The sequence below is a fragment of the Rana temporaria genome, chromosome 1 (assembly GCF_905171775.1).
Source record: "Rana temporaria chromosome 1, aRanTem1.1, whole genome shotgun sequence".
NCBI lineage: Eukaryota > Metazoa > Chordata > Amphibia > Anura > Ranidae > Rana > Rana temporaria.
This window is the reverse complement of record NC_053489.1, coordinates 361727819-361843735: the sequence shown is the minus strand read 5'-3', so window position 1 is coordinate 361843735 and position 115917 is coordinate 361727819. Positions and strand designations below refer to the sequence as shown.

General features: G+C 44.0%; 1 protein-coding gene across 2 annotated transcripts; it reads left to right on the top strand.

The window, feature by feature from the left end:
- Nucleotides 1-25391: 25391 nt before the first annotated feature.
- C2CD4C (C2 calcium dependent domain containing 4C) lies at nucleotides 25392-111237 on the top strand. Of its 2 annotated transcripts, XM_040321962.1 has the most exons (3): nucleotides 25392-25535; nucleotides 25910-26322; nucleotides 106138-111237. In XM_040321962.1, the coding sequence occupies exon 3, from the start codon at nucleotides 106160-106162 to the stop codon at nucleotides 107453-107455; it is 1296 nt and encodes a 431-aa protein (XP_040177896.1). In that variant the 5' UTR covers nucleotides 25392-25535; nucleotides 25910-26322; nucleotides 106138-106159; the 3' UTR covers nucleotides 107456-111237. The 2 variants fall into 2 exon arrangements, with proteins under 2 accessions (XP_040177896.1, XP_040177905.1); XM_040321971.1 differs by lacking the exon at nucleotides 25910-26322.
- The last annotated feature ends 4680 nt before the right edge of the window (nucleotides 111238-115917 follow it).

Below are 115917 nucleotides of genomic sequence, written 5' to 3'. Positions count from 1 at the left end.
TTTCTGGCCCATAACCAAACAGGAAGTGAGAGGAAATCTCTGCAGATTAAGTCCCCAAGGCCCTCAGAACTAGTGTCCCCACTGGAAAATTTCAGGGCATGTCTTAAACAGGAAGGGGTGTGACCTTGACAGGAAGGGGTGGGTCATATTTAAATTAGGGGTTGCACAAGTTTAGTCAGGCCTAGGGCAGCACAAAGTCGAAAATACACCACTGATTGTAGACCTTGACCTTGAAAGGAGTTCTTTAGTAACAACATACACTTAGGCCCCATGCACACGAGACGCTGTTACGCGCGTGTTCAGAGGCAGTTGGACACTTTTTTTAACTGCCCCTGAACTCATTCAATGTTATCCTATGTACACAGTCTCATTTATTGACGTTTTTAGGCATTTGCATCTAACAGCGTTTCTTTGAAAGAAAAAAAATGGGTTCAGACACAGAAGATTTCCATGTTTCAGACGCCAAACGCGACTAAACGCGGTTACCCGCTTTTAGCAGCGTTTTGTTTATAGGCGTTTTTCTTTTTTTGTCAATTTAAATAAAATAATTTTTTTTTTTATTGAAACGCTTGTAGCGCTACCCCCTCAGGAGCCGCTGATTGATTTGGGATCGGCGTATTAAGTTACCTCTATGTGATGTCTAGGGGTGAAGGTAGTGAGTAGAGCAGTAATTGAATGTTCAATCTGTAGTTGAAGTTTTCTGAATGCTTTATTTTCTTGGCCCAACACGACAGGAAAGGTTGATGAAAATAAAGTAAATTTGCAGTATCAGGCCTTGGATAAGGGAAAAGCAATCCTGCTTTTCTACAGCTGTAACAATACGTCACCACTCTAGCCAGAGTGGGTGAAGTGCCCCACAGGCCTCTGCCACAGGCCTGGCAGCCAGGGAGTCACTTTTAGGTTGCTGGGAGGAACAAGTCTCTGCCACCGACTTGGCTCTGATTAAATTAGGATGCCAGGTGAAACCTCTGCCACAGGCTCAATGCTGACAATGTGAACAGCAGAGCGAATCCTCCCAATAGATCACGTTGGGGTCACCGGTTGACAGTGCAAATGTACCTGTCAATGTCCGGTCACCAGATCCCAGATGGTTTGTTCAAGCCCTTTTGGATAACCTGCCTCCGGGTTTTCCTCAAGCCGACCCCCCACCAAACGGCATACAGCCTGGAATCTCCTCAGTAGAAGTGGGGACCCAGTAAGTCACTGGGGCCCCTTTGTGGCATCAGTTTCTCCAGGCCAGGAGGGCCCAGAGTCTGGAACTCCGCGTGGCATGCGACCCCAGGCCAGGTGGGCCATAGTGGTGGGGCCCGCGATGTGCACACACCCTAAAGGTGGGTGCCACACCCGGAACCAAGACCCCGCGAAGAACCCAGAACAATGGCCTCCGCCATAAAAATACCCCCTCCCAGCATGCACAGCGAGGCCCAACTCCTCTCATTGGCCGCTGGGAAGAAGCGGCTCCTCCTGGATCTCTCTGGCGCCATCTACTGCCCAGGGATGGCACCGCATCCCTGGAACGCAGACTGACCCACAGAACAATCCAGAATTTGGCGACAGCCAAATTTAACAAAATTAAGAATGAGAGCAACTTATCTCTCTCATTCTCCCACTAAATTTAGCGTAGTGCCCTTTCTGAAAGTAAAGGGGGCGCTACACGCTTCTAAACGCAAACGCGGCTAAACGCGGCATGTAAACGCGACAAAGCGGAAGTTTTTAACATGCGTTACTATCTGTCAAGTTTAATCATTTAGGAGCAGTTGTAAAAACGTCCCGTGTACATGGAGCCTAACATTCAATACCATCATCATTGTAATAACAAATAATAGTTGTAAAAGGCCAATCACAGCGGCCCTTTACCATGTGATCAGGTGTGTCCAATCAGTGCCCATCGATACTGCCTATCAGTGCCCATCAATGCCGCCTATCAGTGTCCATCAGTGCCACCTACCAGCAGGGGTGTACCTAGAGCATTTGGCACCCGGGGCGGATCCTATATCTGGCAACTCCCCCCACCTTAAAATGTAAAAACACCCCACTGGGTCCCTTGCATACCTCTGCTTTCTTCAATATCTCTGTCACTACTGTATACCCCCTCTCCACAACTGCATCTCTGGACCCCTTTACATTACACAGCACCCTGCATCTCTGGACCCCTTTACATTACACTGCACCTTGCACACAAGGACCTCTTTACATTACACTGCACCCCACACCTCTGGACCCCTTTACATTACACAACACCCTAAACCACTGGACCCATTTACATTACACAGCACTCTGGACCCCTTTACATTACACAGTACCCTGCACCTCTGGACGCATTTACATTACACAGCACCTTGCACCTCTGGGCCCCTTTACATTACACAGCACCCTGCACCTCTGGACCCTTTACATTACACAGCACCTTGCACCTCTGGACCCCTTTACATTACACAGCACCCTGCACCTCTGGACCCCTTTACATTACACAGAACCTTGCACCCCTGGACCCCTTTACATTACACAGCCCCTTGCACCTCTGGACCCCTTTACATTACACAGCCCCCTGCACCTCTAGACCCCTTTACATTACACAGCACCCTGCACCTCTGGACCCATTTACATTACACAGCACCTTGCACCTCTGGGCCCCTTTACATTACACAGCACCCTGCACCTCTGGACCCTTTACATTACACAGCACCCTGCACCTCTGGACCCCTTTACATTACACAGTACCCTGCACCTCTGGACGCATTTACATTACACAGCACCTTGCACCTCTGGGCCCCTTTACATTACACAGCACCCTGCACCTCTGGACCCTTTACATTACACAGCACCTTGCACCTCTGGACCCCTTTACATTACACAGCACCCTGCACCTCTGGACACCCTAAACCACTGGACCCATTTACATTACACAGCACTCTGGACCCCTTTACATTACACAGTACCCTGCACCTCTGGACGCATTTACATTACACAGCACCTTGCACCTCTGGGCCCCTTTACATTACACAGCACCCTGCACCTCTGGACCCTTTACATTACACAGCACCTTGCACCTCTGGACCCCTTTACATTACACAGCACCCTGCACCTCTGGACCCCTTTACATTACACAGAACCTTGCACCCCTGGACCCCTTTACATTACACAGCCCCTTGCACCTCTGGACCCCTTTACATTACACAGCCCCCTGCACCTCTAGACCCCTTTACATTACACAGCACCCTGCACCTCTGGACCCATTTACATTACACAGCACCTTGCACCTCTGGGCCCCTTTACATTACACAGCACCCTGCACCTCTGGACCCTTTACATTACACAGCACCCTGCACCTCTGGACCCCTTTACATTACACAGCACCCTGCACCTCTGGACCCCTTTACATTACACATAACCTTGCACCCCTGGACCCCTTTACATTACACAGCCCCTTGCACCTCTGGACCCCTTTACATTACACAGCCCCCTGCACCTCTAGACCCCTTTACATTACACAGTACCCTGCACCTCTGGACCCATTTACATTACACAGCACCTTGCACCTCTGGGCCCCTTTACATTACACAGCACCCTGCACCTCTGGACCCTTTACATCACACAGCACCTTGCACCTCTGGACCCCTTTACATTACACAGCACCCTGCACCTCTGGACCCCTTTACATTACACAGAACCTTGCACCCCTGGACCCCTTTACATTACACAGCCCCTTGCACCTCTGGACCCCTTTACATTACACAGCCCCCTGCACCTCTAGACCCCTTTACATTACACAGCACCCTGCACCTTTGGACCGCTTTACATTACACTGCACCCTACACCTCTGGACCCCTTTACATTACACAGCACCCTACACCACTGGATCCCTTTACATTACACAACACTCTGGACCCCTTTACATTACACAGTACCCTGCACCTCTGGACCCCTTTACATTACACTGCACCTTGCACCTCTGGACCCCTTCACATTACACAGCACCTTGCACCTCTGGACCCCTTTACATTACACTTCACCTTACACCTCTGGACCCCTTTACATTACACAGCACCCTGTACCCCTGGGCCCCTTTACATTACACAGCATCCTACACCTCTGGAACCCTTTACATTACACTGCACCCTACACCACTGGATCCCTTTACATTACACAGAACTCTGGACCCCTTTACATTACACTTCACCCTGCACCTCTGGACCCCTTTACATTAAACAGCACCTTGCACCCCTGGGCACCTTTACATTACACTGCATCTTGCACCTCTGGAACCCTTTACATTACATAGCACCTTGCACCTCTGGACCCTTTTACATTATACAGCATCCTACACCTCTGAACCCCTTTACATTACACTGCACTCTACACCACTGGACCCCTTTACATTACACAGCCCTTGGAAAAAAGGGGTGTAGATAAGATTAACATTTTTAAAAAATATATGTATTATTTTATATATATTCTTTATTCCTATTAATATCTTTTAACTAATATTTTTATGCATTTTCAATATGGATAACAATATCTGCAACTCTTTTATATACAATTTTTAGAATATCATTTATATTTTGTATATACACTTATTGTCTAGAGATGTGTTTGTAGATTTTAGAGTGCTATATAATATATATTTTATATATGTATACATGTCATTCATAACTATACACACCATTAATTGGCTGGCTCTTGTGCTTAAATAATGATAGCCAATGTACTCTGTGTTTCTGAATTTATACTGCTATACTCTGTATGCATAGACCTAGAGGTAACTTGTGGTCATAGGGACATCCGAAAAGCTGACAGTCAGCAATATTTGGTTTTCATCCCTCCATTATGGAATACACTGCAGGCAGGTTGAGTGTCATACCCCAGTTTAACCATCGGGGTTAGACATTACATTCGATACTAGGCAGTGGGATGTGGTGCAATACACCAACGTCGCCACTGAGGGCCTCCACCACGTTGGAAGAATGCCAGCTACAGCGTCATGACGATGATGCTGCTCTGATTAGATGAGCGGATCATCTGCATGTTAGCATGGCTGGGAGGAACGTAAGCCCACTCAGCTGTAGCTTGTTAACATCAGAAGGCACGCATCAACACAAGGGGGGAGGGAGGACCCTGGCAACTATATAAAGCGGCACTAGACAGCTGGTAAGTAACCCCATGAAGAAATCATTTCGATGAAACATGTCGGGGAGTGATTACTAAAGTCACAACCGCATACCTTAACTTTCTAAGCTTGAACGTGGAATGGTCTAATCTGCCACCAGCTCAATTACCTAAGCAGCAGCTCCAGTACACCTGCACAAGGGCTGTGAGTAACACTTGGGCTATTCGTTGGTCCGCTGTGACCACTAGTTCACCTGGAGGATATCTTTATTTTTTGTTTTACACCATGTCAGTTTTTGGATTTATACACTGCTTGTAACAAGAGTTACCTTTGTGAGTGCATTCTTTGGGAGATTTTTAGTGTGTTATTAAAAGTTGTGTTACATTATCACACTATTGTGCTCTCTTTTTCTTATTTGCATATGGCTGTTATCTTGGAGTTTTCTTTTTGCTTCGGATCTCCATCTGTTTAACTGAATGCTCCACTCTATATGAAAAGAAGGAGTTCTATCAACTAAACTGAGGGGGTCAGTTAACAAGCCTGTGTGCCTAAACACGAAAGTGTGAGGCCATTTGTTGCGGTGAGTTTGCATTTCTGATGGGTGGTGGAAGCACGCAGTCACTGTGGTGTGGTGAAAGCACTTATTGAAGATCGGGAAGGATTTTTTCTTTTCCTTTGTTCTCCATTTATGAACTATTTATATATATTTTTTTTGTTCACTTAGGCAGTTTATGGACTTTATTTGCCAACCTGGTATTTTTTGATGCAATTTTTGCACGGATTTTTGGACACTTATATATTGACTCACTTAGAGGGTGGATTATTTATTTATTTTTCACTATGTCACTGTACCAATATTATATTTGTTGATTTACATTTTCACTTATTTTTCTGAGCGCTGTTTAATATCACATTTGGCACCTGATTTATAATAGGTATCACTGTATTTGCATATTAACTATTTTGGATTACACAGCCCTTGCACCTCTGGAACCCTTTACATTACACAGCACTCTGGACCCCTTTACATTACACAGTACCCTGCACCTCTGGACCCCTTTACATTAAACAGCACCTTGCACCTCTGGACCCCTTTACATTACACAGCACCTTGCACCTCTGGACCCCTTTACATTACACTGCACCCTACTCCTCTGGACCCCTTTACATTACACTGCACCCTACACCACTGGACCCCTTTACACTACACAGCACTCTGGACCTCTTTACATTACACAGTACCCTGCACCTCTGAATCCCTTTACGTGTAGCGCCTGGTTACTTCCAAGTACCGGTGCTAGTTAAATTTAGAGGGGGATCAGAGTGTTAACTGGCTCTGATCCAATCAATATGTTCAAAATTGGGTCTCTGTTTCAGCTTGTCTGTGCTGTGGGCTCATTCTGTTGTTTCTGGGGTGCTGTTCCCACCCCAGGGCGATAGGTGGCAGCAGTGGAGTCAAGGTTTGGGTGCTCTTTCCCAGCAGCCTATAAGGAGTGTTTTTCCTCGCTGTGCATGCTAGGGGAGGGTATTTATGAGACAGACACCATTGGTCTGGGTTCTTTTTCTAGTGCGGCACCCACCTTCAGGGTGACTGCATCACGGCGCCCCAGGGAAATGGCCTTCCAGGCCGGGGTGCACGTGCCTCATAGTGTTCCTGGTTCCAGGACCATGTTGGTCCGGAACATTTGAGCTGTGGCAGGGAGCCCAGTAGTTGACTGGGTCCTCAATCCTGAGAAGATCCCAATCAAGGAAGCTGTTCGGTGGGGAGTCCATCTGAGGAGAGCCAATGAGAGGCTGGCGATCCAATAGGGTCTCGACAAACCACCGGGGATCAAGGTAACCGGACACTGAGAGGCTGGTCACCTATCAGTTGGTAACCTACAAATTACCTGAAGGAGATCCAGGCAAAATAATCTATTAAGGAGGATCATCTCCGCTATCACAATTCTGGGGAGGGTCTGTGGCAGAGACTGTTTCCCTAAGTTCATTCCAGGAGGGTCTGTGGCAGAGACTTTTCCCTTAAGTTCTGAGTGCTACCATTGAGGGTCTGTGGCAGAGACTTTTCCTCTAAGTTTCGAGCGATACCCTGGCTGCCAGGTCAGTGAGAGGGGCCTGTCCAGGTACGCTATACCCACTCTGGCTGGAGTGGCAAAGGATTTGAAGTGTTGTTGGAAGCAGGACTGTTTCCCTATTGTTACGCCTGAGTCTGCTCTTTCTCCTTTTACTTCATCTCTACTCTTCACCACTAGTTTTACTGTTTTTACATGGCTGGGTAATAAAGAGTAGGGATGAGCTTCGTATTCGAGTCAAACTCATGTTCGACTCGAACATCGTATGTTCGATCGTTCGTCGCATTACGAACGTTTTGAGTGGTTCATGCCAAATTTGAGTTACGTTTCACAGCCCATAATTCACTGCAGCATCGCAGTGCATTGCTGGCTGATGATTGGCCAAGAATGCACTATGACCCGCGTGCTTGGCCAATCACAGCTTGCAAAAAACGGAGAGCCATAATAGGGCAAAGCCAGGGTGGCTTGGGCCAATTATGGCTATGGGGGTTTAGTACACGCCCCACACTATAAAAGGCCGTATGCAGGTCGGCCTTGTGTAGTGTGTTGCGGTGGTTAAGAGAGAACAGAGAGAGACAGAGAGAGTGTCATTTTTATGCAGGTAGATAGAGCAGGCAGGCAGGCAGGCTAGTCAGTTAATGTTACAGTGTGTAGAGGATATATATACATCCCAGGTGTTGTACATATATTTATACACTGTATAGTTTAGCTAGATCAGTTCTTCCTAATTTACTGGCAGGCAGGTGATTGTGCTAGCTGCAGTATTCTTACGTGGTTTATTGCCTGTGTCCTCTGTAATTTGCACCTAAAGCTACTTGGTGTGTACTGGCCGTGTGCTCTGTAGTTTGCACCTAAAGCTACGTGGTGTGTGTACTATCTGTGTCTGTGCTATTTTTCTCAAATGATTTTCCTCCATATTGCAGGGATGGATGGAGAAGTGATTTTAATGATGCTTAAATTAAAGAAATAAATAAATGAAAAATTCCTTTAACTATTGTACCTGCTGGGTGTCTATAGTATGCCTGTGAAAACGTCTTTGAGAACCCGGGTCTTTCCCCAGGGAACATGTATCAATGGCAAAAAAGTTTTAAAAACGGTTGTTTTTTCACAGGCATACTATAGACACCCAGCAGGTACAATATTTATAAAGGAATTTTTCTTTTCTTTTATTTAAGCATCATTAAAATCACTGCTCCTGAAAAAACAACCGTTTTTAAAACTTTTTTTTCCATTGATACATGTTCCCTGGGGCAAGACCCGGGTTCTCAAAGACAATTTACAACAATAACTTGCATATTAGGCTTTAAAATTAGCACTTTTGAATTCGAACGTTCAAATCCCATATACGTCAATGGGGTTCGAAGGTCCGTTCGAAGGTTCTGGTGTGAACTGAACGGGGGGGTGTTCGGCTCATCCCTACTGGAGAGAACATTTAATTGTTTTTTAGAGCTAGCAGGGTCACATGATCAGGGCCGCCATCATGGGGGTACAGGCAAATATTGTGTCCAGAATAGTGTCCTAAATGTTTTACTGAATTCCTCTGACAGCATTTATGTGGACTGAGTAGTGTCAGCTCTAACTAGTTGTCTTTATCCAAACTATTCAAACCCTTGCACTTTTCTTTTTTCTACAGCGTATAGGCGAATTGTTCTGTGTTCTCAGACAAGGGTCTCCAAACTTTTCAGTACGAGGGCTGCAGCATATATTTTACAAATATTCGTGGGATGAAAAAAAAAACAACAAAGCCCCCCCCCCCCCAATCATGGTCCCTATCAAAGTCCCCCTTACAGAGATTCTTCTTACATCAGGGTCCCTTATTATATCAGGGTTCCCATCAGAGTCCCTTCTTATATCAGGGTCAGTAGCTCTGAATCTATCTATGGTCGCCACTGCCACCCCCTAATCATGTTCCTGACTAGTGTTGAGCAGAATATGCCATATTCGATTTCGCGATATATCTCGAATATATATTCGAATATTCGAGATATATTCGCTAAATTCGAATATTCGTGATATTTTATCGAAATTAATTGAATGCGATTTTTCGCTATTGCGAATGCGAAAATAATTGCGATTTTTTTAATAACTGCGGTAGGAGCGCTCTGATTGGCTTAGAATATTCGTGATATTTTATCGAAATATCGCAACATGCGAATGCGATATTTATTGCGGAATTTCGAGATATGCTGGAGGAGCGCTCTGATTGGCTTAGAATATTCGTGATATTTTATCGAAATATCGCAACATGCGAATGCGATATTTATTGCGGAATTTCGAGATATGCTGGAGGAGCGCTCTGATTGGCTCAGAATATTCGTGATATTTTATCGAAATATCGCAACATGCGAATGCGATATTTATTGCGGAATTTCGAGATATGCTGGAGGAGCGCTCTGATTGGCTCAGAATATTCGTGATATTTTATCGAAATATCGCAACATGCGAATGCGATATTTATTGCGCAATTTCGAGATATGCTGGAGGAGCGCTCTGATTGGCTCAGAATATTCCTGATATTTTATCGAAATATCGCAACATGCGAATGCGAAATTGATTGCAGATATTTCGAAAACTGCTGTAGCAGCACTCTGAAATCGAATATGTATGATATTTTAACCAAAATACATATTGCGATTGCGATTTTTCGATCGCGCATGCGCAATTGCGCGAACAACACGCGACCATTTCCTGGAGCCTTGCCAGTTTCCAACTTATGATCGCAGCGCAATCACACAGCAACATGGTTGGAAGCAATTTCACTAAGTCTGAGGAAAAGTTGCTGATTTGTGTAAGTATTTTGACCACTGTTATTTCATCATCTTCAACTGCATTTAAGTCTAGTTTAAAAGTTAGTATATATGATCAGATATTAGTATTTCACAAAAAATGTGTCTCCTGCTTTTACAAAACTACAAGTCCCAGCATGCCTGGACAGCTGCAGACACCCTGGTTGGCAAATGTGTATTTAGGCACTTTTCCTTGTTATTTAGCATAATGAATTTAACATTTTATTGGACATAGGACGTATGCGAACGTCCTGACTTCAGTGTCCTCAAGGCCCAAGGACGTTCGAATACATATTGCCCTTTAGATGTTGCAGAACTACAACTTCCAGCATGCCTGGGAATGCTGGCACTTCTAGTATTGTAAGTTCTGCAGGCCCCCATTTTTCAGGCCTTTATGCACGGGTCTCTAAACTGTGGCACCCTAGATGCAGCAAAAGTAAAATTCTTAGCATGCACTGACAGACCGTGGCTGATGGGAGTAGTAGTTTTGCAACAGCTGGAGTTGGACTGGTCTTGAAACCCAGAGTTAGGTAACAAACCCGTAGTGTTTTGCAACCATTCTGCCTCCAGCTGGTTATTTTCTGTTGAAAAGCCTGTGGCGTGCAAAACACAACCCAAAAACTCCACCCGGTGCAAGGAAAAATTTGCACACACCTAAAGAGTGACATCACAAAAAACTGCGACGGTTGCATACGTCAGTGGTCCTCCGAAAAGGTCCCGTCTCTGACCCCCCGGGGCGTTAGGCTCCTGACAGGGAAAAGAGTTACTGTGGTCCATACAGCCGAAGCCATATGGACCCATCTCGGTCCAAGCAGCGCAATCAACACGCGAACAACACGCGACCATTTCCTGGACCCTTGCCAGTTTCCAACTTTATGATCGCAACGCAATCGCAGAGCAAGATGGTTGGAAGTAATTTCACTGTATCTGAGGAAAAGTTGCTGATTTGTGTAAGTATTTTGACCACTGTTATTTCATTATCTTCAACTGCATTTTAGTCTAGTTTAAAAGTTAGTATATATTCATAATTATGCAAATGATAATGGCTGCTATATTTATGTAAAAAAGGTGGCGACGGAAATGGCAGTATATAAAATCTGTCATGTTACCCCTGTCATTGATTAATAAGGCGAGAATGCTTCCAATTGTTGAATAGCATACATTTATGTCATATATCCATAAGGCTGTCAACAAAAGTATTACAATATACTTTGTTCTTCATCTTGCAGAAGTTCCTGGAAACAGGATACGATGAGCTGCGGAGGCAGCAAGAAAAACAGGGAGTTATAAGCTCCCTGATTGAGGAACTAGGCGAAGAACACACTCGCATGGCGATCCTCAAAAAGTGGTCCGACCTGAAGAGGCGCCAGATGAACCGGGTCAGGCGTATCCGGAATAAATATCATCCTGGTAAGTTATTGGTCACAGTTATGTTTTTTTTTCCCTAAAGTGTATTTTGTGCGTGTACTCGAGAGAGGAGCCGGACTGCAGGAGTTGGGAGTAGGCAGGCCTCCCCCAGAGGTAATCTGCCACCTTTCTCCATGCCCCGGGTGGCAATGGCGGGTGTGAGGGGGTCCTCCCACACAGACCGTCCTACCTGCTCCGCTTCGAAGCCCCACGGGGCAGAGGGACTCCCTATAAGGGAGTGAGAGGATTTGCCCGCTCAACCAGCCCCGTTAGTCCTTCGCCTCTCTTTTTAGAGACCGCATGGTCAGAGTGCGTGCATGTTAACCCAATTGCGAGTGCGTGTGTAAGTGTGGTGGTTTTTGTGGGAGGGAGGTGGGCATACTAAGCGCAGGCTTACCTCGCATAGCACACCCACCGGGGGCCGAGCTGAGACCACCAAACTCAATTCACATGTAGCCGAGAGCGGGATCCGAACCCCTAGCTGCAGAGGTGAATGGCTTGTCAGCGCAGTGCCAATCGCGTTGAGCCAGCCCGGGTCCCTTGGGGACAGTTATGTAAGGTCATATGTAATTAATGTAAGGTCAGATGTTGTTAACCAAGACGCCATGTTGTTGTAACATATATCACCACCAGCCAAGGTATTCATAGTACTGTTGGAAAAAAACATGGGACAGCAGACAGGAACACAGAAGTTATGTGGGAACATACTTTTCCCATTGCTTTGCATGGGACTTTAAACAAAAAGCCCGACCCTCACCAATGGGGTTAGTTAAGGGATAAATTAACGATCCTATACTTTAAGTGGACGTATAGATAACATGTGACCAAGTGTTATCGAAATATCTACAGCTGTTATGAAATAACATGTATTTCCCATAGAGTTGAATGGGACTTTAAAGAAAAACCCTGACCAAGGCAAATGGGGGTGGGTATGGGTTAAACCACCAATCCTATATTTGTGGCTGACATATAAGTAACCTGTGTGCCAAGTTTCATGTAAATATCTTTAGCCGTTTGGACGTGATGGTGGAACATACATACATACATGCACACACACGTTGAGTTTTATATATATAGATTCCCACTAAATTCCTGTGTTAGGCGTGGGGTTGTTATAGTAATCCTGTGTACTCCATCAAGTACTTTTTTTTAACATGAGATCGTCTGAACAAAACAAAGGAGACAAAAACAGCTCATTTTACCATGGTGGCAGCCCAGCTCACGCTCAGTCCCCTGTAGTGCCCACAAGACCCTTTAATATAACATTGTCCCATTGGTTAACTGTCTATATAAATTAATTTGTATTCATATACAATACAGTAGAGTACACAGAATTTGCATACGTCATTAGAAAACATTTTTATAATATATGAACATTGTGTTATTATAGGAGCTCCGCTACCAACTGTGCGCCCCAAGCGCACAAGGCGACAGGCCGCAGAGGAGGAGCAGGAGGAGGATGTGGAAGAGGAGGAGAGGGATGAGGAGGAGCAGCCAGGGCCATCCACATCACCACCCCCAGTTCCTGTGGAGGAGCAAGAGGAGGAGCTGCACCCCCCCCCCGAAACTTCTGGTGGAGTAGTGGGTGACGAGGAAGAGGAGCAGGATGAGACGGTTAATTATACCGTCAATCAGGAGGGTAAATATGTGCACATATATTAATAAAATTTCAACAATAAAATGTAGCTCTAAAAATGGACAGCATTTAAAGCAGGGCTGTGGAGTCGGTAGATAAATTTTTCGACTCCGACTCCTCAGTTTTATGTACTTCAGACTCCGACTCCCCGACTCCCCGACTCCCCGACTCCGACTCCTCTGTATTAATATGCGAATGTATTTTATAGATTCCTTGAGGGAAAGAAACGCAAACTACCACAGGACTACTGGCTGGGAAGCCAACAGTCTACTGTATTGCACAGTTTAAGCAAAAGACAAACACAATGAAAACAATCAAGTGACTGGATAGTAGCAGCAGGCTTAAACATCAGGAACATGATCTTTAACAGTTCAAAAATACAGACCACATTATTTGGCTGTTTTAGAACCAAAACAAAGCTTATCTATAATGAACCCAAAAAAAAAATATGAAAAACCTAGAAATGGTTTATATTAATCTTGAAATGTAGTTCTAGGCTTAGCAAATGCAAATAAATGCAATGTAGAGTTCTAAGGAAGAGAATTGCCTCTGCCAGATCCTCTTTCATAGAGTCTCTTAAGTCAGACTTTATTATTTTTATGGCTGAAAATAATCTTTCGTAACGGTCTTTGAAATCCAAATGTTTTTTTCTTATATCCTAACAGTTCTAAAAAAGCTAGAGGTGAAACAAGCTGCCATGAAAAACCTCACGAAGAGAGTAATGGCAAATGAGCAGCAGATACTGTTTTTGATGCGCCAAAATCAACAACTGGTGCAACAACTGGCGAAAAACATGGATGAGGTGACAGAGCTTCAGAAGTTAATGTCCTAATTTTTTTTTTTTTTTTTTTAATAAAAAATGTTATATTTTGCAAAGGTTTCATTTCTTATTGAAATTGTTAGTTTTTTAAACACATCTAACTTCACATCTAACTTCACATCTAACACATCAACATCAACATCAACACATCTAGCTTAATAATAACCGAAAACATTTTATACTATTACTAGCTGAATACCCGGCGTTGCCCGGTCTTCCTATCTTAACCTTTTGGGGAGGAAAATCATAGTAATATAAATATACCCATCTTTTATATAAGGGTGTTGGTAAGGGTTAATTTAACTGTTATATATTTTTATTTGGCATATAAGTAATATGTATAGCGGGTATTATTGAAATATCTCCAGGCGTACAGAAGTTATGTGGGAACATACATTTTCCATTGATTTGCATGGGACTTTAAAGGAAAACCCCGACCCTCACAAATGGGGGTAGTTAAGGGATAAATTAACTATCAGTGGTATCAGTGAACAGCAGTGGTAATAGGAGTATATATAGAGTGGGAATTAACTTTTTACATAGGTGTCTTGACAGAGCAGCAGCAGCAGCAGTAGTAGTAGTAGTAGTAGATACAGAGTCATATCACTTGGGCAGGAGGTGCCATGATGAACAGCAGTGGTAATAGGAGTATATAGAGTGGGAAATTACTTTTGACATAGTTGTCTTGACTGAGCAGCAGCAGCAGCAGCAGCAGCAGTAGTAGTATTAGCAGTAGTAGTTGATACAGAGTCATATCACTTGGGCAGGAGTTGCCATGATGAACAGCAGTAGGAATAAGAGTATATAGAGTGTGAAACAACTGCTGACATAGGTGTATTGACTGGGCGGCAGCAGCAACAGCAGAAGCAGCAGTAGTAGTATTAACAGTAGTAGTTGATACAGAGTCATATCACATGGGCAGGAGTTGCCATGATGTACAGCAGTCTTAATAAGAGTATATAGAGTGTGAAATAACTGCTGACATAGGTGTATTGACTGGGCGGCAGCAGCAGCAGCAGAAGCAGCAGTAGTAGTATTAACAGTAGTAGTTGATACAGAGTCATATCACATGGGCAGGAGTTGCCATGATGTACAGCAGTCTTAATAAGAGTATATAGAGTGTGAAATAACTGCTGACATAGGTGTATTGACTGGGCGGCAGCAGCAGCAGAAGCATCAGTAGTAGTATTAACAGTAGTAGTTGATACAGAGTCATATCACATGGGCAGGAGTTGCCATGATGTACAGCAGTCTTAATAAGAGTATATAGAGTGTGAAATAACTGCTGACATAGGTGTATTGACTGGGCGGCAGCAGCAGCAGAAGCATCAGTAGTAGTATTAACAGTAGTAGTTGATACAGAGTCATATCACATGGGCAGGAGTTGCCATGATGTACAGCAGTCTTAATAAGAGTATATAGAGTGTGAAATAACTGCTGACATAGGTGTATTGACTGGGCGGCAGCAGCAGCAGAAGCATCAGTAGTAGTATTAACAGTAGTAGTTGATACAGAGTCATATCACATGGGCAGGAGTTGCCATGATGTACAGCAGTCTTAATAAGAGTATATAGAGTGTGAAATAACTGCTGACATAGGTGTATTGACTGGGCGGCAGCAGCAGCAGAAGCAGCAGTAGTAGTATTAACAGTAGTAGTTGATACAGAGTCATATCACATGGGCAGGAGTTGCCATGATGTACAGCAGTCTTAATAAGAGTATATAGAGTGTGAAATAACTGCTGACATAGGTGTATTGACTGGGCGGCAGCAGCAGCAGAAGCATCAGTAGTAGTATTAACAGTAGTAGTTGATACAGAGTCATATCACATGGGCAGGAGTTGCCATGATGTACAGCAGTCTTAATAAGAGTATATAGAGTGTGAAATAACTGCTGACATAGGTGTATTGACTGGGCGGCAGCAGCAGCAGAAGCAGCAGTAGTAGTATTAACAGTAGTAGTTGATACAGAGTCATATCACATGGGCAGGAGTTGCCATGATGTACAGCAGTCTTAATAAGAGTATATAGGGTGTGAAATAACTGCTGACATAATTGTCTTGACTGATCCAAAGGAGTCATGGGAGAAAATCATGTGGTCAGATGAGACTATAATATAATTTTTTGATCATAATTTCACTAACCGTGTTCGGAGGAAGAATAATGATGAGTACCATGCCAAGAACGCCATCCCTAATGTGAAGCATGGGGGTGGTAGCATCATGCTTTGGTGGTGTTTTTCTGCACATGGGACAGGGTGACTGCACTGTATTAAGGAGAGGATGACCGGGGCCATGTATTGCAAGATTTTGGGCAACAACCTCCTTCCCTGAGTTAGAGCTTTGAAGATGGGTCGAGGCTGGGTCTTCCAACATGAGAATGACCCAAAGCACACAGCCAGGATAACCAAGGATTGGCTCTGTAAGGAGCATATCAAGGTTCTGGCGTGGCCTAGCCAGTCTCCAGACCTAAACCCAATAGAGAATCTTTGGAGGGAGCTCAAACTCCGTGTTTCTCAGCGATAGCCCAGAAACATGACTGATGTAGAGAAGATCTGTGTGGAGGAGTGGGCCAAAATCCCTCCTCCAGTGTGTGCAAAGTTGGTGTAAAACTACAAGAAATGTTTGACCGCTGTAATTGCAAAGAAAGCCTACTGTACCAAATATTAACATTGATTTTCTCTGATGTTGAAATAGTTATATTCAGCACTGTAAATACATCAGGTCCGGGGCTTCATCAGGGAATGCATGGCAAGGGACCCTTCAGCGCCCTGAACCGACGACGGGTGCCAGAAAGTCACCGCCGATCCAGGACTCATTCATCTTTATGAATGTGAGTCTGTCCACGGAGTCTGTGGACAGACGGGTCCTCTTGTCCGTGACCACCCCACCTGCCGCGCTGAATGTCCGCTCAGATAGTACGCTGGAGGGGGGGCAAGACAATAACTCCAGCGCATACTGAGCGAGCTCGCGGCAGGTGTCCAATCTGGCAACCCAGTACTCCATGGGGTCGTCGGTGCTCATACTGTCAGAAGCACCGACGGACGCCATGTAGTCTGCCACCATGTGGGCCAGCCGCTGGTGGTGACTGCTGCTGCTGCTGCTGGTGGTGGTACTGGGTCGCTCGGTTTGGAAGAACATCCTCATCTCTTCCATTAGGTCCCCTGCTCGGCTGCAGCTGGGTGCAGCCACCTGCTGGGTGAGATGAGGGGGGACAACTGGAGGCCGGGGAGTTGCCTGCTCCAACCGTCTGACAATGGCTGCCTGCAGTTCCTCCATCCGGTGCTGCCTCCGGCTGGCTGGGATGAACTGCTCCAGTTTCCCCTTGCACCTGGGATCCAAAAGGGTGGCCATCCAGAAATCATCCCTCGTCTTGATGGTCTTAACCCGGGGGTCCCTCCTGAGGCATCTCAGCATGTGGGCAGCCATGGGGAAGAGCACAGCCCGCTGTGACTCCTCAATGCTGGCCAGGTGAATGAGGTGCGACTCTTCTTCCCTGAGGCGCTGCTGGTCAAACTCAGACATGCCCAACCCCCGGACTATCGGTGCCCCCAACACCGGCTCTCCCTCCTGACCAGGCCCTGACTCCGGGACGACACCAGCAACCACCTCCTCCTCCTCTTCATCATCATCCTCCTCCTCCTCCTCCTCCTCCTGGTCCTGGCCCTGGTCTCGGTGGAGCATTGCTGACTCCTCCTGCTCCACCAAGGCACTCTCCCCAGCCTCGAGCAGGCGATCTAGTGTCCTCTCCAGCATGAACAGTATTGGCAGCACGCTATTGAGGCCAATTTGCTCACTGCTGACCATCTTGGTCGCCTGCTCGAAGGAGGACAACACTTGGCAGACCTGGTTTATCTGCCCCCACTCCGCACAGGCGATGAAAGGGAGTTGTGGTGAAGCCCTCTCAGTGCCTAGTTCCATCAGGTACTCCCTCACCGCCCTTTGCTGCTCCCACAACCTCTTCAGCATGTGGAGGGTGGAGTTCCACCGCGTCACACTGTCCACAATCAGCCTGTGAAGGGGCAGATTGTACTTCCGCTGCAATTTGGACAGGGACGCGGTAGCGGTTGGGGAGCGCCTGAAGTGGCTGGCAATCCTACGCGCCTTTGCCACAATGTCACTCAACCCTGGATAAGTGCGCAGGAACTTCTGCACCACCAGGTTGAGGACATGTGCCAGACAGGGCACGTGCGTCAGACTGCCAGCATGGAGGGCGGCGAGTAGGTTGCTGCCGTTATCGCAGACAACCATACCTGGCTGGAGCCTTCGGGGTGTCAGCCACTTCTGGACCTGAGCTTGAAGTGCTTTCAGCACTTCTTCTGCAGTGTGTCTCCGGTCCCCTAAACTAACAAGCTGGAGCACGGCCTGACAGCGCACGTGCCCCACACTTGAGTAGCTACGGGGGCGCTTGCTGGGAGGCTCAGCAGCTGCGGAGACAGTGGCTTGAGGGAGACCAGCAGTTCTCCCCTGGACACCCCGGGGCGGCACCACAAGATCGGTTGCCGACGATCCCTCACCGACGCCTCGGAGGGAAACCCAATGGGCCGTGAAGCTGATGTAGCGTCCCTGCCCATGCCTGCTGGTCCAGCCATCCATTGTCAGATGAACCCTGTCGCTGACAGCGTGATCCAGCGACAGGGTTACATTCTGCACAATGTGCTGGTGTAGGGCAGGGACACCAGTCCTGGCAAAGAAATGGCGGCTGGGGACACGCCATTGGGGTTGGGCCTGCTCCAACATCTGCCTGAAGGGGTTGCTGTCAACTATGTTGAAGGGCAGCAGATGTTGGGCAATAACCCTTGCCAGGAGCCCATTGAGGGAACGCACACGTCGGTCTCCAGGGGGGAAGGGAGTGGTGCGGTCAAAGGCGTCTGAAATCGACGCCTGGCGCCGGACGGCAGTGCGGGACACAGACGTGGAGGGTGCTGTGGAAGTAGAGGTCTGGCTGCCGGTACCAGTACCTCTACTAGAGGGAGCGGGGGGGCATGACCTGCTGGAAACAGATGAAGATGTGGCAGGGGCTGCTGTACCCTGCTCACTTGTGGTGGTGGCGCTGCTACCACCACCACGCTTCATCTCGTCATACAACGCCCAGTGGTTTATCCTCAGGTGCTGGTTCAGGGCTGTGGTACCCACCCGAGCCAAACACTTCCCTCTCTTCACCCTCACTTTACAAATCCGGCAGATGGCCACGGTAGGGTTGTCTGCCACCAGGGTAAAGAAATTCCAGACAGGTGACTTCAGCACCGCCCTCCTGTCAGATGGGGTGACGCTTACTTGCACCTGCTGGGATTCGGTGCGCACAGGTGGAGCTGCCTGCTGCTGCTGCTGCTGCTCCTCCTCCTGACACCTCCTGCTGCCATCACCAGTGGAGACCCTGACGATGGTCTCCCTGGTGGTGACCTGGCGCACCGTTTCACCAGGGTGCCTACCTTCCCCGTCGTCACTGACGTAGTGAGCCGACGCGTCAGATGGCAACCATGATGGGTCACCCTCTTCGCCCCCAGAGATGTCAGACCAAGGGCTGAGATGTGTTGGTCTGAGGGAACCACGTGACATGGAGCCTCTAGCCTGGCTCCGCTGTCCCCTCACCCACGCCTGGGTCTGACTAGGTGCTGCTGTTTCCTGCACCAAAACAGCAGCACCAGTTTGAAGGGATGTCTCTGGGATACTGCCAGCAGGTATCCCATCCTCCTCATCCATCCCTTCAAAAAGGTCCTGACCATCAGGACAGAGCTGGAGGTCTGCCTGATGCATGGCCTCCCCCAAGAGATCCCTATCACTGTCGCTGTCGAACAGTAAGATGCTGGACTCTTGGGGGCTGGGGGGGGGTAGTACAGGCAACGGTGTAATGGTGGTACTACTGTGAGTCGGGACCGACGACTCAGTGGCACTGCTGTGCCCCATGTAGTCCACCACTACTTGAGCCTGAGATGGCAATATCGGGTGGCTGCCCGATGGGAAGAACTCCCGGATCAGGCGTACTCCCCTTGCACCCGATCCTCTACCACTAGTAGGGGCACGAGAGGTACCCCGTGCTGGCAGCGATCCAGCACTGGGAGTAACTCCCCTACCCCTGCTGCCACGGCCACGGATGCCGCTCATTATTGCTGATATGTGTGTGGGGGGGTTAAACTTTATTGGGGGGGAAAATGTGAACAAAATGTGTTTTTGTGTTTTTTTTACAAGACAGGCACGCAGACAAAGACGTACACAGACAGCTACTAAACTATAAGAAAAGTAGTACACCAGACAAGGACTACAAAATTAAAGAAAAAAAAAAAAAGCACTAAACAAACACTAACTTTTTTTTTTTTTTTTTTTTTTAAACACAAAACACAGACACTAAACACACACTAAGCTAAGCTAGATGAAATAAATGTACACTAACAGTGTGTACACTTACTACACAAAATTTAACTAAACTGAACACAAAACTTAGCTTTTATAAAAGCTCTTTAGGGAAAACTAAACAAAATTTGAACTGAGATGCCTATCAAATATCACTGAACAGCGAACCTGCAAGATCTAACAGTAACACAAGATGAACAAAACTTAGCTTTTAGAAAAGCTCTTTTATAAAGCTCAGCAAAATGTGTTTTGAAATCTCTTGCAAATATAACTGAACAGGGAGGATTGCAGGATCAAACAGTAACACAAATGAAAAAAACAGCACAAAACAGCACAAAACGTAGCTTTGAAAAAAGCTCTTGGGTCTATTGCTTTGAAAAAAGCAGTTGATATACTGGAAAAGATCCACTGGAATCACTAAATAGCAATGCTGGTGATGATCTAAATCAATCAAGAACAAAGACACAGGAAACCAGGAACACAGAAACAGCCTCCACACTCTATAGCCAGCTTCTGAATCTGCAATGAAATGGTGCTGGGAGTGAGCTTATATAATGTCCATGCAGGCAGGTTCCTATTGGTTGCTAACCTGTGACGAGTGTGGAAGGAGAACTCTGATTGGCTCTGATGCAAAAGGGCGGAGCAAATAATCGCGCAATATTCCTATTGCCGAATATTCGCATTGCGAATATTCGGCAATATAAAATGATCGCTTCAGCTACTCGGCCCAATGGCTCTAATCATACCAGCAATGCTTTCAGACGTCTATGGAGATCACTAGGATGTGATCTGTTTTAAAAATGAAACTGTAAAAATCGCTCTGATGCGGAAGATAGGGGCGAAGAAAATAATCGCGCGATATTGCGTTTGCCGAATAATCGCATTGCGATCTTTCTGGAAAATTCAATGAACGCTTCAGCTACTCGGCCCAGGGTCTCTAATGATACCAGCAATGCTTTTAGACGTCGATGGAGATATCTAGGATGTGATCTGATTCAAAAAAAAAATTGTAAAAAATCGAATATTCGGAATTGCGAATATTCACCGCGAATTTCGAAATATAGCGCGATTTCTCGAATATGCTATATTCGAGTCGAATATTCGCAATGTGAATATTCGTGAGCAACACTATTCCTGACCCCTTGTCGGGCACCGGGCACCTGAATTACAGTGGCAGGGTTTTTTTTGGAAGCACCTGATTAGAGCAGTAAGCTCTAATAGGCATCCAAAAAGGTGAACAGCGGGCGCTATGCTGGGCGCTCGCTGTTCACTCAGCGTTGTGTTAGAAAAGCAAATTAATCGCTTTCCTAACACTGAACTGCCTCTCAGCCAATTAGGTGCTCGGATCTGTTACCTGTCACCTGATTGGCTGAAATGACAGACGCTGTGATTGGACACCACATATCAGATGGCACGGCGGTGGCAATTGATGGCACGGTGGCGGCAATTGATGGCACAGTGGCTGTGTTTAATGGGCACTGTGGCTGCGTTTGATAGGCACAGTGGCTGCGTTTGATGGCACAGTGGCGGCAATTGATGTTTTTTTTTTCAGGTTGTTTGCGCCCCCCTCAGTTTTTTTTTTTTGCACCAGCCGCCACTGATCAGGGTCCCTATCAGAGTTCCCCCTTACATCAGGGTCCCCATTAGAGTCACTTCTTACATCAAGGTCCCCTCAGAATCCCCCATACATCAGGGTCCCCATCAGTGTTCCCCCTTACATCAGGTTCCTCATCAGAGTCCCTCCTTACATGTAGGGTTGCCACCTTTTCTTCAAGCCAAACCTGAACACTTTATTGGACTGGGACCCCTTTGGATGCCCCAAGGAGAGTAGTAATGTGGTAAGTATACCATACCGCACCGAACAGTGACTGTGGCCAAATTTCTCTTGTTAACATCATCGCCCTGCCCCCCCCCCCCCCAGTGATGCAGAACCTGCCCCCTGCCTCCTGCAGCTCCCAGATGGTAACGGATTTGTGTGTGACTATCTTGGTTACTTGGGGAGCCACAGGCCGGTCTGAATAATGTGTCTGGATTTCAGTCCACATGATGCTAAATCCGGACTGTCCAATTGAATTCATCTACTTACATCAGGCTCCCCATCAGAATACCCCTTACATCAGGGTCCCCAATGCCATCAGAGGCCCCCCTTACATCAGGTTCCCCATCAGAATACCCCTTACATCAGGGTCCCCATCAGAGTTCCCCCTTACCTCAGGGACCCCATTAGAGTCCCTTCTTAAATCAGGTCCCCATCAGAGATCCCCCTTACATCAGGTTCCCTCATCAGAATACTCCTTACATCAGGGTCCCCATCAGAGTTCCCCCTTACATCAGAGACCCCATTAGAGTTCCTGCTTACATCAGGTCCCCATCAGAGTCCCCCTTTACATCAGGTTTCCCCATCAGAGTTGCCCCTTACATCAGGGACCCGATTAGTCCTGCTCACATCAGGTCCCCATCAGCGTTCCCCCTTACATCAGGTTCCCCATCAGAACACCCCTTACATCAGGGTCCCCATCAGAGTTCCCCCTTACATCAGGGACCCCATTAAAGTCCCTTCTTACATTAGGTCCCTATCAGAGTTTCCCCTTACATCAGGTTCCCCATCAGAATACCCCTTACATCAGGGTCCACATCAGATATTCCCCTTACATCAGGTTCCCCATCAGAATATCCCTTACATCAGGGTCCCCATCAGAGTTCCCCCTTACATTAGGGTGATGAGTAAAGGAATATTTCTTCAGTTTCGGGCACATGCCCATTCAGCTTCGCTCGCATGTTCTTCTGCCTTGGCCCCAATCCTGGCCAGCCACCTGCCTATCTCCTTGCCTTCCCTGGCGGAGTGATCTTCCTCCGCTCCCCATCCAGTAGTAGCAAGGGCCGAAGAGTAAGACTTGAGAGGCTGTGAGGCGGGCGTTGACGGGCAGAGAGTCGCTGATTGTTGCCATTGCTAGTAAAGAAAAAATATGTCCCCGAATTTCATTTTAAAAATCTGGTCACCTTACCTTACATCATTGACCCCATTAGAGTTCCTGCTTACATCTGGTCCCGTCCCCTTCAGAGTTCCCCCTTACATCATAAGCACAGACCATAGACAGTGTCTGCTGGCCTTAATCCTCAATCCAGGTCCCCATCAGAGTTCCCCTTTACATTAGGGTGACCAGACATCCCCAGTTTCAGGGGACAGTCCCCTGATTGAGGACACTGTCCCCGGACCAAGTCTGTCCCTGGTTTTGTCCCCAGATTGGATTTACTAGGGGGCAGGGGTAATTTCAAAGACAATCAGTGCAGAATTAAAATAAAAACTAGTGAAGAACTACAGGTCCCAGGATGTACCGGTAAAAACCATGGGGGGGCACAATTTTTTTTTTGTAAAAACTTATCTTTTTTTAGAAAGGGGGGGGGGGTGTCCCTGAATGGCAGTTTGGAAATGTGGTCACCCTAGTCATATGACGCGAACAGGATAACAGAGACGGCGAGGGGCGCGCAGTGTGGCGAACGGAGGTGCGGTGTGTTACTCCAATCGTGGTATGGAGCCTCTGACAGAGGCTTCTTACCACATGATCAGCTGTGACCAATCACAGCTGATCATCGCGTGAACCAGGAAGTGCCATTTACCGGCTTTCCTCCGTTTACGCTGACAGGGAGAGCTGATCTGCGGCTCTCCCTTTTAGGGGGGGGGGGGGGTGTTGTTGATAATCAGGACATTGTTTATCAGCACAGCAGGCCTAGGGTGACCACGTGTCCCGGATTGCCCGGGACAGTCCCGCATTCTGCAGGTCTGTCCCGGGCACCTTCACTCTGGGACAATACAGTGTCCCGGAATGAAACTGACACAGGTCCCAGCATCAACCCCTCAGAGCTTAAGATGTAACACCCCCCCAAACTAGTGAAGAACTACAGGTCCCAGCATAGATCTGTGAAATCTATGGGGTCACACCCTTAGATCTCATGGGTTCATGCTGGGAGATTCAAAATTGGGGGGGGATGGGGGTCACATCTTTAGATATCATCGGTTCATGCTGGGATTTGTAGTCCTTTACTTTAGGGGGGTGTGACCTCCCCAAAGTTAAGGACTACAGGTCCCAGCATGACCCCCCCCCAAGAGCTGAAGATGTGAGACCCCCTGCCCCCCAAAGAGTGAAGAACTACAGGTCCCAGCATACACCTGTGAAATCTATGAGATCACACCCTTCAGATCTCAGGGGTTTCATGCTGGGTGTTGTAGTCCTTCAAATTGGGGGGGGGGGTCACATCTTTGTATTTTAGGAGTTCATGCTGGGACTCGTAGTCCTTCACTTTTGGGGGGAATGTGACCCCCAAAAGTGAAGGACTACAGGTCCCACCATGAACCCCTCAGAGCTGAAGATGCGACCCCCCCCCCAACTAGTGAAGAACTACAGGTCCCAGGATGAACCGGTAAAAACCATGGGGGGGGGGGGGGTCACAATGTTTTTTTATAAAAAGTTATCTTTTTTTAGAAAGGGGGGGGGGGGGGTCCCTGTATGGCAGTTTGGAAATGTGGTCACCCTACTTTACATCAGGTTTCCCATCAGAATACCCCTTACATCAGGGTCCCCATCAGAGTTCCGCATTACATCAGGGACCCCATCAGAGTCACTTCTTACATCAGGGTCCCCATCAGAGTTCCCCCTTAAGTCAGGGACCCCATTAGAGTCCCTTCTTACATCTGGTCCCGTCCCCTTCAGAGTTCCCCCTTACATCATAAGCACAGACCATAGACAGTGTCTGCTGGCCTTAATCCTCAATCCATGCACATTGAGGATACACCAGGGGTCAGATAAAATCTTGTAGCAAACTGGATGTGATCCGCAGATAGTTTGGTGGCCCCTGGTCTAAAACAACAACTAAAAGGGCTAATGAGACTCCTGGAAGTAACACAGAAAGTGAGCACTGGAAACAGGACAGCTTTGAATTTCTGACCCAATCAACAGTTTTTTTTTTTTTTTTTACTTATTGAACAGATATAATGCAACATATTATATTTAAAAAATCAAAGTGGAGCAAACAAGGGAAGTTCATTTGTTAAAGTTTAAATACAATATGTGACGTCATCAGCATGTGCCAGGTGGCACCGAATCATCCTGAAAAAGAATATATTTACCATTGGAAAAAAAAGGATCCTTGTAATTTTGAAATTGACCACTAGATGGCGCGAACCCCATATACTTGCTGGCTCCTGGCTTACTGCACGTGTCAGACAGAATTGCAAAGCTAGAATCCCCCAAGGGAATGGCTTAGTGCAGAAGCAGAAGCATCATGCCCGGGTGTTCAGACGGAGGAAAGAAGCAGAGCTACCAGGAAGGACTGTACTGGGGAAGTGAAAGTTAGCTCCTACAGGTGAGGACAGCACAAGGTAGGAGGGGGAAGGGAAGATTTATGGTGTTGGCAAGTCCTACATATGGCAGAGCAGGTTAACCCATGGGTGAGATGACTACTGCCAAATGTAGGGGGGGCACTGGGCAGGGAGAGGAACCTCTGTAAGAAGCTTCCAGGGCATTAGGAGTCAGACCTGTACTTATTGTAACTCACTTTCAGGTCTGTAATTGGACCTTTTAGAGCTACTGTATTCCATGGTATTTTTAGCAATAGAGGGAGTGCCTTAGTGGCACTAAATACATTAAATGGTTAGCCTGAGGAACAGATAATTATAGATGTATACAGAAGACGTATGTATGCGCAGATTTGTTAATTATGCACGCTTACGTTGGCAGAAGGACGTTTCAACGAGTCAGAAGGCTCAGGGGACTTGTTGCTTGCTAGGACTGATATGAACTAGGTGAGTGTGTATCTAGTGCCTCCCAGAGTTGGGAGGTGTGTATTAGGAGCAGCACATGTGGTTGGCTGGCCTGTGGATATATATTACAGTACAGTCCCGGCTACTTCATAGGCAGTCGGTGGGAGCCAGCAAAGACCACCCACATTGGCCACAGCAGAAGAGGCTTCTAGTTGTCATATGAACCATAGACTCCTGACTATCTACTCTTAGGACCAATAATAGGCTGCTGCAAATACTAACGCTATTCTGGGGAGACAGCCTCAGTTTTATCCCTGAGAAACCAACAGGACCTTCAGCTCTTCCAATTGTAGTCCGCAACCACCCACCTGTCCAGGCTTGAAGCTACAGGTAGGTACAGACCACTCTAATCCCAGTACAAAGGACATCCACTGCACATAGGAGCGGAGGTGTTGCCTCAAAGCTCCTCATTGTCTTTTTTTGCTCAAATTTTTTACCCATCACAATATTCTAGGGCATTTAGGGAAAAATCACAAAAAGTGCTTCCTTTTTGGTACAGCCGATGAACACTCTTACATTTTCTAATGTGTCTTTCAGTGGTGCCTTATTGCTTGAAAATGTTTCTAAAGTCATTAGTAAATGAGATTAGACATTATTTAGAAATTTGTGTGTTTTTTTCGGGATTGCAGATGTTAACATAATCAGTGATATAACCAAGCATTTGCAGCCAGAAAGAAAACGGCAGCAGACTTCCAGTCACCTCCTATAATGCTCATCCATTTGTCTATTGTTAGAGCACACAGTAACTCATCCTCTTCCTGGAAACAACTGGGGAGGTCAGTGACACTATTGTGTGCCTTATGTTACAGTATTATTCCCTGGCATTGAAACTGCCACCTGTATAATCACATCATTGACCCTGTGCTGTAGAAAGCCCAATTCTGCGTTTTCATTGATTAAACTTTTCTCTTGTGCTGTATTGAGCAGAATGGACAAGCCGTCATTAGCCTTTCTCAATTACAGTGTTGCTGTCAGAGGATAGTGCGGTCCATAGACCTGTCAGCGGCAGGAGGGGAGATGGAATGGACAGCTGACAGCAGGGCTGGAGAATAGAGGGAGAAAGTCAGCATCGTGTTCTTTTAGTGTTACAAGTGTATTCAATTTATGTTCTCTAAAAAGAAAATGTTCTTAGATTGGGTTTCCATAACAGTTTTTTTATGGGTACATGACATAAGTAGCTTTTCACACAATTTATGATCTACTAGGACCTTCTCCGTTCTCCTGGGCTTTGATCAAGAATGGAACAGCTTTTTAAAAAAATGTTCTGTGCCTTAAGCTGACCAATGGGCATCAGATATATGAATTCTGCTCACAAAAGGATATTTCTTTTGAAAAATATGCTTAGATCAACTAGGCATTTCTGTAACGTCACTGTGGGTTTAAGAGGTAGACCCCCCAGTGCCAGCTTATTACAGAGTAATACAAAAAGCAATTGGTTAAAAATACACAACATGATTGTTTGTTACTTGCCCTAAGATTGGTCAGCTGGGGATGTCTGCAACAGCCTAAAGGGTACACATAAACATAGATATCACTTGATGTACAAAAAAATCACCTGGATTGTGCTCTTCTCTTTTCTGTGGACACACTTAGCTGTGCAATATAACCTGCTGGTAAGTAATTTGATGTCTACAAATCCAGATCCGCAAGTTGATAACTTACAAGTCAGGGACTGATTGGATTTTGTAAGATTTGATCTCATGTTAAAGATTTTAGATAAACTGCGTAAAATGTTCTTCCTGTTTAAGTAAATAAGCCCACACTTTCATTCATCTTTGCTGTAATACTTGTATACAGAACAGTTAAAATTTCATTCACTTTCTAGATTTGATGGTTGAAAGAAACAGAAGATGATAATATACCTAATATATCTGATATATGGCATGATACTGAATCATATACACATGGTATTAATACTTGAAAAAAAAAATAGAATTATTCAGTAAGGTGTAAAAGCAGATGTGACATTTGGCTTTTGTGGCAAGTTACAGAAGCAGAATTTGTTATTTTAGTAGCGCATACCTAGGTCCACTGTATTCAAGTTCTTGCAGGACATGGCAACAAAAGCTAAAAGTCAAAAACCTAGAGAAAATGAATTGCTATATAATTGGTATTATACAAATGATATGAGAACTTCCGCAATCTTTGGCAGACACAAAGAAATACACTCTATCTATCTATCTATCTATCTATCTATCTATCTATCTATCTATCTATCTATCTATCTATCTATCTATCTATCTATCTTTATCTATCTATATCTATCTATCTATCTATCTATCTATCTATCTATCTATCTATCTATCTATCTATCTATCTATCTATCTGTGTGTGTCTATCTATCTATCTATCTATCATCTATCTATCTATCTATCTATCTATCTATCTATCTATCTATCTATCTATCTATCTGTGTGTGTCTATCTATCTATCTATCTATCATCTATCTATCTATCTATCTATCTATCTATCTATCTATCTATCTATCTATCTATCTATCTATCTGTGTGTGTGTCTATCTATCTATCTATCTATCTATCTATCTATCTATCTATCTTTATCTATCTATATCTATCTATCTATCTATCTATCTATCTATCTATCTGTGTGTGTCTATCTATCTATCTATCTATCTATCTATCTATCTATCTATCTATCTATCTATCTATCTATCTATCTATCTGTGTGTGTCTATCTATCTATCTATCTATCTATCTATCTATCTATCTATCATCTATCTATCTATCTATCTATCTATCTATCTATCTATCTATCTATCTATCTATCTATCTGTGTGTGTCTATCTATCTATCTATCTATCTATCTATCTATCTATCTATCTATCTATCTTTATCTATCTATATCTATCTATCTATCTATCTATCTATCTATCTATCTATCTATCTATCTATCTATCTATCTATCTATCTATCTATCTGTGTGAGTCTATCTATCTATCTATCTATCTATCTATCTATCTATCTATCTATCTATCATCTATCTATCTATCTATCTATCTATCTATCTATCTATCTATCTATCTATCTATCTATCTATCTGTGTGTGTCTATCTATCTATCTATCTATCTATCTATCTATCTATCTATCTATCTATCTATCTATCTATCTATCTATGGATGTAGCTGTATTCTGTATATATACTCCAAAGACATGTTGGTAGGTTAATTGGCTGCTGTCTACATTGGCCCTAGTATATGAATGTGAGTTAGGGACCTTAGATTGTAAGCTCCTCGAGTATAGGGACCCGATGAGAATGTACAATGTATATGTAAAGCGCTGTGAAAATTGATGGCGCTATATAAGTGCCTTAAATAATAATAATAAATATAGTACTACGTTTTTAATTGTGAGCAGTAAATGAAGCTGATTGTGCTACAGCCCCTGTGAAGTACAAAGAAATATGTATTTCTCTGACTCAGATAGGATTTTGTGTGTGTGTAAATAGGAGTGTTTAGTTAAAGGAGTATGCAGTCTTTACAGACAGAGCTGTTGTTTGCGTGTATGTTTTGTAAAAATTCTATTTACATTGCAGACAGTTTACGGAATGCTCACACATCACTGTTGACACAGACAAAACCCCATAGTTCTGTACAGTGAGCATTTTATAGCTGAGATAATATGTTGCAAACAGACCCTTAGAATATAACACAGGTACACATTAAATAAATACATTTGATTCATTGCGCTTGCATAGATCCCATTAAAGCTAAGTAAAAAGGCAAGGTGGGCAAAGGTAGAACACTATATGACAGTGGAAGCTGTTTACATTTACAGAATGATCAGAAAAAAAAATTGCCCCCATTTGATTTGGCTGCACTGCCAGTGCCAGGAACCTACTGGCCTAGATCAAATATCTGATCTCTGACCGTCATCATTAGAACTTGACCTGTTGCTATAAAGCAAGGCTTGAATGAGCATGCATATAAAACATTGCATCTTTCAGAAAATCCACACACTGGGATAGAATCCCCGTTCTTTTTTTTTCTTTTGTAATTACCATTGATTTCCAGTAATTTACAGAGTTCACTTTCCTACATTTAAAGTACTGTCTGATTAAATGAAGAGGACTTCTGCTTTGGTTCCCAAGATATTACATATTTATTTTTGACATTCTAAACAGATAACAATAGTTTAATAACATCCTTACCTGCTACGCTTTTTTAACAGCGATATGGCGAAAAGCCAACATCTGTAGATCTAAATGATTTTCCTTGCATTTAGAACTGGTAAATAGATTTTATAAAGCTTTTCAATACTTTGGGATTACTGTAGCTTTCATATAGCATGATACATATTTACAAATGTGTAAGGGTAGTGAGCAGATCTGCAACAATCTACTGTAGACATTCTGCATTTTGAGAGGAGATTTTAAAAGCAGAAGACTGCAAGCTCTGTACCTTTTTATACAAGTCTATATGCGGCATTTTGCTGACTGCTCGCCAAGAACCCCAGGTCATTACTGAAACCATAGATACACAAGATTATGATAACTGATGTAAAGCGATGCGCAAACTGTTGGCGCTATATAAATCCTGTATAATAATAATAATAACTGTGAAATGAGTAATTCATATACTACAAGATAAGCTCTTGGCAGCCTAGTAAGCATATTGAACCGATTTTTGGTTAGCTGGCTTGCATGGTATTATAGGGGGATGACAGTCTTATATGTAACTATACCAAAAGGATCAAAATGCATATGATTCACACATAACAGGGCAATATGCAAAGCAGGGAAGGATGGGTACATCTGCACATCAAGTAATATGTAGTTTGCAGGCTTTGTAGGTGGACTGCCTTGTTCATAGGCAGCTGTGCTTATAAACCAGGGATTATGTTATCTCCAACAGGGACGCAAGGATGGGACTACATTCATGTATGAAAAAAAGCTATATTCCTTCAGTGGTATAAAGGAACTCTTCTGGTTATTTGACAATGGCAGCTCAGCCAGTCAAATAAGGCCAATGATGCCGTTTTCCGTAAGGCCACATATCTTGTTGTGCATAGATTCGTCTTCTAGTATTGTTACCATTATATTTAATTGGTTTTAAGGGTCATTGCACGGTCTCTGTAACATTCATGGCAACTAAAGGACCATGGATAAAACAAAACCATTATTCACATCTGCCTAGAAAAGCAGTTAAAATGGCCATGGCTATTCTATCATCTGCTGGCTTATAATGATTAGCACAGAAATATACGGCTTTGCTAGCCTTTGATGCTGATGTCTAGTGTCTAACTGCTGGTAAATCATGTCTGTTCTTTTATAAGATGTATGGAAAAATACCAAATTGGAGCTAATCTTTTTCTGTATTTGTTTAAAGGTGTATACTGTATCATGCTCAGATTTATAGATTACATAAAATACAGTAGGGTATTTGTGATGTGCCTACTAGTTGGCTTCATGGCCACACATACCTTACATTTTATATGAATACAGCAATTTGGACTTTTCTAATAAGAATGTATGGAAATGCATTTGCATAAATCTAGACTAAGGCCACATGAGAGGTATTCTTTCCTGCAGACAACTCCCAAGTAATGCTACTTGACTGATAGGATCAGTGTCAGCTGTTCGCTTTTCAAACCAAAATGATACAGCAGTCATTAACCCAGTGAGGATTTGCATGATTTACAGTTAATAAAAGCTTTCACATTACTTGGACCTTAAACATAGCAGCTAATCAACCTTTTATTAGTTCTATTACATTGCAGGGGAACTGCAGCCAAAACTGTTTCTCTTTTCTTATTTCATTTTGGAATGGGGAAATATTTAATACTCCGTTTAATTATTACTGTGTTGTCAGTGTGCTGTCATGCTGGCGTCCAGGGAATTGTTGTGAGCTGTACTTCCTATTTTCTGTCTCTGAAGTTAATTTTATGTATATTCCTTTAGAAAATCCACCAGAGGCCTATGATAGCAAGTTCAGTAGATTTTCATCGGATAAACCGATTGTGTGTACACGGCATTACTCATGTATCCACAACAGATGAAACAAAGTTTTGGCTTGGATTATACTTTTAGTTAAATAATGACTTCTGCAAATGCACCAAAAATAGTTTTCTAAACCACCCGATCTCGAATAATTTTTTTCTTGGCGGTACCATGGAAGACATTATTTACATTAATGATCAGTGTAAATGCCCTTTAACATTGGCAGTCATTTAAAATTACCCCTTTAACCCCCCTGGCGGTATTCCCAAGTCTGACTCGGGGTTACATTTTTGTGCTGCGATCGGTAACCCCGAGTCAGACTCTGGCTCGCCTCGCAGAATCCACAGGCATTGTTTACTTACCTTGTCCCTGGATCCAGCGATGCCACCGCGCTGTGTGAGCGAGCGGGTCCTCGCTCGATGCACACAGTGCCTCCGAGCTCCATTCCCTGCGACGTTACGACGCACGGGGGCGTAGAACGGCGCCAAATTCAAAAAGGTAAACAAACACCTTACATACAGTATACTGTAACCTTATAGATTACAGTACTGTATGTAAAAAATACACCCCCCCCCCCTTGTCCCTAGTGGTCTGCCCAGTGTCCTACATGTTCTTTTATATAATAAAAACTGTTCTTTCTGCCTGGAAACTGGAGATTGTCCATGGCAACCAAAAAGTGTCCCTTTATGTCAAAAATGGTTTTAGAGTTGCTAGAAAACAGCGATAATAAATTATAATCACTTGCAGAATTGAGCGATAGCGATTTGTGGGGAAATTCGTCATAAAAAAATAAAAGTAATGACAGCGACAATTCTGCAACTGAGCAAATTTCAGTGATTTTGAGTTGATTACATTATTGAATAATTTTTATTATAATTATATTATTATTTGTTATAATTATTTATAATTATTTATTATATTATAATTTATAATTTTGTTTTTAAAAAAATGTCATACCCGGGATGCCTACTAGACTCTTGTTTGGTCAGATTTAAGTGAGTTATTCCTAAAAATTACAGGCCTACAGTATAAAACGCCAAATTTCCTTGCAAATAATGGTACTGCTTTCAGCACCTAAAATCTGAAATAATCATACCGCTAGGGAGGTTAAATTGGTTTTCGATGCATATGCTACATGGCCACTCACTGTAGATTCCTCTTGTACATTGGCATTCAGTGTACATTGATGGTATGGGGTATGGCGTTGATCAGGATGCTGGTATGATGTATTGTGTCCTTATTTTAAATTGTTATGAATTTGTTGGCCATTTTGCACTTTTTAGCGCAAGAAAAGCTCAAGAAAAAATGCAGTCTCTTATATCATGTCCACAGTTTCTAACCATCTCTTGTAAGGCTGCAACTAACGATTATTTTCATAATCGATTAGTTGGCCAATTGTTTCGATTAATCGGGTAAAATCTGAATTTTTTTTTTTTATTTAAAATAATAATAATTTAATAATTTAAAATAATAATGAAAAAACGGAGTGTTACACACAAACTGCATCACAACATAACTATTAAAGTAAATTCCTCATTCATTATTGACAATGCAGTGAGGGGACCGTACTGGAGGGTGGGAGGGAGTTAGAGGGAGTAGGTTGGGAGAGAGGGAGTTTGGAAGAGAGGCATGTAAGAGAGGAAGGGAGTTTGGTTGGACAAAGAACCAGACCCAAAAGGGGGGGGGTGGGCTGGGGCAAGGGACCGGACCAAAGCGGGCTGGAGAAACCGGACCAAAGCGGGCTGGAGGAACCAGACCGCGTGGGTGGGAGAGGTCTGTGTATTCCTCAAACTGACACCAATGATGGGAAACTATTCCCCCCATGAACACCAATGATGAGGCACTATTCCCCCCAGGAACACCAATGATGGGGCACTCCCCCCCCCAGAAACACCAATGGTGGGGCACTATTTCCACCCCCCCAGGAACACCAATGATGGGGCACTATTTTCCCTCCAGGAACACCAATGATGGGGCACTATCCCCCCCCCCAAAGAACACCAATGATGGAGCACTATCCCCCCCACAGGAACACCAATGATGGGGCACTATTCCCCCAAGAACACGAATGATGGCGAACTTCCCCCCAGGAACACCAATGATGGGGCACTTGGCAAAGCATTTATCTTGGTATTTATGGGAGGACAAGTTCACTATATTTTAAAAGCAGCTCGGCGCTCACGTGACCAGCTGGTTCTCTCCTCTCTCTCTCTTCTCCCTCGAGGTAGCAAAGAACAAGCGGGCTGAGAATACCACGCTGACGTCAGCAGAGAGGAGAGGAGGCGAGAGGTGGTCGTGCCTGGTCACATGAGCGCCGCTATGAGAGGTATACAGTGGCGCCGGCTTTTTACACAGGGGATTGTAAAACTCGCGGACAGAGGCAGGACTGAAAGGCAGTGAGAAAGGTGTGTGCCGTTAGCAGACAAACTAATCGATAATGAAAAACGTTTCAGCCCTAATCTCTTGCATCATGTCCACAGTCTCTAACATCTCTTGTATCATGTCCCCACAGTTACAACCTTTTGTACCCCCTGCCCCACCCTATTAGATTGTAAGTTTTTCTGAGCAGGACCCTCTTAATCCTCTTGTATTTTATTGTATTGTAACTGTTTTGTCTCCCTTTTATATTGTAAAATTGCTATAAAAATGCACTGATTGCTGTGAAAATGACAATGACAGTGAAGGGGTTAACCACTAGGTGGGGCTGTAGGGGTTAAGTGTGCCCTAGGGAGTACTTCTAACTGTAGGTAGGCTGGGCTGTGTGTGACAGGACAGTGATCATTGCTTCCGATTACAGGAAGCTGTGGTCACTGTCCTATCACTAGGAAGACCGGGGAAATGCTTGTTTACATAAGAATTTCTCCCTTCTCCCTTACTGTGACATGATCGCGGGTATGCCCGCGGACATCGAGTCCGCAGGAGTCACGGAGCTTGCGGCGCGTGCACAATGCCGGCTTCCTAAAGGGGACGTATATATACACGTCCTTTTGCCTGCCCGTGCCATGCTACAGACATATATGTGCGTGCAGCGGGTGGCAAGCGGTTAATCTTGGTGTATGGTCAATCCTCTACATGTTTGCAGTGAAGACCGCTTCTACAGTAGGAGCTAATAACTATCATCTAAGGTCTAGATAACAAGTCATGATAACATGCTTATATGAAATATAACACATATATCACATTTCATATAAGCATATTATCATGACTTGTTATCTCTACCTTATATGATAGTAATTAACTCCTGAAGAAGCGGTGTGATCATGTAGAGCAGGGGTGTCCAAACATTTTTTAAAGAGAGCCAGACTTGATGAAGTAAACATGTGTGAGGGCCGACCATTTTGCCTGACATTCTTTTAACCATTAAAATTCGGTCTAAATGTGTTAGTTCGAGCACTAATACACTGCCCGACAAGAATTCTCTTGCCTTTGTATTTGGATATACCGTATTTATTGGCGTATAACTTTGCTCTTAAACAAAGAACTGTGAGGCAATATAAGGGTCAGTGCCCATCGGCAGCCTCACAAGTGCCCATCGGCAGCCTCACAAGTGCCCATCTGCAGACCCACCATTGCCATGAATGCAGCACCCCCAATTGCCAGGAATGCAGCACCCACCATTGCTAGGAATGCAGCACCCACCATTTACAGGAATGCAGCACCCACCATTTCCAGGATTTCAATCACCATTCCCAGGAATGCATCCACCATTGCCAGGAATGCACTCCCCATTGCCAGGAATGCACTTACCATTGCCAGGAATGCACTCACCATTGCCAGGAATGCACTCACCATTGCCAGGAATGCACCCACCATTACCAGGAATGCAGCACCCACCATTGCCAGAAATGCATTCACCACTTCAAAGAATTAACCCACCCTTGCCAGGAATGCACTCACGAGCACCAAAGATTACCTACAGGAGAATCTCCTGTTTACACGGCTGCCTCTTTAATTCAAGTCACGCCTCCTTTGATGGAGAGAACCATTACAGAGGTGGCCCGTAAACAGGAAAATCTCCTGTGTGTGTACGGCACTCGTCCCACCTTCTCCCTGTCCCCTCCAAGGCATATACATCTTTTGTGGCACTGGTGCTGGGAGATCGTCGGGGCCCACAAAAGATATATATGTCCAAAAACCAATTAAAGGAAAACGTATTGTTGCAACTATTGTTTATATATATATATATATATATATGTGTCCTTCTCTTTTAATACATTTTAAATAAAATGTTAATTCTTTTTTAACAACTGTTGTTACTGCCTGTGTACCAAGATAGTCCATACTTTCTGCCAGGGGCACAATGAGGGCAGCCCCGGGCTTCTTTCAAATATTGCCATACATGCGCAAGTTACTGGAAAGAAAGATATAAATATGCCTAAACTGCAGATAATGTGTTTGCATCATTGGGGAAATCTATAGACGCACTACCTGCTGGAAATGCATTTGAGAAACCCAGAGGCATATTCTTCCATCGTCAATAAATAGCCTTGTGTCATTTTAAGGCCTCATGCACACTGCACAAAGAAGCTGCTTCTTTGAGCATTTTTTTCCCTCTGCCTGTTAATGGTAGGCTATATGTCCATTTACACTATAGACATTTTCAGCAGTTAGGAGGCAGGGGAGTTTACAGGGAAAAAGACTTAATCAATTGTACATTTTGGAGATGAGCTTTTGGGCTTTAAAAAACACTCAAAAGCTGTTTAAAGCGGAGCTCCTCTGTAAAAAAAAATATTAAAAGCCAGCAGCTACAAATACTGCAGCTGCTGACTTTTAATATTAGGACACTTGCCTGTCCTGGAGTCCAGCAACGTCGGCAGCAGAGGACGAGCAATCGCTCGTCAGTCTGCTGCCCCCACCGCCATCCTCGGTGAGAGAATCAGGAAGTGAAGCGCTCCGGCTTCACTGCCTGATTCCCTACGGCGCATGCTGAGTCACGCAAGCGCTGTCCTCACTGGTTCCCGTTGTGTTCTGGGAGCCGAGTGTTTCCCAGAACACAGCGGGCGGGGGCGGGAAGTAACGCACTACCCGCAGAATCCCTGCAGAGAGGACTCCCGGAAGTGGGTGTAAATACCTGTCTTAGACAGGTATCTGCACCCCCCTCCCCCCTAAAAGGTGTCAAATGTGACACCGGAGGGGGGGAGGGTTCCGATGAGCGGAAGTTTCACTTTAGGGTGGAGCTCCGCTTTAACGCACTATAAAGCTGGGCGCATTCTAATGGCCAAAATTCGGGCCAATAGAGTGTATTAATGCCAGACGCAGAAAGACACGTTAACACACATTAACGTGCATGAACACCAATGCACTACCACATTTTTGCTGCTGCTAAACTCCTGTATGAGAAAAACAGCATCAAGAGCAGATAGTGTGCATGAAGCCTAATTGTGAATTATCTGTGCAGTAAGCAATTTGTAATGGATACACAAACATTAGAAACAGAGCTTTTCTGAACATTTCTCTTGCCCAAGGCATATGTGAATGATGAACCATTGATCAGAACTCTCCTGGATCAGCTAGAAATGTTCCTCAAAGCCTTAATCAAAACCCATACATGTCTTTAATGCAGTACCAAAGCCTGTAAACCTCATAATTTACATGTAAGTGTCAAGTGAAATTTAACAGAGACGATTAAACATCTTTGAATTCACAGTGCTGATAATCTATCTGATCTGCCCGTTTGATCCATTCACAGCAGGAAAAATCTACCTAGATTGCGCTTTTTCTCATTTTGGGCTTTTATGGGATTAAGATCGACCTACTATAAATATTTTATTAAAATACTCCATAATACTTCCCCCCCCACACATCTATTTCTACATGGATACACATTCAAAACCAAAATAGTATATACAGTTAGGTCCATATATATTTGGACACAGGCACAATTTTCATACTTTTGGCTCTGTATGGCCTCGTACACACGACCAAAACGCAATCCATCAAGAAACTTGGTGGCAGAGCTTTTTTGCCGAGTAAAACGGTCATGTGTATGTTTTTCATCGAGAAAACTGTTGAGGAACTCGATGAGAAAAAAAAAGTTCTCTTTTTCCTCGTTGAGAGTCTCAATTTCCTCGTCGTGTTCCTCGTCGGGCTGGTTTTCGACGAGAAACACGTTTGTGTGTATGCTTAGAAACCCGCACATGCTCAGAAGGGTGGCGCCAGTGGAATCAAACTTCCCCTTTATAGTGCCGTCGTACGTGTTTTACGTCACCACGTTTGAGAACGACGAGATTTTGTCTCGACAGTGTGTACGCAAAAAAAGCTTGTCAAGTTTCTCGACAAGCCTAACAAGGAACTCGTCGAGGAAAACGATGTTTCATTTACGACGAGTTCCTCGGTTGTGTGTACGAGGCCTAAGCCACAGAATAAAATTTTAACGAAACAATCCAAATGAATTTGAAGTACAGACTTTCAGCTTTAATTCAAGTGGTTAAAAATAAATATGAAGTACAAATTTTAGTAACTGTGACCATTTTTATACACAGCCCCCCCATTTTCAGGGGCTCAAATGTAATTGGACAAATTAGTATAATCATAAATAAAATGTTACATTTTTAATATTTTGTTGAGAATACTTTACTGACATCGACTGCCTGAAGTCTGGAACCTATTGACATTACCAAAGATTGGGTTTCCTCCTTTCTGATGCTTTGCCAGGTTCTGCAGCGGTCTTCAGTTGTTCTTTGTTTTTGGGTCTTTCTGCCATTAGTTTTGCCTTCAGCATGCATGCTCAATTGGGTTGAGATCAGGTGATTGACTCGGCCATTGCAGAATATTCCACTTCCTTTCCTTCAAAAGCTTCTGGGTTGCTTTTGCAGTGTGTTTGAGATCATTGTCTATCTGTACTGTGAAGCACCGTCCAATCAACTTTGCTGCATTTGGCTGAATCTCGGATGACAGTATCTGCACTAAACACTGCAGAATTCATACAGCTTCTTCTGTCTTATCATCAATTAACACCAATGACCAAGTGCCACTGGAAGCCACGCATGCCCATGCCATCACACTACCATGTTTTACAGATGGCATTGTGTGCCATGAGGCATTTCAAGCCTTCTCCACACTTTTTTCTTGCTGTCATTCTGGTACAGATTCATCTTAGTTTCACCCATCCAAAGAATGCTTTTCCAGAACTGGTCTGGCTTTTTTAGATTGCCAAAAACAAAGTTTAATCTGGCTTTTCTATTCTCCAGGCACTTCTTCAGGACTGGTTTGCACCTTGTGGTGAACACTCTGTATTTGCTCTCGTGAAGTCTTCTCTTGATTTTAGACTTTGACAATGTTATGCCCACCTCCTGGATAGTGTCCTTCACTCTGGATGTTGTGAATGGGTTTTTCTTCACCATAGAGAGGATCCTGCGATCATCCACCACTGTTATCTCCCGTGGTCGTCCAGGCATTTTTATGTTGCTGAGCTCACCAGTGCATTCTTCTTTCCTCAGAATGTACCAAACTGTTGATTTGGCCACTCCTAATGTTGCTGCTATCTCGCTGATATATTTGTTTAGTTTTTGAAGCCTTACTCACTTGCATGGAAATCTCCTTTGAATGCATTATGTAAGTTCACAACAATAGATTCCAAATGCAAACTCCAGACCTTTTGCCTGCCTAATTGATGAATAAATAAAGAAGTAGTAGCCCACATTTGGCCATGAAACAGTGTTTCATTGAATTGTCCAATTACTTTTGGTCCCTTGAAAAAGGGGGGGGTTGCTATTCTTAAGAGCTGTAATTCCTAAACCCTTCCTCTGATTTGAATGTACATACCCTCAAATTAATCCTGGGAGCGTGCACTTTCAGGCCATATACATTATATAACTATAGCTTGAATATCTTTTGGTATATACCTGAAAAAAATAAACTAAAATAGTACCTGTGTCCATATATATATATGGACCTAACTGTACGTAGAAAATATCAGAGTGCCTTTACTCTGGATGAAGAAGAAGAAGAGAGGCACCCTTGGACAACAGCATTATCAGTTGGGGGGGGGGGGGATGAAAGTGTTAGACATACTAACCTATTTTGCTACACTAACACATTGAAGTCAAATTCCAGCTCACATTGCAGTTACACAAGCAGTTACAGCAACAATTTTTTTCTTTTGGGATAAGGGTTTTACATGAATAAATAAAAGCTGATTGATGTAAGCCTCCTGTCAGTGTTAATTCTTTTGTCTCAACTCTATAACTGCTACATCTGCAGAAGAGCAGGTTGTTTTGAAAAACAACAGACTTGCTAGCCAGATCACCAAGTGAAAACAAATGCAACCACCATATTTAAGAATTGGTAAGCTGCAATATAATAAATGTTTACTTTTGGGTTTAATATTGCTTTAATACTTTTCTGTTATACTAATTCACAAAAGACAGGTTCCTGTGTAGGGAGGATGTGAAAGTTGTTTTTTCTTTTGATTGCAGCTCCACACTCTAGAGCAGTGGTTCTCAATCTTCCTAGTGCCGTGACCCCTTGATAAAATTTCCCAAGTTGTGGGGACCCCTAAGGCCCCGCGGACCAGTTTCAGCAGACATGTTCGGTCGTGTGTAGGCCCGAGCGGACAGGATTCCAGCAAACATTTGCCCACCGGGCCTTTTTCCAGCGGGCAAATATTTCTGGACTTGTTTTAAAACAGCCCGCTGAAATCCTGCCCGCTCGGACATGTTCGGTCGTCTGTACAGACCTACCGTACATGTCCGAGCGGCCGCCATCCCTCGCATGCGTCGAATGACTTTGACGCATGCGTGGAAGCATTGAACTGGCAGGGCCGCCCACGTCGCCACGTCATCGGCGTGGCGACGGTGCGGACACGCCCCGCGTATTGTTTACGCGCGGATTTCTGTATGATGGTGAGTACAGCCACCATACAGAAATCCCCGGGCATACATGTACGGTGAAAACGGTACGGCGGACCGGTTTCATCGTACATGTATGCTCGTCTGTACGCGGCCTTACAGTAAAATTATTTTCGTATCGTGGGTTGTCAGCACCCGGGGCAAGACAAGTAATTTACACCCCTAAACCACAGACATTTAGCGCTCCCTGAGTCCCTTCCACTCATACAGTATTAAAACCCCTTATGGTACATTTTCGGATGTACTACTCTCTTTGTTCTCCTTTCTTTCCCTTTTATCTCTCTCTATCCAAATTTCTTGTTTTTTTTCCCCCATCCCTCTCTCTAGCCGTCTTTCTTGATCTTTCTCTCCATTTTTCTTTGTTCCACCCCTCTTTTCCTCTCCCTTTCATGTATTCTTTATTTGTATTCCTTCTCTTACTCCTTGGTGGGATGAGTGGATTAGGTGCTCTTGAACAAGGTCACCTGCTGACCTGAGAACTGTTGTGAGGACTTTTAAATGCAACTATAATCACAGGTAGTGTTACTCACTGTGCCTTCAACTTTGTGGCATCTCGTAGCAGTGGCACCTATGCCGGAATCAGGAGATAGGGTCTCCTCCAGCCCCTCCTACTTCACATTCCTCACCAGTCAGCTGACCTCTAGCTTCTTCCCCCCACCCATGCCCTGAACTGAATGGGCGGCTGCGAAGAGGCTGAGTGGGAGGCCACGGGCTCGAGGGACAGCCCAGCTGGGCGGCCACAAAAAGGCAGGCAGTAGGGATGAGCCGAACACCCCTCCGTTCCGTTCGCACCAGAACCTTCGAGCGGACCGACCGTTCGCGCAAACATTTAGAACCCCATTGACGTCTATGGGACTTGAACGTTCGAATTCAAAAGTGCTCATTTTAAAGCCTAATATGCAAGTTATTGTCGTAAAACGTCTTTGAGAACCCGGGTCTTGCCCCAGGGAACATGTATCAATGGAAAAAAAAGTTTTAAAAACGGTAGTTTTTCCTGGAGGAGTGATTTTAATGATACTTAAAGTGAAAAAAGAAAAAGAAAAATTCCTTTAAATATCATACTTGCTGGGTGTCTATAGTATGCCTGTAAAGTGGCACGTGTTTAGAACTGTCCCTGCACAAAATGAGATTACTATAAGAAAAAAGTAATTTAAAACTGCTTGCGGCTTTAATGTAATATCTGGTCCCAGCAATATGGATGAAAATCATTGAGAAAAATAGCACAGACACAGATAGTACACACACCACGTAGCTTTAGGTGCACACTGCAGAGGACAATGGCAGTACACACACCACGTAGCTTTAGGTGCACACTGCAGAGGACACAGGCAGTACACACCACGTAGCTTTGCAGAGGGGTTTAGTTCTCCTTTTGTGTTTCACCACATAGCTTTAGGTGCACACTGCAGAGGACACAGGCAGTACACCACGTAAGAATACTGCAGCTAGCACAATCACCTGCCTGCCAGTAAATTAGGAAGTACCGATCTAGCTAAACTATACAGTGTATAAATTAATATACAACACCTGGGATGCATATATATCCTCTACACACTGTTAGGCAGCTTCATAAAGACTTACGACGGCGTATCAGTAGATACGCCGTCGTAAGTCCGAATCCACGCCGTCGTATCTTTAAGCGTATGCTCAAATTGAGATATGCTTCTCTGTTGCTAAGATATGACCGGCGTAAGTCTCCTACGCCGTCGTATCTTAGCTGCATATTTACGCTGGCCGCTAGGGGCATGTACGGCGATTTACGCCCAGAATATGCAAATGAGCAAGATACGCCTATTCACGAACGTACGCACGCCCGTCGCTGTAAGATACGCCGTTTACGTAAGGCGTTTTCAGGCGTAAGGATAAACCACCAAAAAGATTGCGCAGCCAATGTTAAGTATGGACGTCGGGACAGCCGTCGAATTTCACGTCGTTTGCGTAAGCCGATTCAGAATGGGGCAGGGCGTAGGTTACGTTCACGTCGAAAGCATTGACTATTTGCGACGTGATTTTGAGCATGCGCACTGGGATATGTTCACGGACGGCGCATGCACCGTTCGTTAGGCGCGTCAATTACGTGAGGTCACAATTCATTAGCATACAACACGCCCACTACAGCCTACTTTGAATTCTGCGCGCTTACGCCGGCCCATTTACACTACGCCGCCGTAACTTAGGACGCAAGTTCTTTGTGAATTCTGTACTTGCCTCTCTAACTTACGGCGGCGTAGCGTATATGAGATGCGCTACACCCGCCTAAAGATAGGCACGTGTACCTGAATCTGGCTATGTAACTTTAACTGACTAGCCTGCCTGCCTGCTCTATCTACCCACTAAAAATGACACTCTCTCTCTCTCTCTGTCTGTCTTCTCTCTCTTAACCCTTGCAACACACTACACAAGGCCGACCTGCAGGCAGCCTTATATAGTGTGGGGCGTGTACTAAACCCCCTGATCCATAATTGGCCAAAGCCACCCTGGCTTTGGCCAATTATGTCTCTCCGTTTTTTGCAAGCTGTGATTGGCCAAGCATGCGGGTCATAGTGCATGCTTGGCCAATCATCAGCCAGCAATGCACTGCGATGCCGCAGTGAATTATGGACCGTGACACGCCACTCGAATTTGGCGCAAACGGCCCAAAACGTTCGTAATTCGACGAACGATCGAACATACGATATTCAAGTCGAACGTGAGTTCGACTTGAATACAAAGCTCATCCCTAGTAGGGAGAGTGGTGCGGGCTTCAAGAACAGCCCAGGATTCCGGGACCCCTGGCAAATCATAATTTGACCCCCGAAGGGGTCCCGACCCCCAGGTTGAGAACCACTGCTCTAGAGATTATTCTCATCTCCAGGAGTGAGGTGCACAGTGCTGCCAAAGAACCCAGTGTGTTGGTTGGTAACTATTCATAACAGTTGTCAGCCACATGATCATCATGTTTAACCAATCGTGGTAATCACATTTAAAATTTGTACAATTACTATTTTTTTAATACTACTTTTTATCTCCTTCCCCCTCAATCACTACAGCTTTAGCTGTGGAGAGAGACTCTGTGAAAAGCAGAATCAAAGTCTAAAGAAGATAAAAGAATACGTTGCCCCAACATTTCATATTACTGATTCAGTATGTGTCTACTGTACCATGTACTTGTGTTAAAAAGTATTCTGTTCTCTTTGCATTGGTTCCTTCTTCATATTGGTTCCCTCTTCTGGGAAATACCTGGTGATCCTGCTAGTCCCCTTGCTTTCCTGTTTCAAACTGACCACACTAGGCATGAGAGCACATCCAACCCAGTGTGGTCAGTTTTCTGGCTGTGCTTGGGAACAGTTTGCCTGTCCTTCAAAGGCCAAGACTTGTGCTGGCACCCCAGCTCCTTGTGTACAGCTATTGACTGGGAAGATCAGTGTACTGCTGTTTCTCTGCCCCAACCTCTCCAAGGCCTTGTATGCAACTGAGAACAGAGATTATATGATCACTTACACAAAAAATAAAAGGTATTTATAATGTTTTTATGTATACAGTATACACAAATGTTTTGCCTTTCATGTATGTTTTAAACTGAATGGGTTGTTTTACAGGATATGGGTTTGCATATACTTACAAAGAGATGTTTATAATATATAAACGTATTCATATGATATATTGATTAAAACTTGACATACTTTATTTATGTGCATATAATTATGTGCATAATAATTAGGAAACTATATAATGTAGTTAAAGGATAAGTTCATCTTTACAGAAAAGATAACTGCACATTTTTTTGCAGATGAAAAAATATGCATTTAGAATTTTTTTTGTAATGAACCTGTAAAGCATTTCACCCACGATCAGCAGATTGTGGGTGTAATGCCAGGCTGTTATACTGTGACAAGAAAAAACGTAAAGTGTTTGTTACCCTACACTTCATATTCCTGATGTGTGCCTGCTGTACCATGTACTTGTATGATAAAGTATCCTGTTCTCGTTGTATTGTTTCCTTTATGTGAAATCCTTGATAAGCCCCTTGCTTTCCTATTAAAAACTGACCACACTAAACAGGAGAACACAGAATTGTCAGTTCTCTACTTAATTAAGAACTACAGGCCGTCACAAAGGCTGCCAGGCCTTGTAGGTTTCTGATTCACAGAACACTGTAAATGGATGACGCGGGCAGAGCCCCACACGGCTGCATTTTTTTTCAGATTGTGACAGCTAGCATGAGGGTGAAGATCTCCCGTTAGCTGTCAGACTGGGGATTCAGAGTGAGTGGGGGCCGGTGCGTCTGTAACACCCTGAATATGGGTGTAACATTTAACATGCTACAAAAGGTGAACTTATCTTTTAAAATGTTTGAAATTGTGGTAGTTAGGGAAAATATATTACACAGTTATGCCGCGTACACACGATCAGTTTTCCCGTCAGAAAAACCTTGGACGTTTTTTTCGACAGAATTCCGCTCAAGCTCGTCTTGCATACACACGGTCACACCAAATTCCTCCTGTCAAGAATGCGGTGATGTAGAACACGTACGACAAGCCGAGATCAATGAAGTTCAATAGGCAGTTTGGCTCTTCTGCTTGATTCTGAGAATGCGTGTTTTTTTGCGCATCGGAATTCCATACAGACAAACGTTTTTTCCGCTAGGATTTTTTTCTGCCGGGAAAATAGAAAACCTGCTCTCAAACTTTTGCTGGCAGAAATTCCGACAGAAAAAGCCAGATAGAGCATACACAAGGTCAGAATTCCCGTCCAAAAGCTCACATCTGACTTTTTCCGACGGGAAAACCGATCGTGTGTACGTGGAAAAAGGCTTCATGTACACGGGACGTTGTTTAACCTCCCCTGAACGATTTAACTTAAAGGGGTTGTAAAGGAAATATTTTTTCCCCTAAATAGCTTCCTCTACCGTAGAGCAGGAGTGTCAGGATGCCCACTAACACACAGCTCCTTTCTCTATCTGCAAAGTAGAGAGTGTCCTGACACTCCTGCTCGTCCCCTCCCCCCTCAAGAGGCTTTCTCCACACCAGGGAGAAAGTGTCGCATTACGGTGTGTAGTTACAGACAGAAGAACAGGAAGAGAGAATTTCTCAGAAGAAATAAGGACATTTAACCTCCCTGGCTGTATGATTCTGTCTGGAATTACGTACCAAAAGCGGTACATTTATTTTGCAAGGAAATTGGCGTTTTATACTGTAGGCCTGTAATTTTTAGAAATAACTCACTTAAATCTGACCAAGCAAGAGTCTTGTAGGCATCCCGGGTATGATTTTTTTTTTTAAAACAAAATTATAAATTATAATATAATAAATAATTATAAATAATTATAACAAATAATAATATAATTATAATAAAAATTATTCAATAATGTAATCAACTCAAAATCACTGAAATTTGCAGTTGCAGAATTGTCGCTGTCATTATTTTATTTTTTTTATGACGAATTTCCCCGCAAATCGCTATCGCACATTTCTGCAAGTGATTATAATTTATTATCGCTGTTTTCTAGCTGATCTAAAACCATTTTTGACATAAAGGGACACTTTTGGACAATCTACAGTTTTTAGGCAGAAATGACATTTTTTATTATATACAAGTACATGTAGGACACTGGGCAGACCACTAGGGACAAGGGGTGTGTGTTTTTTTTACATACAGTACTGTAATCTATAAGATTACAGTATACTGTATGTAATGTGTTTGTTTACTTTTTTGAATTTGGCGCCGTTCTCCGTCCCCGTGCGTCGTAACGTCGCAGGGAACGGAGATCGGCGGCACACAGACACTGTGAATCGAGCGAGGAGGTCCCGCTCGCTCACACAGCGGGTGGCATCGCTGGATCCAGGGACAAGGTGAGTAAACCAAGCCTGTGGATCCAGCGAAAGGTAAGCCCGTCCAGCCCGAGCGTGACTCGGGTTTGCCGATCCTAACATGAAAAACCAACCCCGAGTCACGCTCGTGTTTACCGTCAGGGGGTTAAAAGCAAAATTGAAGGATGAGGTAAGCGAAGGAGGACTTCACTAAGGTAAAGGAAGCTATTTAGGGAAAACATTTTTTTCCTTTACAACCCCTTTAACAGCTAGAAATCGGCATCTAAAAACGGCCGTTTAGCCACGTTTACATGCCGCTTTTTTTTAAATTTAATTAAAAATGTTTGTAAAAAGGCTGTTACTGGCATTTGGCGTTTCAAATGCCTCTAAACATCTGTCCTGAACCCATTTTTTGCGTTTCAAAAAATGCTTCTAAACTCGACTGCCTAGAAACGACTATAAACATGTGTACATGTACTGATAAGATAACAGAGAGGGGAGTTGAGAGGCAGCGGAAAAATTGCCCAACTGCTCCTAAACGTCCGTTTACCAGCAGCAGTGTACATGAGGCCTAAATGAAATCTTTTTTTTTACCTGCATTTTTTATAATTTTCTTTGCTTATTTGCAAAGCAGTTAAATGGTATTGTTGAGTAAACTGGCACATACCAGAACTTTATCTGGTCACAAATGTTTTGATTACCTTTAGACATGAAAAACTTGAGGTATTTTTTTTCTGATATGCATTAGCAACATGACAGGTCACAAAAATGTTTTTGAAAGAGGCATTTCTAGTCATGGGATTCAAGTGTGTGAGTATATAATCACAAAGCATTGCCAAAGACAAGAGAATGGCATTGTTTATTTTAAATAGATATTTCAATATTTTTTATTCATTCATTATTACATATTTTCTACTGTAAAGCCTAGAGGGATGGCATAGTTCTTTCTAATGACAAATTTAAACACATCTTTCAATGCTTGTTCTAAAGCTAAGATTTTTTTTAAAAGCAGAGGCCCTAGACAATAATCTGGTGGGTGTTGCAATTTTTCTATGTCACACAGTAATTGCGCAGCAGTTTTTCAAGCGCATTTGTTTTTTTGGAAAAATACAGTTTTTAAAATGTTAATGCAAAAGAATACAATATATAATGCATTTTTTTAGTAAAGTATGAAAGATAATGTTGTGCGGAGTAAATAGATACCAAACATGTCATGCTTTAAAATTGAGCACTCAACAAACGACGTAGGTTTTACTAATTATAGGTGACGCTTTAAAAGCCTTTACAGGTTACCACTTTAGATTTACACAGAGGTCTGCTGCTAGAATTACTGCCCATGATCTAAAGTTTGTGGTGATACCTCATGTGTGGGACAATCGATGTTTGCATGCGGGACTGACGCATTTGTTTGCGCACAAGTATGGGGGGATGGGGTAAATATTTTTACACTGTCACTTTAATTTTTTTCAATAAGACCCCAGATCCCTCCTCTGCCCTCAAAAGCATTTGATCACACCAAGATCAGTATGATCAAATGATTTCCATTTTTAAAAATGGTTCAGAGGAAACCAGAAGTGATGTAGTATGCTCATCACTTCCTGTTTCCTATATCTTGGAGGTGGACAGCGTGGTTCTGCCTTTATGATCAGCCGGCAGAAATTCCGGCTGGTTGGTCGGGTGTCCTGGGGGGACGGGACAGCCCATGGAAGGCGTCGGGAGCAGGGTGATGTCCCCTCCTGCTGATTGTAAAAGTGATCCAGTGCCTAGTTAGCTGCTCGGATTGCTTTTACAAGAGAGCTAACCAGTTCTAAACCCTGCTGTTTGCCCGTAGCAAGGCTAAATGTAAAAAAAAAACGTCTTGCCCGACACCCAAAACATCCCTGCACTATGATAGTGTTTTTTACTGCTTTGTAACCCACCTGTACGTTATTTTACAGATCAGTCAAAGCCCCTGTTGTATCACGATTCACAATCACTTAATAGATTGCGTTTTTGGGGTTGTATTCGATATGTGCAAAGAGATATCACACAAATATTTAGAAGTATTACACTTATTAAAAGTATTGACAGATAAAGATAAAGAAAATATGACAATAATATGTAACTAAAGATGCTGTTTTATCACGGACTTTCATCTGCATATGCTGTGTGGCCGTTGACAAGGTTCAGACACATGCCTCATGGCAGTTCTGAGTGAGACTAAATGTTCCAAGTGATAACTGTAGTATTTAGACTTGTGTGTAAGGAATAGACAACCCCCAAGCCAACTGCCTTTGTAAGCAACAATATGACCCCTCAAGGACTTGGTCAGTTTACAATCTCACATTCCCTTGGAGCTAGTAAGCAGACTTTGTCCTTGTATGGCCCCTTAACCAATATTTGGAGGCTTAGAATTCATTAGTGAGCCACAATATGAGCCAACAATAATATAAAAATATACAATTTCCCCATCTCCACCCCCTGGCTCACAAATATCATATGCCTCCAACTGTACATAAAGCCAACGTCAGCAATGGAGAAAGCATCTATTTTTACTTCTTGACTATTTTTACTTTCTTCCACCCTTGGTTATATTTACTTTAAATGAAAAATGGGGGATCTAAAGTGTATCTAATCTAAAGTGTAGCTACCCACTTTACTTTCCCTGTCTGATTTACTTGTACAGAACTTGATTCTCTCTAATTAGGATTATGATATAGACCAAAACCAACGTCTGCGAGTGGACATAAAATTACTTTTACCTTAATGAATAATATGATTGGTTTAAATTCAAACTAGGGATGCACCGATACCATTTTTTAACACCGAGTACGAGTACTGATACTTTTTTAACTACTTGCCGATGGCAATTACCGATACCCATCGCCCAGGAAGAGTAGGTAGAGGGGTGGTTTGGGGGGGGATTAGTGATGTCAGAGGGGAGGAGTAGGGGAAAAGTCAGGGCAGATTGGGGGGAGGAGGGGGAAATGTGAGGGCAGAGTGGGGGTCAGGGGGGAAAGTGAGGGCAGAGTGGGGGGGGGGTAGGAGGAAAAGTGTGTGGGGGGGTGAGGGGGGAGAAGGGGGGAAAAGTGAAGGCAGAGTGGGGGGGGGCAGGGGGATAAATGAGGGCAGATTTGAGGGACAGTGAGGGCAGGGGGAAATGCACAGAGGGGGATTAGATTGTTGGTACGCACAATTTTGAACAGAGAACCTTAGAGAGAGCAGCAAATTTTTCATGGTGTGCTCTGAGATAAAGCTGTCGGCAGCAGAGAATGAATTATTAGGTAGGCTGTGCTGTGCTGTGTTCTCTGCGGGTCTCCTCCAGTATCAGCCTGAAGCTTCATAGCTAGCTGATTGTGTGCCCTCTTTCCTCCTCTGCCTAGATTTGGCTGGACTTTGTGTGGCGGGGGTAGAGAACTCACCAGTGTCCTGAGAAGGCGGGCTGCATCTCCAGGAATGCAGCCAGCTCCATCTTGCCTGTCCCGCTGGCTGGCCGAGAGATAGTAGTTGGTAAGCCTCTGGGGAGGCTTGGAGGACTTACGGACATGTCACCCAGGTGAAAGAGGATCCTGGGCGGTAGATGCCATAATCCACTCCTCTATAGTTGCTGTGTTTGCCGCTGAACACCTCAGGAAGGCAGGACCGCTGAGCTAAGCGGCCTCTTCCTCGCTGCCCAGGCATGCTCCTTGTTGACAGCATGTAATTTTTTGGGGGAGGTGTCATGAAAATTCCACTTTATGCTACGTGTAATACTTGTCTCCTGCGCTTTATGCGCCCTTCTCAGCCTTTTGGTATAATGCATCTTGACGTTTAAAAGAGGAGGCATAGGAGATGATCTGACCTCTGAGGAAAGCCTTGCCGGCGTCCCAGAAGAGGTTTGGATTGTCGGAGTGGGAGGCATTGGCTGAGGAATATTCTAACCAAGCCTTCTCCATGGATTGCTGGAAGTCGGTTAGGTTGTAGAGGTATGAGGGGAAGCGCCAGATCCGGGGGTGGGGGGGCAGGTCGAGGTTGTCCATAGTCAGAAGGATCGGGGCGTGGTCTGATATGGCTATGTCTAATACATCAGTGTTGGACATCAGAGGGATGAGATTGTCAGAGCCGAAGAAATAGTCAATGCGAGTAAAAACGGAGTGGGGGTTGGAATAGAAAGTGAATTCCCTATCTGCAGGATGTTGTAGGCGCCACAGGTCACGAAGGTGAAGGGAGTCCATGGTGGACGCAAAAAGGGAAGGTGTGAGAGAAACAGTTCGGGTCCCTGTGTGTTTAGGGGTTGATCTGTCATCTATCTGGTGAATGACGTCGTTGAAGTCGCCCCCTACCAGATGGGGGAGGTGGGGGTTTTGAAGCAGCCAAGTGGTCAAAGTATTGTAGAAAGTCTTTCCGGGGCTATTGGGGGCATATACATTGGAGATCATTAGTTCCTTCGTTCCTATTTGCACATGAGCAGTTAGAAGTCGGCCATCTGCGTCAGTTTTTACAGCTAGAACCGTACATGGTAGATTTTTATGGATTAGCAGGAGAACTCCTGCCTTACGGGCAACTGCATCAGAGCCCAGGACTGTGCCTACCCACAGTCTTTGCATGCGGTGAAAGTCGGAAGTGGACAGGTGGGTTTCCTGTAGGAGTGCTATGTCAGTTTTAAGTCTTTTGAGGTGGCGCAAGATTTTCATCCTCTTATTGGGGGATCTAAGGCCCTTTACATTCCAAGATACTATTTTCATGTTATTGGGTCATTGAAAGAGACGGTCTGAGAAGGCATTGTATAGAAGTTGGCACGGAGAGGGGCTGTCCGCGAGAGGGTTACCCGACCTAGGAGGAGGGGAATAATTGAGTCACCTGGGTTTGGCGTCAGAGAACGTACGTGAGCATGAGGTATAATGCATCTTAATATCACTCTGTTTCCTGCATATCCCCAAGTAAACAGACATGACCACCATGCTTACATGCTTACATCCGCCGCTCGACCAACTGCCCTGATCCTGGGAGTAATCTTTATTTATATAACAATAGAGCTTGATGGTTTCACAATGGACCAATCAAGCACAGGCATTCCTTCAAAAAGGAGGGGTTATACAACAACCAATGAACAATGACTAGGGGAGTCTTATGGGCGTGTCTGAGCAGGGGCAGTGTGTACGATTTCCCGCCCCCCGTACCTGAAAGCCATGCTCTCCAGTAAACAGGAAGCCGCATGGCTTGAAATCATAAACCCTGTCCCTGACCATAACAATTCAAAGGCTCACATTTTTACCATTGGCGTGAATCCTTATTCTCTGAACAACGCATACCCGGATTATACTACTTTTCCTGTGGATGGGAGATTATCTGCAGGTGCGCGCTACGGTCCCGCCATGTGTTGATCAGGCACACAGAGACACACGAGCGTACATCCCCTAACCGACAGTGTCTTTGCAGAGTGAACACATCCCCCTCAGACGATCGTTCTGTGCATCGCACAGAGGCCCTTCGCTGGCAGACATATCCCCACTCTGCAAATACTTCTCTGCATCCTCAAGAAGCTTTTCACTACCAGACGGATCTCAAGCAGCATCAGTCTTCCACAGTCAGCTCTTTAGAGCAGGCTGTGGAAGAACTAACCCTCGGAGACACTATGACAATACATATTAAATAAATCCAGCTCCTACTTCCGCCCGTGCCACCTAGATGATGACTCCTCTCCACCTCCCTCCCTGCAATCTTCTAGGACATGTCACAGGTCGCGGAAGATTGCTCGGCCATTCAGAACGCACAGCACGACTCGTGCATTCACAGTGCGCACCCGGCTGTGAAGCCGCAAGCTGTCACAGCCGGGTGCCCACACTAGTGATGCCAGTGCTGGGGCGAGGTGGGGAGAGAACTGAGGCTTCAGGCGATCGCATCGCTGGACCATAGGACAGGTGAGTGTGTGTGTATTAAAAGTCAACAGCTACACTTTTTGTAATAAACAGAGAAAAAAAGTGGAACTCCACTTTAACAACTAATAATTGCTGGCATTCTTTTGTTTACATTTCAGCTGTTAGTGAGGGAAATCCCACTGACAGCTGAAAGAACCGAGCCAAAAAGGTATCAGTGCATTTTCATGAGTACCGATACCCATGCAAATGCCTACTATCGATACCGATACTGGTATCGGTGCAACCCTAATTTAAATATAATATAGTTAGTCTAGCAGGGCTTAAAAGTTTTTAGTCCGTACCAGCAACCTTCCTGATTAAAATGATTCCTGGTCCCTCCAGAAGGCCCTATGCATTTACTAACTCTGAAAACTTGTATTGTCATAGGTCCAGGCTTATCTCCCCATGAAACATGGCAAAGACCTGGCAGTTGGTTTCTCAGACACTGACCACTGCTTCTTAGGATGAGGAACAGTTGTGCCTTGTTCCATGGCAATAAGTGAGCTTGCTGCAGATGTCACCACTCCGTATGCAGTGTACAGCCATGGCCAAAAGTTTTGAGAATGACACAAATACTAATTTTCACAAAGTCTGCTGCCTCAGTTTTTGAGATGGGAAATTGCATATACTCCAGAATGTTATGAAGAGTGATGAGACGAATTGCAATTAATTGCAAAGTTCCTCTTTGCCATGACAATTAACTTAATCCCATAAAAAAAATCCACTGCATTTGTGAAGAAGGCTTCAGGGTGCCCAAGAAAGTCCAGCAAGCGCCAGCACCGTCTCCTAAAGAGGATTCAGCTGCGGGATCGGAGTGCCACCAGTGCAGAGCTTGTTTAGGAATGGCAGCAGGCAGGTGTGAGCGCATCTGCACGCACAGTGAGGCGAAGACTTTTGGAAGATGGCCTGGTGTCAAGAAGGGCAGCAAAGAAGCCACTTCTCTCCAAAAAAAAAAACATCAGGGACAGATTGATCTTCTGCAGAAAATATGGTGAATGGACTGCTGAGGACTGGGGCAAAGTCATATTCTCCGATGAAGCCTCTTTCCGATTGTTTGGGGCATCAGGAAAAAGGCTTGTCCGGAGAAGAAAAGGTGAGCGCTACCATCAGTCCTGTGTCATGCCAACAGTAAAGCATCCTGAGACCATTCATGTGTGGGGTTGCTTTTCATCCAAGGGAGTGGGCTCACTCACAATTTTGCCCAAAAACACAGCCATGAATAAAGAATGGTACCAAAACACCCTCCAACAGCAACTTCTCCCAACAATCCAACAACCCACCTTTCTCTGTGCGTTTTTATGAAAATGCTCAATGTGTACCAACTACCAAAGTTTTGTAAAATGATGTACCGGGCGATGTTCGCCTAGGATGTGTGTTTGTTGTACTGTCTGTTTTGTATGTACAAAAATTTCAAAATAAAAATTTACCTTTAAAAAAAAAAACAATCCAACAACAGTTTGGTAAAGAACAATGCATTTTCCAGCACAATGGAGCACCGTGCCATAAGGGAAAAGTGATAACTAAGTGGCTCGGGGACCAAAACGTTGACATTTTGGGTCCATGGCCTGGAAACTCCCCAGATCTTAATCCCATTGAGAACTTGTGGTCAATCCTCAAGAGGCGGGTGGACAAACAAAAACACACTAATTCTGACAAACTCCAAGAAGTGATTATGAAAGAATGGGTTGCTATCAGTCAGGAATTGTCCCAGAAGTTGATTGAGAGCATGCCCAGTCGAATTGCAGAGGTCCTGAAAAAGAAGGACCAACACTGCAAATACTAATGCCGTGTACACACCATCACTTTATGTGATTAAAAAAAACGACGTTTTTAAAAACGTCAATTTAAATGACCGTGTGTCGGGGAAAACGTTGTTTTTGTGTATTGTGAAAAACGACAAAAAAAAATTGAAGCATGCTTCAATTTTTTGTGTCGTTTTTCAAAACTTAATTTTTTGTTTCACAAAAAATCACTGTGTGTAGCAAAAACAACGTAAAACGACGTTTTTAAACCCGCGCATGCCCAGAAGCTAGTTATGAAGCGAGCTTCAATGGAAAAAAGTGCTGAACGTAACCTCGCTTTGCTAGAGCATTGTGAAAAAACAGTGGCGTGTAGGCAACGTCGTTTTTGGAAATTGAAGTTTCAAAAACGTTGTTTTTTACTTCACAAAAAATGTTTGTTTTTTTTCATCACATAAAGTGATGGTGTGTACGCGGCATGACTCTTTGCATAAATGTCATGTAATTGTCGATAAAAGCCTCTGAAACGTATGAAGTGCGTGTAATTATATTTCACTACATCACAGAAACAACTGAAACAAAGATCTAAAAGCAGTTTAGCAGCAAACTTTGTGAAAACTAATATTTGTGTCATTCTCAAAACTTTTGGCCACAACTGTAGGTCTACTTTGAGATTGGAAAAATCTATTGTTTTGGATGTGCTTGTACTGTATAGCAGGTACATTTAAAGAGAAGCTCCATTGTTCTTTATCGTTGAAAAAAAGTTGTGTCATTGTTTAGCTGAAATGATTACACCTGGAATACAGAACAAGAGAGTTGAGAATAACAGACGCTGAATATTACACTCAGCATGCAGAACAAAGGTGAAATGTCCACATCCATAATAACAATAGATATTGAGGATTACAGCAAGACTTTAGGATTACTGAAGTACAATGGTACATTTCCATATATACAGAATGAGAACAGATACTCTGCGCAGTATCCATAACTGGAGAAAAGACTCTAATGCCTCGTACACACAATCAGTTTTCCCGACGGGAAGGAGAGCTTTTGGCCGGGAATCCCGGCCGTGTGTACGCTCCTTGCAGTTTTTCTGACGGGAAAACTGTCCAAAAACCGGCGGACAAAAAAAAAAACAGTTCTCTTTTTTCCCGCCGGGAAAACCAGCGGACTTTTGCCCAGCGTTTTTTGGCAGTTTTCCTATGGGAAAAACTGCGATGGAGAATACACATGGCCGGGATTCCCGGCCACAGCTCCATCGCAGTTTTCCTGTCGGGAAAACCGGCCATGTGTAAGGGAAAGACTGACCGAGCAGGTTCTTGGCTTTCCCCTCGGGATATCCGACGGAAACTTTTCTAAATGAGTGATAATAAATGGATAGGAAACTGCATAGACTATAAGTAGAAATGGAAATGTTTGTGATAGGAAGTTCAGTGTGAAAAATGTTGGTAATGCAGCTAAAAGTAAAGCTTCGTACACACGATCGGACAAATCCGTGGATTTTTGGCCTTGGCATTGGCCTTGAACTTGTTTAGCATACAGATGGCAGAACTTTTTCAGCCAACATACAGGAAACTACGTTGTTTTTCAGCTCTTTAGCGCCACCCCTTTGGCAACTTCTGCTAATGTTGTCTGATGGTTAGCATTGGTTCGGAGCATGCATGTTTGTACTTTCGATTTTAATCCGACGGATTTGTGTACACACGATCGGATAATCTGACAGAACACATTTGTTGGGCGGACAATTTGAGAGCATGGCTATCCAACATTTGAAGAAGGTTTTGGTTGGTTGACCGGAGCATGCGCTTGGTGACGTAGGGTTTTATCTTCTCGCTTAAGTATTGAGGAGCTTTACCCTGTGTACATTTGTGGGTGAGGCAGAGAGTCTTGAATGTCACCTGGTCCTGTACGGGCAGCCAGTGGAAGGACCTCAAGGCCGGGGAGATTGGTTCCCGCGGCTTTTTATCAGTTACCAGTCTGGCTGCCGTGTACTGGACGACTTGTAGGCGTGAAATCTGGTATTTCGGTAGTCCTAAGTAGAGGGAATTTGCGTTGTCGAGTCGTGAGTTGATGATTGTTCCAACCACTACTGCTGTGTCCTCTTCGGGGATGAATGGGATGAGTCTACGTAGCATGCAGAGCAGATGATGAGAACCGCTGACGACTGATCCTATTTGTGCATCCATCGCCATGTCTGCGTCAAAGATGACTCCGAGACTTTTGACTTTATTGCTTGACGCGATGGTTTGTCCGAGGATGGTGGGTGGTGTCCATGTAGTCCTGGAAATGGATTTCCTATTTGCGTGAAGGGTGAGTAGTTCTGTTTTGGATCCGTTGAGTTTGAGGGAGCTTTCAGTCATCCAATTGTCGATCAGTGTAAGGCACTTTCCTAGTTCATGAAATTGGTCTTTTTTATTGGTGATTCAAAGATAAAGCTGCGTGTCGTCCGCATAGGAGTGGTAGCGCAGGTCCTGTTTGCTGATGATTTTGAGGAGCAGGCGGATATAGATGTTGAAGAGTACAGGTGAGAGGGGTGATCCTTGAGGAACTCCACATGTAATGGTCTGTGTTTCTGATGTAAAACCTCCAAGTTTCACAGTCTGAGTGTGATTTTCTATTAAAGATGCAAACCACGGTAGGGCCGAGTCAGAGACTCCTGCTACTTCTTTGAGTCGCGTGAGCAATATGTTGTGGTCTACCGTGTCGAAGGCTGCACTAAGGTCCAGCAGCACTAGGAGACAGGATTCTCCGTCATCTGCTGCTTTGAGAGCGTCATCCCATATCTTGAGGAGAGTTGTTTCTGTGCCGTGGCCTGGGCGAAAACCTGATTGTAGGGGATCTAGGAGTTTGTGGTCGTCCAGATGGGGCTGAAGCTGTTGTACTACTGCTTACTCCATGATCTTGGAGATGGTGTTCAGGCTTGTTACCGGTCTGCGATGGTTTGGGTCTTTAGGGTCTAGGTTGGGTTTCTTTAGGAGGGGTTTTATTATGCCTTGCTTGAGGGTGCTCGGAACACTCCCTTCCCTGAACGATTGGTTTATGATGTGCGTTATGGTGGGTGCCAAGATGTCAGTGCATTCTTTCAAGAGTTTTGTAGGAATGATTAGGTAGATTCAGTAAGAGTTAGGCCGACTTATCAGTAGATAAGCCGACCTAACTCAGAATCTACGCCGACTTATGTTTAAGCGTATGCTCAAACAGAGATACGCTTAAACATATCTAAGATACGACGGCTTGCGCCGTCCTATCTTAGATTGCAATATTTTGGATGGCCGCTAGGTAGCGCTTCCATTGCGGTCGGCGTAGAATATGAAAATGAGGAGATACGCCGATTCACGAACGTACGCCCGGCTGACGCAGTACTTTTACGCCGTTTACGTAAGAGATAGGCCGCGTAAAGTTAGAGCTAGGCTCTATTGGAATAGTAATGTCAAGTATGGCCGCCGTTCCCGCGTCGAAATTCAAATTTTTTACGTCGTTTGCGTAAGTCGTCCGTGAATGGGGATTTACGTCCACGTCTAAATCAATAGGCCCGTGCGGCGTACTTAGCCGCAATGCACACTGGGAAATGTAGGCGCCCGGCGCATGCGCAATGAGAAAAAACGTAAAAAACGCGAGGTTAAGCCTCATTCACATAAAACACGCCCCCCTCAAACACATTTGAATTAGGCGCCCTTACGCCCGCCCGCTTTAGGCTACGCCGCCGTAAGATAGCAGGCAAGTACATTGTGAATCATGTACTTGCCTAGCTGACTTACGGCGGCGTAGCCTAAACACGCTAAGCTACGCCGCCGCAAGTTTGCACCATTGTACCTGAATCTAGCTAGATGTCATTTGGTGATGTGTTGTCTCGGAGGCTTCCGATGATATTTTTTGTGGTGTCGATGGTAATTGGGACCAGCTCGAAATTTGTCGATCGTGAACTATTTATGTTGATTGCTTCTTCTTGCTGTATCTGAGTGGGGTTGATGTTTTTTTCTGTTGTACTGTTGCCCGAATCTTTTCGATTTTGTCGATAAAAAAAGTCAGATAGTTCATTACAGAATTCTTGTGTCTCGCTTGCAGGGGGCTCCAAGCAGGAGGGGTTCATAGTCTTAGCGACTAGTTTAAAAAGTTCTCATGGACGGTTTAGGGCTTTTGAGATGGTGTTTGCGAAATGTTCTTTTTTGGCTTTAAAGATTGCTTTGTGGTAATTCTTGGTGAGGGTTTTGTACTTTGTGTGGTTTTCTTTTGATGGGTACCTCCTCCAGGCTCCTTCAGCTCTTCTGCGATCCTGTTTCAGTAGAGTGAGAGTGTCGTTAAACCAGCCTGAGTTGTTTTTCCGGCTGAGAGCTCTGCGTTTTGGAGCAACTGTGTCTGCTGTTTGCAGTAATGCTTTGTTTAAGGCGTTGAGTGTTTGATCCGTTGAGAGGTTCAGATTTGGTACTTCTATTTTGGTCTCTAGTGTGGTTTTGAAGAGCTCAGAGTGTAGTTTCTTCTGCGATCTTGTCCAGTGTATTGTTGTTGGGAGTCTGGGTTTTTGAAGGATGGTGTCGATGGTTAATATAAGTTTGATGGCGTGGTGGTCCGTCCAAGGTAAAGGTCTGTTGTCCAGAGTGTTAATATTCATGTTTTGTTTGAAGATGAGGTCCAGAATGTGACCTGACGCATGTGTTGACGTCTTTATCAGTTGCTGCAGACCAAGTTCTTCGAGTTGGTCGATGCAGGCGGTAGCGATGGGATCCTGGGTTGAGTTAGCCCAGAGGTTGAAATCCCCAAGTAACACCAGGTTTTTGGTTTTCAGGGTGTACGTCGTGAGTGTTTCCATAAAGGGCAGTGAGTTCTGTAGAATTGGTTTGGTGAGAGCGAGGTGGGATTTGTAAATCACTGCAAGGCCTCCTCCTCTTTGTCCTGTTCTATGCTCGGTTAGGATGCGATAGTTCTCGGGCACTAATTCCGCTAGGATGGGATTACAGTCGGTTGTTAGCCAACTTTCTGTGATAAAGAGGCAATCTGTGTTGTGTTGGACGATGAAGTCGTGGATTTCCTGTCTGTGCTTGACTGCCGATCTTGTATTGATCAGAGCGCATTCTAAGTGTTGTAGTTGAGGCGGTGGCTTCTCATTTTTAAGGTTTGGTTGGCGGTAGATTCTTAGTAGTTTTTCTTTCCGTAGTGTTCTTTGCGTGGTGGTTGGTAGTGTTGAGGCCAAATTCCTTAGGCTGCGGAGGGTGTCCGCTGCGTACTTGATGAGCATGGTGGGAGATGGCTTAATGGTGATGTGATGGTACAGTGATCCTGTTAATCCAGCGATGATGAAGATGGTGATCAGGGGAGCTGATGTTCCCGGAGGTTCGGTTGGTATTCGCTCAGTGACGGTGATGTGGATCGGTGATGTTGCTGCAAGGATGATGGCCCGGCCTAAACCGCCCCCCTCAGTTGATCCAGAGGAAGGCAAAAAACCCTAGCCGAGACTGGCCAATTACTGCAGCAAGGGAAAAAATTCCTTCCTGACCCCTGAGGCGATCGGAGAACCCTGGATCAACTGCTAGGTGGTAACCCGGGTAGACTTACCTGGCAGGTGTTGGCTGGGATGTGATGGGTGACCTGGGGAAGAGAAGTGTGAAAGATGTTAGGGGAAAAAGAAAGGATGGCCAAGAAGGGGTGTCAAAAAGTCCCTTACTTACCGGGCTGTATCCCTGGGCTACTCATCCAGTAGTGGGTTCTCAGTAGTCCCCGTGAAGGTTGCTTCAGTGCCTGTATGGCCTGAGCCTTCCCAGGCTTGCTGGCTTAGGCTGGGTGTACCAAGATGGCCGCCGGGACCAGGGCTAGGCCCGAGCCGCGGCCTTTCCTACGCTCCGGTAGCCGAGATTTGGCTTGTGGGCATCGATTACCAGCCTCCGGGTGTTCCTGGGACTGGGAGAGCACCTGTCTGGCTGGAGAAACTGTGGAAGGAAACATGGCAGGTGACGTGGCCAGTGGACAATCCACAACTTGTGGCAGGTGGCGTGGCCAGGTGACGTGGCAAGTGGACAATTCACAACTTGTGGCAGATGACGTGGAAAGTGGACAATCTGCAGCTTGTGGCAGGTGATGTGGCAAGTGACACGCTAAATACAGGTACACTGCTGCTCTCTCAGCTGCTACTTACTCTGGTCTCACAAAATGGTTAAATAATACTGTTTTTTGAGCTTAGGGAGGGTCTTTGATGTTTCTTAACTAAACGCTTATAAACGCAAACGCTGTAAAACGCCGTGAAATTCACAGCAAAACAGGCGTTCTTAAACGCCGGTTTTAGCCTTTAAAAACGTGTGTTTATCAGAGTTTGCACCGGCGTCCCGTGTGCATGGGGCCTTAAAAGCATCAGAACTTTATATATAGTATTCAGTGAGAGAAAAGCATGAGCAACAATAGCATGGTTCTCTACCTTAAATCGATAAAATTAAAGCACTTCCATTAAATCATGTTCATTTATCACCATGAGAGCATGCAAAGGATATTGTGCTCATATTGCTTCTGCAGTCTCATTAACATATCGTACTCAAAATTGTATGAGATAGAAATGCCATCTGCTCCCTTTATTTATGAAAATGAGATTACCCAGGATTTTTTTTTTATTTAGCTACAAAAGATTGTTGATATTCTGCTTCATATAAAAATAAATGTAATTTGTAAAATGGCTTTTAAATAATTGCCTCTATACTAGTACAGGTACTGTTTGGTTATAACTAGATTTTATGCAATAACTTAGTTCAAATACTAAAGCGTTTATTTGTGCATTTTTAGATTTATTATTGGGTAATCAAACTGAAAACCAGGCAAATTGTTGAATCATATATATTGTTTTAAAATTTTCCAGCTTGCAACAAATCACAATATAATGATTGATTGCATGATGATTAATGATTGAATGATTGATGTCAACTGAACTGAAGACAGGTGTATGTACTGATGTAAAAGGGTTACTTTTTCTTCCGTTCATGGACGGACACAGCAGCAATCTTGACAGTGGGGTATTAGCCTTCTATTAGGAGAGGACTAGGCAGAAAACATGTTAAAGTGTTAAACACACATCAAAACTGTACAGTACCGCCCAGGGGATGGTCCCTCTAGGTACAACCCCTCTCCCTTTTCTGCCTAGCATAGGAGAAGGACCTGGCTCCCTGTGGGCCCATTGGTCTTAGAGATTTTTCTACTTTTTTGTTCCCGAGATCTACTATCAACTGCCGACTGGGTGACAGACTGGTCATCAGATCCTTGTAGTCCCCCCAATTTCAGCCATCGAGCGTGTGCAGACCTTTAGCTACGTGCTGGGTCGGCCACGACAGGCCTCGTTGCTCCAGGGGTAGCCGGTGAGCTACATGCTTCCGGGGCACACATATGACCGGGCTATATGTCCGTGTCACAGTGTGCCAGGGCCGACAGCCACACCGAAACCGTGCGGGCAATGGGTCTGTCAGGAATGCTTCCAGCAAGTTCACGCAGGACGGGAAAGTAGCAGTTCCTCCTGCTCTGGCAGGATGACAAGGCTGGGCATTCCCAGGGAGGTCGATTAGAGGGTTCCTACCCTTCCTTTCCTCTCTCCCTGTCCTTTCCCCCCTCCCCATGTGCTGTGGTGGTTGGGCCTTGCTGTGAACTGGCCAAGAGGGCTCCGCTTTTGGCTGAGGCTGTGCGGCGCCAGGGTCCGCTCTCGGTGGGGTGTGCTGCCATGTGTGTGGGGGGCTTCCGTTTGGGAGCCCAGGGTGTTTGCGGCATTTCCGTGTACTTTTTGCCTCAGTCCTCGGCTGGTGGCAATTTTAGAGGTGTCCGGCACCATTTCTTTGGGTTTACATCGGCGGCAATGTTTTTGTGGTCTGTGGTTGCCATTTTCTTGTAGACCGCGCCTTACAGCGCCGGACAGTGGCCATTTTGTTGTGGTTTCTACTAGGTTTTTATAAAGAGCTGGAATTCGGCGCTAAGGATTGGGTAGATGAGCTGCTGCCCCCTGTTTGGTCCCCCAGAAGGAGAGTAAGGGTTGAGATAGTAATTGAATTCAGGGTGGTGGCGCTGCTAAGATGTGGTAATTTATATGTCCTTGTCTTCAGTGTACCACTAAGGTTTAAAGTGTCGGGCACCTTGAGGCGGTGGACTCATAAAAAAGAGTCCATAGGATTTAAGGCTGCCAGCAAATGCTCATCCATTTTTTACATTAATATGCACTGCACAATTTTCTGTTAATATACTGGACTGTGGATAGTAGGATTTATTGGAGAGCCTAGGGGGGCCCTCTGTGATCAGCCACCCAGTAATATTCAATTCATCTGTGTATCACTTGTTGCTCAGTATCTGTTGCTCACTACACTTGTATAGATAAGTGAGGGATATCACATTGTCCAATCACTTATGAACTTTGTTCTATTTTATTTCACTTTATTGTAGGGGTGCAATGGATCGTCACCGATCCGTGATCCGAACGGGTCACCCCGTTCGGATCGGCACACCCCGCGATCCGCGGAGCGCTCCGGAGCCTAGGAAAGTCCCCGGCTTCGGCCTAGCTCCGGAGCGGCGGCCATCTTGCTCCACCCAGTGTGTTTGCCAGAGCCCAGAGCACAGCGTGACACGCTTCCCCGCCTCAGCGTGTTGATTTCTGTAGTCAGCGCGCTGAGGCGGGAAGCCATGTCACGCTGTGCTCTGGGCTCTGGCAAGCACACTGGATGGAGAAGATGGGACTCAACTACATTCTAATTCTAAAAAGGCAAGTAAGTTGGCAACACTTAGCACCGTCTCATGATCATTTAGGTAAATGCAAGCACATAATTCAAAGCACATCCCTGGCTTTCTTCCACAGGCTTGCACTAGATCAACAAATGGTATGATTTTGGAAGATAATAGTGCACCTATCCTTCAATCTTTTGTAGGCAAACTTTTTTTTAATATCCTTTTATTTAATTTGCCACCGTTTTTGGCAATAAGTGCAGGGAATGTTAATACCATTTATGGAGATCAAAGCTTATACGGTGTGGTCATTTTAAGGAGATTACTTTTTTATCTGTACATTTGAAAATGTTTCTTTATTGCTGATCCGAAAAATGATCCGATCCGTGCCTCCTGATCCGAGGATCGATCCGATCCGTGAGTTTTTTAATCCGTTGCACCCCTATTTTATTGTGACGCGTTTGTTCAGGGGGAGTGCATCTCATTGAGATATTTCACCTATATTATACCTATTATTATATAATTTTTTTTATTCTCATGTTTACATCACCTTTTTGCAATCTTGTTTGCATCACCTATTGACACTCACCTTTACACCTCAGTGGAGGTGCAGGAGGGACGTCTAGCGAGTTGGAATATCCCAAACACATACCTCCAGGTTACCATTGGTCAAGCACTTTCACATCACTTCTAAACCCACCAGTGGGTTTATACTATCACAAATATTCATTAATAAGGGGACCTTACCAACTCTAACGGAGGCTCTTTTTTATGAGTCCATCGCCTCAAGGTGCCCGACACTTTAAACCTTAGTGGTACACTGAAGACAAGGACACATAAATTACCACATCTTAGCAGCGCCACCACCCTGAATTCAATTACTATCTCTACTAGGTTTTTGCCTCTAGCGGTTAAAACAGCTCTCAGAACGGCGCAAACACAGCACAATTGCCTCAGAGAGAGTGACACAGGAAAAGGTGTAGGAACACCTCAGTCGCAGGAGAGAGTGGACGGCGGCAGCTGTGCCGTGCCTGGTCGGGGTGGTGAGTCCTCGGGGGGGCCCCTTTGGTTCTGTGGCAGCTAGGAGGGTGAACTTGTGTAACTTGCCTTTGTCCCTATGGGTGTCAGGTGTGTGGGGTCAGCATGGCGTCAGAACTGGCGTTTCTTCCAAGACATACCTGTATTCGCTACCAGTGCCCCTGCACCTACTGTACTATGGATGCGTGGAATCACTATCGTGGGCTACCTGGATGACCTCCATTTGAGAGCAGCATCCGTCTCAGTATTAGAGGAGGATGTGGCGATTGCCAGTCAGACTCTTCGGGTGTCCAGTTGGGTATTGAACCTCCAGAAGTCGGTGTTGGTACCGACCCGGTGCTTAGAATACCTGGGCTTGATTTGGACCCCTCAGAAGGGAGTTTTTTTTTTCTCCCCTCAGACAAGTGGCAGACTCTTCTGGCTGTGGTGGAGCTGTTGGCGTCCCGCAGGTGGTCGTCGCTGCGCTTTTGCATGCAAGTTCTGGGTCTCATGGTCGCCACCTTCAAGACAGTACCTTGTGCCCAATTCCACACTCGAGTCTGTAAAAGGAGATCCTGTCAAGGTGGAGCAAATCTCCATTGTTTTATGGATTGTCAAATCTGGGTGAGACGACTAGTCAGGGAATCCCTGATCTGGTGGCTGAGATCTCCGGCTCTTCAGTCCGGGAAGTTGTGTCTTTCTTTTCACTGGACAGTGAACACGATGGACGCCTGCTTGACCGGTTGGGGGGGTGTCTGGGGTGTTCAGTCGACGCCGGGTCGCTGGACGCAGATGGAATCCCGTCTGCCGATCAATGTGCTGGAACTTCGGGTGATCAGGCGGTGCCTCTCCACAGGGTCTCAGAGGCTGCAGGGACGTCCAGTCGGGATCCAGTTAAACAACGCCACAGCTGTGGCGTATGTCAGCCATCAAGGAGGAACAAGAAGCTCGGCCACGGCATTGGAGGTCGCTCAGATCCTGCGGTGGGCTGAGAGGAGTGTGCAAGTTCTATCGACCGTATACATTCTGGGCGGGGGAAAAACTGCCCAGCGGACTACCTAAGTTGTCAGATGCAGGACCGAGGAGAATGGTCGCTACACCCGGATGTGTTCAACCTCTTTTGCCTGGGAGGGGGCACGCCAGACATGGATCTCCTGGCTTCTCGGCTCAATCAAAAGGTATTGAGGTTTGTGGCCAGGTACAAAGATCCCTGGGCGGACGCGAAAGGTGCATTGGTGACTCCGTAGGGGCAGTATTGACTATTTAATGCCTTCCCCCCGCTAAAACGTCTCACTTGTCTGCTTCGCAGGATGGAGATCGTGGGGATTCCGATGTTCCTAATTGTCCCAGATTGGCCTCGGTGTCCCTGGTACGCCGGCTTGGTGCGTCTGGTGGCAGATGTTCCTTGGCGATTGCCGATGCAAGAGAACCTTCTGTTGCAAGGTCCCATACTTCATCATGCTTACAGTCGCTGGCTTAACGGCATGGCTTTTGAAAGCCAGGTGCTAAGGGACTGAGGCCTGTCGGTTTCGGTCACTGCCACCGTGCTGAGGGCACGGAAATTATCTTCGATAGATTTATCTTCGCACGTGGAAGGCCTACATCTCTATGTGTAGTAGATGGGGTGGCATCCATGTGCATATCCGGTTTCCAGGATCCTGCTGTTTTTTACAGTAAAGTGTGGACCAAGACCTAATTGTACTTAAGGGGCGAATTTCAGCCTTGGCTGTTTTCTTTCAACGACCCTTGGCGTACCATTCACTGTTGACTACATTTGTGCAGGGGGTTCGAGATATGGTCCCTCTGGTTCGACCACCGCTGCCTCCGTGGGTCTTGAACTTGGTCCTCTCAGTACTTCAGAAACCATCGTTTGGAGACATTAGTGAGATTCCCTTATTGACACTCTCTCAGTTGGTAGCTTTTTTGGTGGCTATTAGGTCAGTCAGGCGGGTTTCTGAGTTGGCGCCTGCAGCCTTCATTTCTTCTCAAGGTTGTTTCGGCTTTTCATCTATATGAGGACAATGTTCTTCCATCCTTGTGTCATCAGCCGTCGCACCCCAAAGAGGTTGCGTTGCAGTCCTTGGATGTGGTCCATACTCTCCAGGTGTATCTGTCTGCTACGGCTCTGTTCCAGATTTCGGACCCACTGTTTGTTTTCGGTGGTTGGCCCAAAGGAGGGCGTTTTTTGAAACCGATTATAGTTCTTTTTTTCTTCTGTTAAAAAGATGTAAACTGACAAATGGTCATTTTTTCATCCATTTTGCATTGGTAGTGGATGTAAATAAACTGATAAGAAACTGATGAAAAACGGATGAACAGCTGATGAAAAACTGATGAAAACCAGCTGAAAACCTTAAAAAAAAGCTTTGTACACACGGTACGAAAATCAGAAGTGGATTGTCATTTGATGGTTGTTGTCCGAAATTCCTACCGTTAGTATGCTCCTTTAGACAATTGTTTTCCATTTTTTCAGTCAACCAATGTTGGATGATATGCTAGTAAATTTTTGGCGACTGACGGCTTCACAGAAATCCATCACACAAAAGTTGAAAGTACAAACACGCATGCTCGGAATTAAGGAACGACTGGGACAAGTTTTGGTCTTGTAAACTACTGTTCATAATCTAAAATTAACTTTAGTGACGTGGTAATTAATGAAATGTCAAAATTCTCATCTTATTGGGATAATAATGAAGCTGCTTGGCAGCACGTCGTAGTGTTTTACGTCACCGCGTTTTGTCACGGTCGGATTTTTGACTGATGGTAGGCAAGACTGACGAAAGTCAGCTTCATCGGATATCAGCAAAAAAACACATCGGATTAGATTCCATCAGATATCTGATTGTGTGTACGAGGCTTTAAGGTTTGACCTCATATTAGATGGTTTTGGTAAACCGGAGGAGAAAATCCTGCAGGAAAACTGATAGTGTGTATGGGGCTTCATAGTATGTGACTACATTCATGTTTATCAAACGGCAATTTGCGTACTATTAGTATGCAAGACAAAAATCATCTTTTGACAAAAATCATCCAACAATCACACCGTGTGTACGAGGCTTTAGGCCTAGGATAGTTATTGGCCCAGATTCAGGTAGATTTGCCCATTAGTTGCACATGTGAAGAGCAGCTGATTTGCTCTGCGCTGGGGCAAATTGGAAAGATTGCCACCTGATTCAGGATTCCTTTTGTCTGCTAACTTGCTCCTTTGTAAGGCAAAAATCAGGGCGTAAGGCAGCGCAAGTGAAAGTGGGTGTGCCCTATGCAAATGATCTTTTTTCCACTCAGCAGTGGTTTGCGCCTATTTTCAGGGCAAATTCTGCCCAGCTGCTTGCACTGAGCAAATAAATAGGGGCAGACCTGCGCAGGTCCTGTGCAAAATTACATCCTGCTTGTTCCACCCCCCCCCCCTGAGCAAGGTAATTTTGCCCTTTTTTCTGAGATGGCACCTCCTGATAAGAAAAAAAAGAAAAGCAAATTTTGTCTCCGCTGAGATGGATATACTGCTTGCGGCACTGACGCGCCATACTGCCGTTCTTTTTGGTTCAGAGCGGAAGAATACCACCGTAGCCCAAAGGAGGGCAATATATGAGGCTATTACATTGGACATAAATGCCCTGGGCATTGAGGAGAGGTCCTGGGAGGACATCCAAAAAAAATTTACTGACATGCGTCGTCGAGTCAGGGACAAAATTGTCCTAATCAGAAAGCATAGCAGGGGCACGGGAGGAGGACCAGCCTGCTCTTTACGATTAAATCCAGAGGAGGAGGTTATCGCACAGAGTTTAGCGCTAGAGCAGGTGGAGGGACTCCCAGGCTATGACTCCACTGTTGGGGACTTGGGGACTGGTAAGTTTTTTTTCTCATATTTGCTGTGTATCATGGGAGGGGGTAGAAGGGAACATATGAGGGGGTAGAAGGGAAGATGTAAAAAGTTTTTATTTCTCATATTTGCTGTGTATCATGGGAGGGGGTAGAAGGGAACATATGAGGAGGTAGAAGGGAAGATGTAAAAAGTTTTTATTTCTCATATTTGCTGTGTATCATGGGAGGGGGTAGAAGGGAACATATGAGGGGGTAGAAGGGAAGATGTAAAAAGTTTTTATTTCTCATATTCGCTGTGTATCATGGGAGGGGGTAGAAGGGAACCTGTGATAAGTGTGTTGCTCCAGCAACATATTTTTTTTGTGTCATCCACAGATGTTGATGATGAGGCTGGGCCATCGTCAGCTGTAGGGTGACCCACGCCATACCCAGAACATCATGGGGTCCAGTCAGGCCCCCTGCAGATACTGGGCATGTTGGTGGAGGAGGATATCGCCCATAGTCCATCATCCTCAACCTGGATGAATCTGTGTACCTCCAGGAGGATCCCACCATGCCTGACCTCCCCACCACCCCCCCCGACCATAAAGTCATTCCCCTCCAGGGCAAGCCCCTCCAGTGTCCCTCCCTCCAGTGTGGCCCACTCCCCTTCTTCTCCCTCAGTTCGTGCCCCAGCCTCTCCTCCAAGGAAGGCTCTATGTAAAACGAGGGGTGTACCCTCCAGCCTCCGTGAAGGTCTGCAGGAGGAGCAGGCCCGGCAGACCCGCCATATAGGGGACATGGTGGGAGACTTGAGGCGGGTGGCGGACAGCCTGGCATCCTCCTCCTCCTCTCTGCAGCAGGCCCTCACCCTGCATGCTGACCGGGGGATACGAGATACTGAGAGCTTGGAGGAAGTCAGTGCCAACTGTGGAGCCATGGTCACCTGCGTGGTCGAGCAGCAGGGCGCCATCGCTTTGCTAACAGCGGAGGTGAGCAGGTTGGCAGGTGCGGTGGAGGCCAACACTGCTGCTGTGCGGGAGGAGGAGAGATTAACCCGGCGGCAGCAGAGGACCAATACCACCCGGCAGCTGCGGATGTTGGCCCAAACCAACAGCGTGCTCACCCGCCTGGCCAACGCCATGGAGGGCATGCAGGCACCACCTGCCAGGAGTGAGGAAGTAGGGGTTGATGCTCCTCCCCCCTCCATCCCCACCCCATGCTCCATCCCCACCACAGGCTCCATCCTCAGCCCAGGCTCCATCCCCACCACAGGCTCAACCACACAGACTGAGGAGCCAGAGCCGGGGCACCCTTGGCACAAGGATGTCCAAAAAAAAAAAATGTATTTTCCTTTTATTTTTTGTATTTTTTACCTATCCCTTGCTGCTCATATAATGAGCTTTTTCTATTTATTTTGATTATGCTTATATTTTTTTTGGGGGGGGAAATTTTTTTTTTGCTCAGATTAGGAGCTTTTCTATATTTAGTTTATGCTCAAAGTTTTTTTTTTTTTTGTAGTCCCTACACACGGTGAGGAGTGCTGTAGTTGCTCTCCAGCTGACCTGTGGCCATCTGTTGCTAACTTGCCCCTGCTTTTATAAAGTGCAAATTTGCCCCTGCCAAACAGCTTGCGCGCTTTGGGAGCAAAATGCTCCTCACACGCGCAAGTTTATGAATCAGTGGCAGTTCCTCATTTGCATATTTGCTGAGGGAAAACCATGAGAGCGCAAGTTGCTCCCTGAGCAAAATTGCCCCTTAATTGCGCCGGGGCAGAGAAACTGCCTCCGTGCAAAAATGGCACATTTCAGGCTTAGCTTGCTTTCTGGGTCACCCGCAAATTTGCCTGGGAGCAAATCCGTACTTGCGCGGCGCAAATCACACTTGCTCCCGCGCAAGTCGTACCTGAATCTGGGCCATTGTCTTTTTGTACTTCAAAAGATTGGAAAAACATCTCTGTAATTAAAATAAAATTGCTTTGGATTCAAATCCTGTGTCTTTTTGAAGGCTTATGCCTGGTACACACAATGAGATTAATGGATGAATGATTGTCCGTTTTTTTTTTGCGTGCTAATCTCATATAAAAAAATTAAGGCGTTAGGAAAATTTGGAAGTGATGTAATGTATTTTATGGTATTAGTATTGTGTCAGATGAAAACTGATTCAAATACTGATTAAATGAAAATCGTACAATCTGGTATCATACAATATTTTTTTTGTGCTTGTCGTGTACTAACAATCAGAGTATTGTACGATCACTTCAAAAGCGATATTTTTTGTACGATTTTCTGATCGTGTGTAGCCATTAAGCTGCCTATGGATGGTGCCAAGTTAGCAGGTGACCATACTTTCTAGTCAGACTGGGTCTAAGAAACGGCATTTGAAACAGAACACTGTACAAAACTGGATTTGCTTTTGGCTACTCCAAAAGTGTCAGGGCCTATTTACATGTGTGTGGTGCATGAATGCATGCACATGTCATGCAGTAGCATACGTTGCTTTAAACCAACACATTTATACTTAATGGGTTGTCACCTCAGCGTTTGCAACATAAGACACCTGTTTTGTAACACAATGCATGGCAACTCACTACCATGTGTTTCAGTTTGCTCCAATGCAGGTGCTTTGGGCAAGCATTTTGGGATTCTGGTCAAAATTAATGGCACTGCATCGCACTAGCGCACATTACTGCAATGCAAAGATGTGATTCAGATTTGAACTTTTGCTTGAACAATATAGTACTACTTTTCGGTGGTGTTGGCAATCTTGTTTCACTTTACTTTATGAGGTACATAATTTTACTGGCACATACTGCTCAGTACTGGTTTTAGAAAGGGCAACAAAAATGTATAAATACTGCACTACATTTCCTGTGTTTTTCATTTTTACTGGGAAAGCATATAGCTTAATCTTGGTCTGACATGAGTTATAGTTTCTCCCTCCTAAAAACTTATTTTCTCTGTTCTCTATAAGGCTACTTTCACACTGCTTCATTGCAAAAATTAGGTAAAAACACATATGCATTTTTGCCGTATTTTTACCACGTTTCCAGTGGATTTTGCACCTGTGAAAAGAAACACTTGGAACTCAAAAACCACACCAAAAACGCAACCGCCGATGTGTTTTTGATGCGGTTTCCATCCATTTTAATGGGGAGTTGCGTGTTTGGTGTGTTTTTTTACTGCACCAAGCATGCCTCAAAATGTGGCAAGCAGAATTTTTCAAAACGCAGCACAACTGATAAGCATGAAGAGTTCCATAGGATTTCATGGTCATGTGTTTTTCTTCCACTTTAACACAAAAGCGGAAGAAAACGTATCAGTGTAAAAGCAGGCATAGGATTCAGACAGTTGGATTATACTGCAGCCTACTGGAGGTTATTAACACTGGTAAACAGACACTCCTCAGTTTTTTTCTAGTGTAATAGAGGAATGGACATCTTTTCTCTATAGCGAAAATGTTAGTGTTGACTACTAGCCATTTTTGCAGGATAATATTTTTCAGCATACACCCATCCTGCTGCACTGCGCATTTTCATGCACTGCCTGGATTATAGAATAGGGATTTTGTAGGCACTACAGTACATATATTTAGAAAAATATATCTATAATACAAAAAGACATGAAATAAAACTATTTAAAATTCACACTGTTAGGAATGCCTATAATTAGGGTAATCTAACTCTACCATCGACCTTATGCACTACATAGAAAGAGAATAATATCTATAATAGCAGTTGATTCCAGAGTGCTGGTCAAGATGTAGAGATGTGTCTTGACTTGCTTTGGCTCTACATGTTGCACGCCAAGCACTTCTTCAGGAAATTAGCTTATACTAGCTATGCGTGAAAAAAACAAACACATAAGCAAAATATATATAAAACGTGGATATCTTTATCGCATATACAACATGAAAATATTAAACATAAAATGTAAAACATTCCAATTGTCTACCCACAATATGGCCCAATCCAGATGGAATAAGCAAACCAACAACTATGAGGGCGTGCATAACATAGTACTAAAGAAATGGCATTGTAGATATACATATATTGAAAACTAAAAAGAGAAACCAAGACATAAGGAATTGGTTCCAACCAATAGTAGCAAAGAGTCACACCCTCAAAAAGGGTTTGTAAAGACAATGCAATTTAAGTAGTGTATATTAGATGATACTAGGGGCCAGATTCATGAAAGAGATACGACGTTGTATCTCCTGATTTGCCGTCGTATCTCTGAGATACGACTGTCGTTACTATGCGCCCGATTCATAGAATCAGGTAACGCATAGATCTCCCTAAGATCCGACAGGTGTAAGTGACTTACACCGTCGCATCTTAGGCTGCAATTCTAGGCCGGCCGCTAGGTGGCGATTCCATTGCGGTCGGCGTAGAATATGCAAATGACTAGTTACGCTGATTCACGAACGTACGCTTTGCCCGTCGCTGTAAATTTACGTTGTTTCCGTAGAGACTAAACCTGCCCTCTAGGTGGTCCAGCCAATGTTAAGTATGGCCGTCGTTCCCGCATTGAAATTTGAAATTTCACGTCGTTTGCGTAAGTCGTTCGTGAATGGCACTGGACGCCATTTACGTTAACGTCGAAACCAATGACGTCCTTGCGACGTCATTTAGCGCAATGCACGTCGGGAAATTTTAGGGACGGAGCATGCGCAGTACGTTCGGCGCGGGAACGCACCTAATTTAAATGGTCCCCGCCCCATTTGAATTAGACGGGCTTGCGCCGGGCGGATTAACGATACGCCGCCGCAACTTTACAGGCAAGTGCTTTGTGAATCAAAGCACTTGCCCGTAAAACTTGCGGCGGTGTAACGTAAATGTAATACGTTACGCCATCGCAGAGTAAGCCGATTCTACCTGAATCTGGCCCATAATCTACACATACTGATAAAAGAACAAGAACATGGGCAGGACAGCTGCTCAGGAATCAGATAAAGCCCCTCACAATATGAATGCCTTCCCTTAAAGCGGAAGTTCCATTTTTGGTTGGAACTTGGCTTTTAGACCTTTTATACAGGCGTTTCTCATGTGTCTGTCATGTATGTTTGCTTGTCACTCTGAGGCCTTGTACACACAAACGGACATGTCCGCTGAAACTGGTCCGCCGACCAGTTTCAGCGGACAGATCCGATCGTGTGTACAGGCTAGCCGACAGATTTCCAGCGGACAAATGTTTCTTAGCATGCTAAGAAACATGTCCGCTGGAAAGCTGTCCGGCGGACATGTCCGCTGGTTAGTACGTCTAACCAGCAGACCGAAATCCCGCGCATGCGTCGAATTGATTCAACGCATGCGTGGAAGCATTAAACTCGCGCGAGAGAACGTCAGTGTCGTCTACGTCACCGCGTTCTCTGTCCGCGCGGATTTCGGTTTGATGGTGTGTACAGCCATTAGACCAAAATCTCCGAGCGGACATGTCCGCTGGTGTGTACAAGGCCTTAGATTTCAGTTTGGTTCTCTGGGCCCTTCAGAAATCACTTTTTAAACCTATCAGGGTTACTCTCCTTCCCACCCTTACTGACAACGCAGCTTAACTTGTCACCATCAACTTTGTGAGGTTCTGTATGTGTCTGAACTGGGTGGTATTACAGCCTATATCCATCTTCTTTCCAAAAGGTGGTTTCGGCTTTTAAACTCAACCAGGCCTCCGTACATCATAAGGTGATTTACCTTAATTTTCTGGATATACAGTAGTTCATCTACCTGTGTGCATCTGTCTCACAACCACTGCTTCCATTATACAGACTGATTCTGCTTGCCATTCCCGATGGTCCATGCAAAGGGGAATCAGCTTCCAGGTTCACCATTTTCCTGACAGACTCCATGGAAACCTACGTGTGGGTTAACTCCGCCTCTTCTCCAATGCTAAAGGACCCCATACCCATAAAAGTCAACTCACCCACCAGTACTGTGTTCCTTTTTTGTCCTCCTCTGTTGGAACTAGGATTCACATTCGTTAATAATGTCCCAGGATGGATAGCACGGGCGGGTGGAGAGCTTTCAGCAACCTCATCTCTTTCCTGTGTTGTTGCTGTAGTGTGCCAAATATCCGGAGCTCCACGGCTGGCAAGGTCTGACTATATCTACTTACCATGGCAGTCGTTTCTGTGTGTTGTAATATTGTTTTCTTCACAGTACTCCCCTCGTTTTTTCCTCTGCACCCCCCATGTTATCCCTTACGGCGGCTGGAGCGCTTCTGCGTTCCAGCTCGCTGCAGTTTCCAGGTCGCGGGCGACGTTGCCGTGTGCGCATGCACGGTGTCCTCTATCAGAGCGAGGCTTGGTTCGCGCATGCATGGTATGGCACAACTCCCGGCGGCCGCGCAGGCGCCAATAGGCAGCTTCCCCACCACGCAGGTGCGTGTGTGTGCAGGGCGTGTGACGTCCCTGGCGGGGAATTCAAAGCTGCTGCTCGCCTGTGTCATTTGGGATTCCCCTGACAGGTGAGCAGATGCAGATCTGATACTCAGGCGCTGTTAAAGTGCCTGTGTATTTCTTGGTGTAACATTATAAAAAAAAGAAAAAAAGGGGGCACATACAGTATATATATATTATATCAGATTTTGCTCTGCATTGTAGTCTAAGGATAGTGTAGGGAAAAATATGCCTTTTGATATTTTTTGTTATGTATTAGTAAGTACCGCACTTTGGAAGTCTCTGGCTCTTAAAGGGGCAGGCTACTTATTTAAAATTTTCAGGAAAGGCTACCTGTAAGGTGAAAAATTATTTGGCTCAAAACCAGAGAGGTCCAGGCGGAGCCGCTTCTTGCCAGCAGCCAATGAGAGGAGTTGAGCCTCACTGTGCATGCTAGGAGGGAGTACGTCTGTGGCGGAAGACGTGGTTCTTGGTTCTTCGTGGGTTCCAGGTGAGGCACCCACCTTTAGGGTGTGCGCACATCGTGGGCCCCACCACTATGGCCTACCTGGCCTGGGGTCGCGCGCAACGCGGAGTTCCTGACTCTGGGCCCTCATGGCCTGGAGCAACTGATGCTACCAGGGGCCCCAGTGACTTACTGGGTCCCCAGCTCTACTGAAGAGATCCTAAGCTACGTGCTGTGCGGTGGGGGATCGGCTCAAGGAGAACCCGGAGGCAGGTTGTCTGAGAGACTTGAACGAACCATCGGGGATCTGGGTAACCGAACACTGACAGATAACCTTAGCACTGTCAGTCGGTGACCCCAAAGAGAAAGACTGGGAGGATTTGCTCTGCTGTTCACCATTGTCAGCATTGAGCCTGTGGCAGAGGCCTCATCTGGCATCTTATTTAAAATCAGAGCCAAGTCAGTTCTTCTCAGCAACCTTAACCACTTGCCCACCAGGTAAATTCTGGCACTTCTCTCCTTCATGTGAAAATCACAATTTTTTTGCTAGAAAATTTATCAGAACCCCCAAACATTATATATTTTTTTTTAGCAGACATCCTAGGGAATAAAATGGCAGTCATTGCAATACTTTTTGTCACACCGTATTTGCGCAGCGGTCTTACAAGCGCACTTTTTTTGGATAAAAATCACTTTTTTGAATTAAAAAATAAGACAACAATACATTTTGCCCAATTTTTTTATATATTGTGAAAGATAATGTTACGCCGAGTAAAATGATACCCAACATGTCACGCTTAAAAATTGCGCCCGCTCGTGGCATGGCGTCAAACTTTTACCCTTAAAAATCTCGATAGGCGACGTTTAAAAAATTCTACAGGTTGCATTTTTTGAGTTGCAGAGTAGGTCTAGGGCTAGAATTATTGCTCTCGCTCTAACGATCGCGGCGATACCTCACTTGTGTGGTTTGAATACCGTTTTCATATGCGGGCGCTACTCGCGTATGCGTTTACTTCTGCGCGCGAGCTCGTCGGGACGGGGCGCTTTAAAAAATTTTTTTTTGGTTTTCTTATTTATTTTTATTTAGTTTTATAATTTTTTACACTGAAAAAAATAAAATAAAAAAAATTGATCACTTTTATTCCTATTACAAGGAATGTAAACATCCCTTGTAATAGAAAAAAGCATGACAGGTCCTCTTAAATATGAGATCTGGGGTCAAAAAGACCTCAGATCTCATAATTAGACTTAAATGCAAAAAAAAAAATAAAAAAAAAAAAATGTCATTTTTTCAAATGACAAAAAAAAAAATGTTTCTTTAAGAGGCTGGGCGGGACTGACGTTTTGACGTCACTTCCGCCCAGCAGAGCTATGAGGACGGGTGAAGGAGATTTCTCCTTCAGTCCCGTCCCCGCTCAGCTGCCGGACACATCGGATCCCCTCCGCCGCTACCGACGGCTCCGGTAAGCGGCGGAGAGCGCGGGAGAGCGGCGGGAGGGGGGGGGGGCCCCTCTCCCGCCACCGATAACGGCGATCTCGCGGCGAATCCGCCGCGGAGACCGCCGTTATCGTGTACACCACCGCCCCCTGCAAAGATGAATATCTCGGTTGTGGCAGCAGCTGCTGCCGTTATCGAGATATTCAACTTTAAAAAGGAGGACGTCTTTTTGACATGGGGCGGTGGTCAAGAGGTTAAAGTGACACTTCGGCTGCCAGGCTCGTGGCAGGAGTCTGTCCGGGGGCACTTCGCCCGCTCCGGCTGGAGTGGCGACGAACTGTATTACTGTTGCTGAAAGCAGGATTGCTTTCTTCTTTCATCCAGGCCTGATACCGCAAAGTTCTTTACTTCATCAGCCTTTCCTGTCCTACCTCATGTTGATGTTGGTCTTGTTGGGCCGAGAAATAAAGCATTCAGAAAACCTATTTCGCTGATTGGACATTCGTTTACTGCTCTACTCACTACAGTCACCCCTAGACAACGATTAGAGGTAACTTAATACGCCGATCCCAAAACAACCAGCGGCTTACCGAATTCCTGCAATGATTATTGTGAAGGAAATGAAAATGATTTTAAAATAGATTTTTGTATTACCACAAAATTAACACATATTGATAAACATGTCAAAAATATATATAATTTAATAACAGTTAGGATGCCAATTACAGTTATTGAATGTTTATTGTGTGTGCACGCTGCCTTCAGGAGATCATAATGAAGATCTATAGGGTAGGAAGCAGCAGAATGCATTTTTCATCATTTTGATGAACTGTGTACCTGGAAACCATTTAGCCATCTGTGGTGCACTCTAGCATCATCTGTAGCGCTTTCCAGCAATAAAATCCTAATAATATTGCATTGTTTATTATCTGCAGGACATATTTGACACACCCTGGTGACAAACCACACAGGGAGCATGTGTGTGGAGAAGGGGGGAGGGAGAGTGAAATAAATTGTGTGAAGAGCCAGAAAACATGTGACTGATACAACACTAATGTACCTATTAGGCTTGCTTGTGTGCCAGGTAACCTCCGGCAATAAATAATCAAGCATAAAGCAGGACATTCCTTAACCCTTTATATACTCCCATAAGTATTAGAAAACTAAAAAATCACACACACATATATATTTAGTAGCATTGTTATATAAAAATATATAGAGGGGAATTTTTTAATTTACTGAATTTGGAGCAGCCATAATGGATTGGAGTAGCTGTGCATGGCAACCAATTAGCTTCTAACAGAGAAAGTTTCCCGAATGGGATTTTTAGGCAGCTCAATTAGACAAGAAGGATGCAATTTAAGTGAAAAAAGTATTTATAAAAGTATTTATTCACATGTATCAAAAGGGGAAAAAGGGAATAAATAGGATATGAGTTGCGGCAATACAAAAGACATAAAAGATTCATACAATATTATGCAGTACACAACAAATCATTTATACAGCTGAATACAATTATTGCATGTATAAACAATATCCTAAAAACCAATTAGCTTCTAGCTTTCATTTTCAAAGCTTTTGGCGCCTTGCATACGAGTGGTCCAATCGGGTCTGTCTGTCTGCTTTTCAGGTGGACCCCATCAGACCCCTCCATGGAGCAGCAGATGTTAACTGACTAGTGTCCGTTTACACCCGCCTACTTCTAATTAGGGTTGCAACAATACCAAGTATTTGCACAGGAACTTGTACTCAAGCAAATGCTCCCAAGGCTTCACACGAATACATGGGAAGTCAGTGGGCGGAGAGGCAGAGCGGTTTACAAAACCTGACGCAGCGGAAGGTAAGCTGGCTGGAGCAGGGACCCAGGCCGTCAGAATCTTTAACGGAAGTGACAGCCCGCATCTCCGTCAGACTGTACACTACAACACTCATCTTGGTACACCCTGCACTCGGCCTCAGTAAGCCTGCAGTTACAAGGCGACAGCGGATATCTTGTTACCCCAGCCCATATAGTTCACTAATTATGTGGGCTGAGTGTAACAAGATGGCCACTGCTGCATTCTGGCTAGGCTTACTGAGGCCGAGTGCAGGGTGTATCAAGATGGGCTCTTGTATAGTTACTCTCTTTATATTGACGATTACATTTTTTTAATGCCAGGCTTCCAGCAATTATCGGAGCCACTGCCTACCAATCAATTCCACCTATCATTGCCCATAAGTGCCACCTATTTGTGCCAGCCATCAGTGCTGCAAATCAGTGCCCATCAGTCAGTGCCACCTATCAGTGCTCATAAATGTCACCTATCAGTGCCCATAATCATCCGCCCGCTCCGCTCAGCGCAGTAGGGGATCAGCGGACAGATCCCCTGATAAGAAAAACTGATCTGGCCTGTGTAAACAGGGCCTAACGGAACAAATTGAAGGTAGAAGCTGATTCGTTGCCATATACAGCTCTCCAGATTCTGCTTCCATTTTGATATTTATTCAGTCATGACATATATAGTTCCCTGCAGTAGAAAAGCCATCATACTTACCTTTTCAGTGGTACATGTCTCTTACTTTCTCTCACTTGCAGTGCTGCAGCCTCCATCCATGTCTTCGGTATTTTAAACTTATAAGAGCGTTGGATTCCTGTGTCCTCTGCCACGCTGTGGTTTAATCTTCCAAGCCCTACATCAATGATGTGCTTCTGTAGTGATGTATAGGTTGGAGGAAGGAATGCACGGCAGGGTACACAGACATCCAACATTCGCAGAAGACTAACCAAGAACACAGCACTGGAACAGAGGGAATGTAATCGACTAAAGAGTTTCTATATAAATTAGGGGCCAGATTCAGGTACATTGGCGTATCTTTGTGCCGGCGTAGCGCATCTCATATGTGCTACGCCAACGTAACATTGAGAGGCAAGCTGAGTATTCACAAAGCACTTGCTCCCATATTTACACCAGCGTAACGTAAATAGGCTGGCGTAAGCCCACCTTATTTAAAGTAGGCAGGTAGTGGGCATGTTGTAAAATGAATCGTGATCCCATGTAAATGAATGGCCGTACAAACGGCGCATGCGCGCGCATGCTCAGAATCACGTCGCATATACTCCCTAAGATACGACGGCTCAATGCGTACGCCGTGAACGTAACTTACGCCCAGCCCCATTCACGTACGACTTACGTAAACGACGTAAAATACGACGGCTGTTCCGACGTTTCCGACGTTCATACCTTAACATGACTTTCCCCTGCTATATGAGGGGTAAACTTACGCCGGACGTACGCCTTACATAAACGGCGTAGATTACTGCGACGGACGTAAGTACGTTCGTGAATCGGCGTATCTTGCTCATTTACATATTCGATGCATAAATCAATGGAAGCACCCCTAGCGGCCAGCGTAAAATATGCACCCAAGGCGCATAGATACGACGGCGCATCCTAGAACTTACGCGGCGTATCAACAGATACATCGGCGTAAGTTCTCTCTGAATCTGGCCCTATGTTTCTACGTGTGTGTGTGCCCAGATTGAGAAGAAATTTAAAATTTCTGGGAATTTTGAAGCCATGAGAAAAAAGTGTTTTATCCCTGTTCTGGAAAAAAAGTAAATTTTCTGAAAAATATAAAAATAAAATCAGTGTGGCATAATTTTACAAATTGAAAAGAGGCTTGCTCATGGAATGTCTTGTATGATGGTCATAATAGTTTAAAGGAGAAGTCCATCCTGAGCTCATTTGGCTAGGCTTCTATTCTGGGTCACAGGAGTGCAATTCGTTTTGCACTCCTGTGACACATTTTAAGCAGAGAGCGCTCTGAAGGCTGCTCTTTGCTGACGTCACAAAGATCAGTCCAGGCACCGCGTCATCCTGACTTTCGAAGTCTGGATCTGCCAGGATGCTCAGGCATGCAACTCGTGTTTTGTCATCCTTATTCCTTTCATGCCTAAGCTTATTTCTGACATTTGTAGATAGATTCAGGTAGAGTTAGGCCGGCTTATCAGTAGATAAGCCGACCTAACTCAGAATCTACGCCGACTTATGTTTAAGCGTATGCTCAAACAGAGATACGCTTAAACATATCTAAGATAAGACGGCTTGCGCCGTCCTATCTTAGGTTGCAATTTTTCGGATGGCCGCTAGGTGGCACTTCCATTGCGGTCGGCGTAGAATATGTAAATGAGTTGATACGCCGATTCACCGATTCACGAGTGTACGCCCGGCCGCCGCAGTCGATTTACGCCGTTTCCGTAAGGCATTAGCAGGCCTAAAGTTATTCTATCTATTAGGTGGAATAACAACGTTAAAGTATGGCCGCCGTTCCCGCCGCAAGATTCAAATTTTTAACATCGTTTGCGTAAGTCGTCCGCGAATCGGGGTTTACGTCCACGTCAAAATCAATAGGCCCGTGCGGCGTACTTAGCCGCAATGCACACTGGGAAATGTAGGCGCCCGGCGCATGCGCAGTAGAAAAAAAACGTCAAAAACGTGAGGTCAAGCCTCATTACCATAAAACACACCCCCCTCAAACACATTTGTATTAGGCGCCCTTACGCCCGCCGCATTTACGCTACGCCGCCCTAAGTAAGGAGGCAAGTACTTTGAGAATACAGTACTTGCCTCTCTTACTTAAGGCAGCGTAGTGTAAACACGCTAGGCTACGCCGCCTTAGATTTGCGCGCCCCTACCTGAATCTACCTATTGGTGTTTACAAGTTAAAATCCATATTTTTTGCTAGAAAATTACGTAGAACCCCCAAACATTATATATATTTTTTTAGCAGAGAATCTAGAGAATAAAATGGCGATTGTTGCAATATTTTATGTCGGACGGTATTTGTGCAGTGGTGTTTTAAACGCAACTTTTTGGGAAAAATTTACTTTCATGAATTTAAAAAAAATGCAAAAGTTAAGTTAGCCCAATTTTTTGGGGTAATGTGAAATATAATGTTACGCCGAGTAAATAGATACCATACATGTCACGCTTTATAATTGCACGCACTCGTGGGATGGCAACAAATTACGGTACCTAAAAATCTCCATAGGCGACGCTTTAAGCTTTTTTTACGGTTACCAGGTTAGAATTATTGCTCTCGCTCTGACGATCGCGGCGATACCTCACATGTGTGATTTGAACATCGTTTTCATATGTGGGCGCAACTTCCGTATGCGTTTTCTTTGTTGCGCGAGCTCGCGGGGAGGGAAGCGCTTTAAAAAAAAAAATTCTTATTTATCGCTGGCTCTAAACAATGGTACCGGGATGATGCCTGCAGCTGCGGGCATCTTCCCGGTATAACCCCCGAAAGCCGAGGACGCATATATGCGTACGCTCGGCGTGAAAGGGTTAAACCATTTGGAAACTAATATTTCTTTAAATATTTCCAACAATTCAATCAATCTCACCATTTTCGTGAGAGTAGGAAAAGATAAAACAATTTACTGACCAGACTATGGATCAGTATTATGCTGTGATGGTAAAGAACACTAATTGGAATCGTGTAAAGGTATTTGACCCCCTGCTGATTCTGTACATTTACCTTCTAACAAAGGAATGATCAGTCAATAATTTTAACGCAGTTCTACGGTGGCAGGTCGGCTCCCCTGCGCGAGAGCCCGTAGCTCTACGTCGGCTCGTGAAGTGTCCGCCATAATGTCACAGTACCGAAAAAAAAATCGCTGATCGCCGCCATTACTAGTAAAAAAAAAATATTTATAAAAATGCCATAAAACTACCCCCTATTTTGTAAACGCTATAACTTTTGCGCAAACCAATCAATAAACGATTATTGCGTTTTTTTTAAACGAAAAATATGTACAAGAATACGTATCGGCCTAAACTGAGGAAAAAATATTTTTTTTCATATATTTTTGGGGGATATTTATTATAGCAAAAAGTAAAAAATATTCATTTTTTTTCAAAATTGTCGCTTTATTTTTGTTTATAGCGCAAAAACTAAAAAACACAGAGGTGATCAAATACCACCAAAAGAAAGCTCTATTTGTGGCACTGGGATGTCAGGCTGGGTGGCTGGCACTGGGACGTCAGGCTGGGTGGCTGGCACTGGGATGTCAGGCTGGGTAGCTGGCACAGGGACGTCAGGCTGGGTAGCTGGCACTGGGACGTCAGGCTGGTTAGCTGGCACTGCAACATCAGGCTGGGTAGCTGGCACTGGAACATTAGGCTGGGTGGCTGGCACTGGAACATCAGGCTGGGTGGCTGGCACTGGAACATCAGGCTGGGTAGCTGGAACATCAGGCTGGGTGTCTGGCACTGGAACATAAGGCTGGGTGGCTGGCACTGGAACGTCAGGCTGGGTGTCTGGCACTGGAACGTCAGGCTGGGTGGCTGACACTGGAACGTCAGGCTGGGTGGCTGGCACTGGGACGTCAGGCTGGGTGGCTGGCACTGGGACGTCAGGCTGGGTGGCTGGCACTGGGACGTCAGGCTGGGTGGCTGGCACTGGGATGTCAGGCTGAGTGGCTGGCACTGGGACGTCAGGCTGTGTGGCTGGCGCTTGGACGTCAGGCTGGGTAACAGGCAAAGAGTTGGTAGACTTAGATGGGTCATCAGGTTCAGCTGGCATGCAAGCAGACTGGAGCAGATTGTTTGGTGTGGAGGCAGAATGGGTTACTGGCAGGATCATTTTGGTTGGAAAAAAAATTTGTCTTTTTTTGGGTTTAGCCACTGAAGCTCTGTTAGGCTGGGTTCACACTACGGTTTTCCCGTCCGTCAGCCGCATACGATTTATATGAAAAACTGTATGCGGCTGAAACGGACGGGAACGTATGGCACCGCACATATGTGCGTTTTCCATTAACATTAATGTTAAAGGAAAACGTATGCGGTTGCCATACTGTTTTAAAAACGACCGCAAAACCGTGGTTGAACACGGTTTTGCGTACGTTTAAAAAACGTTTTGGCAGCAAATCGTACGCACCCGGATGCATCCGAGTGCATACGATTTGCAATGCATTGTCTATCTCTACGTTTTCCCGTCCGGGCCCGTACGTTTTCAATACTGAAATCGTATGCGGCTGACGGACGGGAAAAACGTAGTGTGAACCCAGCCTAAGGGCTCTTTCACACGTCCGTTCAGTTTTTCAGATCAGTTTTTTTTTCATCAGTTGATCCGTTTTTCCATCAGTTTTTCGTCAGTTTTTCATCAGTTTTTGCATCAGTTTTTTCATCGTTTTTTTTTTTTTTTTGGGGGGGGCTTTTTACATAGAAAAACGGATGTTAGCGGAACGGATGATAAACGGATCATCCGTTAACGTCCGTTTTTCGTCCGTTCCGTTTTTTAGACGGAAGAAAAATAGGGTTTTCTTCCGTCCAAAAAAACGGAACTGAACGCAGACGGATGCTAACGGACGTTAGCGGATGCTCATCCGCTAACGGACGCTAGCCCATAGGGAAGCATTGCGGTCCGTTAACGGACGTCCAAAAAACGGACGAACGGAACGGACGTGTGACAGCCCTAAGTAAGGGGTGCAGTAGACTGGAAAGGAGGATTGGGATATGGCAGAGAAGAGGTAACAGTAGCTGGAGGAAGTTCTTGTGGGTTTGTAGGCAGCTGAGAAGAGACAGATGGGTTAAATGCAGGGAACGTATGGGAACGTATGGCACCGCACATATGTGCGTTTTCCATTAACATTAATGTTAAAGGAAAACGTATGCGGTTGCCATACTGTTTTAAAAACGACCGCAAAACCGTGGTTGAACACGGTTTTGCGTACGTTTAAAAAACGTTTTGGCAGCAAATCGTACGCACCCGGATGCATCCGAGTGCATACGATTTGCAATGCATTGTCTATCTCTACGTTTTCCCGTCCGGGCCCGTACGTTTTCAATACTGAAATCGTATGCGGCTGACGGACGGGAAAAACGTAGTGTGAACCCAGCCTAAGGGCTCTTTCACACGTCCGTTCAGTTTTTCAGATCAGTTTTTTTTTCATCAGTTGATCCGTTTTTCCATCAGTTTTTCGTCAGTTTTTCATCAGTTTTTGCATCAGTTTTTTCATCGTTTTTTTTTTTTTTTTTGGGGGGGCTTTTTACATAGAAAAACGGATGTTAGCGGAACGGATGATAAACGGATCATCCGTTAACGTCCGTTTTTCGTCCGTTCCGTTTTTTAGACGGAAGAAAAATAGGGTTTTCTTCCGTCCAAAAAAACGGAACTGAACGCAGACGGATGCTAACGGACGTTAGCGGATGCTCATCCGCTAACGGACGCTAGCCCATAGGGAAGCATTGCGGTCCGTTAACGGACGTCCAAAAAACGGACGAACGGAACGGACGTGTGACAGCCCTAAGTAAGGGGTGCAGTAGACTGGAAAGGAGGATTGGGATATGGCAGAGAAGAGGTAACAGTAGCTGGAGGAAGTTCTTGTGGGTTTGTAGGCAGCTGAGAAGAGACAGATGGGTTAAATGCAGGATAGGTACAAGGAGCAGAGACTGGATATTGGTATCTGGTGGGAAGCAGTGTGTACTGAGCTGCGACTGGGGTTGCCATGGGTGATAGGAGAAAACACTTTTGAACAGGTAGGTGTCTGATGGTAGAAGTGGTTTGCTGTGGGTTGGCTGGGATTGATTGTAACATATCAGACCATGCAGAGAGTATTGGTTGGACAAAGAATGAATCACATGTTGCCTGTCTGACAAGGGTATGTACTGAGTGAATACATTCCAAAAGCTTTTGCCGGGAACAAACTGAATAGTGCTCACAAAAGCATGAGGGATCATCCTCTAGCAGCCACACCAGAGATTCCACCTGATCAGCACTGAAAGGGGGAGAAAAATCATCACAGGCCCCTGGAACACAGGACAGGACTAGCTCAGGACATATTTGGATCAAAGGCTGCACCTCTCCAAACAAAACACAGCCTTGGTCAACCTGGGAGTGGGCCAAGCGGATGATCTCAAGCAGCTGGTCATAGGTCCACTCTTTTAGTGTCTAGCGTAGATAGTCACCACTCTCAGACGCCAGCAAAGCATAATAGGGAATCACGTTAGGGTTCATTTCAGCAAGCCAACAGAACCTAGATGGTTCCTTTGTGCAGCCACTTCTGATCAGGGATGGCCTTGGCTTTCTGTCATGAATCGGATACGATCAGAACTGTGTGGACTGCACAAGTGAACCAGACGTATATAGGTGAAGAAAGTAATAATTTTTTTAATGAAATGTGAATAATATGTAACGCAACCACCTCCAATAATACACAGTGCACAACAAACCAATATTAGATGAGACCCCAAAATAACAATAATCAGACGAATAAATATAGCCAAAAGGGAATACCGGAATCGTAGTCTAGCTAATCCAGGGTCATAACGGGAGATCAGCAAATAGGGGACAAGGAGCAATGGACAGGGAGTGGGTGGAAGAGATCAGATAGCAGGGCAGGGATCCAGGGATACAGGAACAGGTACAAATAGGTTTGGGATCAGGGTCAGAGTGAGGTTCAGGTTCAGAATCAAAGTTCCAATCAGGGCACAAGACAAAGCCAAGGCAAAGTATGTTGAACTTGCCAGGTTTTTATACCATTACCTGCTATCAGGTTCAGGTGATTCCTAATTGCAGGAGGAGATACATGCTCCATCCTGCCAGGATCCACCCGCTGGTGGATGCCAGTACTGCAGCTCAAAGATCACATAACACCAGCAGGGAAAGGCTCTCCTGACAGTTACAAACTGCCAGGAGACACCTGCTGGTGGACATCAGTACTGCAAGCCAAATATCAGATGGTATTACCAGCGAGTGGAACCTTTCCTGACACCTTTAGTGCAGGGTTTGACAAAATCCGGGCGCCCGGTCGCAATTGCGACTAGAATTAGCGACCTGGCGCCCGGAGAAGCTTAGACCTGCAGAAGGCCGCAAAGCCGTGGCCCCAATTACCGGTCAGTTCGGCCGTCGCGATCGCGCATCAGGGGCGCACGGAGACACAGGATACCCCATCCTGTGTCTCCGTGCACCCCCACCTCCTCCGCTGCGCCGGCCGGTAATTGAGGCCGTGGCTTTGCGGCCTTCTGCAGGCCTAAGCTTCCTTCTGTGATCTGGCACCATCTTGTGGTGGCCGTTGGCATGACAAGTAAACCAGCAATTCTAGGGGAGCTCCCCAGTGTTTTCACTGCCATCTCCTTCCCTCTAATTAGAGCCCCCAAAGATTATATATTTGTATTCTAACACCCTAGAGAATAAAATAACGGTCATTGCAATACTTTCTGTCACACTGTATTTGCGCAACAGTCTTACAAGCGCACTTTTTTGGGGAAAAAATACACTTTTTTAAATAAAAAAATAAGACAACAGTAAAGTTAGCCCAATTTTTTTTCATATTGTGAAAGATAATAATACGCCGAGTAAATTGATACCCAACATGTCACGCTTCAAAATTGGAATGGCGACAAACTTTTACCCTTTAAAATCTCCATCGGCGACGTTTAAAAAATTCTACAAGTTACATATTTTGCGTTACAGAGGAGCTCTAGGGCTAGAATTATTGCTCTCGCTCTACCAATCGCGGCGATACCTCACATGTGTGGTTTGAATACCGTTTACATATGCGGGCGCTACTCACGTATGCGTTCGCTTCTGCGCGCAAGCTCGACTGGACGGGCCGCGTTGTCTGGCTCCTAACTTTTTTAGTTGTGTCCTAGATTCCAAGCAAATTTGTCAAACCCTGCTTTAGTGTCACATTAATGTCTAAACCTCGACAACAAAAGTGAGTACACCCCTAAGTGAAAATGTCTAAATTAGGCCCAAAGTGTCATTATTTTGTGTGGCCACCATTATTTTCCAAAACTGCCTCAACCCTCTAGGGCATGGAGTTCACCAGAGCTTCACAGGTTGCCACTGGAGTCCTCTTCCACTCCTCCATGACGACATCACGGAGCAGGTGGATGTTAGAGACCTTGCGCTCCTCAAACTTCCGTTTGAGGATGCCCCACAGATGCTCAATAGGGTTTAGGTCTAAGGACATGCTTGGCCAGTCCATCACACTTTACCCTCAGCTTGTTTAGCAAGGCAGTGGTTGCCTTGGAGGTGTGTTTGGGGCCATTATCATAATGGAATACTGCCCTGTGTCCCAGTCTCCGAAAAGGAGGGGATCATGCTCTGCTTCAGTATGTCACAGTACATGTTGGCATTCATAGTTCTCTCAATGAACTGTAGCACCCTAGTTCCAGGAGCACTCATGCTTTTTCAAGTTTTACGTCGTTTGCGTAACTCGTCCGTGAATGGGGCTGGCCGTAATTTACGTTCACGTCGAAAGCATGACGATTTGCCGACGTTATTTGGAGCATGCGCACTGGGATACATCCACGGACGGCGCATGCGCCATTCGATCGAAACGTCATTTACGTGGGGTCACACTTAAAGCGGGAGTTCACCCATAAAACAATTTTTTCAAACAATCCCCTTAGATGGATGCTCATTTTGTCTAGGGGAATCGGCTAGTTGTTTTAAAATATGAGCTGTACTTACCATTTTCGAGATGCATCTTCTCCGTCGCTTCCGGGTATGGGTCTTCGGGAGCGGGCGTTCCTTCTTGATTGACAGTCTTCCGAGAGGCTTCCGACGGTCGCATCCATCGCGTCACTAGTAGCCGAAAAAAAGCCGAACGTCGGTGCGGCTCTATACTGCGCCTGCGCACCGACGTTCGGCTTCTTTCGGAAAATCGTGACTCGATGGATGCGACCGTTGGAAGCCTCTCGGAAGACTGTCAATCAAAATAGGAACGCCCAGTCCCGCAGCCCATACCCGGAAGCGGCAGAGAAGATGCATCTCGTAAACGGTAAGTACAGCTCATATTTTAAAACAACTAGCCAATTCCCCTAGACAAAATGAGCATGAAGCTAAGGGAAAAAAGTGTTATGTACGGGTGAACCCCCGCTTTAATATACATAAAACACGCCCACAGCTTCAACATTTGAATTAGGCGGGCTTACGCCGGCCCTAATACGCTACGCCCCTGTAACTTCGGCTGCAAAATCTTTGAGAATACCATACTCGCCTCTCAAAGTTACGGCGGCGTAGCGTATAGGAGATACGCTACGCCCGCCTAAAGGTATGTGAATCTAGCCCATTGTGTATAAATAACTTATATATTTTCTCATCAAAATAGCAGCTGCACAGCATTAAGTCTGATTAGATCTTTTCTAAGCCTAACAAGTACTATTTTTAACACAAAGTACTTCTTAAAGTCCTTGGTGCAAGGCACATTTTGATGCAACGTTCTGGTTAATCTTGTCAATGCTAGTAGGGTGGAAACATCAGCTCAAAGAACTTTATTGTGATTGTTTGATATGCCGTCTGTAATTTAGGTGGTCTGATTTAAATCAATAGGAGATTCCATTTTAAGTCAGGGTTATGTCCTTGGGAAAAGGGTAATAGGCGCTCCAGGTGGGAACCCAGATGAATATCCTCCATTGCAGATAAATCAGCACTAGTTTCAGTGCGAAATGCGTCAGCAGTCGGGTTTTTTTATTTTATTTTGCTGTGACTTGTAGTGCTGTCTTTCTTTTAATAAAGGCTACAATTTGTTCAGAGTGCGGTTGTCCAGAGACAATTTTTGTTCCTGCAGGGTTATGTCCTAACCGCACCAATTACAAAGTGTTGTCCGCGCACGTAAAGTAAAGGTGAAGCGCAAGGTTTGTGGTATCCATTCTCTGTTATACGTGGGGAAATGTCTGGCTTTTAGGCTATACTTCAAATTTGAAATTAAAGTTTAATTTTTTTTTTACAATTATCGGATGTATTTAGTTTTTTACAAGATGAATAGTATGTTTGCTTCAGTATTTAAAATAACAAATAGGTAAGGCAGTCAGTATGGATACATTTGAAATCATGGTACCACAAACAGATGGAAATTAGTACTAGACCATATAATCAGACTTTCAACTCCACTGCAGCAACCAGACTAGTCATAAGATTATGTCATCAGAATAATGTCATTAGAACCAAAAAGGAGTTATAGCAATATGATAACACTAGACCTTAACTATATCAGCAGAGAAAAATAATGAGATGGCTTGAAACTAACTATGCTACCAGTAGCCCAAGGCAGACATTACCAGAGGCACACTGTGTTATCAGACTGAATTTGTCACTTGTATTGTAACATGCCACCAGAACCCTCAACATGGCACTATAAAACATTACCTCACCCCTGACAAGCCAGGGCAAGACTGTATTGTATATACCCTTTTGTCCCTTTTACGGTGGCCAACTATAGGCTCCTTCCATCTAATAAAAGTAGTTTAGGCAATAGTGATAAAGATACCCTCTGGCACAACTCCAGGGCATAACCCATTCTGCCTCTAAACCAAATTTCATAATAGTAAAGCACGCAGACAAGAGGGAAATTCAGTCTACATCCTCCACCATCCCAACAGCAAGAGAGGCGGTGTCAGGCTAGGAACAGGTAACAGTTCAGGTGTGCTAACTTTGCAAACAGTCCAAGAACAAGTACATACCATGAGCAGGTCAGCTGGGACTTGTAGTTCACCGCTGCAGACGAAAGGTGGGATGAGCAGGTCAGCTGGGCCTTGTAGTTCACCGCTGCAGATGAAGGTGGGATGAGCAGGTCAGCTGGGACTTGTAGTTCACCGCTGCAGACGAAAGGTGGGATGAGCAGGTCAGCTGGGCCTTGTAGTTCACCGCTGCAGATGAAGGTGGGATGAGCAGGTCAGCTGGGCCTTGTAGTTCACCGCTGCAGATGAAGGTGGGATGAGCAGGTCAGCTGGGCCTTGTAGTTCACCACTGCAGATGAAGGTGCTACAGGAGAGTCAGGTAAAGCGTAGTCTAGGCAAGCCGGGTCATTCACAGGTAGATCAGAGTTCAAACGGTACCGAATCAGAAGCGAACAAACAGGGTCAAACGAGCCGGGTCATACACGAATATACAGAGCAGAAAGTCAGGCTGGATCACACAGTGGCAAACAAAAGGTAACTCACGAGCACTGATTGGATGATGACACAGGTGATTTAAAGGTGAGCTGGCCAATCACTGTTTCCCAGGCAAAGGATGTGTCAGGTGAGTGTGCTGGGTCCTAAAGGGATCCTGGTACTGACAGTACCCCCCCTCTCTCAAGGGTTTGCTCCTGCACCCCCAGGCTTACTTGGATAACGAAGATGGAACTTCTTCTTAAGGCGGTCAGCATGAAGATCACGAGCTGGGACCCAGGATCGATCCTCTGGGCCGAAACCTTTCCAATGAACGAGATTTTGCAAGAAATTGCGTACTCGTCTGGAATCAATAATAAATGCCACTTCATATTCCTGACTATCCAACACATCCACAGGTTCTGGTTCATTTACTTGGAGGCTGGAATGAACAGGTTTCAACAATGAAACATGAAAGACATTTGGAATGCGCATGGACGGGGAAAGTTTTAATCTATAGGACACAGGATTAACAATCTCCGAAATTTCATAGGGCCCGATTAATTTTGGGCCAAGTTTTTTGGACGTTTCTCTGTTTGTGCAGTGTTTTTTTTACTGGATTAAAGGCTTTTATTGTTTTTTACATTTATCGGAGTGCGGCTGTCCATACCTTTTTGCTTCCATTTAGGTCACGGAAAATGACGTTCATAAAGTTTTGAAAGACAGCTGGTGCATTCCTGAGACCGAAAGGCATGACAAGACATTCGTAGTGGCCATCCTTGGTGTTAAAGGCCGTCTTCCATTCATCTCCTGCACGGATGCGCACTAGATTATAGGCTCCCCTTAAGTCTAGTTTGGAGAAGATCTTGGCTCCCTGGATTTGGGAGAACAACTCTGTGATGAGAGGAAAAGGGTACCGATTGGGAACAGTTATTTTATTTAGACCTCACAAAGTCAACAGTCAACACAAAGTCTTAGTCCCCCATCCTTCTTTGGGACAAAGAAGCAACCTGCGCCTGCGGGATAAGTAGAGCGACGGATGAAACCCTTAGCTAGGTTTTCCTGGATGTATTCTTGCAAAGCAAGATTCTCTGGCTCAGACAGAGGAAAGACTTTCCCTCGAGGAGGTGTAGTGGCCGGCAAGAGGTCAATGGGACAATCGTAACTGCGATGAGGAGGTAAAGTGTCAACAATCCCTTTAGAAAGCACATCCTGAAAGTCCTTATAACAAAGCGGAATCTGTCCCATTTCCACTTGACAGGTAGCAAGTCGAACAGGATGCTGGATGCAATTTTTTTTACACTGATTGGACCAAGCCAGAATATTTCCTGTTCGCCAGTCAATTAAGGGATTGTGTTTCTGAAACCAAGGAAGGCCTAGGATCAAAGGAGTGGATAGAGAGTCAATGACAAGACATGAAATCTTCTCCCAGTGCAAGGCCCCCAATTGTAACTGGAGGGGTTGGTGAACTGAAGCTCTAGATTTTGTGAGAGAGGCCGATTATCCACAGAAATCAGGTGGACTGTGCAGTCTAGTGTATGAGTTTCCAGGGACAAAGAGGTAATCAGAGACTTATCAATACAATTCTCTGCAGCTCCAGAATCTACCAAGGCCAGCAGTTCATGAGTCCCTGTCCCAAAGTGAATAACAGCGGGTAAAAGTATACGATTGTCCCCCTGGGGAGATGAAAGCAGACCTAAGGTGACCTCCCCATAATCACCTAGGTCCTGGAGTTTCCCAGACGTGTAGGGCATGAACGGAGCATATGACCCCTGAGGCCACAATACAAGCAAAGTCTCAGGTTACGTCGGCGTGTGTGTTCCTGGGCAGATAACCGGGTGGAGCCTAACTGCATAGTTTCTTCCACTGAACTGGCACTGGAGGTGGAAAGGTCAGGTGGCAAGGGTGGTATATGGTTTGCCACAGCCGTAGTTTGTTCTCGCCTCCTCTCTCGCTGACGGCGGTCAATTCTAATGGCTAGACACATAGCCTCCTCCAGTGAGGCTGGGTAAGAGAAGTTGACCAGAGCATCCTTAATTGCATCAGAAAGGCCTATTCTAAACTGGCTGCAGAGAGCTGCATCATTCCAGCCAGATTCCGGGGCCCATCTGCGAAACTCTGAGCAATACATTTCAGCTGTGGTAGTTCCTTGCTTTAAGTTACGCAGGGTTGATTCTGCAGTGGCAGCAGTAGCAGCGCGATCTGGATCATCATACAGCAACCCGAGGGCTTCAAAGAAGGCATCTACTGTTAGCAGGGCTGGATGGTTTGGTTCAGGGTTAAAGGCCCAAGCCTGGGGTCACCCTGTAGCAGAGAGATAATGATTTCAGAGCCAGACGAGAATGGCCTTAACTCACCAGAAAAACGGTCAGGCAAAGGAATTTTTGGTTGAGATGGAGTTTTTGTAGCGATGGTAGTAGGAGATTGCACCCTGGTGAGCTCTGTGGCCATTTCCTGAACTTGATGGGATAAACGGCAAAGTTCCTGTGCAAACATCTGAGCCTGCTCACAATCCATGATAGGTTTTCCCTTTATGTATGGCTCGTGATAATGTCAGGCTAGGAACAGGTAACAGTTCAGGTGTGCTAACTTTGCAAACAGTTCAAGAACAAGCACATACCATGAGCAGGTCAGCTGGGACTTGTAGTTCACCGCTGCAGACGAAAGGTGGGATGAGCAGGTCAGCTGGGCCTTGTAGTTCACCGCTGCAGATGAAGGTGGGATGAGCAGGTCAGCTGGGACTTGTAGTTCACCGCTGCAGACGAAAGGTGGGATGAGCAGGTCAGCTGGGCCTTGTAGGTCACCGCTGCAGATGAAGGTGGGATGAGCAGGTCAGCTGGGCCTTGTAGTTCACCACTGCAGATGAAGGTGCTACAGGAGAGTCAGGTAAAGCGTAGTCTAGGCAAGCCGGGTCATTCACAGGTAGATCAGAGTTCAAACGGTACCGAATCAGAAGCGAACAAACAGTGTCAAACGAGCCGGGTCATACACGAATATACAGAGCAGAAAGTCAGGCTGGATCACACAGTGGCAAACAAAAGGTAACTCTATGGCCTCGTACTCACGACCAAACATGTCTGCTGAAACTGGTCCGTGGACCAGTTTCAGCGGACATGTTCGTTCGTGTGTAGGCAGTAACGTACAGAATTCCAGCAAACAATCGTCGGCCAGACCGTTTTCCAACGAACAACTGTTTCCTGGTCTTGCTTTAAAACAGTCTGCTGGAATCGTGTCCGTCAGACATGTTCGGTCGTCTGTACACAAAAGCAGCGTACAAAAACCCCGCGCATGCTCAGTCCAAATGAGGAGACGGGAGCGCTCGTTCAGGTAAAACTCGCGTTTCTTTGGGATATGGCACATTCGTCATTAGAAACCTTTTATTCTAGCAAGAGAACAATGTCTTAAAAAGGCGCACTAAACCACATTTTAAAGCCTCGTTTTATTAATTCTTCTCTTGCTAGAATAACCCCGTTCTCTTGCTGATGCAATTTCAATAGAGTTGTCCCATACTGAAATGTCACATTTCTTGCTTGTGATGTAATCCTTTAATAATGTTTTCTATGCCAGACGTGTGTTTTGGTTGGTGGTCCTCCATAATTTAGAGTAGTCATTTTTGTAAAGGAATGTTCATTTTGTTTTAATTTTTTTTTTTGTTTCTAGTTATGTCACCATTTAAACTATTTTTTTTTTACATGTTTTTTGAAAATTTTTTTTTTTTTTTGGTGTTTCATTAGAGAATATTAAACCATGTTGGCACACCAAATGTCCCCCCCCCCCCCAAGGAGTGTGTCCTTTGTAAATTACCCATTGTATATTTATTAAAGGTTTGCTGCCTAATAATCCCCACAGTATATCAAACAATAGACATGTTTTCAAATGAAAGCAAAAGGCCTTTTATTCAGGCAAATGTCATCACAAAAAAATAAAAAGAACGGCAGCACTAGAATAGATAGCAAACTATATGCAAACTTGCATTTCCAACATGGTGAAGGATAAACTTCCAAGCCTCAGTAGCCAAACACAAAAATATGAAGCAGCAGCACACAAACAAAGGAACCCAAACTGTGGTAGTACAAACACGATGTCCTTTATGTGGAAGGAAATGGAAGGCAGAAAATCAACGTTTCCTCCTCTTTCCAGCCTTCCCTCCAGGCAGCCTTCCAGCGGATCGAACACGGGGTCTTGCAGGTGGGGTTGATGTGGCAGCAGGAGGATGGTGTTCCGCAAGCCGGGCCGGGTCACATAGCCCAGTGTCTGGGGTCAGCAGGCCCCTCTGCATCCACCAAAGGACCTGGTTCATCAGGGCCTTTGCCAGTCTTCTCTGGTCCTCCTCCCCTTCATTTAAATCATGGGCCAATGAGGCACTGAAGGCCTCTGTGGGGTTGAGGGGGGCCCTCATGATGGCGCTTGCCTCCTGGATCATGCGGAGGCTTGCCTCCTCCACAGGCCTCAACTGCCTCCTTCGGCCTGATGGCCTCACCTGGGGGGGAGAAGACTGGCTGGTGGTGGTTCTCCTGGCCGGGTGGACCTGCTGCAGGCCACTGGGCCCAGCCTCCTCCTGGCTGCCACTGACCCCGGCCTCCTCCTGGCTGCCACTGACCCCGGCCTCCTCCTGGCTGCCACTGACCCCGGCCTCCTCCTGGCTGCCACTGACCCCGGCCTCCTCCTGGCTGACAGACACCTGAGGATCTGCCACCTCCTGGCTGATCTCTTCTTCCTGTGTGGAAAAAAAAAGAATTTTTTTACAATTTCGCTAAATAAAACCACACTCATTTTCATGTTTTTCGTTCAGTATTTTCTGTTCATTATTACTTGAATACACTCTACTTCTGACCCCTGCAGTTGTCATCCCTGACACCTATTTGTCTGTACACCTTTTTGTTTGCTTTTTTCCAGCTTGGTTTTATTTTTACAATATCTAATCATTAATCCACCAAGAATTATTTACGCCATAAATATAGAGGAAACTACTATACCTCCTCATCGAAGGGTGGCAGATCTGCATCTCTGTCAGCCAGGCCCTCTTCCTCCGACTCTGCAGGGCTGTGGTCATCTGGGGAAGGTCCGCTGGAAGGTAGCATGGAGGAAAGGTTGGAAGAAAGACTGGACATCGTTTTCCTGCCTTCCATTTCGTCCCGCAAAAAAGCCATCTGTTTATAATACCACAGTTTGGGTTCCTTTGCTTGTCTTGCTGCTGCTCCCGATTTTTTGATTTTATTAGCTTTGTATGCTCTCCTGTATGTGCTTCTGAGGTTGGCAAGTTTATCCTTCACCATGTTGGCAGTGCATCCTGGCACCCATGTTTGCATATAGTTTGCTAGCTCTTCTAGTGCTGCCGCTCGTACATCTTTATTACAATATAATGCGTGTTTTGAATTCCACAGGATGGGCGTGTCCTGATATTTTTGTAGTAAGGCCTCTATAGCTTCCTTGGTTTGTAGTTGGTCCATTTTACTTTTTGAAATATGATATTTTTTTTTGAGTCTAGATTCAAAAAACATAAACCAAAGAAAAATAAATATTCAAAAGGATCAGCGTTGACCTTGATATAATATGTGTCTTTAAATTTATTACCTATATCTAATTACAAACACAGTCTCTCTTGTTTAAACAATGATTGTCAGCTCGGCCGCATTGGTTGTACCAAACATTGATTTGCTAGATGCAGAGCCATTGTTAACATTGCAGTAAATATTTTTAATATTGAAAAATAAACAATGCTTACAAATGACAGTATTCATCTAGGCACTCTTTCCTGTGTAAATCTCATGCCCCTGACAATGGATGACATAAAAGACACTTCCTAATGACCTCTGTACAACCAACACTTGAACAATACTTTGCCTGATCTGAATACACCATTCAAAAACTTGTCAATGAGGTACAGCATTGTTCACATCTCTATTTTGTGAGGTGTCCAAAAGCATTTGGATACCAAAATAACATTGTGGTACCCCATAGACAGAATAGCTTAAAAAGGGTGCAACCAACAGCCCAAACCCCCATCCCATGTGTCTACATTTTCAAGGCCTCTGCTGATCACATTTTTAATTTCCTTACCTTCCTGTCTCTCGCTCCTCGTTTCTCACGCTCGCCTAATTACCGCGTAAGATGCGTAATCACGGCGTAAACCTTTTAAACACTCCGCGTATTTATGAAACCCCGCCCTCGTCACCTTTGCGAGGCCCCTAATCAATGAGTTTAGGAAATATGGCGTTAACTGTGTATGTTCTGGATGCGCTCGAAGATTCTCCGCGTAACGGACGTAAACACGTTGTTTGCATTCTCTACACTCCGCGTATGTATTAAACGCCGCCCTCTTCTCCGCCCATGGCGTAAGAATTCATCTTTTCCACGCCCATAATCTCTGTGGGAAAGGAAAGATGGCGATGTCACACGAGCGGGCACGATGCTCTCATGCCACAAGTGAAGGGACAGAGGCAGGGACGTCCCGATCAAGGAAAAGAAGATATAAAGCCACTAATATGCGGTTCCAGGAAATGGTGGAGTTAGTTTACATCATGCGAAAGAAGGACTATGATGGGGAATTAGGGCCATACAAGACCCCTAACCGCCGAAAGGCACATATTATGGACAAGGTGGCGAGGAGAATGCAGAGGATGTTTGGGATCACCAGGTCCAAGGAACAGCTGAGGAAACGATGGTCAGACTTAAAATTGAGGGAGCCACATCAGATGAAGAAAATACTTAAAATTCTGCGTAAAAGTAAGTAAATATATATTGGGGTTGGGGGGGGGGGGGGGTGGTGATTGTCTGCAATAATGTGTTGCCATGTATATTTCACCATCTGCCTCCTTGGCCAGCTTGTAATTTTAAAGACATGTTGTTATTTATTTTTTAGAACATAAATAACTACATATTTACAAACAGTGTTCTTAGTAAACAACGTAACATCACATAGTTTATCAGAAAGGCTCGGTTATTACAGGAACAACACACCTGGACATGGCTCACTGGCCAAAAACTTTGTTTGTAAACATTGTGTAAAAGCTAGTTCTAGAAAAAAAAAGTATGAGAATGGGAAAGGCAAACAGGATTCATTCTAAAAACAGTGGTAATAAAGCAGATGTTTTCACATCTGCAATGCAGAGCACCTGTGTCTCCCCAAATCAAAAATGGGTTTTGGTAGGGTCTCCCAGAAATACAGTTTAGGGGGGACATCCATGTGTGTCACTTTGCTAAAAAGGGGCAGGATCAGAGCTTGCCATATAGAAGTAATTGCAAAATGTAGGTTTGGTGAAAGATAAAAGTAACTAAATGAAAGCATCTTCTAAGCAATGTGTGCGATTTATGCTCTCCAATATCTGTGTGCTGATGAGTCTACATTTTTTTTGGTTTATTTCAGGGGAAAGAAGTCGCCAGCATTTGGAGGAGGCAGAGAGGGCCAGACAAGGCCAAAATCTGCCATCTCAACATGTGGAGGAGGAGGAGGATGTGGAAGGAGAAGAGGATGTGGAAGGAGAGGAGAATGTGGAAGGAGAAGAGGATGTGGAAGGAGAGGAGGATGTGGAAGGAGAGGAGGATGTGGAAGGAGAGGAGGAAGGAAGAGAGGAGGAAGAAGTAATTTTGGACTTAGAAGTCATAGCAGATGAAGGGCAAGTGGCGGAAGAACAATTTGGCGAATTGAAAGAAGGTGGATTGATGGATGAAGGAGGAGTCCAAGATGATGGGGAAGTGGTGGAAGAAGGAGGAGTGATAGAAGATGATGGGGAGGTGGTGGAAGAAGGAGGAGTGATAGAAGATGTCGAAGAGGTGGAAAGGAGAAGCCCATCAGGTCAGTGTCACCCTAGCTTGATTCCAAAAAACATATGTAGATAGGCCTCATTGAAAAATAATATTGTAAATGCCATTTTTTTTTGTTGTTTTAGGGGAGGAGGATGGTGTGCCAATATTTTCACGTGCAAGTGCTGCTATAATTATTCAGCAGGTAATGGAGTGCAGCACTGAAATGCACAATATGCGTGAAAGGATGTTTCTCATGGAACAGAATGTAACAAATGTCCTTTTGGAATGCAGCACGGAAATGGACAATATGCGGCAAAGAATGATGGTGATCGAATCTAATTTTAAGAACATTATTGACATGATGGGCCGTGTCAAAGACTGAAACACCCCCCGCCCATCCCCCGCCCCCACAAACATTTTTACAGTTTGAATAATGAATACGCCAAAATTTGAATATACACACACAGTGTGCCAACATGTGCTATCTGCCATCACAGAATATCTAATGTCTGTGCTTTGTGGGTCCAACCCCCTCCTCCATCCTCAAGTAGTTGAGAGGAAGGGTTTGCTCCCACAAAACACAGACATTGATCACCCATGATGTCAGATAGCACATGTGGCCATTTGTCTGTTGAACCAATGACATTTGGCGAGTTTGCACTGAATGTGTGTATCTTCCAATTTTGGCGTGTTCCAGTGTGAAAGCACACCATGACTGACTGCTGTTGTGAGTTTTTATATTTTTTGAATTGGATTTTGTTACTTTTTGACCATGTTGAACATTTTGGGATACTATAAAGTTTAGACCATAAAGAATAAACAACGCCAAAAAATTTTTTAAATATATATATAGAATTATAAATCTCTCTAATCACTGAATTTAGTGAAGTAGAGATTTGACTTCAAATTCTCACCTAAAAATTTTCTTTTAGAAAAACACACCAAAAAAAAAAAAAATGGTTAAAAAATTATTGTTTTTTGTGCCTAAAAAATATGGCCAAAAAAAAAATTAAGGCGGTAAACACCCCACCAAATATAATCTATATATATATATATATGTAAACAATAAATCTAACTATATTTGATGAAAAAAAAAGTGAACTTGTTAATAAATGTATAATCTGCATAATATTTTTGGTTGAATTACCTGAAAAAAAAAAGAAAATTTTAAAAAAATTTTGAAGACTCCTAAGTACAAAAGCAGGGAGTAATGAAAAAAATATAAAATTATTTTTGGGGTCATGAACAAGCAAAAATTAAAAAAAATTGACCTCAACATTTACAAATGGAGTTGCTTCTTATTTCTAGACTCAATACCCTGTTTGTAGATGAGTGAATAATGTGCAAAATGTGGTTAGTTACTAAAAGTGGAGAAATCAATTATGCATTACAATTGAAGAAGTTAGTTAGAGAACCAGGAAGACAGAAAAAGAGAAAAAGCATTAATGACAAACAACTGTATAAAGTCCAATGGTCTAATTATTTATTATTTTTTAGAATATTCCTTTCTTTTGGGGCCGAATTAGAAAGAAATATGATCTGGCATAGCAATGGCCCCCCGACCCATGAAGTACTCAACATATTTGTCGCGTACCTCACGAGCTGATTGGGGGGCCAAGCCAGCGCGACCAGTGTCCAGCCCGGGAAGGGGATCTGAGGGTAGTCTTGCCTCAGAACCGATGTCGGGTAGGTACGTCTGGGAGTGCCTGCGTAAAAAGTTGTGCAAAATGCAGCAGGCAAATACAACGGTGTCCAATTTATATTCCGCCAGATGTATCGATGTCCTGAACAGGCGGAACCGGTTGGTGAGTATCCCAAAGGCATTCTCGACTACCCTCCGAGCCCTGGCCAACCGAAAATTAAACACACTCCTCTCTGAGGTGAGGGTCCTCTGGGGAAAAGGCCGCATGAGGTGAGGACCAAGCCCAAAAGCCTCGTCCGCTAGGAACACAAACGGAAGTCCTTCCACATTATCTTCATCTGGTGGCAATGCCAGACCACCAGCTTGGAGACGATCATAGAAATCAGTCCGTGCGAACACTCCCCCATCAGACATCCGGCCGTTCTTCCCCACGTCCACATATAGAAACTCATACTGTGCCGACACCACCGCCATCAACACAATACTATGATAACCCTTGTAATTATAATAGTACGACCCCGAGCGGGGTGGGGGCACAATGCGGACGTGTTTCCCATCTATTGCTCCACCGCAGTTTGGAAAATCACACCGCTGGGCAAATTGGGAAGCCACAGACTGCCATTCCTGTGGTGTGGAGGGTAGCTGTGGGGACAAACAAAATTAGAGATTTAGTACTTTGTAACAAATACATCCTACAAGCATCCTTGTGACAGTTCACAGTATTAAAATTGCATTAGAAAAATGTGCATGGAGAATTTGGGAAATGAAATATATAGGGCCACTTCATTAAGAGACTCCACAGCCCTCTGATGGGGACAATAAAAGTTTGAAGGGGGGGGGGGGGGGCACAAAAACCAAAAAGTCCTGTTAGAAAAAATGGCAAGGTGGGTTTGTCCCTAGGATAGCATGCTGGACAGGTTAATATTGGGTAAGGGACAAATATGCAGGTAGGCCAAGAATAAAACATGTAAAGCTGATATCAACATGCATAGGGAGAAAAGGTAACGTTAGTTAAACACACAGCATATCTGGGAAAATAAAAAGAAAGTTAGTTGGCCACATTATTAGAGCCAGGAAACTTACCTTAATATACTCCTCATGCATAACTTTGATGATGGCAGCACACGTGTCCGGTATGATGACCCCAAGCGCCTGCGGAGAGATGCCTGTCGAGAACTTGAGGTCCTGCAGGCTCCTCCCAGTCGCCAGGTACCGCAACGTGGCAATAAGCCTCTGCTCGGCCGTGATGGCTTGGCGCATCACAGTGTCCTGCCTCGTGATATAGGGGGACAGAAGATCCAGCAGACGGTTGAATACGGGGTCCGTCATGCGGAGAAAATTCCTAAAGTCATTAGGATTATTCTCCTGGAGTTCCCTAAGCAGAGGCATATGTGAGAACTGGTCACGCTGGCGCAACCAATTCTTGGTCCAGAAACGCCTCCGCCCCCTGTTTCTGGCCAAAGTACTGGACAAATGAACATATCCAGCAGCCATCCCATAAACAGCACCAACTCGCGAAAATTGACGCTGCTGCTCCATCATGGCTTCAAACCGGCCGGCTGGTCAGTCAAGAACACACTGAAACAGAAAGCACTCGCAAATCCAGCACTACCTGCGACAAACGCGCGACAAACAGATACGAGCGCACAGGATGCAACTGCTAAAGCAGAAACAACCTGCTTGCCTATAGCCGAATGACAACTACGTTACCGCAAGCACACGCACTGAACCCGTGAATACACGCTGTCAAAGCCTGGAGACCGAGAAGCGCGAATCAGCTCTAACCAAACCTTCACTAACACGAGCAAACACGTAACTAGCAAAAGAGGAACAGAGGGCGGCGCCATTAACTTTGGTCTTCCCCTTTATAGTGACGTCGTACGTAGTTTACGTGCACGCGTTCCGGTACGACGGGAATTTGGTCCGCTGGTGTGTACACGCCAGCGGAACAAAACACAAATCAGCCTTGTACGCCGGAAACTGTCGGGCAGACAGTTTCCAGCGCACAGATCCGGTCGTGAGTACAAGGCCTATCACGAGCACTGATTGGATGATGACACAGGTGATTTAAAGGTGAGCTGGCCAATCACTGTTTCCCAGGCAAAGGCTGTGTCAGGTGAGTGTGCTGGGTCCTAAAGGGATCCTGGTACTGACAGGCGGAACCTTTATTGGCATCGTAGCTTTATAGACAGAGTGACATAGCAATCATCATTCACAGGGGTACATCTGATTGGTTCATCAACATATAGTCTTCTCTTGTTACATGTCCCTCTTGCCACGAGGTCTTTCACTCAGATGTCATATTTGCTTCTTTGGTGGAGGGGGCAGGAAAGAGGGGGTTGATTATGAGTAGGGAGTACAAAGACATCTGTTTTCAGTTTTACTTCCCGAGCCGAGATTTAACTCTATAATGACTTTTTTAAGGAAAATAATAGTGTCTTTGTCACAGAATACTGGAACACGCATATATATATATATATATATATATATATATATATATATATATATATATATAATATATATATATATATATATATATATATATAATGTCAAGAAATAAAACAATATAAGAAAGGAAAGCAATATTTGAGTGGCTAGGAGAAAAATAACATAAACACAAAATAATCATTTTATTAACTCCATCACAGTCCCCCCTTAAAATGACTATTTTATCAGTACTGTCCCTATGCTTTTTGTCCCTGTGTTTGGCCTCCCTATCAGGGTCTTTTTTGTATTTTGCATAGCGACCAGACAGGGCTTATCAGTAGTCCTTACCAACGAAACGTCAGGAAGCGGTCAAACACTATTCTTTCCCTCATCATTTGAGAATGTTGTATGTGTTTTTAACAGGTAAGGACTGTAATGGAGGATACGGTCCCTCTTCTTCCTCCTTCATTGGACCTCCAATATCACCCAAATTCAAAAAAGTAGGAGTTACCTCTTCATCTGCTTTTCCTAACAGCCTCTTTATGCAGGGCAGAATACAACAAATCATTATCGTAACCAATATAAGCAGAAACAAAATTGCTATACCCATCTGAGTACAAATGCGTTGTTACCCAAAATACTGTTCCCAGGTAACATTTTACATACACCCCCCTTATCAGCTAAAATCATGTCTAGGTCCATACGATTTTACAAAGTCATTTGTGAAGTGGCCTCTAGTTATTCAGCTAAACCTTGGAGTGCATCCCTGTTTATAGTAATAAACCTCTGTTGGTTATAGTATATATAATTAATCCAATCTTCATTCTTATTTGAACCCTCTTTATTCCATTACTAAATACAATTTTGCAAAAGTAACAATTTTACCAGATTACTGTATTTTTCTCTTACTATACTTTCAATCATAACCATTTTAATTTTGCAAAAGAACATTAATTTATATTGGGCTGTCCTAAATATTTTATCTCTGAAAGAAACTTTTCATGTTGAATTACACTATTTTTCAGAACCAATCATACAGTATGATTGAATGAACCACATATGCTCTGTCACACTATGACTGTTAAACAAACACATGGCAGTCTTAGTTCATCCTTCAGTGTAGACAAACATACAGAAACTTCCACTGTGCTAATATATGGATCCATTTATAAAAGCACAATATTCCTCCCCAATAAATACATTTGTCAACTAAAAGCTTGAAAAAGTGACTTTTGAATTCACAACTGTGGTTCTATCACACTGCATCATTTATTCATAATGTATCTATATCCCACTTCAACTGGCCTTTCTTTTTAAAATCCAGTTGTCACTAGACAAAGCTCAGTCAAAGCTGCATATATTGACCCCTCCCACTATCCTTGAAATAACACCTTTAGAGTAAGATGTTCTTCAAAACAAATGGTGCAAAACCCACATTTTTAAAATACCAATCATCATCCACAAACACTTGTACAATGTAAATGTATGAGAGAGAGAGATCTCTATATTAATCAAAAATACTAAATTAATAAGGGCTTTCTTCAGATCTTCAAATGATTGTATACAAGTTATCTTTTATTAATAAAGAAAAGATTCGCCCTGTAGTAAGCCTTTATAGTTCATTAACATTTATTCAGACAGATACTTTGTCTTCAAAAATTTCATCGAACTCTCAAGAAAAGTTATTTAGGCTCAAAAATGTTTTAAAACTATTACTTTAGTAAGCCACATCTTTTAAATATATTTTTCCTCATCCCAGGTCTCTGGTTTCAACACTAACATTCTGCTCTCAGATTTACAGAAGGAAAATTGTCATAGCGTCTTAGGCTGTGTAACCTGATCTCTCTCTGCTGGGAACACATTACTTTCATGTAATGATCTCCAAAGAAACATCTGTTACTGCTAGACCCAATCTTTCAATGCTTTGTATCCCATGCATTGTACAATTCGATAACAACCAAATTTATCATTTTTCAAACTTTTAACCTTTTTTACAATTTTTTAAACATATTTGGTTTGTACATCTGCCAACAATCATGTACATTACATCATAATATGACGTTTCTTGATTATAGTAGTGACTAAAAATTGTTTAGAAGAAATTCACAGATTAGTTCCAGCCTAATGAACTGTGAATTGGCCATTTTCCCGAGAAACTCCTCCTCCAACCAAAGTCTCCACTCCCATCAGAAACATCAAATTACAAAAACTTTTAACACTTGTTTGTTTTGTTTTTTTACAATTTTTGTAATTTTTTTTTTTTTTTTTTTAAATTGAACAAGACTTTCATATTTTAATATTTTTCCTGGGTAACCTTAAAGGATCACTAAACAAAATTTTTTTTGGGGCTAAATAGCTTGCTTTACCTTATAGCAGTCTTGATTTCATGTCCTCATTGTCCGTTTTTGCTTTGAAGCAGCTGTAATCCTTTGCTGAAATCCTCACTCTGGCTCCATAGTAAATTTCTCATGGGAGCTTCTCACTGTGGTCTAAGCTGTGTGTCTAAAACTCCTCAGAACCAATCAGATTCATTTTAAAAACAAAACACTGCCCTGGATTTGTTTGTTTTTGTTCTGTGTGTGTCTTTACTTCACATAAACATGAAATCAGTTTAAAAGCGAAAGTGAAACTAGAGGCACATTATATGATAGAATGTAATCTATTTTTCATCATTTTTAAAGGGAATCAGTTAACTTTTATGTCTCTATACCCTGTAAACAGTCATTTCAGCAAAAAAATGTTTTCCTTTAGTGACCCTTTAAGTAAATTAGAACAATCTACTACCTTTAATTTAATAACCAAATCCAAGTTTGGAATAATTTGTAAAAAAATTGCTCAATCCTTAACTTATTATTTCCTGCAACCAAATCTGTAGGATTTTCTGTTAAACACTAACTACCATGTTGTTTTCCATTATCTGAATTTTAAACCGTTCTTTACACAATCTTAATCAATAATTTTCTCTTAAAACTTTGTTCTGATCCTTGCTTGTGCTTTGAATGACCACATGTAATAACAGATTTTCGGTTTAGGGCTAAAATATTCATAAATATTTACATGCAACATTAAACTTAGTTTCCTCATTAAAGAACTTCTTTACATTCTGACATTAATTAATTACCCTATGGAATATATCACAGTGATTATAGGACTCAGGGACCTGCAGCTACTTGGTCTCTTGCTTTAAACTTATCCGGGACCCCCCTTGGGACCCCTATGGCATCTATATATACATATGGGGGTCATAACTACCAGCGGGGGCACTTCTATGCTTCCCGTTGGATTCAGATGCTAAGTAATGACTCTCCATATTTATCTTTCTTGTTCAGAGCACTCTGTGGCCTAAATCCCCAGTCATCAACTGTATTCCAGCCCACAGATTCCCAGTGGTCACAATCATCACCTATATCACACATTTATATGGTTCCTGAACATATTACCCTGCCAGTCTAATGGAGGGAAGGAGACTATAGTACAGTAATCAAATATAAGAAAATAGATATATAGTTTCATTCTGATGCAGGTGGCACGGTCCATCATATCTCATCTCCAGAGAATGTTTTCGATGGAACTTCTTAACCATCACCCAATCACCAGGGAGTATGTGGTGAATACCTGTATCTAAATCAGGATCTGGAATGGAAGAAAATACTCGTACATGGATATTAGTTAATTATATTTCAAGAGCGGTCACATAATTTCTCAAAGTATCAGACTGTAATTGCAACTGTTGTGGGTAATCCTAATCTGTTCCAAACATGATTTCAAAAGGGGATAACGAATACTTCCCCCTTGGGGCCACTTTCCCACTACTCTGAGGGTGGTAAGGTGTGTGAAATGTTAATGTGGTACCTAGGACCTTGATCACTCTCTATCACCTTAGTTACCCCATATTTGAATCTGGAGCAATCAACATACAAGGTGAGTTAAGGCATTGGGGTCGGGGCACACAGGACAGAGGGTAGATGAGCGGTTTCCACCTTCATGAGTTCAAAGCAATCATGTTTATCCAGGGTAGGAGCAGGTAGGTCTGCGCCATTCTCTTCTTCCAGTTTTGTCCAGAGACATGGCATGATACCCCCCTTGGACAAAACGAAGGAGAGTAGCAGGGTTGGTGGGTTACAGAACACAGAATCTGGTATGGACACTGGGCGGTGGGCAGTATAGGATGCCATCTGCGTACACAGGGCACGGTGGGGGGGTAGTTCAATACTGGGCACATGGGGTTGGGGTGGGATGGGTCAGGCTGGAGCATATATATATGAAGAAATAAAAGAAATAAAACAATATAAGAAAGGAAAGCAATATTTTAGTGGCTAGGAGAAAAATAACATAAACACAAAACAATCATTTTATTAACTCCATCACAGTAGTATTTATTGTTGTAATTAATTTATTATTATTACTATTATTGCCAAAATGTTTTATTTTTGAGTGCGTTGGAGCTTTAATGTTTTATCCAAAATTTTAAACTGTGCTCTTTTCCTAGGTTAACTCACACATTAGATAAAATGTGGCTTCTGGAGAGGATTCGAGGCACAGTAGACCACAGCAGTACTCGACAAACAGGAGAAGCTGGTGACAAACAGTCTAAAAGTGGATCTTACAGCAATGTCCTGACCCCAGACAAAATTCCAGATTTTTTCATTCCCCCAAAACTGATGCCAACTGAAGGGGGTGGAGCTGAAGGTGAAGGAGTAGCAGCAAAACCTAATATTGGAACCTCTGCTTCTGAGCAAAATTTGTCCGGCCGACGACCACAGCGCAGCCCTCGTTTACCAACTAAAGCTACTTCAGAGAGCCGAAACCTTGTGAAGGCTGCAAACCGTCATATCATTCAGATTGAAAGTGCTGATGAGTGGGCATCAGAGGAAGATTTGGGTACTAATGCAGATCCACAGTCTCAAAATGCCATGTCTCTTTCATATGTACCTAAAGCTCAGACATCCTATGGGTTTGTAACTCTTATGGAGAGTCCACATACAAGGCGGAAAGAATCTCTTTTTCATAGTGAGCAGGGCTCTCTTTCTCCATGTCCATCACAGTCGAGTTCCCCCAGTTCTCAAAGACGAAGTGCAACAGAGGGGGGAGGGGGATCCCAGTTGAATCCATCAGACTTTGGAATGTCCTTGATGAATCCCTACCGATATTTCAGTGGAGGTGAAAGTGACACTTGCTCCTCTGCAGAGTCCTCACCATTTGGCTCACCACTACTTTCCCGTTCTGTTTCCCTACTAAAGATATTTACCCCAGACACACAGTCAAAACTTATGAAGCTCAAGCACTCTGTTGCTAGAAACAGTTCACTATCCACAGATGAATGCAGTTCAGCAGACACCAGTCCTAGCATGCCAAGAAGAAGGGTACGAGGGGCCAAGGGTGCTGGTATTTCTGGTCAGCAGGGCACCATGGCCTTGGACCTTCTACAGAAGGAACACAATGTAGGCCTTAGTAAAGGAGGCAGTATGAGGCTGTCAGCAGAATATGACCCTTCCAATGCTCGGCTTAGAGTGCGGTTAATTGCTGCAGAACATCTGTTTGATAAACTCTGTGACCTAAAGGGTGTAAACTGCTGTGTGGTCCTGTATCTGAACCCTGGTAAAGTTCACCGTCAGAGAAGCACCATTATTAAGAACAGCCGAAACCCAGTCTTTAATGAGGACTTCTTCTTTGATGGATTGGTGGCTGGAAGTGCCAAAAAGATGTCTCTTAAACTAAAAGTACTGAACAAGGGGAGCAGTCTTAAAAGAGACACACTGCTTGGAGAGAAAGAGATTGCATTAACAGCCTTGCTGCCGTTTCTCTGAGACAAAATCAGCTGTGATAGAGTGCATGTTGTGGGAGAGTGAGATGACTGTGCTCTGTACTGGAGAATGGCCTTAATTGTAGGAGATGCGATTTTCAGAGCAAAATATAATATCCTGTAATGAATTGGGCACACCACTAGAAAGTATGGCACTCTAGCTAGATCAAACTGCAGAGCTTCATACTTCCATGGCTACAAACATAGGCACAACTATAGTAAAAATAAATTCCAGGGCGCTGAGCTTCCAGTGTACAGCTGAAAAGTAAAGCATTCTACACATGTAGTGCTGAGCAGTACATCATTGCTAGTCAAGCTTTATGCATCTTTCTTAACAAAAGTGGTGAAGAACCAATTCCAAACAAGCCTACAAAAGCAGACAGATCTGTACAGAATCAATAACACTGACGTTTTTGATTCACGAGAATAAATAGATTTGCTTGGACTTGCGAAAATACCCTCAAAGGGGACAGATGCGCATAATGATGCTGGATCAGGCCTGATGAAATCTAAACAATAATACTTACCATAAATAAAATAATAAGACATGCATCTTGCACGACATAGCTCACATAGATGTTGCATGTTTGCATTAAAATTTCACTCAGGCACTGTTTATATTTCATGTTTGCCTGAATTGAAAGGCTGACCTGACAATTTTATGATTATTTATCATCATTACAGTAGAAAAAGAAATATCAGAGGCTTCAAGGCAACAATCACCAGCTTGAGCCTGTTAGTTAATTGCAATCATGCTGCATCCTTTTCAAGCAGCTCTCTGTTTCCTGTGCAACAGTTCTTACTTCCTGTCTAGAGACTAGATTCTTTATGTGCTAAAACAAGCAATTACAGGAAAATATTGTATTATTGGATATTGATCCTCTGATACAAATGATAGATGCTTCCAGAATTCTCCACCTTTTTCACACTGATGTACTTGTCTTCACCTGGATGAGCAGAAGGCACAGTAGTCTTCACTTCCTCCACGTGACTGACCCCATTGCGTCATACATTCAATGCTTTAGTTCAGAAACTCGTAGTATCTGCCACTCCTGCACAGTCTGTGGTTAATCTACCTTCTGTAACTCAATGCTTGTACATAATATTTTTCAACTTGAAATTTAAGAAAAGCTATGTATTTATAATGTTGATGCTCAGTACACAGACAGCATAATTACAAGGTCAAACATTCCATAACAGGACCTTTGCTGAAGACATTAGGAAAGTCCACAGCACTTCACTCATATCTAACTGGTATTTTTTCCTGTTTGTTCACAGGTTAGTCAATGCTACAATTTCTGTTTTTGACATGTTTAAGTGGCAGATGCTTGTGCAGTGAGTAATGCTTCAGTGTAGAGAGCAGCATATATTTGCTTATGTGTTACCTTTGTTTTTTAAGGAGGGCATTTTGGCCTTGAGAAGACATGACTTTGCCTTATGCTTTAGACATTAATCGCTATACAATTTCTTATATGTAGCTTTCTCTATAACAGCAACCCTGTTTAAAGAGGACCTGCTACCATAGCACTTCAGACATTCTGTATACAGGGAAAACAAATGCCTGGTCTGACTTCTGTTTTACTAATATTTAAAATGACTGCTGTAACTTTGTACTTCCAGCAAGGAAGTTGTAATCCATGCAGGAAAAAGTGTTATTACAACTCCTTCCACCCAAGTAGAGTTTTGCTATGCGAAACACATTGCCTTACTGACATGGTTAATGACTAGATTAGTCTCTCAATTAGCACTTAACAAATACACCTACTCTAAGCTTATTTGTTAAGTTACTTAATGATTCAATAAGGGTTTCTTGAATCCTTATTGAATATATTGCAAACACTGTAGTTTTTCAGGTGAAGGGGGGCATGAAAGTTTTTATTGAATTCTTGATAATGCCTTAAAGCTATTTCATATTTCTAGTAGAAATCCAGTACTTATGGGCACAAGCCAGGCCTTATAAAAGCTGTTACAGATACAGAAAAACTCCAGTATATGTGTACATAGTTGATTATAGGGCATAAATCCTCAAGCTGCATCACTTATCTCATGCCAAAAGTGGCATATCAAGCAGTATTAATACATTTGACGATGCTGGATTTATTTAAGAATGAAAACTTTTGGGTGTTAAAAATATAAATCCATCAATTTTCTATAGTTTTAAATAAAATGTTGTCAGGGTAACCTGGTTGTTCCAAATAGGGAGATTCTTTCTCAGTTGCTGTCTTGGTGTTCCCTTTCCTGGTGTCAGGAAATCACAAAGGCAATAAGGGAGAGGAGATCTCAACTATGGGGAACAAGACAGAAACAAAAACACTTTTATAGTGTACTTGTGACAGATTTATTGAAGCCTGTGTCCCAAATGAGATTTATCATTATTTCCTGTTTCAGTGACAAGGTGTTATATTGAAAATCAGTAGTTTTTTTTTTTAGTACAGGCACAGACACAACCAAAGCAATTTTTGACAGGGCAGGAAAGAACTACATATTTTTTTAGTTCTTTAAGCATCATTGGGACAAAAGATGAGGGAAAAACTCCCAGTGGGGACACAATTCCGACAGAAGTTTCAACCCCTCTTTATTTCTAAAGTTAAAAAGAGAGACCAATCACGGAGCACAGGAACTCCCTTGCTTGCTCTCCAACCTCCATGAATGATTAAAGATAAATTAGCCTAACTAATAAAAGTTAAAGTTTGTTTATTTGCTATTGTAAAAAACAATATTTATTACAGATTATTGTGTCCTTTGTACTGTCAGCACCATGGGCAGCACAGATTGCAATACGGGCTGCTATATATGTTAAGCAGTGTTTACTCAAAATAAATGGTAACTTAATGATGAATTCCAGGAATGAATATTTCATACCTATGTGACTGCTGCAGTAGTAGTTACCACTATATCGGTGATCACCACTGTCATTTGAGTCCTGTTCCAAGCGGCTGCCTGGCTGCATAGAAACTAGAGGTGGTCACTCCCTCAGTACGGGCGTCAATTACAGAACACCTTGCATTTTTCTCAGTGAATGCAAAATGTTTCTGATTGGACGAGGTTGAGATTTTTTAGGCCTCTTTAAGGAGGAGAACACCTTGCATTCAATGAGAAAGATGCAAGGTGTGCTGTGAATGATGCCTGTGCCAAGTGAGTGACCCCCTGTGGTTTGTGTGCAGCAGGGCACCCGCTTGGCGAGGGATTCTTCCATAGCAATCTCACAGGGTTGGCATATGTATACTTACATCCATCCAAGCTTAACCAATGTAACTATGCAATAAAACCATACCTGGAATTCAGCTTTAATTATTTGATTTTGCATGTGAATTATAATTTGCATGGAAATGATGAATCTTTAATCAAGACGTGCACCTGTACAAAACAGCATTATTTTCCGCATGGAATATTTCACTTTCACAGATTTTTAGTAAATTAAGCCCAATGTGATATGTAGCCTTTTCAACTGCTCGGGATGTTTGTGTTTTATATAAACCAGCAGCTGCTCAGCCATGTCATTCAGCACAATGTATACAGCATAGCACATTTGTTATGCAACTTTTAAAGATTGCTCTCTAACTTTACTTCTATTGTCACATGTCACAGAGCAGAGTACTGTGATAAAGTCTGTGAAATTTTCTGTAACTCAAGGTGATTTTCCATTGCTGGTGGATTAAGACAGTAGCAGCTACAAAGGAAAGGAGCACTTTCAAAGCCTTTGTTGTCCCTAGGGAATGGCCTGTTCTGTCCAAAGCAAAGCTGTAATGTGTACTTATTGTAAAGCAAGCACAGGAAGCTAAAACCTGCTTAAAAACAAACGCTAATAAAAGTTCTGGCAAAAATTTAGATATTAAGGCCATGCCAGTATATTTTTGATAACCTAAAATGTAGAAAAATATCTAAGGCCTCGTACTCACGATAGGTTAACCAGAGGACAGCGGTCTGATGGACTATTTTCATCTGTCAAAACCAATCGTGTGTGGGCCCCATAGGTTATTTAACCATCAGTTAAAAAAAAGCCAACTTGCTTTAAATTTAACCGATGGATTCCTAACTGATGGGAAAAAAATGATCGTTAGTAGGCACAACCATCGGTTAAAAATCCACGCATGCTCAGAATCAAGTCGACGCATGCTTGGAAGCATTGAACTTCGTTTTTTTCAGCACGTCGTTGTGTTTTACGTCACCGCGTTCTGACACAATCGTTTTTTTAACCGATGGTGTGTAGGCGCGACGGACCATCAGTCAGCTTCATCGGTTAACCGACGACAACGGTCCATCAGACCGTTGTCATTGGATGGACTGATCGTGTGTACAAGGCTTAAAAGCGTAAGAAAAAGTATAACAAACCTGTGACTGAGAAAAAGTGGGGGGAAAATTCCTCTAGTGAGGACATGGGCAACATACAAAGGCAAGGAATAGGGAGGATAATGATCATTTGTAGATTGAGAGGGGGTGGGGAGTCAGTACTTTCAGCTAATTGGGCAATATGCTGAAAAGGAACATGCTGCTAGAGGGCGGGCAATTACATCATCAGTCTGCTGCTGATCTTTTATTGTCCAATTGCAGTTGAGAATTCTGAGTTTCGGTTATATTGTGTGCTGTGTGGCATGACCTAAATGTAAATTATTTCCTTAGCAGTCATTCAGAACCAAATTATAATTTTTCTGGTGCTGGATTGAAAATATAAGGAGACATCTGATTGCTCTGCGCATACCTTTTTGTTCAGTTTTAATAGCCTCTGTCATCCTTTCCCTATTAGTCTATGCTCCTAGTACCAAGCCAGAGGAAATGTGACATCTCTTCTTTTGCTTGTTTCTTTGTGTTTGGACTGGGGGTAAACACTTTATAAATAAAGCAACTAGGGGTGTAACGGATCAAAAAACTCACGGATCGGATCGATCCTCGGATCAGGAGTCACGGATCGGATCATTTTCGGATCAGCGCAAAAAAAAAAAGTGTGTGTGTGTGTAATATATATATATATATATATATATATATATATATATATATATATATATATATATATATATATATATATATATATATATATATATATATACATACATACATACACATACATTTCACGGGTGGATTAAAGAGGAAGCAGGTGAGGCTGTTTGGGACTTGTTAAAAGTACAATCTTGATGTTTTTACAGCTATATATAATTATATATATATGTGTATATATATATATATATATATATATATATATATATATATATATTACATATATATATAATTATATATAGCTGTAAAAACATCAAGATTGTACTTTTAACAAGTCCCAAACAGCCTCACCTGCTTCCTCTTTAATCCACCCGTGAAATGTGCTCTACCCCCCCCCCCCTCCTCCTCTCACACTAGTGCTTCTCTGCTACTATTCCCTCTCCATGTCGGCTTGCCAGAGCCCAGTGCACAGCGTGACACGCCTCCCCGGGGAGGCGGGGAGGCGTGTCACGCTGGGCTCTGGCAAGCAGACTGGGTGGAGCAAGATCGCTCCGGAGCTAGGCCGAAGCCGGGGACTTTCCTAGGCCTAGGCTCCGGAGCGCTCCGCGGATCGCGGGGTGTGCCGATCCGAACGGGGTGGCCCGTTCGGATCACGGATCGGTGACGATCCGTTACACCCCTAAAAGCAACCTAATTAGTGGTGCTATAACATCTCTTTTTCTTTTCGTTTTCATTTGGTGATCCTGCTAGTCTCCAACTTTATAACTTTCTGCAACAGAGCAAGTCTGTCTACAAAAAGTAGCAATTTGAGGGTTGAGACAAATAATTTACAACTGACGGGGTTGTTTGCAATATAAACCTTTATCCCAAAAAACTGTTGCTGTAACTTTTTAAAAAGTGTTAGCTAGAATTTAGCTTTAATTTGTTAGTTAAGTCTAAATCTGCTAGTTTAACACTACTTTCTCCCACTGAATAAGAACGAACAGTAGTCCCTATGATTAAGGTCTGTATGGGTGTGGCCTTAAGTAGGAGGCTGCCTGTGTGCACTGCCTGCTATATCACAGCACCGAGGGGCGCATCTTTTGAGCAGTGGTGCTACTTGGCTGATCTAACTACCCTCTCCCCAGATTGACAATGGTGCTGTCCAAGTGGGACACAGTTGTTCCTTCATAGAGTGGAGCCACCATAAGAAAAGTGTGTTACTGGCTGGATTAGCAGGTGAAAATAAAGGAAAAAACAAACAAAATAAAAACAAACTTAGAATTCACATCTAAGGATTGGAGAGAGAAATATATTATTCTTTTGTTTTTGGGTTTAATACCGCTTCCTATACCAACACTGACCATTGTTGCTTCTTCAGGATAATAGTCCTTATTGCTTCCATGTAAAATCTAGCAATATGACCTGCTACTAAATATATAGATAGTTAATTTGTAAATATTGAGTTGTTAATGCATGAAAATCCAGTTGCATGATTAGTTTAAACTTATTTTGTTGTAATTTTTTTAGACTATAGTTTCTGAAAATTTGTATTCAGAATGATTTATTTGATGCTCAATTACTATTTTACCCCTGTTATGTTTTGGGAGGGTTTTTATATGGCTTGTACATTATTGCAGTTCATTGCTATTTGGCAACCCAGTCATGTTTTAGACTTACCATGGTCTGTACAACACAATAATAGCCTCCACGATGAATAAGTGGGCCTGATGTATTGAATAGATGCAAAGGTGCCTGTTGTAGTCAAGCCAATTTTAGTTACACCTTTCCTGAGTTCACAGTACATGGGATACAGGCAACACATTCATTTAGACAAATTTGTCATATAATAATTCACAGACCACTTTAAAATTCAGTAAAAAGGCTTTACAGGCCTATCTGCCATCCCAGAGTACAGAAAATTCATATATGTGTGTGCACCTAAAGCCTCCATTTGCCTTTGTAATAAATTCAGCCTGAGATGCACATTAAGCACAAGTTAGCAGGCAGGGCACAAACACAGGCCCTTGTGTGCTTAGCTTGATCACAAATATCAACATGATCATTCAAAGGAAAAATTCCACATTCTACTTGACATATGGCGAATACTTTCTCAAGGCATAGATGCCAAACGTTTTGCCTTAAGAAAGGTGTCCTTTGAAACTCTGAAATCTTATAATTTTTTAATGCTATGATGGAACTTCAGTTAACTCTCAAAACCAAATGGATATCTGTCTTCCTCCTTTGTATTGTCAGTGCAGTGCCTGCCTGGCAGCCACAGCTATATCCGAAAATGTACATTCAGTTTAGTGCTGCAGTGCATTCGATTTTTTTAATTATATTTTATAATAAGGCACTGAAAAACAATGAATGCCTGCTCATGAGTCAATTACCCAAATTAGACTTTATTCACATCAATGTATATCTAAACCAAAAAACACAAATATACTGTATATTGCAACTTACCTGGCTTGGTGGCTGCATTATTTTTTTATTTTTTTTTCAGGCTAAGAACATTTCCAGCAAGTATAGAAATACCTATTGATCTTGCCAAATTTGCAGTGTCCTAGTCACTTCCTGTGAGCTGAATAGACAGCAAAAAACAATATTAGCTTTCTTTTGTAAACAACTACTACCATCATTCTTCCATGTAATGGAGATGAACAAAGGCAGGCATGTTTGCAGTGGTGTGACAACCATGTCTCCATTATAGAATCAATGACAAAAGCGCATAAACATAAAGGGACAGGAATTGTGTTATTTGCAGGATTACTATGTAAAAGTAAAATAAAAATAACTAATGCAGCTGCATTGAAGATCTTGTAAAATACAATATGTTGAATCTTTGTTTTTAGGTTTATATATGCTTTAATCTGTTTTGAGTGTTCCTTTTTGATTATAAACAATTTAAAAAATGGTGAACAAAACACTTCTACGAAGGCTGTATTTGTGTAATTCAACATCTGCATTAACATTGTGCATCCTTTACATCAAAAGCATTACATGGGTACATTTGGAGTATGTTTTAATGTAAACTGTTTGGCCAAAAGTATGTGAACTCCTCCTCCAATTGAGTTTAGGTGATTCTAGTGAAGGGTACTTTTAATATCATGGCATACAAAGACATTTTAGGTGATTGTGCGCTTCCAAATTTGTGGCAATAGTTTCAAACAGCCCTTTTATGTTCCAGCAAGACAGAAACCTAGGTCCATAAAAACGTGATTTGATGATGTTGGAGTGAAGGAATTCAAATGGCCAACACAGAGTCCTGATCTTAACTATACATTTCACCTTTGGGATGAACTGAAACACTAATTGCGAGCCAGGTCTTCATATTCAGCTTCAGTACATAACCTCACAAATGCTCTTTTGGCTGAATGGACACACATTCTGACAAACACGGTCTAAAATCTTGTGGAGAATCTTACCAAAAGAGTAGAGGCTGTTAAAGCAAAAACAGTGGGGGGAACTCAATAATAATAAAAGTGGTTTTGTAATGGGATGTCCAACAAGCCCATATAGGTATGATAATCAGGTGTCCATACACATTTGGTC

What these genes read in the sequence shown, in the direction of transcription:
- C2CD4C (XM_040321971.1), top strand. Translation starts at nt 106,160, where the DNA reads ATGTGGCTTCTGGAGAGGATTCGAGGCACAGTAGACCACAGCAGTACT.